Below are 123,757 nucleotides of genomic sequence, written 5' to 3'. Positions count from 1 at the left end.
GGAAGTACTAGGAGGCTGAGAGAGTTTTTTAGCGGATCATTGCGGGGCTTAGATCAATGAACGGGAATGGATTTTCCCGTTCATTGACCCCCGGGTGAGAGGCCGGCAGCGTGATTACGAGCGGGAGTGCGAGCGGGAGCGCGGACAGCGGCGGGGGGTGCGTATATCTACGCTCCGGGCGGGGAACTGAAGTCCAAAGGAGCGTAGATATACTGTACCCGGGCACTATAAGGTCTTTTTTAAAACTTTTTTTTCCTCTTGTAGCCACTGGGGGCCCTTACAGGCACTGGGGCCCTGGGGCAATTGCCTCCTTTGCCTCTATGGTAGTGCCGGCCCTGGGTCTGCGAGTGATAAATATCTCTCTTTCCCTAGCAGCTGGACTTCTATAACTTGGATGAGCTATTAGGCTGATTTTTATTGTGGGCTATATGGCTGTGGGTTTTGTGTGGTGGGGGGTTATTGTCTATTTATTATTTATACACAATGTGTTTCTATTTCCTGGCGAAGCTCTTTCTATAGAGTGAAACTAGTCCTAGTTGAATAACACTGTCACTGTATTGATATGTATAGATCACCCTGCTCTACCCCAGCTTTATATACCTTCTGTGAAGGCTATCTCTAGAGCTTATTACTACTGTGTAGGAGTACTTTGTATAATTGTGGTCAATGGAGACACTGACACCATTGGCTCTCCACAGATTACCTGTACTTTAACTCCTGCAGCCCTCTGCACCAATTAGGTTTTTACTTTACCCACTCAATTGCAATTTCCTTATGTGGTGTGAATAGCTACACCCCAGTGCCTCATATGCGACTTTTTGTCACTGGGGGGGTGGGGATCAGCAAGGACCTCTCACCCAGGGATATTTATTTATTGTATTTAATTGGTTTATATGAGGTTTGCTGACGCGATATTTATCGGCTGCCAGACTCTTCTCATATTTTTTTATATTATATGCGATCCTTTTTTGATCACTGGAGTATGCACATTATATCCAGCTGCTCAAATAGTGACTTACTTCCAATCACATCATTCTTTTGTACATAGAGGCCAGGTCTCTCCTGAGACACAGTTTACGATTGTTTATTGTCTTTACAACCATTCGGTTTGTTTAGGCTTCTGCTCTTACCAGAAATTCCCTCTGTAGTCAGCACATCACAGCTCTTCTTCAGAAACTGGTCACTTCCCCAGTAATGCTGACATCAGTCCGCGCCATGTACAGCCCCAGCCTTCGCAGCTGTGCCTTACGACACCGCAATGTCCTGGAAATGATACTGTCCACTTCCCCTGCCGTGACTGAAAAGTAATTCTGCAGAAAAATGAGGGATATCAGCTTCTAATGAGCTGCCAAATGTTCCTGGAAATAATTCCAAAGCACGACTGTGGCTATGTCCTTGTAGGCTGTCACAATCACAGCATGGCAGGACCCAATGTCCACTTTGTGCAGCTGCAGTGACCTGGCTATACCCTTGTACACTGCCACATCAGAGGAGCAAGGCCGTACCCACCAGGTCCATTTTTAAGAAAAGGTTTTCCAGGCCATTGCCTGCAGTGCCATTTGACCTGGGTGGCGCCTTGTCCCTGATTAAGCCCTGCTCCTAAACTTAGCCCCATCCCAAACAAAGCTATGCCTTCCAAACAAAGCACTTCCATGGGTGTTTGTGACTCCTTCTGTCCCCCTTTGTGTCTACTTCTGTCCCTTTGTGCCTCCATCAGTCCACTAATCTACCTCTGCTCCCCATGTGTCCCACTGTTCCCCTGTGCCTCCTTTTGCCCCATGTACCTCTTTCTGTCTCCTTGTGCCACCTTCAGTCCCCCTGTGCTTCCCTCTGTACCTCCCTCTGTCCCCTTGTACCTCCTTCTGTCCCTTTTTGTGACTCCTTATGGCCCCTGTGCCTCCTTATGTACCCATTTGTGCTTCTTTCTGTCCCCCTGTGCCTCCTTCTGTCCCCTTTTGTGCTCCCTTCTGTCCCCCTGAGAATCCTTCTCTCCCCCTGAGAATCCTTCTCTTCCCATTTGTGCCTCCTTCTGTACCCCATTATGCCTCTTTCTGTCCCCATTTGTGCCTCCTTCTGTCCCCCTTTGTGCCTTCTTTAGTCCCCCTGTGCCTCCTTCTTTCCCCCTTTGCAATACCTTCTGGCCCCTTTGACTCATTTTGTCCCCCTTTGCCTCATTCTGTTCCCTCATTCTGTTCCCTCATGCCAGTGGCGTAGCTAAGGAGCTGTGGTCCCCGATGCAAGTTTTACAATGGGGCCCCCCCAAGCACTCTATACATAACAATTTATACGGCGCACCAAAATCTGCCAATGGCAACTACAGTGTCAGAGGTGCAAGAAGGGGATGGGGAACAGTTTGTTAATGATTATTACTATCCAAAGTATCTACAGAAGTCATTATTATGAGCATAGGACCAATAGAGAGTTAATTCTGTAGTTAAGGGAGGTCCCTTCGGGGCCCCTCTGGCCCAAGGGCCCCGATGCGGTCGCTACCTCTGCACCCCCTATTGCTACGCCCCTGCCTCATGCCCATTACCGATATACAGTCATTTTTAAATTACCGCATATCGGTAATGCAGATTTTCCGCATTTAACATTACAGTCAATGGCCATTAACTTAACTACCTGGAGACCGCTCCACGCCCATGGGCGTGACCGCGGCGGCGGCCCCAGGACCGCCTAACGCCGATTGGCGTCAAGTCCTGGGGCTGCATTTTGCAGGAGATCACGCGCAGGCTGCATGCGCATCTCCTGCTTGGGGGGCGTAGTTCCGCCCCGCCTTCAGTCTCCGAGCGGCTGTTGCTGCTCGGAGACTGTTAGACGGCGAAACTGCCGTCTTTACTGTTAGTACAGCGCTGGGGACAGTACTGGGGACAGGCGTGTACAGCCGTGTACCCACAGCCGTGTACCCACTATTCTCTGGCGCCGATCCCTGCATACAGCTAAGGGTTAAGTTACAGTGTTCTCAATGTGTTAATATAGTTACAGTCATGCGCTGACTCGCACGTGGTGACAAACATTTGAATTGTATGTGTGTGGTGAATCCTTTGGAGTCAGAACGCTCCTCTCGGCTAGTCAGTTCATAGATTGCAAATCCACATATGGGCATTTATGTGCAAAGTGACAGTGAGACTGAGTTTCTGAATCTGAGCGATTTACCCAATCAAGGATCGGCCCTTGCGGTTCTTCACAGGTATCTCCTCCAATTGCTAGTTTGGAGTGGGCAGAGTTTTGGACTTTATCCATCATGTGTGGCCTGCTTATCACCAACACTACTGTTTTGTCAGAGTTCAGCCTCAACTAGCTGGTGTTAATACAATTTTGTAATTCCACTAGACAGGCATTGATGGATGCTGATGGGTCTTGGGTGCAAGGCTTGAAGGACAGATATAGTTGTGTGTCATCTGCATAACAATGGTATCGTAGGCCATAGTTCTGGACTATTTTGCCCACTGGGAGCATATAGACTGCAAAGAGTAATGGAGATAGCACAGAACCCTGTGGAACTCCATAGGCAAGAGGCACTGGATTAGAGTAGTGTGTGCCCAGACATACTTGCTGTGTCCTGCCAGGTAGGAAGGACCAAAACCAGCTAATAACAGCACCCCTTAGGCCACAGTAATTCTTCATTTGCTGGATTAGTATTTCATGATCCACGGTATCAAAAGCTGCAGACAAGTCAAGAAGAATCAGAATTGAGCACTCGCCCTTGTCTCTTGCTGTAAGTATGTCTTTTCTTGAATCCTGACTAAAAGATATCAAAAGTTGTGTTGTCTGTAAGCCTGGCTTCTATCTGGTTGGCGACTGCTTTCTCGATCAGGGCCGGATTTAGGCCAAGGCTGCCTAGGCAATGGCCTAGGGCACCACAGGAGCAAGGGCACCAAAGCAGCAGGCTAAACTGGTGCAGCATTTGCAAGCTTGCAAATGCTGCAATGCAGGGAGTTCAGACGAGCGCCTGACCATGGTACACTGCTGCTAGATGCCTGTGCAGCAGTCACCTTGCTCTCAGTGCACGTTTGCATTGTAGCCGGTGGCTATGGACATGGGCAGCATTGGAGATGGAAAGGAAGAGGAAGCTTCTGCATTAGAGACTAGCTGAGAAATGAGTGACACTGATGGCTGCTGCGGGGTGATCCAGTTGGGCCAGGATCCAGGTTCCAGGTCGCAGGCAGTGACGTTGGATGAAAACACCAAAATCTTCTTCACTCAGAGTGTCAAAGACTTGGCATGGTCATACGGTAGTAGGCAAATAAATGCAAAGTCCAGTGGTCAATTTATGTTGTTGGTGTAATGCTGGCACAGATGGCAGACACCTTGTTTGTGAAGAAGGCAGAGAATTCTTCACACCTTGCCCTTCGGAATGTGGTTGGGGGTTTTAGGCAAGAAGGATTGCAGAGTGATTGCTCTGTGTGAAAGAATTGAGCAGTTCTGTTGTGTTGACTGTAATTATTTTGTGTGAGATGAAGTCTGATTTTTTCTTGGTTATTGCTTCTTGGTAATGTTTGAGGTGATGGGCTAGACTAGATTTGTGCTCCTCAGACCCTAATTCATGCCACTGTCTTTCTAGTCTGCACCCTTTCTGTTTTAGATCTGTTTTAGATCCATGATGGTGATGGTCTCGGGCAAACAGAATACGGGACGGCCCCACTCACCCCAGCAGTTGCTACTTTGACCGCCTGCCTCCTGGTCATCGCTACAGATCCATCCCCACCAAGACCTCCAGACACTTGAACACTCTCTTACCGCAAACTGTCCTCCTGCTGAACTCGAGCTACCACCCTTGCCAAATCCCCCCCAGTTTTGCGCTGCTGCCCAAATCACGTTGTAATTTCTTTAGTTATGCTTGTTTTTGTTGCTATCTTTCTGCTGCCTAAATTATGTCACTTACTCTTGTTGTGTACTCTATACTTCTGATTGGTCTGGATGCCCTCTATTTGTATAACACCTTCCTATGCCATGTGTACCACAAAACATTCTGGGTGCGACGGGGAATAAACCGATTCTGATTCTAATTTGAGAGCCTTTGCCTTGGTATTGCAAGGAAGTGTCAATATGACTGATTTCTGAATCTAATGTATACAAATTGTGTGTAGTGTTTTTAGAATCACTGCGTGTAGTGTTTTGCAAATAGTGTGAAGCTGTCACAGTGCTTATAGTTGTGCCTACCTGGGAAGGTATTTCGCTCTGTGAGTGTTAGGTTCTGCAAACTGAAGAAAAGTATTAACTTTAGCGTGTAATCAATTGGAAAAAAAACTGTAACATATACAAAAAATTATTATAAGTAACAATTATGAAGACAGTAACCACAGTGTAAAATAAAAGGGAAAAGACCAAAGAAAAAAATACTTAAGGATTTTTAAGAAGTCATTCCTTTGTGTAGAAGTCCATGAAAATTGAAAATTTTCTTTGTTCCGAAAAAGTTAGTCAAAATGGCAGCTAGCCTGGGGTTCCCTTGCTAGCTTGCAATCCTTAGATGATGTTAAACTGGAGAACTGAGATTAAATTTCAGCTGTTCCTTATGTAGGATCCTGCTTTGAGGGCAGAACTCAGGGGCAGGAGTTTGGGGTATTCCTTACTTTTGGAAGAAAACGAAAGGGTTCCTGGAGAACTGGGCAGGCTTTGCAGTCAGCTGCAGGTTCTACAACAGGGATGGGCTACACATTGATGGGGAGGGTGCAGCTGCATTGGGGGAAAAGATGGCTAAATGGTTGGAGGAGATTTAAAACTAGGATCTGGGGGAAGTTGGAAGGGTAAAGTCTCAATATGTAGACAAGATAAGGTAAAGAGACTGTGGGAGCCAAACATTACAGGAGGTGGAGAGGGGAGTGTAAAGAGTAAGGAGGTTGGTAAAACTTCAAGTAGCCAATTAAATGTAACCAAAATTCGACAATGTGATGGTAAAAATATAGAGTGCATGGTCACTAATGCTAGGGGCCTTGCAAATAAAATGGATGAACTAGAGTTCACTCTGATTGACAAAAGCTATGACATTGTCGGAATAACCGAGACATGGATGGATGAAAGCGATTGGATTGGATAGCGAATTCAGAGGGATACAATGTGTTTCGGAAGGATAGAGCAGGAAGAAAAGGCAGAGGGGTTTGTCTCTTTGTTAAAAACTCTTTTACAGCTGTCCTGAACGATGAGATGGAGGAAGATTGTGAAGATGTGGAGTCCATTTCGGTAGATATTCATGGTGGAAATAACTGTTGCCAATTGCTTATTGGGGTATGCTACAGGCCACCTCATATTCATGAAGCTGCAGAACTGCAACTACTACAGCAAATTGAAAAAGCTGCAAGTAAAAATGAGGTCATAGTTATGGGTGACTTCAGCTATCCAGACATTGATTGGAATATTGAAGCTATTCATTCTGGTAAAAGCGGCAGATTTCTGGCGACAATACAGGACAGTTATCTGACTAAAATGGTAACTGAATAAAAACTAGGGGGAATGCACTATAAGATTTTATCATTTCAAATAGACCAGATAATGTATCAAATTTGCAGGTTCAAGAACATTTGGGTAATAGCGATCACAACATAATGTTTGATCTAGTGGCTGAGCAACTAAAACTATGAATTTTACAAAAGCAAAATTCAATCAACTTAGGCAGGTGGACTGGGATAATACACTACAAGGAAAGGACACTGAAGGGAAATGGCAAACTTTTAACATTATTCTCAATCAATATTGTAGTAAATAGAGATGGCCTGAACAGTTCGAATGCGAACTTGTTTGCGTGAACAACGCAAGTTTGCATCGAAACGCGAACTTTATGCGCGTTTCAACCCGCCCCCTATACTACATCATTGGGCTAAACTTTGACCCTCTACATCACAGTCAGCAGACACATGGCAGCCAATCAGGCTGCACTCCCTCCTGGACCCCCCCCCCCCCCCCTCCTTATAAAAGGCAGCAGCGTCTGCCATTTTCTCACTCTGTCTGCTGTCTGTAGTGAGAGATTAGGGAGAGACATTGGAGAGATAAGGAAAGCAATAGTTAGGAGGTCTGTTAGCTTGCTCCTTGCTGATATTTATTGCTGAAAAGCACCCCAAAACAGCTTTTGAGAGCTAATGTTCTTGTGATGGGTTTTTTTTTTTTTTTTTGAGTGTGGCCCACTGACACTGCATATACAGCCCTGTCTGTCGCAGCTGGCCCTGCTAATTGCTATACTGTGCTAGGCTCAGCACATTTAGTGCATACCTTTTCACTGCACCTGTGTGACTGCTGCACATTGTATTATGACCGGTTCAGCACCGCAGTGTCGAAAACCTCATTTCACTGGAAAATGTAAACTGCAGCCATTCTTACACTGTTAATGGTAGGGTTCTCAAACTTTGCACAGTTGGTCGCTGGGTGACTGGGATTAATAATCAGAAAGGTGGGTGGAGTCTATAAAAGCCAATCAAAATTAACCTATTGATTTTCAAGGGGAATATTTACATTGCTGCCATTCATGCACTGTTAATGACACAAGCCTCAAACCTGGTACAGTTGATCATTGAGTGACTAGGGTTCAATTTCAGAAAGGGGGTGGAGCCACAAACAGCCAATTAGATTTGTTTCATTTCAATGCAAATTATTGATGCCAAACACCGCATAGATCACAAACTTGGTAATTGATTAATTGTGTGTTAGGCTTAAAAAAGTAGGCACTGCCAACACCAGCCAAATACATAAAAGGGCAACGCCGGGTCATAAGTGGGCGGAGACAAATACAAATTTTACTGGGAAAATGTAAACAGCAGCCATTCTTACACTGTTAATGGTAGGGTTCTCAAACTTTGCTCAGTTGGTTACTGGTCGCTGGGTGACTGGGATTAATAATCAGAAAGGTGGGTGGAGTCTATAAAAGCCATTCAAAATTAACCTATTGATTTTCAAGGAGAATATTTACATTGCTGCCATTCTTACACTGTTAATGGCACAAGCCTCAAACCTGGTACAGTTGATCATTGAGTGACTAGAGTTCAATTTCAGAAAGGGGGTGGAGCCACAAACAGCCAATTAGATTTGTTTCATTTTAATGCAGGTTATTGATGCCAAAGACTGCAAAGCTCAAAAACTTGGTCATTGAGTAATTGATTAATTGTGTGTTAGGGTTAGGAAAAGTGGGAGCAGCCAGCACCTGCAAAATACATAATCGGGCAATGCCGGGTCATCAGTAGGCGGAGACAAATGCAAATTTCACTGAGAAAATGTAAACTGCAGCAATTCTTACACTTTTAATGGTAGGGTTCTCAAACTTTGCACAATTGGTCACTGGGTGACTGGGATTAATATTCAGAGTAGTGGATGGAGCCCTAAAAAAAGCCAATCAAAATTCACCTATTGATTTTCAAGGGGAATATGTAATTGATACCATTCTTGCACTGTTAAAGGACTTACGAGGCCAAAATCTGCCCCCAAAACGTAAAAAAAGTTAACTACCTGCATGACTTTGTAAGGCACGGAGGACGCCGTCCGCGCCCTCCATGCCGTTCCGCCTGGTCCCCTCTGCTCAATAGCCCCCCGAAAGGCTGCGACCCCATGGTCCGGGTCGGTATCTGCAGCCTGCATAAAGATGGCAGCCGGAGCTGGCCACGGCTGCGCAGTCCGCATAGCCGCTACTGTGGCTGCTGCAGCTCTGGGCCAACCCTCCGATCCACGCTGCCTGTTACGTGGATCGGGGGGTTGGCCCTAGAGCTGCGCAGCCGCAGTAGCAGCTATGTGGACTGCGCAGCCGTGGCCAGCGTCCTCTGTGCCTTACAAAGTCATGCAGGTAGTTAACTTTTTTTTACGTTTTGGGGCAGATTTTGGCCTCGTTAGTCCTTTAATGGCACAAGCCTTAAACCTGGTACAGTTGGTCATTGGGCGACTGGGGTTCAAATTCAGACAAAGGGGTGGAGCCACAAACAGCCAATCAGATTTGTTTAATCTCAATGCAAATTATTGATGCCAAAAACCGCAAAGCTCACAAACTTGGTTATTGAGTAATTGTGTGTTAGGGTTAGAAATAGTAGGTGGAGCCAACACCAGCCAAATACATACCTGAACAATGTTAGGAAATAAGTGGGTGGAGAAAAATACAAATTTCATTGCCCAAATGTAAACTGCAGCCATTATTACACTGTTAATAGTAGGGTTCTCAAACTTTGCACAGTTGGTCACTGGGTGACTGAGATTAATATTCAGAAAAGTGGGTGGAGCCTATAAAAGCCAATCAAAATCCACCTATTGATTTTTAAGGGGAATATTTAGTTGCTGCCATTCTTGCACTGTTAATCACCTGTACCTGGTACAGTTGGCCATTGGGTGATTGGGGTTCAAATTCAGAAAAGGGGTGGAGCCACATCCAATCAGATTAATTTTATTTCATTGCAAACTATTGATGCCAAAGACTGCAAAGCTCACATACTTGGCCATTAAGTAATTGTGTGTTAGGGTTAGGAAAAGTGGGCAGAGCCAACCAACACTAGCCAAATAGATACCCGGGCAACGCCGGGCGTCCAGCTAGTTTAAAATAATATAATAATATACTCTCTTGACATGCATATTTAAAAAGTTCAGACCCTTAGGTAACTATTTATGTTGTTTTTGGTTTTTTTAATTGTAATTTTTTTTTTTTTTGTATAAAAAAATGTATTTGGGTAATTTTGGGTGTGGGAGGGAAACAGCTAATTTTAAAAGAATAATAATGTAATTTTTCAATAAAAAATGTGTGTGCGTGCAGTTTACTATTTGGCCACAAGATGGCCACAGTCAAAACAGTCCTGGATGCTCATGATCTCACATCCAGGAACTAAAAGACGACGGAGAAGTTTCCTGGGGGCAGAAATACAGCGCTCTCTGAATAGAAAGCGTCGGTTATTCTGCGGGGAAGTTAGATCAGTGAATGGGAATTATATTCCCATTCACTGATCGGGGGGCTAACGGCGGGCGGCAGGAGCGCACGCGGGAGCACGCCCGATCGCGCGCACTACGCAGGGAAAGCAGCAGTGCCTATCTGGACGAGGATAGTCGTCCAGATAGGCTGAAGGGGTTAATACCAGTCACTTCATACCTTTCACTGCATCTGTGTGACAGCATGTTGTTTTATATACCAGTCAGTGCATACCTTTTCACTGCACCTGTGTGACTGCACATTGTTATACCAGCAGTCACTGCATACCTTTTTACTGAACCTGTGTGACTGCACATTGTTATACCAGCAGTCACTGCATACCTTTTCACTGCACCTGTGTGACTGCACATTGTTATACCAGCGGTCACTGCATACCTTTCACTGCACCTATGTAACTGCACATTGTTATACCAGCAATCACTGCATACCTTTCACTGCATCTCTGTGACAGCACGCTGTTCTATATACTAGCAATCAGTGCATTCATTTTCACTGCACCTGTGTGACTGCACATTGTTATACCAGCAGTCACTGCATACCTTTCACTGCATCTCTGTGACAGCACGCTGTTCTATATACTAGCAATCAGTGCATTCATTTTCACTGCACCTGTGGGACTACACATAACATGCAGTCACTGCATACCTTTTCACTGCACCTGTGTGACTGCACATTGTATTAAACCAGCCACTCACTGCATACCTTTCACTGCATCTGTGTGACTGCAAACTGTTTTATATACCAGTCAGTGCATAACTTTTACTGCATCTGTGCCTGCACATTGTATTATACCAGCAGTCAGTGCATACCTTTCACTGCACCTGTGTGACTGCACATTGTATAAGTCAAGTCAGTGCATACCTTTCACTTCATCCCCTAATATGGACAAAACAACAGGCAGAGCCAGAGGCAGGCCATCCGGCAGGTCTGTTTGAGGTCGTGCTGTTGTGATTTCGTGCGGCCCTGGATCAAAGTACAGTGTTCAGAAAGCACGTGCCATCAACTCCCAAGATTGTCAGGATGTAGTTGACTATTTAACACAGAACACATATCTTTCTCCTCCTGCTCTGATTCTGGCACCCCACTTAACACTCAGTCGGCCGCCACCACCAAAGTGCCATCATCCCAGGGCTCAGCTGTGTGGACATTTTTTGTGTGTCTGCCTCAGATGAGAGCGATGCCATCTGTACGCTCTGCCACCAAAAATTGAGCCGTGGAAAGACCAAGACCCGAATAGTGACAACTGCATTACGAAGGCACATTATGAAAAAGCACAAACTGCAATGGGATGACCACCTGAGGAAAAGCAGCACACAAAAGCAAAGCCACACAACGCAGTGGAAGATACCAGGCCACAATTATTTCTCAAAAAAGGCGATAACCAAACTGTACCGTGATGTTGAAAGGCAAGTGTTGTCATTTCTGGCACACAGCGTTGGGTCAAGGGTCCATCTGACCACGGATGCCTGGTCTGCCAAGCATGGTCAGGCCTCCTCGGCGACTAAGTCAGTCCCCACACACAGCATCTCTGCCTGCAGGCCGCTTGACTGCCTTCTCCCTTCAATACAAGTTATAATAGCACTCACAATGTAGGATCCAAAGAAGTTATAAAATAAGCATCAGAGTAATATAAGCAAAACACCAGTTCATCAGGTGGAGCGCTCCCTGCTTTCTGTGAAAAGCCAAACGTAAATGATAGAAAAAATTGGGTGCAGCGCTCAGCGTATATCAGTCTTTCTTTAAAATCATATGCAAAGTTGACACTTCATAGGCATAGGGGGGGGGGGGGGAGGGGGTGTTAGGATCAGAACACTCCCCCCAATATGAAAGGACTCACCGGATCAGCTAGCCAATTGGGCCCATCTGCGCAGTAGGGGTATTGGCCACCCCTCAGCCACCTCAGGCATCCACAGCAGGGCACTTGTACTCCAGTGTTCGTCACCTTCAAAGAAAACGCCTCAACATAGCGTAAAAGTGCAGGGGATTTATAACCACATTTATTTAAAAAGTTAAAAGCAAGTGCAAAGTCCACATCAGATGTCGCAATGGGAAATGGTGGAAAGCCGGGAAGCGCACAGCTCTAATACAGCCTGCTAACCTGTGAAGGCTGCTCCGGCTCTATACCCCGCAACCGCCGCTGATGTGTATAGAAAGCGTGTATCAGTGGTCACCGCGTCCGGTGACGTCACACGCACAGCGCCGCTCCGTAGCTCCGCCCAACGCGTTTCGTTGCTATGACAACTCATCAGGGGCTACGGAGCCAGGGAAGGCGGCGTGTTTTATACCAGTTTCCGCAATGTCATGCGCACTTAAGAGCTGCACGCTACCCAGTGGAGTGTATAACATTTAAAACAAGATATTAAAAGAATTAATATAATAACACATATCCAACTTGTGTATTTAACAAATACATACGTAATACCACTCAGCAAAAGGGGATACAAAATAACAAATACAGCTTCAGTTGTCAAAGCTATTCTCACCACTAGATGGCAACAATAGGTGAGCTTTATACCAAGTTCATCCAGGATGACCACAGACAGCAAACCAAAGCAGCACACAAATCACTGCTGTTCTTATTAAACCCCATGCATAATTGTACACTAAGAGATTAACTATTACAGTGCCTATACATGATTCATATGCCTATGAAGTGTCAACTTTGCATATGATTTTAAAGAAAGACTGATATACGCTGAGCGCTGCACCCAATTTTTTCTATCATTTATGTTTGACTGCCTTCTCCGCCACCACCAACAGGGTCCAGGAATCCAGGTGGATTCTGCTAACAACAGCAATACGAATTTTTCTGGTGCGTGTACATGCCTGCTTAAAGGGAACCAGAGAGGAACGGGCTGAAAAAAAAGAACAAGCCTTTATACATACCTGGGGCTTCTTCCAGCCCCATAAGCCTGGATCGCTCCCACGCCGCCATCCTCCGCTTCCTGGAACCGCCGTTACCGGGCCCGTCACTTCCGGCGGACGCGGCCAATTGTCCGCATCACAGGGGCTCCCTCCATACATGTACGCATGCGGCTGCACAGCAGGCAGCCTCATGCGTACTTGTATAGAAGGAGCTCCGTGTGATGCGGCGAATCGGCCGCGTCCGCCGGCCGACTGGCCGACTAGCGGCAATGACGGGACCCGGTACCGGCGGATCCAGGCAGCAGAGGACGGCGGCGTGGGAGCGATCCGTGCCTATGGGGCTGGAGGAAGCCCCAGGTATGTATTAAAGCTTCCCCCCAACCTCTCTGGTTCCCTTTAATGTACTGTATACAGTAATAATTCATGATCTACATTCCGTTCGCGTGATCTGCAGTGACTTCACGTGATAATGATACTTAGCAGGTGATAATGATACTTAGCACATAATATCATGTGCAAAGCGGCTTATCACTGTCGTGCTAAGTGTTAGCCACGCTTTAGTGAATCGAGCCCAAGGAGTGCAATAAAAGTTGTATAAAAGAAATTAGGCTTCCAAAGATTGAAGCTGAAATTTAAATTGCTAGGGATGTCGAATCTAACCCAAAGAAGTTTTACAAGTACATCAACTCTAAAAAAAACAAAGGTAAACTGTATTAGACTCCTAAAGGATGAGGGTGGTAACTCAATGGTGGATGACCAAGGTAGGGCAGAGCTATTAAATGCTTTATTTGCTTCTGTCTTCATAAGGGAAACATTGCTGTTGCAAATTACAGATGCGGAAGGGTCTTAATCTTCCAACTGTAATATTAAATCCTTAACGCAGGAAGAAATGAAGGCAAGACTAAATAAAATAAAAATGGATAAGGCACCTGGCCTGGATGGCATATATCCTTGGGTCCTAAGGAAATTAAGTTATCGATACACCCCTTTATCTTATCTTTTGTGACTCTTTTTCAACTGGCAGAGTTCATATAGATTGGCGTACAGCCCACGTTTTCCCATTAAATCAGATCCAGAAAATTATAGTCCTGTAAGGTTAACCACTTTCGCCTCCTGGACGTACTAGCTACGTCCAGGAGGCCATGTGCGCTCCCGCGGCCATTCGGGCATGTGCACGCACGATCCCGGCCGTGGATTGTTAGCCCAGGAATCAATGAATTGGGCTATGGTGCCCGATCACTGATTCCTCTCCCCCGCAGAAAAAGCGACAGCTTCTCTCGTGTTACGCTTAGAGTGTCACGTCATGTAAACAAACCAAAAAGTAAAACTACAACTAAATGTAAAAAAAAATAAAAAACAACACATATTTACAAAAAAAAAAAATTACTGTTTATATCCCACCCTCCCAAAAATACCCAAATAAAATGTTTAATAAAAAAAAACAAAAAAACATTTCCATTAAAAAAAAAAAACCTGTAAATATTTACCTAAGGGTCTTAACTTTTTAAATATCAATGTAAAGATGAAATATATATTTTTTTTAATTATAAGCTTGTAAATACTGATGGATGCAAAACGGAAAAAATGCACTTTTATTTCCAAACAAAATATTGTCGCCATACATTGTGATAGGGATATAATTTAAATGGTGTAATAACCGGAACAAATGGGCAAATGCAATACGTGAGTTTTAATTATGGAGGCATGTATTATTTTAAAACTATAATGGATGAAAACTGACAAATAATTTATTTTTTTTAGTATTTTTCTTATTCTTTGTGTTAAAATGCATTTACAGTAAAGTGGCTCTCAGCAAAATGTACCACCCAAAAAAAGCCTAATTGGAGGCGGAAAAAACAAGATATAGATCAGTTCATTGTGATAAGTAGTGATAAAGTTATAGGCTAATGAATGGGAGGTGAACATTGCTCGGATGCATAAAGTGAAAACGACTGCAGGCTGAAGTGGTTAAAGAGGAACTCCAGTGAAAATAATGTAATAAAAAAGTGCTTAACTTTTACAATAGTTATGTATAAATGATTTAGTCAGTGTTTGCCCATTGTAAAATATTTCCTCTCCCTGATTTACATTCGGATGATACCATTTATTGGCTAACTAAAAATGAATAAAAATAAGCAAGCTTTCGGCCTTGCAGCCTTCGTCGGGCTTACATCCTGTTAGTTTGCAGGCTGATGGTACAGACAGCTTTATACATGCAACATCAAAAGGGAAAACAGATATTTTTTCAAGCATAAATACATGTCATTAAGATGCCTTAATTCAAGCAGACCATCTAAATGGGGTTAGAGGTTGTTAGCTGAGATAAGGATCCTTGTTTACTCCATGCTCACAGACCTGGGATTAGGATTGACCCAGAGGTCAAAATTATATAGCACCCAATCATAAATTGACAACCTACCACACACACCATTCAATTTTCATAAAAATTGATCAGAAAAATACACCCTTCTTGATCAAATTTGTATTGAATAAAAATGGGAAATACAGTGAGATTTCTTGCTTGAATAAAATCTGATCTTTTTTATCAAATTGCTGTAAAATTTGATCATTTTATTGTATTGTGTGTGGCCACCTTTACACTTCAATTATGTACTGACTTGAATGTTGTTGTGACCTTCACAATCCCTGACTTGGGGGCCCCTAAAATGCTTGGTGCCCTGGGAGAGTGCCCTGTTAACCTTTAAAGTGTACCTGAGAAGATGTTGATTAGGAGTGTATTTATACTTACCTGGGGCTTCCTCCTGCCCCATTAGGAGCCCTCTCGCCATCCTCTCTGTTCTCTTACTATGCCTTCCGGTAATTTGGCCAGTCACGGCCAGTCATGCACTTCTCCTGCTGTGCTCCTCCCTCTGTGCTACCAGTGGCAGAGCTAAGGAGCTGTGGGCCCTGATGCAAATTTTACATTGGGCCCCCCCCCCCCCCCCAAACACTCTATACGTAACAATTGATATGGCGCACCAAAACCTGCCAAGGACAACCAGTGACAGAGGTGAAAGAAGGGGGAGGGTAACAGCTAATTGTTAATTGTTAATGGTTACCACTATTCAAAGTATCTACAGAAGTCATTATTATGAGCACAGGACCAATAGAGAGCTAATACTGTAGTTGAGGGAGGGCCCTTCGGGGCCCCGTCTGGCCCAAGGGCCCCGATGCGATCGCAACCTCTGCAACCCCTATTGCTACGCCCCTGTGTGCTACTGTGCAGGCGCAGAACACTCACTAAGCTATCATTCCCCTATTGTGTTTGAAGCAGAGAGATATAAGAAAAGGGGATACATGGCAGTGACTGCAAGCCGGATAACTAGAGATTAAGGTGTTGGGGGCCCTGGGGCACCTCTTAGTCTAATAGCAATCTGTGTGTGACACCTGGGGTGGGAGGGACGGAGGGGAGCACTTTGATGTCTCAGCCTTGGGTGCTGGAGGTCCTGGTTCTGGGGATATCCATGCATGCGCAGGGAGCTATCTGTACGTTACACATCACATGCTCCTATCAGCCACTTGCAGGTCTAAGATGTGATGTGTGACTGGACTGCCCCCACCGAGTGATTTCCCCTGTAACTCTTGAGAAGCTGGTATATAACAGCCACACAGGGGCTCTACTTCTTCTTCCTTTCCTGCATCTTCTTCTGACTTAGCTTCACTTTGTACATATACTGTAGTGCAACTTAACTTAGAGACTGTTCTTAAAGAGGGATTGTCACCATAAAAATCAAATTTCAACAGCAACTGGTCTGAGTGTAGTAAGTGATAAAGAGGTTAATCCTGCATTCAAAACTTTTTCTGCTGTTATGGTTTGGAGTTGTCACATACCCAGGGCTGGATTTAGGCCAAGGCCCTCTAGGCCATGGCCTAGGGCACCACAGGAGCAAGGGCACCAAAGCAGCAGGCTAAACTGGTGCAGCATTTGCAAGCTTGCAAATGCTGCAATGCAGGGATATCAGGCCAGTGCCTGACCATGGTACTTTGCTGCTAGCCACCTGTGCAGCAGCCACCTTGCGCTCTGTGCACGTTTGCATTGTGGCCAGCGGCCATGGACTTAGGCAGTATTGGAGACGGAAAGGAAGAGGAAGCTTCTGCAGTGGAGACGAGTTGAGTGGAGAAATGAGTGACAATGATGGCTGCTGCGGTGTGAAGGTGAGCTGGCTACCTATACTGAAGGGGGGGGAGGAGGCGGGATTAAGGGAGTCATCTGGCTACCTATACTGGAGGTAAAGGGGGAGGGGTCATCTGGCTACCTATAATAGAGGGAAAGTGGGGAGTGGTCATCTGGCTACCTATACTGGAGGGGAGGGTCATCTCGCTACATATACTTAAGGGGGGCGACTGGACCTGACTGATTCTATTACTGGGGCTGATCGCGGCTGAAAGGCAGACCACGGGAGGACGGCGAGGGACTCACACGTGCTTATGCTGCTAGAGGAAGCAGTGGGTAAGTATCAATTTCTGCATTTAGTTCAGCTCTGGTTCACTTTAAAGATGCACTTGTATTCCTGCTGTATTCCTGTATCGCCAAATAAATCTCCTTAGATGTTTGAACTTTGAAGACATCTGTGGTTTTCCTCCATTGTCCGCTGCTGCTCGGAGAATGTCAAGGATTACACGCAGTTTTTATCCCACTGGTGCCGATAAATATGATCTCTAGGTAACCCCTAGCAACCACCAATCACATTTAAACAACTATAAGTAACAGTAATTAATAAATACATTTCAAATACAATGATCAAACTGGACAAACTAGTAATAGGTACAGTAGATACAGTATTCAATAACTAGGATATAAATGAACAATTCATATGTGCTCTGAAAACAGGTAAGTAAATATATATATATATATATATATATATATATATATATATATATATATATATATATATATATATATATACTAGCTGATAACCCGGCATTGCCCGGGTATGTATTTGGCTGGTGTCGGCGTCACCGACTTTTTCTAACCCTAACACACAAACACTCAGTGACCAAGTTTGTGAGCTTTGGCATCAATAATTTGTATATTCCCATAGAAATTAAATAAATCAGATTGGCGGTTTGTGACTTCAACCCTCCAGCATTTGGACCCCAGTCACCCAATGACCAACTATAGCAGGTTTGAGGCATCTGCTATTAACAGTGTAATAATGGCAGCAATTTTAATATTCCCCTTGAAAATCAACAGGTGAATTTTGATTGGCTATAATAGGCTCCACCCACTTCCCTGAATAATAATCTCAGTCACCTAGTGACCATCTGGGCCAAGTTTGAGAACCCTGCCATTAACAGTGTAAAAAGGCCTGCAGCTTATATTTTCCCAGTGAAATTTGTTTTTGGCTCTTCCCACTTTTTGTAACCGGGACATACAGTCACTTAATGACCAAGTATGTGAGCTTTCCGGTCCTTGGTATCAATAAAAACAAATCTGATTGGCTGTTTGTGGCTCCACCCCCTTTTCTTAGTTTGAACCCCAGTGACCCAATGACCAACTGCACCAGGCTTGAGGCTTGTGCCACGAACAGCGCAAGAATAGCAGCAATTTTAATATTCGTCTTGAAAATCAACAGGTGAATATTGATTGGCTTTTTAAGGCTCCACCCATTTTTCTGAATATTAATCCAAGTCACCCAGTAACAAACTGTGCAAAGTTTGAGAACCCTGCCATTAAGAGTGAAGAAGGTGCTGCAGTTTATATTTTCCCGGGGAAATCTGTTTTTGACTCCACCCAGTTTTTGTAACCTTGACTGGCATCAAAATTGTGTGAATGGAAGCAGTTTATCCAGCAAAGAAATCTGATTGGCTGTTTGTGGCTCTGCCCCTTTAGTGAATTTGAGCCCCAGTCACTTAGTGACTGAATGTAGCAGGTTTGAGGCCTCCGCCATTAACAGTGTTGGAATGGCAGCAGTTTCAATATTCCACTTGAAAATCAATAGGTGAATTTTGATTGGCTTTTGTAGGCTCCACCTACTTTTCTAAATATTAATCCCAGTCATCCAGTGACCAACTGTGTCACGTTTGAGAATCCTGCCATTAACAGTGTAAGAATAGCTTTACTTTATATCTTCCCATGTAAAAAGTTAGTTGTTTTTGGATGTTTCTAACCTTGACATGCAGTCACTCAGTAACCAATTTTATGAGCTTTGGGGTCCTTGGCATCACTAAGTTGAATTTTTCCATTGAAATTAAACAAATCTGATTGGCTGTTTGTAGCCCACCCCCTTTTCAGAATTTAAACCCAAGTCTCCCAGTGACTGAGTGTACCAGATTTGAGGCATCTGCTATTATGAGTGTAAGAATGGCAGCAATGTAAATATTCCCCTTGAAAATCAATAGGTGAATATTGATTGGCTGTTGTAGGCTCCGCCCACTTACCTGAATATTAATCCCAGTCATCCAGTGACAAACTGTGTCAAGTTTGAGAACCCTACCAATAACAGAATGGCTGAAATCAATCTAACAAATCGAATTGGCTGTTTGTGGCTCCATCCCCTTTATTGAATTTGGACCCCAGTCACCCAATGACTGACTGTATCAGGTTTGAGGCCTATAACATTAACAGTGTAAGAATGGTAACAATGTAAATATTACCCTTGAAAATCAAAAGGTGAATTTTGATTGGCTGTTGTAGGCTCCACCCACTTTCTAAATATTAATCCCAGTCACCTAGTGGCCACCTGTGTCAAGTTTGGGAACCCTGCCATTAACAGTGTAAGAATGGTTGCAGTTTATATTTTCCCATGTAAAAAATGTAGTTTTTGGTGCCGCCCACTTTTTCTAACCTTGACATATAGTCTCTCAATTACCAAGTTTATGAGCTTTTGGGTCCTTAGTATCAATCATTTGTATATTCCCATTGAAATGAATCAAATCTGATTGGCTGTTTGTGGCTCCACCCCCTTTCTAAGAATAGCAGCAATTTAAATATTCCACTTGAAAATCAACAGGTGAATTTTGATTGGCTTTTGTAGGTGAAAGGTTGTAATAATGTGCTGCTTGAACCACCCTGATATTAAACGATATACAGCACATCAAATTTTCATTTTGTCTTCTGTCTGGCCAGAAACACATTATTGTGCCATACAGGAGACAAACCTGTATTTGAATACCCACTTGGTATATTACCATACAAGCCACTGTGACAGAGATCTGAAGATCATGTGACAGAGATCTGCATTCATGCATTGTTGTTAAGAACCTGGTCTATTGAAAACTAACACATGTAACAAAGTCTACCTCTGCCAGTTGTTTACAGAATAACAAATCCTATTGTCTCTGCTGTCTGTACCATGTCTATGCTATTGTTTCAAATACTTTCTATGGGCACTCCGGTCTAATCTGGTTTTTCCCCAACATCAGTGGGTATATAAGATTGACCTGTAAATAAAGATTTCAGATGCTGTTCCACCAATTTAAGTGTTCGTGGTCCGTGTCTCCCAGCTGGAGAGAGGGTATTCACTTGGATTGGGGGAGAACTTTAACCTGGGTTGCAGATTATTCTGCTAAGTCATCTTGTAGCTGCCTCCGATGAAATTGAGCTAACAGTTTGGTGTCGAGAAGTTGGATCCGCCATATACAGTATCGGGTGAGTAATTCTATTTTTTGATTACCACCCTATACTGTCAGAGCGGATTAATAGAACCCGGAAGGAAAGCGCTTCTGTAGCGCCTCTCCCAGGAATCTGATATTCCTAAAGTAAATAGCGGGTCTGATGCCCCAATTAAGAAAGCAGTACTGTGTGTCTAAGTGAATATTCACTCTAAACCTTGTATATTGTTGTATAGTCGCTTAAGTGAATTTTAGTTATATAAGATTGCATGTTACTGTATAGATTTGTGTAGATTGTATGTGAGGTTAAGCTGAGATTGAAGGTATAAACTTGTCCACAGAGGATAGTTAAAATTCAAACCATAAATTGGGTGTAGATAAACCTGATTAGAAACTATAGAAGAATCTCATAAGCTGGAGACCAGGTTTGCCAGTAAAGTCTAATACTGACGTCACCATCCCTAGATAAACCTTCAAACTCAGCTAATCTCACTCTATTTCTTTTTTTTAGCTTAGCATAATGGGAAAGTCTCAAGGTAAGGGGACTCCCAAGGGTTATTTTTGATTTATGATGTATCATATTCTGTGATGATGTTTAATGCGGATATATAGATTTGTAAGTTTTAGAAAGAATCATGTTCCACAATTTGCTTTGAATCTTATTTCTGAATAACTCTATTTAGGGGTTTCATTTTTTTTTCGGAGACACTCAGCAGTTGCAGGTGTCTCTCTGGACCAGGACATTTTGAATGGGCATTGCGGCCGCAGGATAACTTTTTTTTTATCAGTCCCTCCAAAATGTTCTGGCCTGGCTACTAGATGTTTCTGAGCCTTTTCTTCTGATTACTGTAAATGTGTTTGTCTATCTCCTCTCACTGTAGTTTCTGTGGAACTGTGATATAAATTGCTTGTGTATGACTGGTTGCACTTTTTCAGCTAGGTTGTACTTTAAATATGCATCTCTGGACATCTGCTCAGAGTTGTTGCAGGTTTCTACCCCCTCCCTCCATGTATTGGGAGAGACTTGTGTTAATGCTTTTGTTTTTTCTCTTTCCTCTTCCCTGAAAAGACTGGGGGCAATGAGGAGAGTGGCAGGAAACAGAAACGAGAGGAGATCCCAGCTATTTGTTGTTTGTCTGTTTGTGTATGTGTCTGTGCACAGAGAGTATCCAAACATTTTTTTTTAGATTTAGGAATAAACCTCTTAATTTAATTGATCGGTTTTTTCTACAGTCAGAAAAGTCAAAAGCTAAATTATTGTTGGAGTCTAAGGTATGCTGACTGTGGTTATGTAAATTTGCATGTGTTGCCTTTCTTTGTTACTGTAGGAGAAGGTTTGTAAATTGTCTTGAGGCAAGGCAGGTGAGATTGAATGTGTAATTGGTTTTCACCTCATATAATTAATTACCCATGCACAAAGTTGCTGGCCATTACAATGATTTTTAATTTTAATCTTTGAAAAAGGCAACAATTTATTTAAGGGAAACCAGATTTAAAATGCCTTAACATTTGTAATGTAAGGTCAGTATTGTCAAATTAACGGATGATAAGGCATGTTCAATCTGGAGTTTGTGTTTTGGTTGCCGGGTATTTTGCATATAAGCACACAACAGTTTTGCTGTCAATGGGTTAATTAGGTTTGTAAATATTCAAGTAGGAATTAAGTTGCTTTGAATGAAACGTAATAATTTTAGCTTGAGCTTGCACTCATGCCGATATGAATGTAATGTAGAGAGATTGGCTTCAATTCATCAAAGGGTGTTCGATAACAAAACCCCAGTCCTTAAAATACCGCATTCGGTATTTTACACTTCACTGTGCTAATTCATCAATATTTTCCCATGTGTGGTAGAGGTTCGTTAAGTTACGGAACTACTAGGCTTCAATTCATCAAAGGCTGTTTGATAACTGCAGAGTGGTGCAGAGCAGCTTGGAATGTCCGTGTGTTGTTACAAGCTGATAACAATAGAAGGCATCCAGACATCCCTTTGTGATGTAAAGGTGTTATAGTTACTGTTATTTATACTGCCTCTGCTGCTCTGAATCTGTCGATCAGTCTTTCTTAACATTTTATTTATTTGCCACAACGTAGATGAACTTCCTGGAGACATTACAAATGCCATGCTTGGTGATTTCACCACCAGCATCTTTGCATTATCAAACAGGGCCTGAAAGGGTTAAACCACCGAAGGGAATCTGGGGATATATTTTGACCCGTTCTCTCTGCTCACTGCTTGGGGGGTCTGAAAGCTCGTGTGGAGAAGCCTGTGTGACCTATCAGCGGCACTTGCAGGAGAACAGGGGCTGTTTCTATTTGCTGTCTGCTCCTGCTAATCATGAAAACATTCACACAGAAGGCTTTCGAAGCCTGTAACGACAGGGGAGAGCTTGAGATAAACACCGAATGTGTTATCGAATGTGGGAACCTTGATGAATTAACATTTGTTGAGCACATGTCGGTAATTTATCTCATTGCTGTGTCATTTCAGCTTCTCATTCGGTAACAGCTTTGATGAATTAACATTTTCTAAAGTGCTTCGTTAAGTCAGCTGTTTTCAGCATTACCGAATGCGGTAATGCTTGATGAATTGAAGCCATTGTGTCCAAAATCATCTTGCTCAAATCACTAGAAGTTATGCTCATTCCAGGTTTTCCGTTCACATTGCCAAGAATAATGCAAACAATTGTGTGAATGTTTGGGTACTTGTATGCAATTAGTGGTGATGAGTCCCTTAAGCAAAGTGACATACTTATATTTTTTCACTTGTAATTGTGTAAAATTGTAACAAATGCTTTTACAGCAATTTCTCTGTTGGTTTCTGGTCTGTATCTGGTTACAATCTGAGGGGTGTGGGAAACAAACCCTGGTGATGGTGCATTTGGGGAGGTTTTTGAACAGCAGACGTTGACCCCCTGTACCACCCACTGTGCACAGGGTGAGATGGGGGGCCAACTAAACCTGCAAGTGGCTGAATCACACAGCCTCATAACCCGGCCCACATCAGTTTCTAACATGCCTGGAGAGGGTGGAGACAAATATGTCATGTAAAATACTTATTGGTTGATTTGATTGTAATTGTCTCCATATGTCTGTTTGTATTAATACTGTGCTGTATAAAGCAAGGTCAGAGAAATGTGTTTAAGTGTCAGAACTCTATATTATTAGGATTTACAGAAAGTATGATGTTAGTAAAAGAAATTTGAATAGAGAGAGTAACCTTTGTCAAAAATATTGTTACATAGCTACGCATGTGGTAAATAGGTTGCACACACCCACTAAGCTGTTTAACTTCTTATTACCATTGAGGACCTCTACATAACTGCTTTGATTGAGACTGAGCTATCAATTACTTGGCTCATGCAGTTTGACAAACCTTGAACTCTTGTCTGATTCATCTTTACTAATTTGCCTGCACAAGTGTTCTTTATTACCTGTTCACTTGGAGACCTACCTGTGATATCACCTGATTATAGAATACTTTGGAGATCATCTGATATGATTCTCCTGCACTGATGCAGCCCTAGAAGGATGACCCTCTGCTGTAAGGATGAGCCCTTCCTGCTCCTGCCCTCCTGTGTTGGTAATGGCTGCTTCAAGCCTTTCTTTTGTTTCATCCTTTGGGAAGAACTCCGCCTCTGCTGTTGCAACTGTGATGTGAGGTTTCTCAACTGGGATGAGAAGTTGAGTCTGCCCTTCCCTGCCTTTTACAACCTGGCTGCAATTGCTACATCCTTGTTATAAATCTGTTTCCATTTATTTTGTGGGTGCCCAATGCCATACAATGAAACTGCTAACAAAAAGGCACTGGGTGTAGCCACGGTGATTACACGGCCAGCTCTCAACCACCACTGTTTGTTTGCCCCGAGACAGCGAGAGCTTGGCAGAAAAACATCTGCATTCATCATGAGGGCTTGTGGTGATGAATTCACCGTCCTCCTTCACCCTTCAGATGAACAATATTCTACTCTGCAATAATGAACTGACATTTCCTGGACCCACTCGAGGATAATTTTTTTTCAAAATGCATTAAGAAGTTCTAACCTTATGGGTGAGGTGTGGCTTTAGGCAACCTGTTAAAATTTACCACATTCAGTTTTCCATTAAGTTATGCAGGGCTAGATTAGGATGATATACTAGCAAAGCTAACTACTGTTAATTCATCTTGCAGTTGTGTAACCCTTTAACACTAGATTTACCAGGGTTGCGCAAATTTGCGTTAATTCACTGGAGCTCACACCTAGTATCACCCCTGCTGAGTTTTTTAACATGCTATCAACTCCATTGTTCTCTTTCTTTTGTTCTGAAAACAAGCACATTTCCATTTGTTTACTTGAACTAAACCACCTTGGGTCTAAGTTACTATTTGCCCACCTCCCATCCCCCACAACCAGAGAATTCTGTCCTTTGAAACCTCTAAAAGCTCTTCCCAATGTAATGCTATAGTTTTTTTTTACAAAACCTCATTGCTCCAGTGTGCACAGACACTCACTGCTGCCTGGTAAATGCTTGTTGCTGCCTAATAACTGATCACTGCTGCCTGGTATCTGCTTGCTGATGCCTGGCAACTGCTCGCTGCTGCCTGGTAACTGAGCACTGCAGCCTAGTAAATGCTTATTCCTGCCTGGTAACTGCTCACTGCTGCCTGGTAACTGCTCACTGCTGCCTGGTAATTGCTTGTTGCTGCCTAATAACTGATCACTGCTGCCTGGTAAATGCTCGTTGCTGCCTGGTAACTGCTCACTGCTGCCTGGTAACTGCTCACTGCTGCCTGGTAACTGCTCGCTGCTGCCTGGTAAATGCTCACTGCTGCCTGGTAAATGCTCACTGCTGCCTGGTAACTGCTCACTGCTGCCTGGTAACTGCTCACTGCTGCCTGGTAAATGCTTGTTGCTGCCTAATAACTGATCACTGCTGCCTGGTAACTGCTTGTTGCTGCCTGGTAACTGCTTGTTGCTGCCTGGTAACTGCTCACTGCTGCCTGGTAACTGCTCACTGCTGCCTGGTAACTGCTCACTGCTGCCTGGTAAATGCTCACTGCTGCCTGGTAAATGTTTACTGCTGCCTGGTAAATGCTCGCTGCTGTCTGGTAACTGCTCGCTGCTGCCTGGTAACTGCTCGCTGCTGCCTGGTAACTGCTCGCTGCTGCCTGGTAACTGCTCGCTGCTGCCTGGTAACTGCTTGCTGCTGCCTGGTAACTGCTCGCTGCTGCCTAATAACTGATCACTGCTGCCTGGTAAATGCTTGTTGCTGCCTGGTAACTGCTCACTGCTGCCTGGTAACTGAGCACTGCAGCCTAGTAAATGCTTATTCCTGCCTGGTAACTGCTCACTGCTGCCTGGTAACTGCTCACTGCTGCCTGGTAATTGCTTGTTGCTGCCTAATAACTGATCACTGCTGCCTGGTAAATGCTCGTTGCTGCCTGGTAACTGCTCACTGCTGCCTGGTAACTGCTCACTGCTGCCTGGTAACTGCTCACTGCTGCCTGGTAACTGCTCACTGCTGCCTGGTAACTGCTCAATGCTGCCTGGTAACTGCTCGCTGCTGCCTGGTAAATGCTCACTGCTGCCTGGTAAATGCTCACTGCTGCCTGGTAACTGCTCGCTGCTGTCTGGTAACAGCTCAGACACAGTGCACAGACACATAGGATAACATTAGCAGCAGATTTAAAAACTCAAAACGCTCAGAAAAACTCCTCTGGTGTGCACCAGGCCTATGAGTACAAGGTAATGCATAGTCAGTCACTGGATGGGAGTCTGCTAAGGTTTGTCATTGCCATAATACATATGATATTTATATAAACCCACGACGGACAATTTCTTTACTTCACTGTCACTGTCGCACAGACTGCTGCAGCGCAAAACAATGCTGTTGGGCACGGTGAATAAAGTCCGGTGTGAACTTCCTCCGCTTGCAAAAGACACTGCACAGCGAGAGGTATTATTATTATTTATTGTATTTATAAAGCGCCAATATATTACGCCGCAGCGCTGGACACTAATTTAGGTTACAGACAATATTTAGGGGTGACATACAGCAATAAGACAATACAGGAATACATGCAAACCAGATCACGCAGCACAGTATGAGTTGACTTGTCATCAAATCGAAGGTGTTGCATAATTGAAATTAATCTATTTCGGGGCATTGTCTCTTTGATTACTGGCACCCCAGTTAGGTAGTGAGTGACAGCAGGGACCCCTGTTAGGTAGTGAGTGACAGCAGGGACCCCCATTAGATAGTGAGTGACAGGGACCCCAGGTTAGATAGTGAGTGGCAGGGACCCCCGTTAGGTAGTGAGTGACAGGCGCCCCTCACCTCGCAGCCAGCAGCGACCTTACCAGTTAGAGTGGGCGCCGGGCGCAAATATGCAGAAGTGATGTCACTTCCGCATATCAGCGGTGTCCGCTAGGGCCCCCCAAAATAGCGATAGCGACGCCACTGAGCACTGGTGTAAAATTCAGTGCAGTTTCTAGGCTAAAATGCACCCAGGGCGAGGGTGTAAAAATTGCGCCCCCCCAAAGCAAGGTATGGGTGCCCGCAGTATAGGTTAGCCAAGTCTAGTTGCACTCAGTATAGATTCCCCCAGTATAGGTAGCCCAGAATAGGTACCCCAGTATAGGTAGCCAGCTATAGGTCCCCCCAGTATAGGTAGCCAGGCATAGGTGAGCCAGTATAGTTGCCTCCGGTATAGGTTAGTCAGGTAGGTGCCTCCAGTATAGGTAGCCAGTATAGTTGCCCCCAGTATAGGTTAGATAGGCAGGCGCCCCCGGTATAAGTTAGATAGGTAGGTGCCCCCAGTACAGGTTAGCTAGGTGGGTGCCTCTAATATAGGTAGCCAGAATAGTTGCCCCCAGCATAGGTTAGATAGGTAGATGCCCCCAGTATAGGTTAGTTAGGTAGGTGCCTCCAATATAGGTAGTCAGTATAGTTGTCACCTGTATAGGCTAGCTAGGTAGGTAGGTAGGTAGGTGCCCCCAATACAGGTTAGATAAGTTAATATTCCCACTATAGGTTAGATAGGTAGCTGCCCCCCCCCAGTATAGGTTAGATAGGTAGGTGCCCCCCAGTATAGGTTAGATAGGTAGGTGCCCCCCAGTATAGGTTAGATTAGGTAGCTGCCCCCTCAGTATAGGTTAGATTAGGTAGCTGCCCCCCAGGTTAGATAGGTAGGTGCCCCCCAGGATAGGTTAGATATGTAGGCGCCCCCCAGTATAGGTTAGGTAGGTGCCCCCCATGATGGAGGGGGGAGCCGAAGCCGCGGGGAGGGCAGCCCAACCTCACCCTCCCTTCCTCTCCCCAGCCGCCCTCCGTGCTCCCCCCTCAGACTGCAAAGCAATGGGCAGGGAAGCGCTATACAAAACTACTCACCTCCCTGGTTCCAATCGCTACTCACTCGCCGCCAGTCTCCTCTCTGCATAGACGCTGATATACACGCTGCTTCCTGTGTGTGTATCAGCGTCTACTCTGTGCAGAGAGGAGACTGGCGGCGAGAGAGCAGCGATTGGAACCAGGGAGGTGAGTCGTTTTGTATAGCGCTTCCCTGCCCATTGCTTTGCAGTCCGAGGGGGGAGCACGGAGGGCGGCCTGGGAGAGGAAGGGAGGGAGAGGTCGGGCTGCCCTCCCCGCGGCTGCAGCTCCCCCCTCCATCACAGCGTCCCCCCCTCCCAACAGCGCTCAGGGCGCCTGCACGGCCCTAGAAACGGCCATGGTAAAATTATACACACATTCACATACCTTCATGTGGTTATAGTCTGTTATCGTGTTGGGTTTCCTCTTTCTGCCGTCACTGATCGTCACGTCTTGGTGCATGGAACTTAGAACACACACAGTCTTGTTTTTTTTAGGTGCATAAATTGTCAAGGAGACACTGCCACGTCTAAGCACTGAAGTGGAGAATACCTCTCGCTGTGCAGTGTCGTTTGCAAGCTGAGGAAGTTCACGCCGGACTTTATTCACCGTGCCCAATAGCGTTGTTTTGCGCCGCAGCAGTCTGTGCGACAGTGACAGTGAAGTAAAGAAATTGTCCGTCGTGACATTTCTCCCATCATCCAAAAATGGCTCCATCAGATTCATGACCACGTTCTCTGCCAGCCTCTCTCCCTCCGACAGGACAGCATCACACCTTTTGGCCACCTCTACAGCATTCATATGTTGTGAAAAGCCAGCCTAATTGCATTACAGTATCTGCCATACTGCCATCAATGCCATGGCAATGGAATGCCTCAGTCTGTCATCATTTGTCATGTCAATGGAACACTGCCAAAAGTGCCAATTGCCCTCTGATTGCATTTTGCTGCATGAATCGGCAACAGAGTTCTGTGTCTGCGTGGGTTTCCCCCGGGCACTCCGGTTTCCTCCCACATCCCAAAAACATACAGATAAGTTAATTGGCTTCCCCATAAAATTGGCCCTAGATGACGATACATACACTACATGATACATACATAGACATACAGTATGATTATGACAGGGACTAGATTTTGAGCCCCTCTGAGGGACAGTTAGTGACGAGACAATATACTCTGTACAGTGCTGCGTAATATGATAGGGCAGGCATGTCTGAAGGTTTCCATCCAAGTCTCACACAGCTACTTTGTGTAAACAAATGTGCAAGGCCTTAGGTAATGGGTGGTTTGCACAACAATAGATTGAAGATAATCAACCCTGAAGACCTGTGAACATCTCAGCAGGAGTGAATAACACCTCTAGCCTTGCAACAGAAAGTAGAAAACTCGGTAATTCTAGTGTTAAACTGTATATTGTATTTGTGTACCAATGACAACACTAACTCCTTGATCTCTAACATACATAGAGCTGTGCATAGTATCTAAGTGATCCCGCCCTTTCCTTTAGAAAAGGTTGGGATCAAAGGTTGGGTTGAAAGGTTGTAATAATGTGCTGCTTGAACCACCCTGATATTAAACGATATACAGCACATCAAATTTTCATTTTGTCTTCTGTCTGGCCAGAAACACATTATTGTGCCATACAGGAGACAAACCTGTATTTGAATACCCACTTGGTATATTACCATACAAGCCACTGTGACAGAGATCTGAAGACTCAGACCTATTCATGCATTGTTGTTAAGAACCTGGTCTATTGAAAATTAACACATGTAACAAAGTCTACCTCTGCCAGTTGTTTACAGAATAACAAATCCTATTGTCTCTGCTGTCTGTACCATGTCTATGCTATTGTTTCAAATACTTTCTATGGGCACTCCGGTCTAATCTGGTTTTTCCCCAACATCAGTGGGTATACAAGATTGACCTGTAAATAAAGATTTCAGATGCTGTTCCACCAACTTAAGTGTTCGTGGTCCGTGTCTCCCAGCTGGAGAGAGGGTATTCACTTGGATTGGGGGAGAACTTTAACCTGGGTTGCAGATTATTCTGCTAAATCATCTTGTAGCTGCCTCCGATGAAATTGAGCTTACAGTAGGCTCCACCCATTTTCCTGAATATTAATCCCAGTCACCCAGTGACCAACTGTGCAAACTTTGAGAACCCTGCCATTAACGGTGTAAAAATGGCTGCAGTTTATATTTCACCAGTGAAATTTGTTTTTGGCTCTGCTCACTTTTTTTGTAACCTTGACACACAGTCACTCATTGACCAAGTTTGTGAGCCTTAATTTTCCTGGCATCAAAAATGTGTGAATGGAAGCAGTTTATCCAGCAAAGAAATCTGATTGGCTGTTTGTGGCTCTGCCCCTTTAGTGAATTTGAACCACAGTCACCCAATGACTGACTGTAGCAAGTTTGAAGCCGCTGCCATTAACAGTGTAAGAATGGCAGCAGTTTAAATATTCCCCTTAAAAACCAATAGTTGAATTTTGATTGGCTGTTGTAGGCTCCACCCACTTTTTTGACTCTTAATCTCATTCACCCAGTGACCAAGTGTGGCAAGTTTGAGAACCCTGCGATTAACAGTCTAAGAATGGCTGCAATTTACATTAAAAATGAATTGCTGAAATTCGATTGGCTGTTTTATGCTCCGCCCACATTTCCTGGATTTGTAACCTCGGTCACCAAGTGACCAACTATGCCAAGTTGTTCAGACATCATGTACACACTGACCAACAAAGCGGCTAATATGCTAATTTAACTAATTTACGTGTCGTTTAACCAACTTGATGTCACGATCGGTGTAGCAGAGAGGGTCTGATTCTCGGTGATCTGCAGTATCACTGGGAATACAGATATATATCTGATTATTGATGATCTGCAGTATCACCGATAATCCGATATAACGCTAACCTCTGAACACCTGAGTAGTGTGAGTGCTTGGTGCAACAGTAATACCGTGAGGACTACGCCTCAGAAACAAGTGCCGTACAGTATGAAGTACTGCAGCAATACAGATTCCTTCCGAAGGCCTGGACTCTCCCGGGGGAGGAGTCAGGCGGAGCGTAGGAAGGACAGAACGTGAGTGACACCTAGGAGAGAGTGTCACTAACAGATCTGGGAACTGCCTCTAACAGTAAGGTCAGTTCTCGAAGTCGGGCAAGCCAGGTCGTAACACACGGACAGATACAGTACAGATTCAGAAAGCAGAGGCGGAGTCTAATAAACAAGCAGGGTTCGGCAACAGGGTATCAGAAATATCGGGGTACAGAATCAGGAATCAGATGCAGAGTCTAAGAGCGAGCCGAGGTTCGGCAACAGGGTATCAGAATGACAAGGTACAAGATCAGAATACAGAAGAATAGTAACAAGCTTGGGGAACCTGAGGAGCGAGTTCCCAATGAATACAGGATGGGCCCTGGGGCAGCAAATATAGAGCTGGCCCTGTGGAGCAGGTGCCCAACAAATACAGAGCTGGCCCTATGGGGCAGGTGCCCAGCAAATACAGAGCTGGCCCTGGGGAGCAGGTGCCCAGCAAATACAGAGCTGGCCCTGTGGAGCAGGTGCCCAGCACATACAGAGCTGGCCCTGTAGAGCAGGTGCCCACAACATACAAGGCATGAACTATCTCCTAGCGATAGAGACAGTTCTCAGGGTCGGGAAGGCCCTGGGGAGCAGGTGCCCAGCGAATACAGAGCTGGCCCTTTGGAGCAGGTGCCCAGCACATACAGAGCTGGCCCTGTGGAGCAGGTGCCCAGAACATACAAAGCATGAACTATCTCCTAGCGATAGAGATAGTTCTCAGGGTCGGGAAGGCCCTGGGGAGCAGGTGCCCAGCGAATACAGAGCTGGCCCTGTGGAGCAGGTGCCCAGCGAATACAGAGCTGGCCCTGTGGAGCAGGTGCCCAGCACATACAGAGCTGGCCCTGTGAAGCAGGTGCCCAGCACATACAGAGCTGGCCCTGTGAAGCAGGTGCCCAGCACATACAGAGCTGGCCCTGTGAAGCAGGTTCCCAGCACATACAAGGCATGAACTGTCTCCTAGTGATAGAGATAGTTCTCAGGGTCGGGAAGGCCAGGTCGGCAACTCACAGACAAACAAAGTACAGGATCAGAAGACAGAGGCAGAGTCAGGGGCTAGCGGAGGTTGGCAACGGAGAATCAGAAAGGCAAGGTACAGAGTCAGATATCAGGAGAGTAGTCAGACAAGCAGGAAGTCATAACAGATAATCACAATCAAACTAGTACTTTAAGCTATCAACAGAATCTAGCTAAGTGTAGGATTACAGCTCCGGCACACTTAAGGATCTGACTAAGGGTCTGCGTGCTCCCACATTGTGATCGCAACAACAGGCCACCAGCAACTGACCAAGCAGCAGAATATATAGTTGCTGGACACTGCTGCCCCGCCCGAACCATTCAGCCAATCATGAGTCCTGCAGGAATCAGCTGACCTTCCTGATCAGCTGACACTTCCCCTGCTGGTATAAAGGTCCTGAATTCAGGCCCGCGCGCGCATAACTCTCCATCTGCCTAGGTGCACAAACAGACCCAGCCACACCAAGCACACGCTGCTGCATGCAAACAGCCGCTTTACTGTCAGGACATGCGGCGGCCCTTCCGCGATCCACCACACAACCAGACGCGTGCAAACCGCCGCGTAGGACGCGGAGTCAGCCGCCTAGCTCTCGGCACATGCGGCGGCTTTCCGCGTTTCCTCACAGTAACCCCCCCCCCTGAGGCGTGGACTCCGGACACGCCCCAGACAGATCCCCAGGAGACAATGATAGCGACGTCCTCATCTCATACCCAAACTCTTCACCTGATCAGATACCAAAGTCGAGGACCGTCCTGTGTCAGATTAAGGATTTTGGAACAAGGTATAAATGTGATAGTCAATAATTTTCTCGCATTCAGAACATAAATACAACCTCTCACAGGTGCGAGATTTCTCATGAGTGACAACCTGTGGATCAGGCGAAAAACATTTCCCACACTCAGAACATGAATACGTTTTCTCATCGGTGTGAGACTTCCAATGACTGAAAAGTTCAGTGTTATTTACAAAACATGTTACACACTTAGAAGACGAATAAAGCTGTCCCCCGCAGTGTGAGTTTCTACGATTGACAAGATTTATGTTATGTTTAAAACATTTCCCACACTCAGAACATTAATGTGATTTCTCATCAGTGTGAGACTTCCCATGACTGAGAAGTTCTTCCTCACATACAGAACACCAGTACAGCTTCTCACCGGTGTGAGATCTCCCATGGGCTACAGGTGGTAGTTCGGGTACAAAAGGGACCCCACACTCAAAACATGAATACGTTTTCTCATTGGTGTGAGACTTCCCATGACTGAGAAGTTTCTCCTCACATACAGGACACACGTATAATTTCTCACCTGTGTGAGATTTCCCATTAGTCACAGGTCGTCCCTCAGGTACAAAAGAGTCCCCACACTTAGAACTTGAATATATGTATCCCTTAAAGTGGGGCCTACTATGATTAACAAGATCTAAATTATGCTCAGAACATGAATGTGGTTTCTTGTTACTTAGAATCTGGTCAGATGATGGAGCTGAAGACTGTACGGTTTCAGACTCCTGAACTCGATTTGCTGCAATAAGCAAGCTTGACTCTTGCGCAGCAGATTCATGACTATAGATAGAGCCATCACTCTCATAAAGTTCGGAAATGTTATCCGCATAGTAGCTCTCTATCTGTTCTTCAAAACTATTTTCCGCTCCCAGTGAGGTCATACTTCCCCTATATGAGTTCTCACCACAACGCGATTTCTCAGGAATAATAGGTGGTGCAGGATGTATGTGGGACTTTCTATGATTGAGGAGATCCGTATAATATACATGTCACGGACGATTGCGGGGACGCAGGCGCGTCCTGGAACCGCCCGTGAAGTTAAGAACGATCGCACTCGATTCCTGCATCGATCGCGCTTCAGATCAATAGAACCAAGATTTGATGCCTAGTATTCCTCTGCCTAGGAACAGCTGGGGGATCTGTCTTAGCTGAAGTGACAGCCTGGGGGGAAGGTGTTAATTAGCTTGGACATATTCCCTGTGGAAGGCACAATTTCCCTTTTGGTTCTGGGAACCAGGTGACACTTAGCTGATCTCATGGAGATGTTAATTAACCAAAGGATGCCTAGGTGCAGCCAAGCAGGCTACGAATCCACGGGAGGTCTTGACACTTTGCTCCCTAGTAAAGATCAAGGGAAAGTCAGCTGTTAGCAGCTAGAACACAACCTCAGTCTCATGGCATAATCCATAACTTCCCAGATCTGTCATATTTCTGGGGTTCCTGAGATGGCAGCTTCGCCAAACGTGGGGGAAGTGTAGCATGAGCCCCGGTGCTGGTTCTGAGGAAGTTTCAGAACATTCTGAGGTAAGGACTGCCAGTTAGGCAGTTTGAAAATGCCCTGATGATACCACAGGGGTCCCACCCCTCATGTCTGGTATCAGGGCGCTGGGTAAATCGAGACAGACCTGAAAATGTTAATAAATCTGCCCTGACCTGTACGGTTCTGTGAGATAGAGCCCATATATGGGTAGATATGATTTCTAGCCCCAGTACAAGGGGAGGGCTCATCTCATCTTTGAAGGGGGTGTATGGCTCCCCGCCCTCACTCCCTCCTACTGAAGCAGGGGCATAAGAATGGCTGAGGACCCAAACTCAGTGTCCTCCACACTGAAACATCTTGCACTCATCAGATGCCAGCTCGAGGATATGCTGGCATCCACCTGGTCTGAACTCTGAACTCTGGACTTTGAAACCAAGAACTTTATGATTCTTCCCACAATAAGGACATCTTTCCAGGAACTAAGTATTTTTCTCCCTTCTTTTATTTTTCATACTGGCTATTACTGTTTTAATAATTGTTGATTTTAATAATTGTCTGTATATATTAATTATTTATATTGCTGTGAATAAAAGACTTCCTCCAAGTCATTCACTGTTTCGCTACCCTGCTTATCAGCACACACAGAAATGATCCCGGGTCTCTGAAGATACGCTACTGTTTGTTTGTTGTTGGCTAGACAGAATATCGTGTGTTTAACCGTTTTATCCGCAGGATTAGTCAGTCAGTTAGTGGGCCCCACGGTCCCATGATAACCGCGGTGGTGGCAGTTTACTCTGAACCAGTGGGTGAAGTGGTAATCACCCGGGTCTCACAGGCTTCCTTCTGAGTTGTCTGCGGCTAATTCTTAACGGTTCCTGCGCATTGACTGCGACCAGAGTTCGCACGATCTGTGCGCTGGCACCGTTTAGAAGGCTAAGTGCGGTCAGCCACTAGGGCTCCATGTGACAGTGTTAGGCAGCGGTTGGGATCTGTGTTGTGCTGAAAGTATCTACGATAGCGCTAGCGCTATCGAGAAACGAACTAATTCGTTGGTGTAGCTGGAAGGCAATATATTTTTTATATATACAGAGAGACTGTGTAGCCAGTACCCCTCCCCAAAAGTTTTATTTTATTTGGCGTGGAAATGTCCGGGAACTACAAGAAAATGGGCCTGGCGGACCTGCAAAATCTTTGCCAAGAGAGAGGCATTGATGTCGGCTGCAAGAAACAACAGGACCTGGTAACGGAATTGTTTCAATGGGATACCCAGCAACTGCGGGAGCCGGGAGTGTCCGCTGAAGTGGATACCAGCCCATCTGACCATCGAGGGGAACCAGAGACTGAGACTCCTGACCGTACAGAGGTTGTGCATCCTGAGGGCCCTGCATCAACAGTTACGCCGGAGAATGTCAGTGTGGACCCCAATCCCAGAGTTTCTGACAGTACTCGCCCGGAACTGGCCAGTACTGGACTGTCCGTTTGTACTGATCCGCTAATGCAGCAGGCATTACAAAAGCTGATGGACACTGACCTGGACAAGTACCTGCAGTACATGCGGGAGGAACGGGAGCGGCAAGCGGCTGCTACGGAACGGGAGCTCCAACGACAGCATGAGCTAAACATGGCAAAAGTTCAACAGGCCAGCCGGAGTTCACCGCCCAGCCTCCCTGCTGAAGGAGCTGCACCACCCGTAAGTGCAAAATTTAAATTTGCTAATATTGAAAAAGACACAGACATTGACTTGTTTTTGCGGTCTTTTGAAAAAGCATGCCGTCAGTATCGTCTGTCCCAAGACCAGTGGGCCAGACATCTGACACCTTTGCTGCGCTACAAAGCGCTTGATGCCTTCGCAGAATTGCCTGCGGAGAAGGATAATGATTATGCTGCTATAAAAGACGCTATCATTACTAAGTACCAGCTGACGCCAGAAGCCTATCGGAAAAAGTTCAGGGCCTGGCAGAAAAAGCCTTCTGATTCGTACCGAGATGTGGCCAGCAGCTTGCTCACCACACTCCGCCAGTGGACACTAGGCCTCACCAAAGGGTCTTATGATGTCCTGGAGGACTTGATAGTCCTGGAACAATTTCTGAACATTTGCCCTGCTGATATACGCCAGTTTGTGCTAGAACGCAGGCCGGCTTCAGCAACTGTCGCTGCAGACCTTGCTGAGACTTTTGCAACTACCCGGGTGGCTGATACCCGCAGAACTGCCCCGTCCAGCTGGAGAGGAGGTCAGCCCAATACCTCGGCAGACCCTCCTGCCCCTGTGAGCCGTCCGCCACAGAGGCCACCCAGCGCAGCTGCTGCACCCAGGCCTGCAGCGCCTGGAGAGGTCACCTGTCACTACTGCCGCCAGCCCGGACACATGAAATTCGACTGTCCGGAGCGGAGACAGACACCACCAGCACCTGAATCATCTGCATCACCTGCACCTCACCCACAGCAGAGGCAGCCCGCCAGCGAACCACAGCCTGGATCATCAGATTTTGTCCTGTTTGCCCGCGGAAAGGAAATCCGCGACCGAACCGACCAGCAGCAACTTGTTAGAGTGAACGGCAAAGTTGTCACCGGATTCCGAGACACCGGAGCTGACATCACGTTAGTTCACTCACACCTTGTACCAAAGGAGAGCATCAGCTCCAGCCGATCCCTTGCCCTTACTGGAGTAGAGGGCACCCTTTTCCACATAGCCCACGCAAAAGTGAAGCTGGATTGGGGAGTGGGAGGAGTCCAAGAATGGGTTGTTGGGGTTATGAAGGATCTCCCAGTCCCTGTGTTGCTAGGGACTGATTTGGGCAAGCTTGTGTCCTACTATGAACCTGCCACGACCGCCTTGTCGCTCACGAAAGGAGACGGACTCTCCACCCACCACCAGGTACTTTATACACTTGGGGGAGCACCAGGGGGAGGTGGGTTGAATGTGCCCAGTTCAAGGGTACCAGGTTCAATAGTGCCTGCTTCAAAGGCACCTGAGTTTGATGTACAGACTGTCTGTTGTGATGATGCTGTAGCTGTACCTGAGTTTACTGTACAACCTGTCTGTAATGAAAAAATGTCTATACCTGTCAATGTCATTACTGCATGCAATGATGATTTGAGTAATGTCCGTCTGTGCCATTCTGACAGTGTACCTGTGCTAGCAGTACCGTGCAGCTGCACTGCTCAGAACCCGAGCTCAGAACAGGTGGAGGGGGTTCCGGCCTCCTCCCCCTCCTCTGACCGCAGGGATGAGACCTTTCAGCCGCTGGCCTCGTGTGACATGAGCCAGTTGGCTGAAACTGACAGCGCCATATTCTCAGCCGCACTACAAAGTGACCCAAGCCTGGAGGTGCTCAGGCAGCAAGCCGCTGAGCCCCTCGCAGACGGGGCCGCTTTCAAGGTGTACTGGGAAGGTGGGAGACTGTACAGTGAGTCTGTACAGCCCCCTACAGGTAGATCCCACGCGAATACCAAGTGGCTTGTGGTCCCGAGTGCGTTCAGGGGACATGTGCTGAAATCCGCACATGGTAATCCTCTGACAGGGCACTCGGGTGTCCGCAAGACACTCGCCGGTATTCGGAACCAGTTTTATTGGCCCCGGATGAACAGGGATGTAGCAAACTACTGCAGGGCATGTGCCGTCTGTCAGGAGCTGGGAAGGTCCAGGGATTCCCGCGGGGTTCCCTTAGGTCCACAGCCACTCAGCAGGGGAACCCTGCGTGGGCTGGCTGTTGACCTAACCAACCCACTGCCCGTTGTCAGCAGTCCCGGCAGACACCACGTCCGACTGCAGTGGCGCAAACGCCTGTCCAGAACGGTCCATGTTGGGTCAACCCTGAGGGTAGCAGACCGCGACCGGTCCAGGGGAACCGAGCCACAGGCTCCAATAGGTTTTCCCGCCGTACCGGCAACTCGAGGCCCGTCAGCCAGGTTAGCGGCGCCGCCACACATCTTGCGGATGAGTGGCTGAGCCGCAGACAAGGGGGAGGGCTGTCACGGACGATTGCGGGGACGCAGGCGCGTCCTGGAACCGCCCGTGAAGAAAAGAACGATCGCACTCGATTCCTGCATCGATCGCGCTTCAGATCAATAGAACCAAGATTTGATGCCTAGTATTCCTCTGCCTAGGAACAGCTGGGGGATCTGTCTTAGCTGAAGTGACAGCCTGGGGGGAAGGTGTTAATTAGCTTGGACATATTCCCTGTGGAAGGCACAATTTCCCTTTTGGTTCTGGGAACCAGGTGACACTTAGCTGATCTCATGGAGATGTTAATTAACCAAAGGATGCCTAGGTGCAGCCAAGCAGGCTACGAATCCACGGGAGGTCTTGACACTTTGCTCCCTAGTAAAGATCAAAGGAAAGTCAGCTGTTAGCAGCTAGAACACAACCTCAGTCTCATGGCATAATCCATAACTTCCCAGATCTGTCATATTTCTGGGGTTCCTGAGATGGCAGCTTCGCCAAACGTGGGGGAAGTGTAGCATGAGCCCCGGTGCTGGTTCTGAGGAAGTTTCAGAACATTCTGAGGTAAGGACTGCCAGTTAGGCAGTTTGAAAATGCCCTGATGATACCACAGGGGTCCCACCCCTCATGTCTGGTATCAGGGCGCTGGGTAAATCGAGACAGACCTGAAAATGTTAATAAATCTGACCTGTACGGTTCTGTGAGATAGAGCCCATATATGGGTAGATATGATTTCTAGCCCCAGTACAAGGGGAGGGCTCATCTCATCTTTGAAGGGGGTGTATGGCTCCCCGCCCTCACTCCCTCCTACTGAAGCAGGGGCATAAGAATGGCTGAGGACCCAAACTCAGTGTCCTCCACACTGAAACATCTTGCACTCATCAGATGCCAGCTCGAGGATATGCTGGCATCCACCTGGTCTGAACTCTGAACTCTGGACTTTGAAACCAAGAACTTTATGATTCTTCCCACAATAAGGACATCTTTCCAGGAACTAAGTATTTTTCTCCCTTCTTTTATTTTTCATACTGGCTATTACTGTTTTAATAATTGTTGATTTTAATAATTGTCTGTATATATTAATTATTTATATTGCTGTGAATAAAAGACTTCCTCCAAGTCATTCACTGTTTCGCTACCCTGCTTATCAGCACACACAGAAATGATCCCGGGTCTCTGAAGATACGCTACTGTTTGTTTGTTGTTGGCTAGACAGAATATCGTGTGTTTAACCGTTTTATCCGCAGGATTAGTCAGTCAGTTAGTGGGCCCCACGGTCCCATGATAACCGCGGTGGTGGCAGTTTACTCTGAACCAGTGGGTGAAGTGGTAATCACCCGGGTCTCACAGGCTTCCTTCTGAGTTGTCTGCGGCTAATTCTTAACGGTTCCTGCGCATTGACTGCGACCAGAGTTTGCACGATCTGTGCGCTGGCACCGTTTAGAAGGCTAAGTGCGGTCAGCCACTAGGGCTCCATGTGACAATACAAAATCCTCTTTACACTGTGAACATGGAAAAGATTTATCAGACGGACGGGAGGTATCTAAATCGGGGCAATATTTGAGCGACAGATTTCCCACCATGAGTTCAGTTACACCAGTACATGGTTTCTGGAGGCCGGGATCTGAACTAGCACCAGATCCCGTATTTCCCGGGGATGGCGCAGCAGACTCCTTAGAACTCGGGCCTCTCACCATCCCCCAAAAAAAATTTTCTTGACTTTTTCCTGCAATTTCGTACCCAATGGTCATGTTGTCCGCAATAGAAGCAAAGACCCTCTAGGCATCTTCGCGTCCTCTCTGATTCAGATAACCTAGAGTGGTGCCCTACGAATTTCCCAGGTGAGGGTACTCTAGATTGAATTACAGAGGGGGGTGACACTGGTGCAACAGAGTTTAAAATACACTTAATTGACTCAGTCAGTTGGTTAACCTGAGTCTGCAATGTATCAACCGTTTTCTTAACCTCCTTAAGAGTAGCGGTTAACACATCGATCCGTTCATCAAGTGTCACCATGTTTTTTTAGGCCTGTCGTTCTGTCACGATCGGTGTAGCAGAGAGGGTCTGATTCTCGGTGATCTGCAGTATCACTGAGAATACAGATATATACAGATATATATCTGATTATTGATGATCTGCAGTATCACCGATAATCCGATATAACGCTAACCTCTGAACACCTGAGTAGTGTGAGTGCTTGGTGCAACAGTAATACCGTGAGGACTACGCCTCAGAAACAAGTGCCGTACAGTATGAAGTACTGCAGCAATACAGATTCCTTCCGAAGGCCTGGACTCTCCCGGGGGAGGAGTCAGGCGGAGCGTAGGAAGGACAGAACGTGAGTGACACCTAGGAGAGAGTGTCACTAACAGATCTGGGAACTGCCTCTAACAGTAAGGTCAGTTCTCGAAGTCGGGCAAGCCAGGTCGTAACACACGGACAGATACAGTACAGATTCAGAAAGCAGAGGCGGAGTCTAATAAACAAGCAGGGTTCGGCAACAGGGTATCAGAAATATCGGGGTACAGAATCAGGAATCAGATGCAGAGTCTAAGAGCGAGCCGAGGTTCGGCAACAGGGTATCAGAATGACAAGGTACAAGATCAGAATACAGAAGAATAGTAACAAGCTTGGGGAACCTGAGGAGCGAGTTCCCAATGAATACAGGATGGGCGCTGAGGCAGCAAATACAGAGCTGGCCCTGTGGAGCAGGTGCCCAACAAATACAGAGCTGGCCCTATGGGGCAGGTGCCCAGCAAATACAGAGCTGGCCCTGGGGAGCAGGTGCCCAGCAAATACAGAGCTGGCCCTGTGGAGCAGGTGCCCAGCACATACAGAGCTGGCCCTGTAGAGCAGGTGCCCAGAACATACAAGGCATGAACTATCTCCTAGCGATAGAGACAGTTCTCAGGGTTGGGAAGGCCCTGGGGAGCAGGTGCCCAGCGAATACAGAGCTGGCCCTTTGGAGCAGGTGCCCAGCACATACAGAGCTGGCCCTGTGGAGCAGGTGCCCAGAACATACAAGGCATGAACTATCTCCTAGCGATAGAGATAGTTCTCAGGGTCGGGAAGGCCCTGGGGAGCAGGTGCCCAGCGAATACAGAGCTGGCCCTGTGGAGCAGGTGCCCAGCGAATACAGAGCTGGCCCTGTGGAGCAGGTGCCCAGCACATACAGAGCTGGCCCTGTGGAGCAGGTGCCCAGCACATACAGAGCTGGCCCTGTGAAGCAGGTGCCCAGCACATACAGAGCTGGCCCTGTGAAGCAGGTGCCCAGCACATACAAGGCATGAACTATCTCCTAGTGATAGAGATAGTTCTCAGGGTCGGGAAGGCCAGGTCGGCAACTCACAGACAAACAAAGTACAGGATCAGAAGACAGAGGCAGAGTCAGGGGCTAGTGGAGGTTGGCAACGGAGAATCAGAAAGGCAAGGTACAGAGTCAGATATCAGGAGAGTAGTCAGACAAGCAGGAAGTCATAACAGATAATCACAATCAAACTAGTACTTTAAGCTATCAACAGAATCTAGCTAAGTGTAAGATTACAGCTCCAGCTGGTCCCGGCACACTTAAAGAGCTTCAGCTCTCATATATAGCAGGGGCATGTGTGCCCCTGCTAAAACGCCGCTATCCCGCCGCACAACGGGGGTCCCTTCACCCCCAACCCACCCCCCGCAAAAGTTGGTCGCAAAGTTGGTCGTGTACTTTGCTTCCTGGAGGCAAGGGCTAACGGCTGCAGCCCTGCCTCCCAGCGCGTCTATCAGACGCGCATCGCCGCCTCTCCCCCGCCCCTCTCAGTGAAGGAAGACTGAGAGGGGTGGGGGAGAGGCGGAGATACGCGCTGACAGATGCGCGTGGGGCAGGGCTGCGGCGGTTAGCCCTGCCCCAATGCGGAAGCGCTCCCCCGCTTTACAGAGGGGATTTGGGGTGACAGGGACCCCCGTTAAGCCGCGGGATAGCAGCGTTTTAGCAGGGGCACAAGTGCCCCTGCTATATATGAGGTCTGAAGCGAGATCTATTCTTGCTGCAGACTCTCTTTAAGGATCTGACTAATGGTCTGCGTGCTCCCACATTGTGATCGCAACGACAGGCCACCAGCAACTGACCAAGCAGCAGAATATATAGTTGCTGGACACTGCCGCCCCGCCCGAACCATTCAGCCAATCATGAGTCCTGCAGGAATCAGCTGACCTTCCTGATCAGCTGACACTTCCCCTGCTGGTATAAAGGTCCTGAATTCAGGCCCGCACGCGCATAACTCTCCATCTGCCTAGGTGCACAAACAGACCCAGCCACACCAAGCACACGCTGCTGCATGCAAACAGCCGCTTTGCTGTCAGGACATGCGGCGGCCCTTCCGCGATCCACCACACAACCAGACGCGTGCAAACCGCCGCGTAGGACGCGGAGTCGGCCGCCTAGCTCTCGGCACATGCGGCGGCTTTCCGCGTTTCCTCACACTTGATAATGGACAATGGACTGGATAGATGAATGGACTAGATTAAACGACTGATCAAACTACTTGTTGTTTGAATGGTCTATTAGTGTTCAACTAATTATGTCTATTAGTGTCCAACACGTCCAACATGCACACAACCACATGACCAACATGACAAACCACACAACCTGACGAACCACATGACCTGTATGTCCACACGAGTACATTTGAAATCGGCGCCGGTAGACTTGGGCGCAGGATTCAGCCGGTATATGGCTGATCCTGCTTCTGCACAAGTCCGGGCCGTTTTAATTACTATTTCCCCTCCAGGCCGCCATGGATAGTGGGGGGGAATGAAATAATTTGGCTTCCAGCGATTGCTGGAGGCCGAATTATTGTGTTTTTAAGCAACCTCGGCTCCGTCTTCTGACTCGAGCCGACGTTATAGCCGCTAAATGCCCATGCAGTCTGCGCCATGAGAGAGAGATGTAGCCGATAAATACATTGGCGGAATAGCTGCGCCCATTTCAACTTGCGCTTTAATTAACTGCTCCGTGTCCACACGCCTAGACGGCTAAACAACCAACTCAATTAACATACTGCACACACAAGAGGACTGACGGACTACATATTGAAAACAAGTGCAAGTCTTTCGAACAACTTGTACACACGCACCAACTGCACAGCAACTGCATGATATCAGACCAACATAGATCCAACAGTTGAGTTGATCAAACCGCCTGTTATTATCAGTTGTTCATTAAGTTGTTTGCACACGTACACATCCCTGATTATCATCCTACAGACTAAAGTCAGATGATAATCAGACTGCAGGTTGGTCCGTGTGCACTTAGCTTAATAGACATTCAAACAAGAAGTCGTTTGATCAGTCATTTAATACATAAAGGCTATCATTCATAAAGCATTCCTGCATGCGGAAATGCGTAATACCACTGACTTTACCGAGCACTCAGCAAGTTTTGTATTCATAAAGCCTCTTTCCGTATGCGGAGCTGACATTCCCGTGCAGAGTGACAACGTACCGCCTTGTGCAGTGTGGATACGCAGTTATCCAGAAAAAGTATCAAAATGTTCATTCATAAACATTTCCGCATAGCGGTATGCGGAAGGGGATTACCGATCCCCTAGATGTAGCGGGAAGCTTGCGGAGTCCTTGTAAGTGAATGGGACGGACCTCCCACACAGCAGCAGAGAGAGCACCGCATGGAGGGACTCGGCCAGCTTTTCTGTTTCCGCATGCCTACCGCCCGCCTGCCGACACCATTCTCCAGAAAACCTCCGCACTGCTACCGCCCCAGGCACAAACTTTATGAATGACCACCCAGAAGGCTAAACTACCGACGGCGGTATTCTCCCGCACGGGTTCTCCTTACCGACAGCCTGTTCATGAATGATAGCCAAAGTAGTTTGTACACATGTACAGACCAACAGTTGGATTGATGTCTTATTAGTCTTATCAGTTGTGTGAACAATAGCAAGCAACGTTTTCTGGTTGTTTCAACTTCTTTCACAACAAAAGTTGTTTTTTAATTGTGCTGCATAAAACACCGCTTTTGAGCATGTGTATTGGGCTTAAAGAGGAACTCCAGTGAAAATAATGTAATAAAAAAGTGCTTCATTTTTACAATAATTATGGATAAATGATTAATCAGTATTTGCCCATTATGGGTAGAGAAAGAAAGCCCATAATACAGCACCACTCAAGATATATTCAAAAATGTAACAATTTATTTCACATAATAATAATTGACATAATGGGAGATTCAAGTATGAATAAAAACAGTTAAAAAAGACCTCATAGTCTTAAATGACCAGCTGCAATAATTCATATATTCAATGCATAAGTTGATGATAATACATATGTAGCAAATAATCTACTAATAAATAGCAAAGATAAACCAAACTGGTGGGCAACAATTTAGAGCCCACCAGTGGTAGAACCCGGGTTCAGTAAATGTAAAGTGCTTAGTGATAATAATTGCATATAAATCTAAAACTGTGCAATAATGATACAAAAAACAAAAAACAAACTGCATATACCAACTGTAACAATATGAGCAGCCTAATAGGTAAAGTGCATATGAGCAAAGGGTGAGAAGTGAAAAAAAGAGAAGGATACTTAGCCCAGGATACTAATAATAAAGGCAGCTGGAAAAGACTGGGATCCCCTCAGACATTCCACCAGGTTCGCGGGCGTCACCCCGCTTTGACAGGAGGAGAGGACACCGTGTTCGTGAACGCCAAGCCGGCGTTTAAATGGAGAAAGAGGGCGTGCATCGGAGAAGCAGGCGTCAACCGGATGTGACGTCACCGCTATCCGGAAGAGAGGAGGGGGAAAGAGGAAGGCGGAAAAGACCACGCTGGAGCGCAGCATAGAAAGCTGAGAGGTGAGTAACCAAGGCAACCAGCACCCAGCAGTAGCCCAGAAGATGCGGAGATTGAGAACGCAGCCAGACTGCCAATCTAGAGTCTGAATACATATACATATACATATGTCCAGCACCCAAGTCACAGCACAGTGCATATAATACATACACATATCTATATATATAAACAGCACGACAGCATATCAATAAACAACCCTATTTAAAGGGGGCATATAAATGTCCAAGGTGAATCCATGCATCACCCCGACATCCCTAAGAACAAAAAAAGGGGGGGGGGGCCCGGAGGCACACCCAGATCCACCGAGGAATCCTGAATAATTGTCCAAAAACACCAGTAAGGAAAAATCCGGAATAAATGTCCTTCAACAGAAGAGGGGAGGCCTGTATAGACCAAAGCGAATGGGGTCCCATGGTGCACATAAAGTCCCAGAAGTTCATGTCCCATCTCGGATAGCAGGATAACAGAGTCCACACACTTGTCCATGTACCACATTCACATACATACGGTTCGGCGAGTATAAGATCATATGCAATTAAATCTGTACATACAGAGAAGAAAGGAACAGATGTAAGTATACAAAAAATGCATAATTGAACCAAAATATACGACTGCATATAAATCGAAAAAATGCAAAAGATACATCTGTATGACAGATGCATAAGATTGCAGGGGCACATTATCCCAAATATCCAGACCAATCGATTTCTTCATTAATCCCACATGGTGACATACTGTCCAACTGATAAATCCATCTAGCCTCCCGCCTCAATAGAGCTCTGGAAACATCACCACCCCTCATACCTAATTTAATCTGATCTAGACCATGTACCTTGAGACCAGCTGTGGAACCCCTATGCATGGACAAAAAATGGGAGGCCACTGATGTTAATGTCTCCCCATTGTCAAGATCACGTTGGGCCAGTCTGATTTTAGACAGATGTTGTTGGATCCTAGTTTTCAACATGTTTTTAGTCTGTCCCACATATATTTTACCACAAGGGCAGGTGATCGCATATATGACCCCCCTGCTTTTGCAGTTAAGGTACCCATTGATCCTATATTGTTTGGTACCTTTGGTGTCATAGATCATATTTTGGGGCTGCATATACATACAAATGTTACAGTTACCACAAGGATAGCTGCCTCTGAGTGGACCTCTACATCTCCTTCTTCCTTCAACATAATAACTTGAGCATAATCTGTCTTTGAGGCTCGGACATCTTTTGGCTGAAATAGATGCATTTGGAGTAATGAATTGTGCAATAGTCGTATCTGACAATAAAGTTGGCCAAGATCCATTAAGTATGCGATATAAATCCCTCCATTGATTGTTGTAAACTGTACTGAATCTTACCAGTTGACTAGTGGTTCTTGATGTCTGATGTAACAATTGGGACCTGTTCGCACCCTTGGCTCTTTGGTAGGCCTGCGAGATCACCCGCCTGGGGTAACCCCTATCTTTAAATCGATCTGATAATTCCCGTGCATGTGAAAAGAAATCATTGGTATCAGAACAGATACGGCGTACTCTCAGAAATTGTCCAGTGGGAATATTATTGCGTAAAGGTCTGGTATGTGCACTCTGATACATTATGGGCTGGCACAGATTTATTGACGATGTGTTTATGCTTTGGGGGGGGTCCATGGAAGACTGTGACAGATTTTTGAGTGCCTTAAATAATAACAATATGAATATTCATCTAACCAGGCATGTTTCCTCCACAAATATTGATTTTCTGGACATCAAGATCAAAGTTGATACGGATGGCCATCTCAGTACGGATTTGTTTCGTAAACCCACCTCGGTTAATTCTTTATTACATTATCAGAGTGCACATACCAGACCTTTACGCAATAATATTCCCACTGGACAATTTCTGAGAGTACGCCGTATCTGTTCTGATACCAATGATTTCTTTTCACAGGCACGGGAATTATCAGATCGATTTAAAGATAGGGGTTACCCCAGGCGGGTGATCTCGCAGGCCTACCAAAGAGCCAAGGGTGCGAACAGGTCCCAATTGTTACATCAGACATCAAGAACCACTAGTCAACTGGTAAGATTCAGTACAGTTTACAACAATCAATGGAGGGATTTATATCGCATACTTAATGGATCTTGGCCAACTTTATTGTCAGATACGACTATTGCACAATTCATTACTCCAAATGCATCTATTTCAGCCAAAAGATGTCCGAGCCTCAAAGACAGATTATGCTCAAGTTATTATGTTGAAGGAAGAAGGAGATGTAGAGGTCCACTCAGAGGCAGCTATCCTTGTGGTGACTGTAACATTTGTATGTATATGCAGCCCCAAAATATGATCTATGACACCAAAGGTACCAAACAATATAGGATCAATGGGTACCTTAACTGCAAAAGCAGGGGGGTCATATATGCGATCACCTGCCCTTGTGGTAAAATATATGTGGGACAGACTAAAAACATGTTGAAAACTAGGATCCAACACCATCTGTCTAAAATCAGACTGGCCCAACGTGATCTTGACAATGAGGAGACATTAACATCAGTGGCCTCCCATTTTTTGTCCATGCATAGGGGTTCCACAGCTGGTCTCAAGGTACATGGTCTAGATCAGATTAAATTAGGTATGAGGGGTGGTGATGTTTCCAGAGCTCTATTGAGGCGGGAGGCTAGATGGATTTATCAGTTGGACAGTATGTCACCATGTGGGATTAATGAAGAAATCGATTGGTCTGGATATTTGGGATAATGTGCCCCTGCAATCTTATGCATCTGTCATACAGATGTATCTTTTGCATTTTTTCGATTTATATGCAGTCGTATATTTTGGTTCAATTATGCATTTTTTGTATACTTACATCTGTTCCTTTCTTCTCTGTATGTACAGATTTAATTGCATATGATTTTATACTCGCCGAACCGTATGTATGTGAATGTGGTACATGGACAAGTGTGTGGACTCTGTTATCCTGCTATCCGAGATGGGACATGAACTTCTGGGACTTTATGTGCACCATGGGACCCCATTCGCTTTGGTCTATACAGGCCTCCCCTCTTCTGTTGAAGGACATTTATTCCGGATTTTTCCTTACTGGTGTTTTTGGACAATTATTCAGGATTCCTCGGTGGATCTGGGTGTGCCTCCGGGCCCCCCCCCCCTTTTTTTGTTCTTAGGGATGTCGGGGTGATGCATGGATTCACCTTGGACATTTATATGCCCCCTGTAAATAGGGTTGTTTATTGATATGCTGTCGTGCTGTTTATATATATAGATATGTGTATGTATTATATGCACTGTGCTGTGACTTGGGTGCTGGACATATGTATATGTATATGTATTCAGACTCTAGATTGGCAGTCTGGCTGCGTTCTCAATCTCCGCATCTTCTGGGCTACTGCTGGGTGCTGGTTGCCTTGGTTACTCACCTCTCAGCTTTCTATGCTGCGCTCCAGCGTGGTCTTTTCCGCCTTCCTCTTTCCCCCTCCTCTCTTCCGGATAGCGGTGACGTCACATCCGGTTGACGCCTGCTTCTCCGATGCACGCCCTCTTTCTCCATTTAAACGCCGGCTTGGCGTTCACGAACACGGTGTCCTCTCCTCCTGTCAAAGCGGGGTGACGCCCGCGAACCTGGTGGAATGTCTGAGGGGATCCCAGTCTTTTCCAGCTGCCTTTATTATTAGTATCCTGGGCTAAGTATCCTTCTCTTTTTTTCACTTCTCACCCTTTGCTCATATGCACTTTACCTATTAGGCTGCTCATATTGTTACAGTTGGTATATGCAGTTTGTTTTTTGTTTTTTGTATCATTATTGCACAGTTTTAGATTTATATGCAATTATTATCACTAAGCACTTTACATTTACTGAACCCGGGTTCTACCACTGGTGGGCTCTAAATTGTTGCCCACCAGTTTGGTTTATCTTTGCTATTTATTAGTAGATTATTTGCTACATATGTATTATCATCAACTTATGCATTGAATATATGAATTATTGCAGCTGGTCATTTAAGACTATGAGGTCTTTTTTAACTGTTTTTATTCATACTTGAATCTCCCATTATGTCAATTATTATTATGTGAAATAAATTGTTACATTTTTGAATATATCTTGAGTGGTGCTGTATTATGGGCTTTCTTTCTCTACCCATATTGCTTCTAGTTGGGCCCTTAGCACGCTCTCATGTTTTGTTAGTGTTGCGGACGCATTTTTTTGCTGCAGTATTTGCCCATTGTAAAATCTTTCCTCTCCCTGATTTACATTCTGACATTTATCACATGGTGACATTTTTACTGCTGGCAGGTGATATCCGTGGAAGGAGATGCTGCTTGCTTTTTTGGCAGTTGGAAACAGCTGTAAACAGTTATTTCCCACAATGCATCGAGGTTCACAGACAGGAAACTGCCAGGACCATGGTCCTCACAGTTTCCGACAGGAAAGCAGGGGCAAACGCAGGATTTTTAAGGGGGGGGTTCCTGAAAGGTCCAGAAGCACGTATGTCCCCGAGTGCTTCCGAATACAGGTGGCTCCATACTGCCCATGCACAAAAGTGCGCTGGCGTATTACAGAGCTGCCTATCTTTGGAAGTACTCAAGGACACGAGTGTTTCTGAGGGCTTCTGGTAGCAGCAAATGTGAACGGGGTACAGCGCTGGAACAACTCCCCGAGAGAGGAACAGGAGATAGACTTAGTTTGGACAATTCAGTGGAATATGCCACATAGTGTCACATAGCGCAAGCGATACCCATATGATGCAGGGATATATGCATCTGCGGAAGATTGCGGCGCTATATAAATACTAAATAATAATATTTTGCCTCACCAGGATTGCACTTTTTATTTAGCTTTCCTGTATGACAAGAAGACACAGCCAGCCAGCTCTAGGGGAAGAGGGAAACAAAGGTGAATGAAGGAGGCTGGTGCACACCAAGAGTGCTTCTGAGCGTTTTTCAAATCAACAGTGATTTGAAAAGCGCTTGGCTAATGTTACCCTATGTGGGTGTTCCCACAGCAGCGTTGTGATTTTTTCAAAATCGCAGGTATACTGCATGTAGCATGTTTTTGAGCAATTCATTAAAAAATCGCTCTGAAAATCACTTCACAAAATCACACTCACAAATTGCTAGCGATTGCTATTGTCATTTTGGCGTGCACTAGCCCAGAGAGAGGAGTGGAGAAATTGAGAATAGCCTGAGATGGAGCAGAGAACTTATCTGTATTGCAGTCCCACATCACACAGGCTACTTGCCTGTAATCGGACTCCTGTCCCTGTCAGTCTCTCACACAAGTCAGAAAGAAGCCCTCCTGGAGTCTAGGGACTGTCAAAAACTTTTCAGCTTGTTAAACACCTTACCCACACATGCAGTCATTATAACAATGGGGAGAGACCAGACAGATGTTTGCCCACAGACCCTGAGTCCAGGCAAGCTCTGCATCATGCTGTGCATATTTACCAGCTTGCCTGCACTCATTTCATCATGTCTGACACTTCTGTGCTGTGGAGAGTCCAGGACTCCATAATCAACATTCTCTCACTGCAGGCTGCATCTTCTTGTGAGGGAAGCTGGGCTGCCTCTCTCATTCTATTAGCTGGAGGGAAGCACCAGAAGTAAGAAGGGAGGGAGAATGAGGCTGTTTATATTATGCGGGCTTCCCTGGCTGAATACACAGCTCAGTGCAGGGGGGAGGTTCCAGACACCCGGAATAGCCCCCTCAGTTCGCCAGTGGAAACTGCCAGGACCATGGTCCTCACAGTTTCCTGTGGGAGGGGTTTCACTACAATATTAGCCATACAGATCCCCCTAATGATCCGTTTGAGAAAAGGAATAGATTTCTCATGGGAAAGGGGGTATCAGCTACTGATTGGGATGAAATTCAATTCTTGGTCACAGTTTCTCTTTAAATCCAACGGATCCGCCAAGGGGATCAGTCAAAACTGACTAAAACACACACGCGCAAATTTATCTCGGGGTTCCTAGATTTTTGGGACCCGTATGTAAGTTTTACTGTTGTATCCTCTTGTACCTGTATGGTTTACATTTGTGGCTTTTAAATAAACAGTTTACACTTAGGCCTGGTGCACACCAAAACCCGCTAGCAGATCCGCAAAATGCTAGCAGATTTTAAAACGCTTTTTTTTATTTTTATGAGGCGTTTTGCGGATTGCTGCTGCGGATTTCAGTGTAGTACATTTCATATATTGTTACAGTAAAGCTGTTACTGAACAGCTTCTGTAACAAAACCGCCTGGCAAACCGCTCTGATCTGCCGTTTTCAGAGCGGTTTGCGTTTTTCCTATACTTAACATTGAGGCAGAAACCACCCCGGGAGGATTCGTTTCTGCAAAACGCCTCCCGCTGTGGTGTGTACACCCCCATTGAAATACATTACCCTAGCGTATCTTGCAAAAAACGCTCAAAATGCCGCTCGGTGTGCCCCAGCCCTCAGAGTTGATGTTTGTTTGTCTTTCCACATTGATTTTCTGGATACTACACCTGTTTGGACTGAGGGAGTAGTGGACGCTTGGATTCCTTGGAGACTGTGGCCCGGTCCTTCCATCATTGAATGCGATATACACAACCTTATAATGTGGGTGGTTTGTAGCTGGTAAGCCCCACTTATTCCTCTGTGTGATGGTAGCCGCAAGATTATATGAGGCTTTAAAACCTATAGGGACTGTTTCTGGCCACAAAAGTGATGGAAAAGTTGAAGGGGCCTAACACCTGGACCGTGGCATGCAAGAGGGGGATTCATGGCAAAAGTTCCACCAAAAATTACATAGTTTACACAGAGTTGTGTTTTAACCTCCAATGGACAGAAATCACAGTACGTTCCTAAATTGGTGGAATTAAGTGCTTTTAAAACGTCCGGCGTGCGTACACAGCGATAAGGTAGTGTAAGGGTTAGGCCCGGGTTCACACTGACAGATGAAACGCTGCGTTTAACACACCGCGCAAACAACCACAAAGAGCTTTCGTGATAACGCATGGTGAGCAAATTATTGTTTTTACTAGTTGACACCCTCAGGACATAAATGTTAGCCCTCTCAGCGGCAATCTTTGTGTAGTGGTTTGTAGTGGCTGCTGTGCTTGGCGCACATTTGCAGGAGCGCAGGTGATCATGGTTTCCCAGCCACTATGTTCAGGCTGAGGTAGTTCAATGACAGTTAAGTGCCCAAAAAACACTTATTCTGCACTGAGGCCTTATACAGGGGGCAGTAATAGATACTAGATGCCAGTAGTGGTTCTAGACACTCAGGTGTTTTTTTCTTTAAACTGAATATCACTTCATGCAGGTCAGGTGACAGATAGGTTTATGCTATGAGCAACAATCAACTCAAAATATAGGCCCTGCCAGTGAAGCCTTATACAGCGCAGTAGTGGATACTATATGCCAGCAGTAATGGTGAAAGATTATTGGGTTATGGTTGGTGCACTACTAGGTCCAACAGGCCTGTCTCCAACAGCTAACATGTGCAATGGACACACATAACTGCAATATAGCAATTGCAAGAAAAAGAAAAACAGCCTTTAGAAGGGATTGGGTTATGGTTGATACACTACTAGGACCAGCAGACCTGTCTCCAGCAGCTAACGTGTGCACTGGACACACGGAACTGCAATATAACGATAGCAAGAAAAACAGCCCTTTGTGTGAACTACTGTAGCACTAAGTGCACTGTGTGGACAACCTGAACAGCAATATCACAATAACAAAACACAGCCTTTAGAAGGGCTCTTGGGGTTATGTAGATGGTGAATTGGTACTGTAGCTGCGAGAAACTGCACTCGGGACACAGAACACAGGCCTAACTAACGCTTTCCCTATCTGCAGCACAGCTCTGTCCTTAAAGGAGTTGTCAGGGAAATTTTAATAAAATAAACGCTACGTACCGGGGGCTTCCTCCAGCCCCAAGCTCCCAGGACCTCCCTCGCCGCAGCTCTGCCCGCAGCCGTTTGCTGGAGCTCCGACCCGGTCCCCGGCGATGAAGTCAGAGTGACCCGGAGGTCGCTCTGTACTGCACCTGCGCGATCGGCGCTGTCAATCACCGCCATGTGGGCCGGAGCAGACTGCGCAGGCGCAGAACTTGTCGGAGCTCCGGCAAACGGCTGCGGGTAGAGCTGCGGCGAGGGAGGTCCTGGGAGCTTGGGGCTGGAGGAAGCCCCCGGTAAGTAGTGTTTATTTTATTAAAATTTCCCTGACAACTTCTTTAAAGGATACATCCAAGCTACGAAAAAAAAGTGATCCACTTACCTGGGGTTTCCTCCAGCCCGTGTCAGCCGTTCTGTGCCCTCGCCACAGTTCCGGTGGCTCCCGGGCTTCTCCGCTGGCGCAGCCGACCTTGCCAGGTCAGGTTCCGAGTCGGCTTCTTCTGCGCTCCACCGCGCGGGTCACGTGGTCTCTCTGACGTCATCAGGACGGTACTACGCAGGCACACAACTACTGTGCCTGCGCAGTACCGTCCTGATGACGTCTGCACCAGCGGAGGAGACCGGGAGACACCAGAGCTGTGGCGAGGGCACAGGACGGCTGCCACGGGCTGGTGGAAGCCCCAGGTAAGTGGATCTTTTTTTTTCGTAGCTTGGATCACTACTTTAAACTGCTTCACACGGCACACAGCCAGAGTGTAAAATGCCTGCCATGCTGGCATTTTATGGGGGGGTCCAGGAGGGAGGGTAGCTGATTGGCTGCCACGTGCCTGCTGACTCTGGGGTGAGGGGCCAAATTTTGGCTCCATGATGATGTATAGGGAGTGGGTCAAACGCGCCATGTGTTCGCCTGCCAACGCAAACACCCGTTGTTCGCCGGGAACTGTCCGCCGGCGAACAGTTCGGGCCCTCTCTACCTCAAAGGTGCTCACAACCAAATCCCTACCATAGTCATTTGTCTATATTACGTAGTATATGCATCGTAGTCTAGGGCAAATATAGGGGGGAAGCTAATTAACCTATCTGTATGTTTTTTGGATGTGGGCTGAAACTGGAGTGAGAGGAAACCCACGCAGACACGGGGAGAACATACAAACTCCATGCAGATGCCCTGGCTGGGATTCTAACCAGGAACCCAGGGCTACAAGGCGAGAGTGCTATCCACTACACCACTGTGCAGCCCACACACAATTTGCAAACTATAGCAAAAATAGTGCTGTGGTTAATAGAGGAAGGAAGTTGGGTGATTTAGAAAGCCGATGTTCAGTGAAGGGAACGCTAGTGTCTCCCAGAGGTCCTCCGCTATTCTGTGAACCCGCAGAAGTTTACAAGAATTCCACCACCGCTTTTACAGACAGGACAATGCTGCACCCAACACAGGACACTCAGGTAAGGCTTATTCATGGCAGGCTGAAAGGACATCCGGGGTGAAAAAAAAAATGATGAGATAAACAATTGCATCTATCCTCATTCTCCTAAAAATGACTTTTTTTTAGTTATCCCACAGATTTATTTTATATTTAAATCTAATTTTTAAGTTTTTACTGTTTCATTGTCTCTGCTCAATGACACATGCATTGATGTATACCAAATCTATAAACTATTGCCCCTTTTATCTCTTTTCTGCTCTCCAAAGCCATTTTCTGCCAGAAAAGTATTTTATGGCTGTAATTCCTTATCAGTGAGGGTTACACTGTAGTCCGACCCGGACAGAAACTGCCACTTACATACCTGATTTTTAACTCTTTCAGGCGGAGAAAGTAAAAAAGGAACATAGCCTAGTTTTTTTGTGTGCTTGGCACTATACATACACATGTCTATCTTATCATATCACGTGTCACCTCGGGTGTCCTTGAAGCTTGCTATACACCATACAATCTTCTTTTTTTGACATTTTTTTATATCATGAACTGGCCAAAAATCGATTCAATCTCTTTACACAAAGATGTAGGGAAATTGTACAAGCAATATTGTATGGTCTATTGCCACTAGCATCTTTTATCTCTGAAGCTTCCATGCATTTGTCATTCTACAGATGAAAGTTTATGGATGTGAACGCATTTACGTTGCTTCTCCCATTATGTTTTCCTGTATTTCAAAAAGGAACTGTGGTCAAAATTACATAATTACTGTACATTACATGTCCGCGGAGATGTTCATTTACTGAGAATGGTGAATTCTGCTATATGTCACTACAGTCCCTCTTCAACCTAATGGCAGCCCTGCACGCATTATCTCGAGACAGGTAATGCGTGCCATGGTGTCTTCTGCTGGCATAAACGGTTTAGCTTCCCAATACAGCTATGAGTGGTGCAGAGTCTCTGAGGAAGCAAGCGGCTGCTTGTGAAACAGCTGTCAGGCCTTTGCTTATGTTTTGTATCTGTTTGCAATGGGGATGAAATAACGGTGGAAGTTTTTGCAACTCATCTGGCGACCGGTTCTCCTTCCCTACCCTTTACACGCTGCTGCACACGCTCAGAGGACATCACAATCTAATCCCTACCATAGTCATAGTGTTCTATGGTGCATTAACTACTTCAGCCTTCAGTGTTTTTTCACCTTATGCATCCAAGCAATTTTCATCTGCCAATTATTTGTCAATAACTTTATCACTGCTTATCTATATCTTGTTTTTCCTGCCACCAATTAGCCTTTCTCTAGGTGGTACATTTTGCTAAGAATTATTTTTTTCTAAATGCATTTTAATGAGAATATTAAGAGTAAAATTGAAAAAAAAATTATTATTTCTCAGTTTTCAGCCATTATAGCTTTTAAAAGACTCTGAAGCAAGGATAAATTCTATTTTTTAACTTGTATTCCTGTCAATGAGTATAACAACTGCTAAACCGCTGCTATCCCGCTATAAACGAGGGGTTTATACCCCCCAAATCCCCCTGCAAAATCCATGACTTTCTTGGTTGTGGATTTTGCTGCTCCTGGAGGCAGAGCTTTCAGCTGTAGCTCTGCCTCCATGCGCGTCAATCGCTGCGTGGATCTCCGCCTCTCCCCGCCCCTCTCTGTGAAGGAAGCTTGGGAGAGGCGGCGATCAGCCGGGATTGACGCGCTGAGAGGCAGAGCTACAGCCATTAGCTCTGCCTCATTCAGGAAGCGCTCCCCAGGCACCACAAAGGGGATTTGGGGAGTATAAACCCCTCGTTTTGCCACGGGATAGCGGCGTTTTAGCAGCTGTTATACTCATTGACAGTAACACAAGTTAAAAAATAGAATTCATCTTTGCCTCAGACTCTCTTTAAAATAATACATGCTACCATAATTAAAACATACATATTTTATTTGCCCATTTGTCCCGGTTACTACACCATTTAAATGTTGTCCCTATCACAATGCATCTGCGCCAATATTTTATTTGGAAATAAGGTGCATTTTTTCAGTTTTGCATCCATCATTATTTACAAGCTAATAATTTAAAAAATAATAGTATTATACCCTCTTGACATGCATATTAAAAAAAGTTCAGACTAGGTAACTATTTATGTTGGGTTTTTTTAATTGTAATTTAAAAAAAAAAAATTTGGGTATTTTTTGGAGTGTGGGAGGTAAACAGTTAATTTTGAATGTAATTGATTGTGTGTTTATTTAAAAAAATGTATGTAGATGTAGTTTTTTTTTTCATATGTATGTAGATGTAGTCATTTTTTCCGTTATGTAAGCACGCAATCTCGGTTACAGGAAGTGAAGGGAGGACGTGCAACTTTTTTCTCATAGAAGCCATCGGTTTTTCTAACAGGGACTTAGATCAATGAATGGGAACTGCAGGAGCGCGCGGCAGCGTGGCAGCAGCCTCTTGGACTTAGCAGCTATGTACAAAAGGCTTAACTGGTTAATGCCAGTTTTAGAGTAACCAGTCAACTCTCCTGTATGCTTTTGGGATGTGGGAGAAACCCAAAGGAAACACATGAAAACATAAGAAGGATATACAAACTCCATGCGGATAGTGTCCCTAAAGTATTTGCACCTATTCACTCAACTACCACTGTGGTTCTTTTGTAGTCCCCGCAGCAGGACATGTTCTGCTCATCCTCCCTTCTCCATAGAGCAGAATAGACTGCTCAGCAAACAGCCCAGCAGTGTGTCTGTTTTGACCAACATAAACCGATTCCAGACCTTGCTAATTGAAAACTATGCCCTGTTTGGGAACTGCCAGGGCAGATTTCAGCTAGTCACCACTCTGTCACCGATGCTGCCCACTCATTCTGCTGTCATAACGACAGCAGAGCTCCATCACCGATTAGGAGCCAATTTCAATGGCTCCTGACCCTGTGATTACTGTGAGCCAATCATAGTGATCATAGCTGGATTTTTTGAAAAAAAAAGTCTCTGTTCCTTGAAGGGACCATGAGCTGTGGCCTAAAATGAAAATAAAAAATTCTCTAAAGAATGATTCTCTAAAGTCTCTAAAGACTGAACCAGGCATGCGCAGGATCCTTACAGCGACCGGCATGATGATGCGCCGGGTGCGTGCCAGGGCTGCGCATGGGCAACTCCAGATGAAGTTGCCGGATTACCGGAGCTACCAGCGGGACCACGGAAGGGATGAAGAGGATGTCAGGAGACCTTGCGGGCTGGAGGAAGCCCCAGTTAAGTCCACACTGCTCAGGGTCTCTTTCAGGGGCTATAGACACCACGTTCTCAAGTGGTTAGTTTAGCATGTATACTTATCTTAACAAGAACCTTAACTGTGGCAGGAAAATTTTTTTTTACTTACCTGGGACTTCCACCGGCCCCCAGAAGACGTCCTGTGCCCACGCCAGGGGGCCGTTGGAAGCCCCAGGTAAGTAAAACCTTTTTTGCTGCCACAGTTAAGCTTCCCTTTAAGGGATCTGTTTTTACCATTGTGTGAAAAAAATGTATTACTTTTTCTCACAGTACCTTAGACTTTATTTTTTGTTTTCTTGCAGTATGTCAATATGACCGATGCCAGTGGTGGCGAGGCTTATAAAAACCCGGATGTGTTCAGCATCTTTGTCATGGTAGTCACCTTTGTGGTGGGCGTCCCTGGGAATTTTTTGGTGCTCTGGATCACCTCAGTGAAGATGAGATGGACTGTGAACACCATCTGGTTTTGGAACCTTGCTGTGGCCGACGTTATCTGCTGCCTTTCTCTCCCTTTCTCATTAGCTCAACTGTTCTATGAGGAATGGCTGTACGGCCCGATCCTTTGCAAGTTTATACCTGTCGTTGTCCTCCTCAACATGTTTGCCAGTGTTTTCACCCTGGTCGCCATTAGCGTTGATCGTTGCATTCTGGTGATTAAGCCTGTGTGGGCCCAAAATCACCGTCATCTACGGATGGCATGGATGATATGCCTGACCATCTGGATATTGTCCTTCTTAATGTGCCTACCTGCTGCTCTCTACCGAAAGGGCTACACAGAAAATAACATGACATTCTGTGTAAATGACTTTGATCATACGGTTAGCGACTATGCAGACAATCATTCATATTATGATGTTTATGAAGGTTACAGTTCCATGGGTGTAGAAGAGGACTTCACAGAAGCTTACCAACTTTATCCTACCCATCTTACCATAACTGTTACCCGTATGGTATTTGGTTTTCTGATTCCTTTCGTCATCATCACTGCAAGCTATCTACGTCTAGCTTTTAAGGTACAAAATCCCAGGTTTTTAAAGGCTGGCAGAAAAACCACCAAGGTGGTATTTGGTATTGTGGTGGCATTTTTTATCACCTGGGCCCCCTACCACATACTTGGAATGATCAGGCTGTACTTTCACAACTCTTATGTGGTTACACTGGACAATCTATCTGTGGCCTTGGCCTACTTCAATAGTTGTATTAATCCAATACTCTATGTCTTCATGGGTAAAGATATGCGAAGCAAGACGCAACAGTCCATTCGTAGGCTGATGGAAAGTGCATTTAGTGAAGAGGTCTCCAGGAGCACGGAGCGCACCAAGAGTAAAGTCACGGCAGAGGACAGTGCCACTGTTTGAGCTGAGTGTAGGACTACCAACTGTTTAAATGACCACCATCGCTAATTTCTCTGTACTTCTTGCTAAGGTCTGCTGTGGTCCATGCAAATTTTTGACACCTCATAACATACAATTTTTTTTCTGTACTACTAAAGACCACTGAGGTGGTAGTTCTTTTTTCTTTTTAAATCCAGACCAGGTTTGCTGGATCACATACTGTATGTACTCTGGGCTGGTTTTCGCACTAGGCACAAGCCTATAGTGCTGAGCACAAATTTTGCATAGTCGTAATTTTACGATGCAAAATTTTAATGCAAAATTTCAGGAAAATGTGTGATACATTTCACATCAGAGGCAGCCTTAGGGAGGGGGGGCAAGTGGGGCCCCAGGCCCTGCACCTGAAGGGGGCCCCGCAGTCATGCCCACTGTGCCCGCACTGAGAGCCCCATTTTTGCACCCTGCACATTGACATAATTTACGTCATGCGCATAGCACTCCTGGCCATGGGTGAGAAAAATACCAACGACCCAGCGCTGACCACTGCCAGTCTGCGACAATCATCCTCTCACAGTACTCAGTAGCATCATATTTTGGAATTTGCTAAACAGGTTAAGACTCTACAATACCACCAATCAGAGTCAGCCAGCAAAGTCAGGCCAACAGACACAGCACATGTCACCCTGTCACCTGGTGGTGCAGAAGAGGCTCCCCAGTTCCCTATTCAACCTAGCACCCATCCCAAGCCAGTCTGGTACACACCCCTAGCTCCCCAGCCAGCCTGTATCTATCCCAAGCTCCCCAGCTGGCCTCTACCTATCCTTAGCTCCCCAGCCAGCCTAGTACCCATCCATAGTGCCCCAACTAGCCTAGTACCTATTCCTAGCTCCTCAGCCAGCTTAGTACCCATCTCTAGTTTATTGGTTAGCTTAGTGGCCTCTAACGAACGTAATTGTTTTTAAAGAATAATAAGGCATGTTGCATTAGAAGTGGACAAGCCCGTGAGCATGGTGGTGTGGTAGATGGCCTATACTTATGGTTCTAGGCCCAGCATATGACACTCGCCCCAGGCCCCATGTACTCTAAGGCGCCTCTGTTTCACATGTAAACGTAATCCAGCCATAATTTTGCGTAATTTGGCGAAAATTCATGTAATTTCGTCCTGACATTGGTGGTTAATAGCAAAGTCCCCATACATGCTATCATCACCAAAATTGCTACAAATGTTAAGGGGAATACTAGGAACAAGTCAAAAAAAGACCTTGTAGTTTTTGAGAAAATCGATTTTAAAAATGCAAAGGAAAAATTGTTTTTAAGCTGTCATTTTTCTGAGTTTAAAAACCATTTTCCTTACATTTTTAAAATTGTCAATAGCATGCATGGGGGCTTTGCTATTCACTGCTTAAAGTGAACCTGACTAAAAATCTACTCAGCAGAACTGAAAAGGCTTGGTGTTTCTTTAACAGTTTCACAGCATCAGAACTTTGTTTTTCTTACCAAAGCATCATTTTTAGCTGCATTTTTATCTAAGCTCCACCCATCAAAGAAAAAAAAGCCCAGGCTTTTTTCCCCTGATGCTGTGCAGAGCATGATGGGATTTCCTATGCTGTTATTCACACTGCCTAGCAACTGGGAGAGGTGCTCAGGACACAGGACAGTTGGAACTGTGTCTCATGCTCCCTGTCACCTCCTTTCAACCAAAAAGATGGCTGCCATCATGAAATCAAATATTTGCCTGTTCTTTTAAAACAGGGTGGGTTATATTACCTATCCATTTTAATTAACATAACTAATGTAACTTAATGACAGTATGTTTGTTTAGGCTAGAGTTCCTCTTTAAGTTGTTACAAAATGACACAAAAAGTATGTGAAAATCTATGTGAAATTACGAATGCTTATACAAAATCACTTGAATTAACACATTTTAATTACGTATTGGCGTAATTGCGAAAATGTATGCGAAAATTCACAGAATCGTACTGAGCTGGTTACGATCATCACTACAAGCTTAGAGGTGCCATTGTGCTGAGAGGCGGCAGTCATAGGTTCACGAACCCGCACTCACCATCCTGGAACCGTGCTGATGTCACTACCCCCAAAGCATAGAGAGCAGGACGGCCCTATCTAGCTCACCAGTCAAGCTCTCTATGCTTCCTCGGAGGGCTGGTCACTACCAACGAAGCATAGAGAACTGAGGGCGGAGTTTATGGGGCCAGAACCTCTGTGTAGGGATGCTGGTTCGGATTCCGCGGAAATGCAATTTCCGAATTTCCGATCGAAAATTGCATTTCCACATCGAAATGCGGAAATCGGTAATGGAAGTGCTTTCAAACAAATAGATGAGCGCTCAGCCACTAAGAAACATCTATTAACAACAAAATTTGTTCACAAGTAGAGCGCTACCCAGCTGCGTGCAAGCTTTTCAAAACATAAATATAAAGAGGTTAAAAGCGCTGCATACAAAAAATTTTTTCATAGAGTAAGACTATTTAGTGCATAAGTCCATCAATGATGTGGTTACACTTTAAAGTTCATCAAAACAGGTGAAGCTGTCGTTATCAGGGTTCACTCCCCCCTTCAGTTCCCCACTCACCAGATATGGCGGCCTGTATGGGCCCGTCAGAGCATCTGAGGTATTGGCCACCCCACAGCCTCTCGACCCGATGACCGTCTTCAGTGTGTGGACTGGGTATCGTCAGCTCCTGTGCAGCTCAGTATCAGGTTTAGCACCAAAAAATAATAAGCAAAAACGCTAACATAGCGTAAAAATATCCTCTATTTATTGATAAAAAATGTCACATATGACCATAAAAATGTGCATCTAGCACAAAGATGTATACAATAAAACAGCAGGTAGCTTGAAATGCCTTAAGCTGGGTCTGACACACACCATGCGCTGATGACCCGCGCAAAAATGTCTAGTATCTATGCCCCCAGTGTAGGACTTGGTGGGTCTTGGGGTCTAACAGGATCTCCACACTTTGACGCACGTCACAAGCGTTACCTGTACCCCAGAGGATGTGATGACCTCACCGCTAACAAGCTCCGCCAGAGTCAATGAACAGAGGCTGCGTGTACCGACGTTCCGCGTCCGGTGACGTCACACGCTCAGCACGTTGCTCCGTAGCTCCGCCCAACGCGTTTCGTTGCTATGCAACTCATCAGGGGCTACGGAGCTGACGGCGCGACGTTATTTATAGCCATTTGTCAGTCCCAGCTGCCGGCCAATCACATAGATAATACTTCATAAAACATCAAAACACAATGTAATGCATCATAACCCGGCCCATATACATAATATCTGCACATATATTCACTATACCATTTCATTCAAAAATTGTATTACCTGGATTTAAACCAGTTTACGTATAGCTGTCATTGCGCCACCCAATGGATAATCACCCAACCGACCTAATTTGGCCAGCTAAAACTGTAAAATAGCACCACCCAGAGAAGGACAAATCTAATGATTTTTAATGATTCTAGCATAGCGCTTAAAATGAAAATATAATTGGTCACAACTAAATAATCAATAGACCCACTATTAGCCCTCAGCAAACTCCATAAAGGGCACAATGGCTACCATACAGAGCTAGTCTGTGCTAATGAAACAATTTAGGTCTATACAGGGCCGGGCCGAGGCAGAGGCGAGAGAGGCTCCAGCCTCAGGGCGCAGTGTAGGAGGGGGCGCACAAAATTATTCAGCTGTCATTCCAAATTGTGTTTGAAGCAGAAAGAAATAAGAAAAGGGGATACATAGCAGTGACTGCACGTCAGATAACTAGATATTAAGGTGTCGAGGAGGTTGTGGGCCCTGTGGCACCTTTTAGTCTAATAGCAATCAGTGTGTGACGGCTGGGGTGGGAGGGATGGGGGGGCGCACTTTGGTGTCTCAGCCTTGGGCGCTGGAGGACCTTGTCCCGCCTCTGGGTCTATATCAATGTTAAGACCTCTAGGTTGCAACGTTCCCATGTTATATATCCACTTGGTTTCTAACTTAGACACCTCTCGGGTTTTGTTGCACCCCCTCCACCCCGGAACCAGCTTGTCAATACCACACATCCTTGCATCAGCTATGCAAGAGCCATGCTGAAGAGAGAAGTGTCTAGACACGCTATGTTGCTGAAACCCCTTATTAATTTTGTAAATGTGTTCCCCCAGGCGTTCATATAGACACCTGGTAGTCCTGCCTATATACTGTAGCCCACATTTACACCACAACAGGTAAACCACATGCTTGGATTTACAGGTGATAAATTGTCTAATAGGGAAAGTTCGATGATTGGAATGGGAATTGACCGACTGAGTCTTTACGGTCAATCCCTCTCTACAAGCTCTACAGGATCGGCAAGGGTAAAAGCCTGGATTTTGCCAGGGATTCCTTAATGTTCTAGGGGGGTTAACACAACTAGGAGCTAGGTAATCCTTTAAGTTCCGTGCCCTGGAGTATATAAAGCGAGGTCTCTCTGGCAGGTGCTTGCCCAGAGTGGGGTCTCGCTTCAGTATGCCCCAGTGCTTCCTAAATACTGATTCAATGTGTCTATATTGTTTGTTGAACCCAGTGAGGAAGCTAAAATCCATACCCTGGCTATCTCTCTGCCTAGGGCCCGATAGATTACGTCTATCAAGATTAGCCACTTTCAATCGTTCTACTTCTATACTATTTGGGTTATATCCTTTTTCCTCAAATCTATTGGCAATTTTCCTGGACTCCCGTTCGAAGTCATCACTTCTAGTGCAGTTTCGCTTGAGGCGCAGAAACTGGCCCTTGGGGACTGCTTCAAGCCACCTGGGATGATGACAGCTGGTTGTGGGAATGTACCCGTTCCTGTCAGTACCTTTAAAATGAGTGCGTGTCCACAATTGTTCACCTGTTTTATGGATCTCTAAATCCAAAAAAACCACACTATCTATACTGCTTGTAGCTGTCAATTCTATGTTAAGGTTATTTCTATTCAAAAAGGATATGTACTCATTGAAGTCATCTTGTGACCCTTCCCAGAAAATTAATAGGTCATCAATAAATCTAGCCCATTTACTGACAGGTAAAGACTCATCTCTCTCCAGCATTGTCTCCTCCCAGACCGCCATGAAGATGTTTGCGAAGCTGGGCGCATATCCAGCCCCCATCGCACATCCCCGTTTTTGTACATAGAATGAGCCCTCATGCCAGAAATAGTTGTGGGTCAGAGCAAATTTTAACAAAATTAAAATAAAATCACACTGTTTATCTCGAAATTCTGTTTTTGCTAGATACACGCCCACCGCCCGCAACCCCTGGTCATGGGGTATGCAGGTATAGAGGGACGACACATCAGCCGTAGCCATCAGCGTCCCCCCTCCAACCCGCACACCCTCAAGTACCCGTAGGGCATGACCAGTATCCTTAAGCAAATGCGGTATGTGTGCCACCGCCACCTGCAGCATAGTGTCCAAATACTGGCCCAATCTATGCGTCAGTGATCCCATGCCACTAATAATGGGGCGCCCTGGTGGCCTTTCAAGATTTTTATGCACCTTTGGTGTCTGGTAAATCACGGGGATACGTGGTGCGGTGGGCAAAAGATATTCGTATTCTTTATCATTCAGTATTCCTAATTTGAGTCCTTCCTTAAGAATATCTCTCAATTCCCCAAAGTACTCCTTCGTGGGGTCTCCTCGTAATTTGGTGTAGGTATCCCCATCACCAACCAATCTATTTAATTCTTCTCTGTATTGCTCTTGGTTCATTATAACCACCCCTCCCCCCTTATCAGCTGGTCTAATAACTAACTGCTTCTCTTCCAACAATTCCTTCACCATTTTGTTCACATCATTTCCCTTTCCCCTTAAAGGTATTTTTTCTAAATCACCTAGTACCATGGTTTTAAAAGTTTCTATTGTTGTCCCTGTATCGTGGTCCTGAGGGTTAAAAATTGATCTGTTACGCAGATTTGAGTGTCTATAGGGTTCGGGGGGGTTCACTCTAGTAGTCGGGCCTTCCTTTTTCAAAAAGTATTTTTTAATGTTCAACTTTCGTATAAATTTATTTACATCCACATAGGTTTTAAATTTGTTCATCTGACAAGATGGCGCAAACTTAAGACCCTTATCAATGAGGGTCAATTGTGGACGGGTTAACATCTCTCCACTTAAATTGAAGATCCCCTGGCCAACTAGTTTCTTAGCCTTTTCTCTTCTCCCCCCTCGGCATCCTCTTCTGCTCGCCTTTTGTTCTGGGCCCTGGGGGATTGTATCTCTAATTCCCCTTGCTGTCCTCGGAACCGGGGTCTGGGGTATCCCCATGGAAAAGGGTCATCTATATTGGGATCGTCTAGGGGTTGAAATCTGTTATGAAAAGGAACCTCATATTGTGCCGGGGTCTGCACAGGTGTGTAACCACGTGGTTGTGGGGGCCTACGTGGCTATACCTGCATACCCCATGACCAGGGGTTGCGGGCGGTGGGCGTGTATCTAGCAAAAACAGAATTTCGAGATGAACAGTGTGATTTTATTTTAATTTTGTTAAAATTTGCTCTGACCCACAACTATTTCTGGCATGAGGGCTCATTCTATGTACAAAAACGGGGATGTGCGATGGGGGCTGGATATGCGCCCAGCTTCGCAAACATCTTCATGGCGGTCTGGGAGGAGACAATGCTGGAGAGAGATGAGTCTTTACCTGTCAGTAAATGGGCTAGATTTATTGATGACCTATTAATTTTCTGGGAAGGGTCACAAGATGACTTCAATGAGTACATATCCTTTTTGAATAGAAATAACCTTAACATAGAATTGACAGCTACAAGCAGTATAGATAGTGTGGTTTTTTTGGATTTAGAGATCCATAAAACAGGTGAACAATTGTGGACACGCACTCATTTTAAAGGTACTGACAGGAACGGGTACATTCCCACAACCAGCTGTCATCATCCCAGGTGGCTTGAAGCAGTCCCCAAGGGCCAGTTTCTGCGCCTCAAGCGAAACTGCACTAGAAGTGATGACTTCGAACGGGAGTCCAGGAAAATTGCCAATAGATTTGAGGAAAAAGGATATAACCCAAATAGTATAGAAGTAGAACGATTGAAAGTGGCTAATCTTGATAGACGTGATCTATCGGGCCCTAGGCAGAGAGATAGCCAGGGTATGGATTTTAGCTTCCTCACTGGGTTCAACAAACAATATAGACACATTGAATCAGTATTTAGGAAGCACTGGGGCATACTGAAGCGAGACCCCACTCTGGGCAAGCACCTGCCAGAGAGACCTCGCTTTATATACTCCAGGGCACGGAACTTAAAGGATTACCTAGCTCCTAGTTGTGTTAACCCCCCTAGAACATTAAGGAATCCCTGGCAAAATCCAGGCTTTTACCCTTGCCGATCCTGTAGAGCTTGTAGAGAGGGATTGACCGTAAAGACTCAGTCGGTCAATTCCCATTCCAATCATTGAACTTTCCCTATTAGACAATTTATCACCTGTAAATCCAAGCATGTGGTTTACCTGTTGTGGTGTAAATGTGGGCTACAGTATATAGGCAGGACTACCAGGTGTCTATATGAACGCCTGGGGGAACACATTTACAAAATTAATAAGGGGTTTCAGCAACATAGCGTGTCTAGACACTTCTCTCTTCAGCATGGCTCTTGCATAGCTGATGCAAGGATGTGTGGTATTGACAAGCTGGTTCCGGGGTGGAGGGGGTGCAACAAAACCCGAGAGGTGTCTAAGTTAGAAACCAAGTGGATATATAACATGGGAACGTTGCAACCTAGAGGTCTTAACATTGATATAGACCTAAATTGTTTCATTAGCACAGACTAGCTCTGTATGGTAGCCATTGTGCCCTTTATGGAGTTTGCTGAGGGCTAATAGTGGGTCTATTGATTATTTAGTTGTGACCAATTATATTTTCATTTTAAGCGCTATGCTAGAATCATTAAAAATCATTAGATTTGTCCTTCTCTGGGTGGTGCTATTTTACAGTTTTAGCTGGCCAAATTAGGTCGGTTGGGTGATTATCCATTGGGTGGCGCAATGACAGCTATACGTAAACTGGTTTAAATCCAGGTAATACAATTTTTGAATGAAATGGTATAGTGAATATATGTGCAGATATTATGTATATGGGCCGGGTTATGATGCATTACATTGTGTTTTGATGTTTTATGAAGTATTATCTATGTGATTGGCCGGCAGCTGGGACTGACAAATGGCTATAAATAACGTCGCGCCGTCAGCTCCGTAGCCCCTGATGAGTTGCATAGCAACGAAACGCGTTGGGCGGAGCTACGGAGCAACGTGCTGAGCGTGTGACGTCACCGGACGCGGAACGTCGGTACACGCAGCCTCTGTTCATTGACTCTGGCGGAGCTTGTTAGCGGTGAGGTCATCACATCCTCTGGGGTACAGGTAACGCTTGTGACGTGCGTCAAAGTGTGGAGATCCTGTTAGACCCCAAGACCCACCAAGTCCTACACTGGGGGCATAGATACTAGACATTTTTGCGCGGGTCATCAGCGCATGGCGTGTGTCAGACCCAGCTTAAGGCATTTCAAGCTACCTGCTGTTTTATTGTATACATCTTTGTGCTAGATGCACATTTTTATGGTCATATGTGACATTTTTTATCAATAAATAGAGGATATTTTTACGCTATGTTAGCGTTTTTGCTTATTATTTTTTGGTGCTAAACCTGATACTGAGCTGCACAGGAGCTGACGATACCCAGTCCACACACTGAAGACGGTCATCGGGTCGAGAGGCTGTGGGGTGGCCAATACCTCAGATGCTCTGACGGGCCCATACAGGCCGCCATATCTGGTGAGTGGGGAACTGAAGGGGGGAGTGAACCCTGATAACGACAGCTTCACCTGTTTTAAAGAAACTTTAAAGTGTAACCACATCATTGATGGACTTATGCACTAAATAGTCTTACTCTATGAAAAATTTTTTTGTATGCAGCGCTTTTAACCTCTTTATATTTAGGTAATGGAAGTGCGGTAGGCGGATTTACGCGGAAATTGCCGACATTTCCGCCGACTTTACCATCAATTTTCTCAAAAACTACAAGATCTTTTTGAAATATTTTTTTCCTCTTGTTCGTACTTTTCTGCTTAACATTCCCTGAAAATTTGGTGTTTCTAGCACCTATGGGGGATTTGCTATTAGCCCCTAAAGTCGGCATCATACCGCATAGCGGTTCCAATGTGGTTTTTGTGGTAATTTCTGCCGATTTTAACATGGATTTTCTCAAAAACTACAAGGTCTTTTTGAAATATTTTTTTCCTCTTTGTTTCCACTTTTCTGCTTAACATACCCTGAAAATTCGGTGTTTGTAGCACCTATGGGGGCTTTGCTATTAACCGCCAAAGTTGGCCACTGTTGACTGTAATGTAAAATGCAGACATTTCGCATTACCAATATGCGGTATTATGCCAGAGAATGTTAAGCAGACAAATGGGAATAAGAGGGAAAAAAATCTTTCAGAAAGACCTTGTAGTTTCTGAGAAAATCGGTGGAAATTACCACAAAAAAACGCATCGGAATCCGGAAATTGTTAGCGGAAATCTGAAATGGTAGCGGTAGTGGTAATTAGCAATGGCGGAATGTGCATTTTCAACAGAAAGGGAAATTGGCATTTCCGACCATCCCTACCTCTGTGCCTATATTCTCCAAAGATGTCAGTCAGGTCCTGTTAATGTACTCTACTGTTCTTAGTAAACCAGACCTTGTAAGACTCAGCACTGCAATTAAGAGAGATTGGAGACATAAGGTTGTGTCTTCTAGGAACAGTTTTAGGTAAAATACACCCTGAGTAATAAATAAAAAATTGGAGGTCCCTTACTCTTCAGTTATGTACTCGCATTAAAGTTGTTGTGACCTTTGGATTCGCACTCCCTGACTTGGGGGCAGAGATGGATAATATGTAATGGGACCCTAGGCAATGTAGTAGATTTGGGGCCCCCATGTAGTCCTTCTGGTAAGCTGAAGTGAAGAGAGGTCAAAGAAAGTGGCCGGCGGGCCGCTTGACACCTACTAGGCCAAAGCAAGCACCTGCCTAGGTTTCCTGGTGGATGATTCTGCTCTGTTTGGGGCTCCTAAAATGCTTGGGACCCTGGGAAATTACCCAGTTTACCCTTAAGTAAGCACTGGCCACGGTGTATACCTGCTCTTTCCTTTGTCTTTGAACCGGTCAGCAAGCAATATGGGCTCTTCCCTTGTCTGGAAAAATGTGACATTCAAGCTGACCTGCAGAGAATGGTGGGAACTGAAAATTGTAAACTCCATGAAAGTTTCAATAAAACAGCATCATCAACAGGGCCGGTTTAAGCAACAATGGGGCCCCAGGGCAAAATAAACCTGGGGGGCCCCCCAACAGATACCCCGGAACAAAAATTGGGACCTTTTTTTGTAGCTGGTATAGTCAGGGTGTGAAACCCCAATCGGTTGGAGCTCCACATTCTGGCTATCCCAGCCTGCATGGGGGACAAGGGGTTAAAAAGTTTCAGGAGGGGGGACCCCACACAATTAAAAAAAAAAAATTCCCACACTCTAAACAGGAAAAAAAAAATTGGGAAAATAGGAAAAAATGCCAGGGATCTTCATACAGCCATATTGCGGCAGTATAGCGATCCCTGGCCAAAGCGCTGTGGCTGCGTTTGGACCCCCTGGAAACCCCATCAGGAAATGTATTACTCTTTGTTTTGATACATGTAAATTTACACTACAGTTAGGTTTGCTACTAAAAGTGATATTTAGGCCTAGTGCACACCAGAGCGGTTCGGCTGCGTTTTGCGATCCGCTAGCGGCTGCGGATAGGCTTGGGTAATGTATTTCAATGGGCTGGTGGACACCAGAGCGGGAGGCGTTTTGCAGAAACGCATACTCCCGGGCTGTTGCAGATTTTGGATTGCGGAGGCGTTTCTGCCTCAATGTTCAGTATAGGAAAAACGCAAACCGCTCTGAAAAAGGGCACTTCAGAGCGGTTTGCCAGGCGGTTTTTGTTACAGTACCTGTTCAGTAACAGCTTTACTGTAACAATACATGAAATAGGAAAATTATAATACTTACCTACAACACTAATTTTCCTTTCCTGGTGTTTCTCCATGGCAACATACTAATGGGGTAAAGCCCCGCCTCCCTTTACCCTATGTAGGATGTCCATAGATGTTAAAAACCCTCCCCTTGCACCGTATAGCATTCTTAGTTATTATAACGAGCCGACAGCTTAGGGCGCCCGCCGTATGCTGCCATGGAGAAACACCAGGAAAGGAAAATTACTGTTGTAGGTAAGTATTATAATTTTCCTATTTCCCTGGAGTTTCCCATGGCAGCATACTAATGGGCATTAACTAGAATAAGACAAGGGTGGGCCTAAATCTTGCTCAAACACGTATTTAATAAGAACTTAAAGATACATCAAATGAACACACAAATTAAATTGCAGAAGGTACTGTGGAGGAAATTACTGTTTTCCCGAAATCCACTGAAGTCAGAGAGGCTGGATCTACACAGTAATGTTTGATAAATGTGTGACCCAAAGCCCAATTAGCTGCTTTACATACAGTCTGAAGGGACACTTTTCCCACAGAAGCCCAGGAAGATGATAAACTTCTCGTCGTATGAGCTCCAAAGTCCTGCGGAGGCTGCCTGTAAGTCCTTGGCTTTATATGCCATTTGAATCAGGTCTACCACAAACCTAGCTAACGTTCTAGTGGTGGCAGCCTTTCCTCTTCTAATCAGAATCAGAATCAGAATCAGATTTATTTCGCCAAATACAGCACACGCTATATTCGGAATTTTTTGTGGTACACATGGCATAGACATATTACAGGAGGACAAGAAGCACAAACACAGACAGTTTACAACTGCAGTAATGATATACATGACAAACTGGGTCGTCGGTAAGGGTTCGTTCCTGCCTTGCAGGAGCAGTCCAACAATAATACTAATAGTAGTAGTAATAATAATAAAGATGATGGTGGCCCCAGTACAGTCTCTGGACAGTGAGAACAGTGCTGATGGAGAGACCCCGCTAGGGCATGCTGGTAGGCGGGCCCGGTGGGGGAAGGTTGGAGTTGAGCAGCCGAACCGCTAGGGGGAAGAAGGTGTTCATCCGTCTGGTGGTTTTGCATGGTATGGACCTGTAGCGGCGGCCCAGTGGGAGCAGCTTGAAGTAGCGACTGCCTGGGTGGGAGGGGTCACGGGAGATCACAGTGGCCCTCTTCCTCATCCTAGCGGAGTGGAGGAGGTCAAGAGGTGGAAGAGGGGACCCGATGATTCTCTCTGCATCAGCTATGACTCTCTGCAGTTTGTGTTTGTCGCTGGCCGTTGCGCCCGCATACCAGACAATGACTGAGGAGCAGAGGATGGATTCTATAGTGGCAGTATAGAAGCTGGTCAGCAGTTCCCTGGGCATGCCGAATCTCTTCAGCTGGCGCAGGAAGAACAACCTCTGCTGTGATTTCTTCTGTATTATTGAGGTGTTCTGCCCCCACTTCAGGTTGTTAGTGAGGGTCGTGCCGAGGAACCGCACCGATGTCACCCTAGAGACTTCGGTACCCCCAATGAGGATAGGTAGGAGGGGGGGAGGGTTCCTCCTGAAGTCTACTACTAGTTCAACAGTCTTTGCGGCGTTGAGAACTAGGTTATTTGCTCTGCACCAGTTGCAGATTCGCTCAACTTCGCTGCGGTACTCATGCTCGCCGTTGCTGCCAATTAGGCCAATGATGGTGGTGTCGTCTGCAAATTTGATGACTTTCACAGAGTCAGCGGATGATATGCAATTGTTGGTATAGAGGGAGAACAGAAGAGGTGACAATACACAGCCTTGTGGAGCCCCAGTATTGGTGGTTCTGACGCTGGAGTAGCAGCTGCCGAGCTTCACTTGTTGCGTTCTGTTGGTCAGGAAGTCCTTGATCCATGCTCGGAGCGTGGGATCTACTCCGAGCTGCGCCAGATTGGTGAGCAGGATGTCTGGGCAGATCGTGTTGAATGCCGAGCTAAAATCTATATCCTGATGGAATAATAAATAGAGATTCTGAACGATTCTGTGGCTTGAAGGTAAGTATTAATTGTAGATGGAAGATCTAGTGGATGTAATAAGCTATCATCTTCAGACATTCTAAAACTAGGCAGAACCCAGTCCTGATTCAGATGAAATAAAGATGTCACTTTTGGCAAAAATGCTTGAATTGGATACAACACCACTCTATCTTCATACATCGTTAAGTGTGGCTCTTTGCAACCCAGAGCATGAATCTCTGACATTCTTCGCCCTGAAGTTATTGCAACCAGGAATATCGCTTTCTTGGATAAATTCTGAATGGAAATTGAGTCTGCTGACATTGATGGATGAAAAGCTATTAAATGCAAAACCATAGGAAGGTCCCATTTCTGAAACCTTGCCTTCAGTGGTGGCCTTAATTTTATGGCTGCCCTAAAGAACTGAAGTATTAGTGGATTAGAGGCCCATGAGATTCCTGAGATTGATGAAATTGCTGACACCTGACCTTTAAGCGTAGAGTAAGCTAAGCCTAATTTTAGACCCTTCTGCAGAAAAGCTAATAACTGAGCTACACTAAAATTCTCTACAGAGAAACCGGCCTCCTTTGAAAAAGTGGAAAAGATCTTCCAGGTTCGATTGTACGCTGTATTTGTATTCAATTTTCTCGCTGACAATAAGGTGTCCACCACCTCGTCTGAACAACCAGCCGCTGTTAATCTGCGCCTTTCAACAGCCATCCCATCAGATGTAGACGTTGAGGATTGTGGTGACATAAAGATCCCTGGCTCAGGAGATCCGGAATGAGTGGAAGTGGAACTGGATCTTGATTGTTGAGCTGTAGCAACAGGGGAAACCATGGCCTGCGAGGCCAAAACGGCAGGACTGCTATGCAGGTCGGTCTGCTCCTCTCTAACTTCTTCAGAAATCTGTAAATTAATGGAATGGGGGGAAAAGCATAACACTTCCTGAGGGACCAAGTTTGAATCAGAGCATCTACTAGTCTGCTACCGCTTTCGGATCTGGATACCTGGAAAAATATTTCTCCACTTTGTGATTCTTGTGAGAGGCAAACAGATCCAGATCCGGTTCTCCCCATTTCTTCACCAGCATTGAGAAAACTGATTGATGGAGAGCCCATTCTATGTTGTCGAATGAATTCCTTGACAGAAAATCCGCCTGAAGATTCTGAACTCCTGGAAGATATAAGGCTGATATGTTCAAGAGGAAATTCTCTGCCAGATGCATGATTGGGGCTAGTCTGCTGACCGTTCCGCCCTGCTTCTTTATATATGCCACCGCCGACACATTGTCCATTCGGATCAATACTGATTTTCCTCTGAGTAGAGGAAGAAAATGTCTTAAAGCTTGGAGGGCAGCTCTGAGCTCTAAGACAGTGGATACTAGATGATCTGTTGGAAACTGCCATTGACCCTGAGCTATCCTGTTGCCGTACACTGCTCCCCATCGCAGCAGGCTCGCATCACTTCCCAAACTGGCATTGTGATGGAGTGACAGTTGGATAGATTGGATTCTTCCATCCACCACTGAAGAGAGTGAACTATCTCCTGTGGAATCTGAATTGTCTGTGACAATGACATGTTTCTCCATGCTCTTAGGAAGTTCTGTTGAAATGGTCGCAGATGCCAATCTGCCCATTTCACCATGGGTATGGCAGAGGACATCAGGCCCAGAACCTGCATACAAGTCCTTGCTGAGAGGAACGTCTTGTTTGATATAACTTTCAACTTCGACTGGAGGGATAACACCTTCTCTGGAGGCAGAGAAATCGTCTGCTCTATTGTGTTGAACAAAGCTCCTAAAAAAACATCCTCTGGATGGGGACTAGCTGACTTTTTTGATAATTTATGAGCCATCCGAACTTCTCTAACATGTTGATGACTAACCTTTGATGTTGTACTAGAACTGTTCTTGACGATGCTAGAATGAGGATGTCGTCCAGATAATGCAAGTTTCTGACTCCTTGCAGCCTTATAAGAGCTACCAACGCCAACAGAATCTTTGAAAACGTTCTGGGTGAAGTGGATAGGCCAAACGGCAAACAAGTGAACTGGAGATGTAATCTTCCTATTAAAAAACGCAAACACTTTTGAAAGTCTGGATGGATAGGAATGTGGAAATAGGCGTTTCTTAAGTCGACTGAGCACATCCAGTCTCCCGGTTGGATGGCGAGAGTGATTGAATGCAGACTTTCCATTTTGAATCTTGGCAAGAAGATGTTTCTGTTTAATTTCTTTTTAGTCTAGTACAGGCATGAGGTCTCCCGTTTTCTTTTTTTATCAAAAATATTGGTGAATAGAACCCCTTCCTTTCCTCTGAATGCGGAACTTGTCTTACTGCATTTTGACTTTGAAGTTTTGAAACGTACTCTTTCAGTGTTGATAACTTGTGACTGTCCCTTGGGATCTTCGTCTTTACTTACTTGTCCAAAGGAGGACCCTTCTTGAATAGCCATTGATGACCTGAAACCACTGTCGACAAAACCCATTTGTTGGTTATTGATCCCGCCCATCGCTCCCTGAAGTGGTACAACCTGGCACCTACTGGGAACGAGTGGACGGGCCTCAACTCAAAAAGACTTCATGTTATCTGATGTGTTTGTGGATGAATTGTTCCTGTAAGCTTTAGTAAACGATGACTGGTTCTTCCAAGGTCTACTATATTCTCTCCCTGGTTTATAGGACTTCAAATCTACAAACTTAGACTGTGTCTGTTTTTTAAAAGGGATAAACTTTTGTCTCCTATACCTTCGATCCTGTGGCAAAAACCCCGATTTACCACCGGTGACCCTAGAAATTGCATTGTCCATTTTTTCTCCAAATAATTTCCTGCCATCATAAGGAATTCTTGACCAAGTTTGTTTTGAATTAGGGTCAGCTGACCAGGGTTTTTACCAAAGCGACCTCTTCGACATGATTGAATATAACATTGATCTGCTTGAAGATCTGACTATGTCCACACTGGCAGTACCTACAAAATCTGAAGAGACTTTTAGATCCTCTAAGTATGTGATAATATCTTCTCTACTTTTCCCATTACGAACTGCCCCTTGGATGTCAGAAATCCAGACTCTTATGGCCTTTGCCACTGATGTTAGCGTTACTGCTACTCTAGAAGCTTCACCCGAAGAGAAGTATGATCTTCTCAAATCAGTATCTATTTGTCTGTCTATCACGTCTTTAAAGACCGCTGCATCCTCCATTGGTAAGGTTACATTTCTTATCACCCTCACTAACGAGGCATCCACACAGTAGGAGAATTTTCAAATAGATATAAATGTTCATCTTCTAGAGGGTAAAGCTTCTGATATCGATTTTTTTAAGGACGGTTTTTTGACTGTTTTCTCCCACTCCTGTAAAATCACCTCTTTAATTTCTTCCATCAGAGGAAAGGCGATCTCTTTCTTACTTGAAATCAAAGCCTTCATCTTCTTCCGAATCTTCATATTCTGACCCACTTTGTCTATCTGGAGATGATCATGAAGACGGACTAGGAGACGGAGAACGTCTTTTTAGTTGTGAGACTGTGTCTTTAACCACTTGTCTAATTAAAGATGAAACCTCCTTATCTTCTCTTGCAATGTCTATATGACATAACTCACACACTTTTTTTATTATACAATGCTTTTCTTCCACAGATCCAACAATCTTTCTCTGTGTCCACCGCAGCATGTGAGGTAGACGCCTGAGCTGAATCTTCTTTAGAATAGGACCTTCTCTCTGAGGGTCTCTCTGACTCAGAATGTCTATTTAATGATGACTGCCTTAAAGGTATTCTGTCCTCAGATCTTGATCTTGAACGCGATCTCTCCCTTTGCTTATTATCCTTGTCCTTTGACTCTTTAACAGGTGGTCTGCTATCTGTGGTTGATAATGATTCCTGATGCTGACTCTGTTGTTGATGCTGTGACACATCTTCCTTAGACCCGCGAAGAGGGAATACCACTTTAAGAATCTCCTCTTCCACTCTTTTACATTAATGTTTATACTATACTCACCTAAGCCTTACCTATTTGATTTTGACTTTGAATCGTCATGCTCTTTACTTTTTCCCATAATAGCGGCTGAAACAAACAGAAATGTATAAATTACTCTATATCCTACATAACTTTCCCAAACTACTATTCTAGTAGAGAACCAGCATAAAGCAAAAAAACATATAACTTACCAGCCAATGGCCCCCGAAATTTTATATATATATATATATATATATATATATATGTATATATATATATATATATATATATATATATATATATATATGTTTGTCCGGCGAGACTCCCAGGACGCCTGCTCCTCCGGCAGAATCAGCACCCGACTTACTCAAACAGGAAGAGATTTATAGTCCTTCAGCTTGGCGACATCATTTCCTGCCTAACTCCCTAACCAAAGACTGCCGCCTGACCACTTCCGCCCTACACCAACTCGGAAATCCGACCTGCGAGGCTGCGCAGAACCCCTCTGCTTACAACCCACCCCTTTACCGGTGCTCACAATGGAGAGCGGAACCCCGCCCACTCCCCGCTGACCGTCCTCGCCGTGGACTCTGCCGGAAGACTGGCGCCCAGTACCCCGCGACAAGGGTTTCTAGCATTTAAGGTGGATTTGCTATTAACCATTAAATTCGGCAGGTTTTAAATGTGTATTTTTTTTTCCTTTGAAACTTTAAAATTGATTTTCTCAAAAACTATAAGGTCTTTTTGAAAAAGTTTTTTTCCTCTTGTAGCCACTGGGGGCCCCTACAGGCCCTGGGGCCCTGGGGCAATTGCCTCTTTTGCCTCTATGGTAGCGGCGGCCCTGATCATCAAGCTATTCTAAGAGATTTGCTTCATCACAGTTTAATTAACAACAAATTAGCCCCACCCTTTTCCCCACCCCCACTTTTCCACTTTCTATGTTTCCCACACATGCACTTTTTCTCCCTTCATGTGTATGGTTTCCTCCCCTTTCTTTTCTTCCCTCACTCCTGCAACTCTTTGACAACGTTTTACTCTCCCATTTTTCCTCCCCTCCGTCTTTTTTCTTCTTTCCATATTCTTTGGTCGCCTCTTTTTTTCTTTTTCTCAGTTTTTTTTTTCATTATTACTTTTTCTTTCCCCTCCACCACTCTCTCTTTTCTCTCTTTTCCCATTTCTTCTCCTGTCCTCTCTCCACCCTTTCTTTGATTCCCACACCTGTATCGTCCTTGCGCCCTCCCCTTTTTTCTTTCTCTGTTGTTGTTACTTTTTCTCTAATCTTTGTAGAGCTGCACTTGCACTTTATATGTCTAATGTGTTTTGAGCCCTCTGATGAAGTTGGCTGTAGCACCATACCACATACATCAGGATATTGTATAGTTATGAACCAGAAAAAGAGCCTTGTAATCTATATAATATAGATCATGGTTAACAAGTCTCATAAAAAAAAAAATGGTGCATCAAAAAAGGGCCCCTGGAAAAAAGGGTGCAGGATATAGCCAAAATGATAAGTTGTAATGTAAAACAATATTTTTCATTTATAGCTTATAAACAAGAATCTAGTGCAAAATAGGTTGAATAAATGGGAATGAAACGGCAAAATAACGTCTATAACAATAAGCGAATTCGGAAATGAAACGTCAAATAGCTTCTATAACAAAAAACGATATTTACACTTGTATTAAGCATAGTAATGCAATGGTAGATTTTGCAGGTATTTTACTGCAATTATACCTAACTGTAGGCTCACACAGATCTCTCCCTATCCCTAACCCCTAGTCCCCCCCCCTCCCTTTGTGTAAATATACATAATTTAATAAATTGTATATATTACAAATATTGTACTGTAACTATACCTAACCCTACTCTCACACAGAACCCTCTCTGTACCTATCCCTAACCCCTAGACCCACTGGTGGTGCCTAACCCTAACCACACCCCTGGTGGTGCCTAACCCTAAAACCCCCCTGGTGGTGCCAAACCCTAACTACCCCCCTGGTGGTGCCTAACCCTAAGACCCCCCTGGTGGTGCCTAACTCTAACCATCCCCCTGGTGGTGCCTAACCCTAACCATCCCCACTGCACAAACACCCTTACACACATATAAACAATAATATATTTAATCCTTAAAATACTTCACAAAAAAAGACATTCATGGAAAAGTAATCAAAAAAGCTCAGATAATGAAGCAATTCACTTTATTAAAGAACACAGTACACTAAAATCAATCAAAAGGGGAGGCTAAAAAGGAACTGTAGTGAAAATAACATAAAGAATACACTTGCTTATTTTTTTACAATATTATTTTATAGATTATTTAGTCAGTGTTTGCCCAATGTAACATCTTTCCTCTCCCTGATTTACATTGTAAAATGTATCACTGGTGGTGACCTATTTAGTTCTGCCGGATGATATGTACGGAATGTTTGTTACTGAGACTTCTATGCACAGAGGGAGATATTGCTTGCTTGGCAGTTGGAAAAAGCCATTATTTCCCACAATGCAACAAGGTTCACAGACAGCAAACTGCACAGTGCGTGCCCATGGTCGGGAGCGCACTGCGTATGCGCATGATGTAATCATGACGTCATGTGCAGAGCAATCTCGGCCACGGAGACAGGCTGTAGGATGTGTGCAGTCCGGCCAGCGCCTGCATAGTAAAACCCGACTTACCTAAAAGCCCCCCGAAGAGCATCCCAGGGGCCTTTTAGGTAAGATACGGGGGGCAAAGAAGAGAACGGGGGGATCGGTAGGCATCAGGACAGGTGACAGTATATGCCTGCTCCCCTGTTTCTCTAGCTTTATTCGGCTCTGGTATCCTTTAAGCAAGTTTGCATTTGCTCCAGAGAATCCTTTTGGTAGCTGATAGAAAGTTGAGGTGATTTTAACTACAATTCATTCCTACTCGTTAACACACACACGCGCACGCACACACACACTTTTTATGGCCACATATCTGATTGGCTATGATGTGGAATCTGGTTTCCTTTGATGAGTATCTCACATTATGTAGATTGGCTTTGAAAAAAGGCTTCTCTATGGAAGTAATCTTGACTGTGGAGCTCAGCCTGTTATGTAGGTCTGTCCACACTCAGGTCTGCATACCGACACTACTCATCACCGATTGTCTGCCCTACCTTGATTGAACTGATGCGTTTATTTGCTAGGTAAAACTTCAGTGGACTGCTAAATACTGTATTTAATAAAAAAAGGGAAGAAAATGTCCCTGCGTCTTATAGTCCGAATACAGGAAGTCCCTGACATACGACCGCCCACTGATACAAACCATCGACCTGACGCAATGTCAGGGACTCCCTGCACTTCCTGGCATCCTTATGCACTGTCCCTGTATGAATGTAATCAGTGGCAACGGCTATCACTCACCTCAACCTGGAAGCCCATGGTGATCAGCTGCTGGCCCCTTCATGTCCTCGGTGTGGTCTTCTGTATGTCTGGTGTCCTGCTCCATTCCTGCCCTGTGAACCCAAGTAGTGGCGGCAGCCGCTATCACTCACCTGATCCATGGAACCGGTGCGAGCAGCTACGTCTCTCCTACTCCTTCCCTCTAGTGCTGGCACTTCTTGGTCACATCATTATCTCTCCTGCTTTGCTCTGTTCTGCATAAATTCCAGAGATCCCTGCATCTCTCTTACTTCCTGGTGTGTGTGACGATAGTCAGCATCTGCTTTCACCTGAGGATCCCGTCCTCTGTATGATGAGTGGGAACATTCAAGCTGCTGTGAGAAGTGTCAGGGGTTTAGTAACAGACCTCTTGAGTCCAGTTAATTTTTAATGCACACATTCACATTAATGGACGGCATTTATCAGCTCTCAGTTTCATTTTCCTCTCCCCCTCACTGCTTCAGATAATGTATTACTGGTCAGCCAATTAGCTATTTAAAACACACAAAAAAACTTGTTAGTGCTCTTAAAAGGGGCACTATCGCGAAAATTATGCTGTTCCCTTATCCCCGGCATCAGTTGTTTAATATTTTTCTGTTGCAGACTTCTCACAGCTGAAAAGTAACTATACTGTATAAGTAGGTTCTATTCCTGCCAGGTTCACAATATTTAGAGTCTGTCAGATGTCTGCAACAACACAGCAAGTGAGCTAAGTAATAAATCAGCTCTGTCTGAGGCACGGAAGGCTGAAAGCAGTTATTAGAGAGCAGATAACAGCCAGTCACCGCCAGAACCAGCTGATGTAATTATGCAGATCAGCTGTGTACAAGCCCAGAAGTGGTGTTACGAGGTATTTTTTTAACACATGGTCTATGGAGAAAATGATGCTGTCAATATTAACCACTTGAGGACCACCGGCTTACACCCCCCTAGTGACCAGGCGATTTTTTACAATTCAGCACACTGCAGCTTTAACAGTGTGCTACACGGCCATACAACTTAGCACACAAATTAATATTTTACCTACTTTTCTTCCCGCCAGCAGAGCTTTCTGTTGGTGGCATCTGACTGCTGCTGCGATTACTATTTTTTAAAATTAGTTTTAGTCTTATTTTTTTTTTTAAATAAATTTCATGATTTTCTTTTTATTTAGATCCCTCCCCCTAGGATCCAATCACTGATCCTCTCCCATAGGCATCAGCCTATGAGAGGGGATCACATTGGGAGCCACTCGAGGTGACAGCTTTGTCACTAAGATGTCCCCTGTACAGCGTTGCGCTAGATCGCAGCGCTGTACAAATGAAGGAAACAGATTTTTTAATTTCTAACAGCCTACCAGCCGCGGGCTAGCTCGCGGACTAGCAGCCTACCAGATCGCAGGCTGATGTCGGAGCTCTGCTCTGTCACTCAGCGGGGATGCGCGCACATCTGCGCGTGATCCCCGCTAAGCTCTGCCCCCAGAACTTGACACCGATCGGTGTTAAGCGGTCGGGAGGGAGTTAAACAACTGGTGCTGGGGATAAGGGAACAGCATAAATTTCACCATACTGCCCCTTTAAAAGACAAAAAAAAGACAAAGACAAACACTTATATAGCGCTTTTCTCCTGGCAGACTCAAAGCGCCAGAGCTGCAGCCACTAGGACGTGCTCTATAGGCAGTAGCAGTGTTAGGGAGACTTGCCTAAGGTCTCCTGCTGAATAGGTGCTGGCTTACTGAACAGGCAGAGCTGAGATTTGAACCCTGGTCTCCCATGTCAGAGGCAGAGCCCTTAAAGAGAGTCTAAAGCGAGAATAAATCTCGCTTCAGACCTCATAGATAGCAGGGGCATGTGTGCCCCTGCTAAACCGCCGCTATCCCGCGGCTTAACGAGGGTCCCTTCACCCCCAAATCCCCTCCGTAAAGCGGGGGAGCGCTTCTGCATTGGGGCAGGGCTAACCGCCTCAGCCCTGCCCCACGTGCGTCTGTCAGCGTGTATCTCCGCCTCTCCCCCGCCCCTCTCAGTCTTCCTTCACTGAGAGGGGCGGGGGAGAGGCGGCGATGCGCCGCTGATAGACGCGACTGAAGGCAGGGCTGCAGCCGTTAGCCCTGCCTCCAGGAAGGGAAGATTTACGACCAAGGCTACGACCAAGTCTTGCGGGGGTGGGTTTGGGGGTGAAGGGACCCCCGTTTAGCGACGCGATAGCGGCGGTTTAGCAGGGGCACACATGCTCCTGCTAAGTATGAGCTCTGAAGCGAGATTTATTCTCGCTTCAGAGTCTCTTTAACCATTACACTATCCAGCCACACCCGAGACCTGAGACCTGTTAAATGTATGTTTGTTCTTTGTTCTTTTACTATTGTTTGTTCTTTCCTGGCTCATTTTAGTAGAGCAGTGTACTGTGTTTGCCATCAGTGAAATTTTTAAACTGGACACAACAGTATTACTTTTATTTATATTTTCAAAACAGGCTATGCATCTCCTTCTGATGCTGAATGTATATAGAGCGGTATGCTCTAATGTATAATGATGCAGGAACAACATCTAAAGAAGGTTAATTAGCCAAAGGCTCACTGTTGGTTTTTTGTTTTGTTTTGTTTTTAAAGTTAGCCAATAAATGTTATCATTTTGTTTCAAAACTTCCTGCTGACTGATTTTAAGATCTGTCCTTCCTCTCCTTGCCCTATGTGCCGAATGGTCACTGAAGTGAAGCCATGCAGCATAAAAACGTTAAAACAACACTGCTATATATACATAGTCTCAGGGCAGTTTCTAGGCAAAAATACACCAAGGGCGAGGGCGTAAAAGTGTGCCCCCCCCCCCCCCCCCGTGGAGCCAGGTATAGGTACCCGCAGAATAGGTTAGCCAGGTCTAGTTGCACTCAGTATTGGTAGCCAGCTATAAGTCCCCCCAGTATAGGTAGCCATATACAAAATAGTAAGCAGCGCTCAATACAAAAATATGTTATGTGGCTATCATAAACATTTAGTGACCAAAGTCCAAATGTAACTGTTAACGCTCAATCCACGAGCGGATCGCTGTAGTGAGATATGTGTGTATCTTCAAAAGCAATATTGTAATGTTCTAGCAGCGCTCATTAACAGTTCATCAGATAAATGCTGGCCTAATACCACTTCACAAAACACCATGGGGTCTCCCCCCCTTCGTAGAGCAACTCACCAGAGGATGCGGCCGAACCGGCCCGATATCGCTTCTGGGGTACATGGCCACCCCACTGCCTCCAACTGGCAACCTCCAACAGCTCACTGTCGTCTGCTTCAAGATTTTCATTTATATAATCATCTGCGCTGGATTGATCATAAACCTCAGTGGTTACTAAATAACTCCAAAACCTTGATAAATCAAAATCTCCCTTTAGACATACTGTATTCTTAGTACCTATTGCTTACAGGTTACTACATTACAGCATGACTAGCACACTGCCATATTAAGGTAGAACCTTAATATGGCAGTGTGCTAGTCATGCTGTAATGTAGTGTGCTAGTCATGCTGTAATGTAGTCCAACCGAAGCCTCCCACCTGAATGCTAATCTATGTAATTCCTGCTAGGTATGGTACAGCAGGCAAAGGGTGTATGACAGTGCACCTGATTGGCTGACTGGCGTCTGCTGGCCAGATAGAGGCAGGATATTGCTCTAGCTGGAAGTTAGCAATTGTGTTTGTTGCAGTTGGCATTCAGTTTAGAGGTGGTGAGGTGAGTTCCCTGGAGGTGAGAGGTCCAGGGCTTGCCCGCACTTCCCTCTAGGTGTCGCATGGTGGTTTGGGGGCCCCAGTGAGTGAGAGAGACCTGGGGCCCCTGGGCTGTCATGTGGACCATTGTTTGTGATTTTAAATTTATTTTTTGCAGCTTCTAGGATGCGGTTGACAGGTGAGTGGTTAGGGAGGGGACCGTGTGGGAGATGTGCCTACACGGGGCATCCCTGTAAACGACGCAATTCACGATTGCGTCCAACCGAAGCCTCCCACCTGAATGCTAATCTATGTAATTCCTGCTAGGTATAGTACAGCAGGCAAAGGGTGTATGACAGTGCACCTGATTGGCTGACTGGCGTCTGCTGACCAGATAGAGGCAGGATATTGCTCTAGCTGGAAGTTAGCAATTGTGTTTGTTGCAGTTGGCATTCAGTTTAGAGGTGGTGGGGTGAGTTCCCTGGAGGTGAGAGGTCCAGGGCTTGCCCGCACTTCCCTCTAGGTGTCGCATGGTGGTTTGGGGGCCCCAGTGAGTGAGAGAGACCTGGGGCCCCTGGGCTGTCATGTGGACCATTGTTTGTGGCGTGGGCAAAACTACTCAGGAGTTGAGGAAAAGGATATTGTCGCATAAATCTGTGATTCGCAATAAAGATAAGGATCGGGCAGTTTCTGAACATTTCGCCTCTTTTAGGCATAATGATAGTCTACTGCGAGTTTTGGTGTTAGAAGGTGTTCCCCTTGATGTCAGAGGTGGAGATAGGCATAGAAAGCTATTGAAGGCTGAAGCTAAATGGATACGAGAACTTGACACCATTAATTCTGGTCTCAAAAGGTAGTATGACCTCAGCTTCAATTGGTAGCTAAATTGTCTATTGTGTATATATATTTTTTGTATTTTTTTAAACTTAATGTGAATTTTATTTAGTTAACTTTGCCTTGTTAGTTATCTTTAATTCTTTATTGTTACTATCGCAGCGCTCTGACGTTCATACATCCTAACTGCGGCAGTGGCTGGCTGCGCGTGCCTATTCAGGCTTCACCATGTTTTGTTTACACGTCCCCTAGCGACGGCTGTGACGTGTTTGGGGGTGTGCCTGTGGTCCGGTGCGCTCCTTACACTATTGGTTAGAGTCAGTATGTGCTGACTTTCTGCAGTGGGCGGGGCACCGGCACTTCTCTTACTATATGCAGCCACTTTGACTGATGCTGCGTGTGCGATCAGCCGCCTCTGCATCATGGATGTTGCTGCATTAGAATCATATATGAGAGGTTTTATCTCTAGGTATGTGGGGAACCTATACACTGTTATGGATGATCAATAATTTATGTAACTATGAGCGACCTATCAGTAACTTTGTTGTGATCATGTGATTTTCCGATATGTGATGTCAGCCGTGTAGTATGGCGACCAATAGCGTTGGCTTTATGTAACATGTGACCCATGTATGCATTTAATGAGCAGTTCCTCATCAGGTCCACCACTAGCGGTGAGCGCTGTGATTGGTTGAGACTATGTATATAAAGCAGTGTTGTTTTAACGTTGTTTTTATGCTGGGTGGCTTAAAAAAGGGCAGGAGACCGAAACAGCAGACTGTTGCTATCCATTACCATCATGCTTTTATTGTTTTGATTCAATAAAGATTTTGATAACTTGAGAAGACTGCTGTGGACCATAATCTTTTCCTGTATTCTGTGGATCCTAATGGTACCCAGGTGAAAGGTCCTGCACGTCTGACCCCCTTTAGTGGGTATGGCCTACTGAGTGCGGTTCTACCAATCCAAAAAGCACTATCTTGAGGGTAAGCATGTTGGAGAGGGATTCCCTGTTCAATACGCCTGCCAGGGGCGTTCCTGCAGGGTTTCCAGAGCTGCCATTGGGCAGCTCTCTCTCCCTGGCCGAGCCAAGTGCAGCTCCCCCACCTCCCTGTGTGCGGGGAAAGAGAACTAATCTCTCGTTCAGCCCCCCGGATCCGGATCAGGTAGCCTATTTTCTTTTATCTCATGAGCCCACCTCAGGCTCTCTTTAAAGAAAACCTGAGGTAGATTTACTTATCTGGGGCTTCATCCAACCAACACCCCCCCCCCCCCCCCGCCCCCTGGCAGTGTATTGGGTATCCTTTAAAGGACATCTGAGGTTAAAATAAATAAATAAAAAACTAAACTAGGAAAACAATTGTATCTATCCTCCTTCTCCTAAAAATGTTTTAAACATCCCACTGTTTTATTTTATATTTAAATGTAGTTTTAAAGTTTTTACTGTTTCATTGTCTCTGCTCAATGACACCTTCATTGAAGTATGCTATAGCTCAAATCTATGAATTTTTGACCCTTTTGATTTCTTTCCTGCTCTCAGAAGCCATTTACTGACAGGAAAGTGTTTTATGGCTGTAATTACTTGTGAGGGTTATGCTATAGTCTGACCCAGTCCGACCCGGTCCCGACCCGGACAGAAGCTGTCACTTGCATACCTGGGGCTTAATTCTCTAAACCGTGATAAGTCATATCTCAGCTGTTTTCGTGCGGAAATTCGCAATTGCACGCGATAATTCGCGATCGCACGCAAACGCAAAAATGCCCGTGAAAACGGCCGTGATATGACTTATCACGGTTTAGTGAATCAATCCCCTGATGTTTAACACTTTCAAGCAGAGAAAGAAAAAAAGGAACACAGCCTTGTGATTTGTGTGCTTGGCACTGTACATACCCATGTCTATCTCATCATGTCACATGTCACCTCGGTTGTCCTTTAAATATTCAGCTAGCAAAATAGTACCAAAAACAGGATGAAAGAAGTAACAAGAAAGTTAAGTTAATCCGAGTCATTTTATTTAGTGTGCTTGTTATGTGCTGGAATGCTAAAACGTTTTGTTGTTTTTTTCAATCACAATCTTTATCACATTAAATACAGGGCAAAAAAAAAAAACATATATATGCTCCACTGATTTACTTTTAATGATAATAGTTTAAGTAGCATGATGATAAATGTGTAGAAACTAAACAATCATGTCTGTGTAGTTCTGTCTAGTTGAATCAGGGCTGGAAGCCTGCAGAGGCACAAAAGTTCTGACTATGCGATCCGACAGAACAACTGCAAATCTCAATGCGGATGCAGGTTTGCCTACTGAACTGCAACACAAGTGTGCTGGCTTTCCCTGTTCCCTGGCCGCCTGGCCCACACCTCTCCCCCTTTCTCCTGCCTGGGGTGCCCACCCTCACCTTCTTGGAGATGAAACTCCTGCTGAATGATTTTTTTATTTTTTTTTTGTAAAAAACAACAACCCTTTTTTCCTCCTCAGTGCAAATGCAGATACAACATCTGTGTTAGCACTCTAACTGCTTTATTTTAGGTGAACTAAACTAAAATATTTACTTTGGCACAATAATTTCAAAGGAAGTCACACTGTTGCTAATATATATTTTTCTCTGAAGACATAACAACAAAAGTTGTTTAGGTGATGTGTGTAATGCCTAACTGTACAAGATTTCTTTGCAAGCTTTCAAACTTTAAGTTTCATCTTCAGACGCAGGCATAGTAGGCGCCAGATGATGCGGTCGCAGGTGCATTTGGGCTGCTGTTGCCAAAGAAAGACGGTGTGGTAACCCCTAGCAACAATAAATCATGTTTTAACAGCAAGCAACATTTTTCCATCAGACAGTTTTCCTACAGAAGCCATCAGTTAAGCCAAGGCAGTCAGAATCTCAGAGAAGCAGCCAAAGTGGAAATCCTCCCCTTAAAAACACAAGACATTGGCCTCAATTCACTAAGCTTATCTCCTGTCTTTAATAACGTTTCTAGAGCTGTTACCATGGTGATGAGGCATGTCCTATTCAGGAAACCTTTTACCTCAGGCAAACCTAAAGTTAACTCTCCTGTCTTTAAGGTAACTCTCCAATCCTTAAAATAACTCCAGAGTTGTAGACAGGCTTTTAATTAACTGCGTGTGAAAATAACTACAGAGGAGGTAAATTAACTACAGAGGAGGTAAATTAACTACAGAAGAGGTAACTTAAGGAATGAAGAGGTAAGATAACTCTCTTACTGTGTGAGGTAAGTTTTCTCTTGCCTTATTATCTCCAGCATGATCTTAGTGAATTGAGGCCAATCCCTCTGCCTCCTGGCACGCTGACCTGATTGTGGCTTGTTGAATGCCTGACTCTGAGATTCAAAATATACATAGCACCCAACTGCCACTTTTTTGGAGGAGAAGTCCAACTTTGAGAACCAAATACCTCTGTCTTTGCGATATATTTCTTAATTTTAAATGTTAATTAATATGAAGAAAAAGCAGTGATGATAGACAGGATCACTATGGTTCAGATTCTAAAATTACATCTTTTGCTTATGAATTTTAGGGGTACGCATATCTAGGAGTGTGGCGGGGGCGCGGTAAGAGGTGTGGCAGGGGCATGTCTTAAAGAGGATCTGTAACGTCAAAAGATCCCCTGGGGGGTACTCACCTCGGGTGGGGGAAGCCTCCAGATCCTAATGAGGCTTCCCACGCCGTCCTCCGTCCCTCAGGGGTCTCGCTGCAGCCCTCCAATATGACGTCAATATTTACCTATTACCTTCCTGGCTCCTGCGCAGGCGCTCTGACGGCTGTCGGCTCCGAACTACACGGAAATACCCGATCGCCGTCGGGTCTGCTCTACTGCGCAGGCGCAAGTTTCCGGCGCCTGCGCAGTAGAGCGGACCCGACTGAGATCGGGTATTTTTGTGTAGTTCGGAGCCGAGAGCAGCCACAGCGCCCCCGCTGGAGCCAGCAAAGGTAAATATTGAACTGACAGTCGGCTCTGTCGCCGGCTGTTCGGAGGGCTGCAGCGAGACCCCCGTGGGACAGAGGACGGCGTGGGAAGCCTCATTAGGATCCGGAGGCTTCCCCCACCCGAGGTGAGTACCCCCAGGGGATCTTTTTGATGTTACAGAGTCTCTTTAAAGTGTGGACACTACAATGAAATGTAGAATAAAAAATGGGGAGTCCAATGTGATGAAATATTTCTGAGAATTAAAATTCAAACATAAGAGAATAGAAACTACTCATGTGGTTTGGATTGCCACAACCAGCAACCACTAAATAGGCTCCGGGGAATGTATATCTCAGGGCTGCTCTCTGTGTCATTCCTAGTGCAGGTCACTCTCCCAAGGATAAAGGCCACCATAACAGGGTACTGAAGCATCCCCCTACAGCAGGGGTCTCAAACTCGTGGCCCCCGGGCCATTTGCGGCCCTCGATACAATATTTTGTGGCCCGTGCCGGCAGGGGGGTTTCACTGCTGATTGACTTTTTTTGTGAAATCCCTTACGTGGCTTAGCCTCATCCTGACTTTGCCTCCTGCGGCCCCAAGGTAAATTGAGTTTGAGACCCCTGCCCTACAGGGATTGGATAGAATACAAACTAGTAAGAAGAAGAAGCTGTTGAAGAAGACTGGCAACTAAGCCAGTTCTGGTATGACAATGAAACTGCATTGTGCTTGGCCAAGGAAGCACTAGAGGCCTCTGGGAAAAATGGAAGGATAGCTTGTGTCAGTGCTCCTAGCATCTACCAGAAACTCAAAGGACTGGCTGGAGGCGACGTGTCCATCTGTCTGCTGGAATATGACCGGCGGTTCTCAGTTTATGGCGATGACTTCATCTTCTATGACTACAATAATCCGCTGGATCTGCCAGATATTCTGCAGCCACACAGCTTTGATATAGTATTAGCAGATCCTCCATACCTTTCTGAAGAGTGCCTGAGCAAGACTACGGAGACCATCCGGTACCTGACCAAGGGAAAGATCCTGCTGTGCACAGGTGCTGTGATGAAGGATTTGGTGGCACGGATACTTGGGCTGAAGATGTGTAAATTTATCCCTCGGCACACTCGATCGCTGGCCAATGAGTTTAGGTGTTATGCCAATTACCAGACAGGGCTGGATTCCTAGCCTACCAGGACACGCAAAACCAACTACTTCCTGTTGTCCACGTTACCATGACACACGCCCACCCATTCTCTTCATAAGGCAAGCATTAAAGAGGAATTGTAGTGAAAATTACATAATGAATAAAATTGCTTATGATTTTACAATGCTACTTTAAAAAATATTTACTTACTGTTTGCCCTCTGTAAGTTCCAGTGTGCAGAGAGGGTAACAAGGGCTTCTGCTCTGTGCAGCTTATGACTCATGCAGCACGCATGGAATCTCTGGTCAGGTTTGTACCCCAGCAGTGACAAGCGATTCAGAACTGTGCATGCGTGAGTTCTCAACCACGAGCGCACAGCAAAAGGAGGTGCTTATTCACACTCATGGAGAGAAGGGATCATGAAGACAACCAGCAGCATTTGAAGGCTGAAGATTAGGTACTCTAGCCCACTATGGGTTTTATTCAGCTGTTTTTTTTTTTTTCTTGCTCAAGGTCTGCATTAAAGTATATTTGAGACCGGGAGGGGGGTGTAACTATACATACCTGGGGCTTCCTCTAGCCACCTCCAGGCTTATGGTTTATTCGCCATCCTCCTCGATTGCTTGCACATTACTACGGGTTCCACGGGAGCGCGACTGGACTGCACCTGTGCCCACTGGAGGACTCTTCTTGAGCCAGTTGCAGATGATTCAGGAGGCGGAGGAGGATGGCGAGGGAGGGACAATCTTGGAGGGGACTTGAGGAAGCCCCAGGTATGTTTAATTACTCCCTTTCTTCTCGGGTGCACTTTAAGTGGCAATGAAGCTGTTGTAGTCAAATGCAGAACCCACAGTGCACAGTTTTTTTTTATAAAGTATCTAGATGGTTCTGAATGTATTGCATAGCAGTACTTCTTCCTTCCTGATATGAGGGGTTTCCAACTTTTTCCTTTAAAAGCATAACATTTTTAAGAGTCTAGACCATGTCTGCTTGATCACATGGCACTCCATTTCACTTCAACCTTTGTAACGCTTGGCCCGCCCTGCCACAGTGGCTGCTTAGATCAGGCCACAGCACAGGATGTAGTGCATTATGGAGGACCAGTCATGTGATTGCACCACTTGTGTAACAGCAGTCTCTGGCCCCTTGAAGGACTTACGAGGCGAAATTGCCAAAAGAGGTGAATTACCTGCCTCATCTTTTAAGGATCCGGGGGGGGGGGGGGGGGGGGGTGTTAGCCCTAGAGCTGCGCAGCACTAGCGGCCAGGCAGACTGCGCAGCCGCGGCCAGAGGAAGCGGCAATGTTCCGAAAGGCAGGAGAGCCCGACCCGGGCCGTGGGGTCGGCAGCCGGCCGAGGGGCTAATGAGTGGGGGCACCCGGCGGATCGGCACGGAGGGCGCGGACCAGGGTTCGAATCTCGGCTCTGCCTGTTCAGTAAGCCAGCACTAATTCAGTAGGAGACCTTTGGCAAGTCTCCCTTACACTGCTACTGCCAATAGAGCGCGCCCTAGTGGCTGCTGCTCTGCTCTGGCGCTTTGAGTCCGCAAGGAGAAAAGCGCAATATAAATGTTATTTGTCTTGTCTATTTGTCTAAGAAGCACCTTATTCACATAAAGGCCAACATGCAAATAACTTTTTTTCCTGACTTTTCTCCTAGGTGAATCCTCAAAATTATTTTGATAGCACATTTTCACCAACTATTCAGTACTTTTTTCAATTGCAAAGCGCTGAAAAGTAATTTTTAATCGAAAATGAAGAATTATCTCCTAGGAGAAAACTCAGAAGAGAAATGCAATTGCATATGGGCCAAAATGTTAAAAGTGGGGGCAAACATACCTCCCCAAATAAGGTACGGTATATAAAGTGGAAGTGAACTCTGTTTTTTGAATATAATAAAAAAAAAAAGAATTATACATTGATTAATATGTGTATAAATACCCCCCCACACGCACACACACACACACACACACACACACACACACACACACACACACACACACACACACACACACACACACACACACAATAAATAACTATTACAGTCAGTAGAATGTATCTGTTTGAACCTGCAGTCCTTTATTTCCGAAGCAGAGAAATGGTGAGTATTTTTTCCAAGTTGCGATTTTGGAGTGTTTGTTATTTCTGGAGCGATTAAAATCAGGGGCGTAACTATAAATCATGGGGCTCCCCAGAAAAACTTTGACAAGGCCCCCCCAATGCTCACACCTTTTCCCTTGTCTACCTGTAGTGACTCTCACAGCCTGGGGGCCCATCTCACAAGGGTCATAAAACAAAAGTGGACATCGTAATCTTCACACCCATAACAAGTGTAGCCACAAAAACACCTGATCTGCAGGATGGACCCCTTTATCGGAGGGAGTAAAGTAGAAGTCGGGGCCCCCTTACAGCTATTGGCCCCCCTGCGGTCGCAGGGACTGCTCCCCTCTAGTTATGCCCTTGATTGCAATTTCTGGAGTGATTTTGGAGCAATTGTATTTTTTCTGCAGCAGTGAGCTCAAGATGGATGTACACCCAGGATGAATACCGAGAAATGAGAAGTATTTACCATGGTGCCAAGCTCCAGACACAGCAAGAGGTGTCACAGGTACAGTACATTTATTGTGAGGACGCCAAATATTGTTTCTTTTTTATTCATCATATATAGAGTTTAATCCTGCTTTATAGAGTTTAATCCTGCCTGTACCGTCCAAAAGGCTGCTGCTGCGCTACTGCACGCTCCCGTGCCGCCCCCGTTATCCCCGAGAGCAATTAATGAGAACATAGTTCCTGTTCATTGATCTAAGTCCCCGGTAGAAAGACTGACAGCTTCTTATCAGAAGCCATGGTCTTTCTGAATGAAAATTCCCGTCCTCCTTATACTTCCTGTAAGTGAGAGTGGGGCTAATTGGACCATGCCTTGTAAGGGTTTTTCACCTTCCTCTGGATCAACAGGGATATGTGAGGGAGCAGGCTGGTGTTGTACTTTGTTTTGTGGTTGAACTCGATGGACCTATGTCTTTTTTTCAACCCAAATAACTATGGAACTATGTGCTCCCTTACAGGATAGAATTTAAAAAAAATTGACTGTGGCCATCTTGTGGTCAAATAGTAAAACTACATGTACATACATTTTTTTCACACAAAACATAATAAATTTCATTTAAAATTAACTGTTTACCTCCCACACCCCAAAAATACCCAAATAAAATTTTTAACTAAAAAAAAAAAAATTACAATTAAAAAAAAACAACAACATAAAGAGTTACCTAAGGGTCTGAACTTTTTTTTTAATATGCATGTCAAGAGGGTGTATTACTAATATTTTTTTAAATTATAAGCTTGTTAATAGTGATGGATGCAAAACTGAAAAAAATGCACCTTTATTTCAAAATGAAATATTGGGACCATACATTGTGATAGGGACATCATTTGAATGGTGTAATAACCCGGGACAAATGAGCAAATAAAATGTGTGGGTTTTAATTATGGTAGCATGTATTATTTTAAAGCTATAATGGCCAAAAACTGAGAAATACTGCTTTTTTCTCCATTTTTTTTCTTAAAGAGAATCTGTATTGTTAAAATCGCACAAAAGTAAACATACCAGTGCGTTAGGGGACATCTCCTATTACCCTCTGTCACAATTTCGCCGCTCCCCGCCGCATTAAAAGTGGTTAAAAACAGTTTTAAAAAGTTTGTTGATAAACAAACAAAATGGCCACCAAAACAGGAAGTAGGTTGATGTACAGTATGTCCACACATAGAAAATACATCCATACACAAGCAGGCTGTATACAGCTTTCCTTTTGTATCTCAAGAGATCATTTGTGTGTTTCTTTCCCCCTGTTCTCATGCACTGAAGTTTCAGGCTGCTTGTTTCTTCCTGCAAACAGCTTTGCCCTTGTCTGTAATTCTTCAGTATGTAAAAGCCCAGCCAGCTCAGAGGACGATTTATCCAGCTTGTAAAAGATAAGAGAGAATCTGTCATAATCTAAATAACACACAGGCAGTGTGCAGAGAGGGGGGAGATTCATCACAGAACCACAACACTGAAGAACTTGGCAGCCTTCCAGACACAGGCCGACAAGTCTGACAGGGGAAAGATACATTGATTTATTACAGAGACTGTTATAGTAGAAAGTGCTGCAGTAAGCCAGAACACATTAGAATAGCTTTTGGAACTTGTAGGATGATAAAAAACAGGATGCAATTTTTGTTACGGAGTCTCTTTAAGGTCCCTGTTAAAATGCATTTAGAAAAAAAATTATTAAAAGTTTTACATATCTGGGGATCCAGATCACTTCTAGAACAGACAAATTAAAAGAAAGTAACTTTGACCCTTTGCTTCGGCATGTCCAGCACACATTGGAGAACTGGCAGAGTAAGCCATTGTCCTGGTTTGGACGAATGGCTAGCCTAAAGATGACGATATTACCTCGCATATTGTATTACTTCTCTACTATCCCACTCTTTCTCCCTAAACTCTGGTTTGTGACCTTGCAGAAAGCTTTCACTAAATTTATTTGGGGACAGAAACCTGTTATAATTAGAAAAGATAAACTAACTTATCATAGAGACAGAGGAGGAGCAGGACTTCCTGACATTTGGAGATACTACCAAGCCTCCATGATTAGCAGAATTGTGGATTGGCATTGTAATGAAGACTCTAATGCTGGGAATACACGGTTCGTTTTTGCCTTCGTTTAAACCTTCGATTCGTTCGGTAAACGAATCGAGTGTTGAAAACGTATGTGAAAATAGTCATAATCTCATTATAGTTTCGATTAATAGACCCCAAAAACGAACGACTAGTGATCGAACATGTTTGATATTATCTCTCTTTATCCATCTAATCGAGCCATTGGTAGGCTTGATGGCTGTTCAGATCGATTATATATTCGTTTATGCTAGTCCGTCCCTGTAAAAAGGGATTTTCGTTTCGTTTCTTTGCAGCCTTCGATCATTGGAAAAACGAAACCATCAGAATCGGAAAAAAAACCGAAACCGTGGGTGGTGATATTAACCGTATGACTGATTATTTCGGGATCGAAAAGGACAAAAGGCACAATCGAAACGAAGGTTTAAACGAAGGCAAAAACGAACCGTGTATTCCCAGCATAAAGATTGGGTGAGGCTAGAAAAAGATTTCTTTGGCCAAGACATTAAGTGGTGCCCATGGAATCCTACACTAGATTACAAATTCTCAGCCCTACAATACATTAAATTTCATCCATTAATTAATGCTACCTTATTGACCTTTCGAAAGTGCTGTTCAGAAACAAAAGTCTCGACTATACCTGGCCCTTTAACTTCATTGAGAACAACCAATAATTTTCTTCCTGGACACCAGACAGATTTTATGCCCCACTTGAATCTACGAAAGGATCTCCTTATAAAAGATCTAGTTGATGGACAGACTTGTATCCCCATAACTACTCTGGAAACTGACTCAGAAAATAAGATCCCTTTTTGGCAATACTTCCAATTAAGAACATTCCTCTCAGCAAAAGACCTGATTAAGGTAGCCCAAAATAAACTTACAGACTTTGACTCCTTGATTCTACAGAACACTCCCCAGAGAAACTTAGTCTCTAAACTATATAAATCCCTTCTGGACTTATCTCAGCAGCCCATATTTTTATTTAAAGATGAGTGGGAACGCAGATTAAAAAAATCATTTGATGAAGATGACTGGGAAAAAGTTTGCATTATGGGATATAAAAGTTCAGTAAGTGTACTGACTCAAGAGATGAACTTTAAACTGCTAGCTCATTGGTATAGAACACCCGCCTTTCTTCATCAGTGCTTCCCTCAGGTCTCTGATGTGTGCTGGAGGTGTCAAAGGCTTCAATTCATCAAAGGGTGTTCGATAACAAAACCCCAGTCCTTAAAATACCGCATTCGGTATTTTACACTTTACTGTGCTAATTCATCAATATTTTCCCATGTGTGGTAGAGGTTCGTTAAGTTACCGAACTACTAGGCTTCAATTCATCAAAGGCTGTTCGATAACTGCAGAGTGGTGCAGAGCAGCTTGGAATGTCCGTGTGTTGTTACAAGCTGATAACAATAGAAGGCATCCAGACATCCCTTTGTGATGTAAAGGTGTTATAGTTACTGTTATTTATACTGCCTCTGCTGCTCTGAATCTGTCGATCAGTCTTTCTTAACATTTTATTTATTTGCCACAACGTAGATGAACTTCCTGGAGACATTACAAATGCCATGCTTGGTGATTTCACCACCAGCATCTTTGCATTATCAAACAGGGCCTGAAAGGGTTACACCACCGAAGGGAATCTGGGGATATATTTTGACCCGTTCTCTCTGCTCACTGCTTGGGGGGTCTGAAAGCTTGTGTGGAGAAGCCTGTGTGACCTATCAGCGGCACTTGCAGGAGAAAAGGGGCTGTTTCTATTGGCTGCCTGCTCCTGCTAATCATGAAAACATTCACACAGAAGGCTTTCGAAGCCTGTAAAGACAGGGGAGAGCTTGAGATAAACACCGAATGTGTTAGCGAATGTGGGAACCTTGATGAATTAACATTTGTTGAGCACATGTCGGTAATTTATCTCATTGCTGTGTCATTTCAGCTTCTCATTCGGTAACAGCTTTGATGAATTAACATTTTCTAAAGTGCTTCGTTAAGTCAGCTGTTTTCAGCATTACCGAATGCGGTAATGCTTGATGAATTGAAGCCATAGTGCAAAGGGTACTCTTCTTCACATTTGGTTGGATTGCCAATCAATTGTTCCCTTCTGGACCAGAGTCCAATCATTAATAGCTACTATTGCTAGTGAAAAATTAGAATTTCTACCAGAAGTATTCTTATTACATCTTTCTAGAGAGAGCATGCGTTCATACAAAAAATCTCTTGTCAAACATTTGCTCAATGCAGCCAAGGCATGTATACCTCTCAAATGGAAATCTACTGACCCTCCATCGATCTCCCTTTGGTTCCAAAAGATAGAACAGATTGAAAAAATGGAACAATTACGCCACTCCACCACAGAGGAGGTTGAAAAATATGTGATTATGTGGGCCCAATGGTTTGACTTCTTAGATAGCCAGGAATATCGAGACTTAATGATAGATAGGCAATCAAGGCCTCCCCCCAATGCACATCTGTGTTTAGGCCCAACTGTTATCCCACCCTCCCAGGTACCATGAAATATATCAAACTTTATTATGGACCTAATCAATAGCTTTAATTTCCGATAATTTACATTCTCTATTAGGTTGCTTCTAACTAAGATTGCATCTTCTATGGTCAACACATATACTATGCAGGTGTTATTTTCATTACAATGTGCACAGATGTGTATTCTTTTTATCTCCACTCATCTATATTTCATAATTGAACAACCACCAGCTCTTATGTGAATATATAATTGTGAACAGTTAAGATTTATAGTATAGTACTTTTTATCATTCTGTTTATTATGGGACGCTTTGTCTCTGTTTTCAGTACCATCTTCTGTATTACCTTTGTCCCTTAAGTGTGAAGTCTGTTCTTATCAGAAGATATGTATGTACACAAAATTGTCATGCTCTTGATTATATGTTGAACATACCTAACCATGTATATATATGTGGTTGTTGCACATCTTCCAATAAAATATAATTGTTAGAAAAAAATTATTCTTAGCACAATGTACCACCCAAAGAAAGCCTAATTGGTGGCAGAAAAAATAAGATATAGATCAATGAATTGTGATAATTAGTGATAAAGCTATTGGCAAATGAATGGGAGGCGCAAAATTGCTCGGATGCATAAAGTGAAAAACAACTGAAGGCTAAAGTGGTTAAACGTACCGGTATACAGTTCCAGATTTAATTTGAAGTGTGTTTCATGGAAAAAAGCCCACTTCATCAGCAAGTGCGTAAATACAGAACGTCTCTCATGTTTGTATTCTACACTAATGTGCCTCTGGAATAAAAACAAAGATTAAACTGATTTGGAATTCTGCAAACATCGCCATGGTTACATTGTGAGCATACGCAGAGTGCTCCTGGCCGCAGTTGCCTGCTGAGGGACGCAGGCAGCCGGGATAGCGCCTGCGTGCTGGTGTCTGACTCCGGTGACCTGGAAGAGGCTACAGGGGGGCATTTAGGTATGTAAGGAGGGGGACAGAGGAGAATCGGGGTTGCGGTGGTCATAAGGACAGCTCCCCATACATGCCTGCTTCCCCCGTTTCTCCAAACCTTTTTGGGGTATTATTATTATTATTTATATAGCACCGACATCTTCCACAGCGCTGTACATATTATATATTGTCTTGTCACTAACTGTCCCTCAGACGAGCTCACAATCTAGTCCCTACCATAGTCATATGTCCTATGTGTATGTATCGTGAAGTGTATGTGTTCTAGTCTAGGGCCAATTTTAGGGGGAAGCCAATTAACCTATCTGTATATTTTTGGGATGTGGGAGGAAACCGGAGTACCCGGAGGAAACCCACACAGAGATGGGCAGAACATACAAACTCCTTGCAGATGTTGACCTGGCTGGGATTCGAACCGGGGACCCAGAGCTGCAAGGCAAGAGCGCTAACCACTACGCCACCTTGCTGCTCACTATTCACTAAATCCCTTTAGGGCCCTTTCACACTGGTGCGGTGCGTTGCGGCAAATTGCCGCATTGCTACTGCAGCCCTCATGAAACCCTATGGGAAAGTTCATACCTCCCATGTTGCAGTTGTTGCGCCGGAAGAGCCCGATTTAACACCAGGGTATACCTACGTTACCACACGGCTCCTGCAGCGATCTGCATTGGCCGGAATTCACGTTAGTCTATGGCGATGCAGGCTTCTTTAAAGAAGTTGGCATCACGAGGTCGTGGTGCGCATGCGCAGAAGCATTTTTTATAATGCGCTTCCATGCACTTCTGCATACCCAAGGCAGGAAGTGACCACAAGCGTGCATCACTTCCTGTTAGGTCGAATGCCAGACAGGGAACACCGTGTACTAATGCGGTGTTCCTTGAAGGCCTGTTTTCGGCAGGGCGATGCGGTGCGGCGGGCGCCCCACACCGCAACACTAACACCAATTTATAGTGTGAAACTAGTCACAAGCTTAGCATATGTAGGCAGAAAATATTACGGGTCCACTATCAGGAAAAATTGTAAAATTTAAAATCCATGAAAACAAATACAACAATTAGCTTATATGTACAACATTTGCTAAAAAGTACACATTGCTGTATAAAGTGTCATTTCTATACTGTTACCCATGTGCTGTAAATCTATGTGATGTTCTGTGGCTGTAACTTTTCCTTGTTTTGAAAACAATAAAAACTGATGTGTAAAAAAAAAAAAGTTTGATATGTAACTTTAAATAGGAAATTTATTTTAGTGTCTTCGAGTGATTAGGCTGATACCTTGTGGATCTGTAGCGTATGACACCCATCTCCTGTCCAGTAGGGGTAGTCAGTGAGATGCAAATAATTCAGAGTTGATGCAGAACTATGCACATTTGTATATAAGATTATGCATTATTGATTCATTACTCTGAATAATCAATAGTCCAGGGCACTCTGGTATTACAGCAGCCAGTGTACATGGCTACTAATTACAGGCAACTTCTGATGCACTAAACACATCCTGCCACCTCTCCCTGCTAATGTCCCAGCTGCAGCACAGCAATCTTTCTCTCTACGCACCCTGCTGCTCTGCACATTCACTCACTGTAGGCTATGTATAGAGAGCGAGGAGACACATTGCCCACGGGACAGGAAGGGGGAGGGGTGATACATCTAGTGCAGGAAGTAGTACAGTCCCTTTCACTGCCTGCTGCTATTTTCCCAAATGTTACCCAAACTATGCAAAAAGGTCCCAGATGGAAGAACACAGTGACTGAGCACCACAGTGGCACCCCTAGCCATGGCTACACCTGGTGCTGTGAGCACCTGCAGCCTTATAGTAGGTACGCCACTGTGAAGGGGGCTGGAAGTAGCCCCAGGTATGTATAATTTTTTTCTTTCCTGTTATCTCAGGTACACTTTAAAGAGAAAACAATAATTATGTATAAATGATTTAGTCAGTGTTTGCCCATTGTAAAATATTTTAAATCCTTGATTTACATTCTGACATTTATCACATGGTGACATTTTACTGCTGGCAGGTGATGTAGCTGCTGCTTGCTCTTTTGGCAGTTGGAAAGAGCTGTAAACAGCTATTTCCCACAATGCAACAAGGTTCACAGACAGGAAACTGCCAGGACCAGGGTCCTCAGAGTTCATACAGAGCCCCCTGATGATCTGTTTGTGATTTCTCATGGGAAAGGGGGTATCAACTACTGATTGGGATGAAGTTCAATTCTTGGTCACGGTTTCTCTTTAAGTAATGAGGAATGTGAATGTGATGAATGGTTCAAGGCTTAAAAAAGGTTTATTCAAGGTTTATTCAAGGTTGCATGCCATATGTAGTTTACAGAACATAGTCCAGATAATGCAATACTGTCAAAATAAAACATGGAAATATATGTTCTGAGAACACCATCATTTCCCTAAAGGTAGCTGGATTCACTAGTATTGATATCTAGCTACAGTACACTACCCACCCATACCATCAGGGCCAGCGCTACCATACGGGCAAAGTAGGCAATTGCCCCAGGGCCCCAGCATCCATAGGGGGCCCCCCAAGGGTCCCTGTTACCCACTAAATAATGCCTCCTCCCACACGCACTCCCTCCTCCCCCCTCCAGCATTATGGAGGCAGTGGGGACAGGCACACACTCCCCTTGTCTGAGTTCAGGCAGGTCTCCAGGTTACTTTTGCCCCATTGTAGGTGGAACCAGCCCTGCATACCATATACCACAGTTGTAAAGCACAGTGTTTTGCCATTATTATTATTATCATTATTATTATTTTGTTTACCAGGAAAACGTTTATTGAAATAGTCAAGGATTATACACAGAATCTCTTGTCAATTACATTTAGTGTTATGCTGCGAATACATCATACAATTTTCTGTTAGAACTTTCTGTTAAGGTCCGTACACACGCCGGACTTTAGGCAACGACGGGTCCGTCGTTGCCTCCCGCTGGGTGGGCGTGCCAGCGACAGTCCGGTGTGTGTACGCTCTGTCGTCAGACTGATACGGCTGTTTCTGAGCGATCCGCCGGGCGGATCGCTCAGAAACAGCCGTATCAGTCTGACGACAGAGCGTACACACGCCGGACTGTCGCTGGCACGCCCACCCAGCGGGAGGCAACGACGGACCCGTCGTTGCCTAAAGTCCGGCGTGTGTACGGACCTTTTAGATTTACTGTAATTAGATTATTTTCTGTAGAGACTGGTCATTGTCTTCTGGTTATCTCCTGCTGAGTAGAACAATGCCTAATTGCTAGGCAGATAGATCGTAAGATAGATAAATTTCCAACATGTTGGAAATGTATCTATCTGGCAGGTAAATCTAACAGAAAATTGTATGGTGTATTCCCAGCATTAGAGCATACAATATTGTCCACATAGTAATGAACGGGAGCTGGTTATGGTTATACAGCAGTGGGTATTCCAAAAGGTGAGACAAAAACGTGATATTGGAGATTACAGCAATGTTGTAATTATACAAGCTAGAAGTATTTTGCCATTATTACTTTCAGGGCGTAACAATAGACCCTGCAAGGGATGCAGCTGCAGGGGGTCCCAGAAATCACAGGGGGCCCAGTGGGGGGAGAATTTTCTTTTCCCTGTCCTGAGAGACTGACAACTAAGGGCACAGGTAGAATAAACTTTCTGCTCTCTGCACAATTGTTCTAATGACTGTATCTGCTCAGCCACTAATAAGGAATAATACAAAGTTTTGCAGACAAAGATTTGTAGACAGTCCCTATTCAGTGTGCAGTAGGCTCTTGTGTACAGCCCCTCCCGTGTGTACACCTCTCCCGCAAGTGCTTTGTACTATAGTGATACTGGAGGAGTCTTCAGAGCCAGTTCTGCTCCATCAGAGATGGACAGAGTGACTAATAAGAAGCTGGGGCTGGAAGCACACTTGTCGTTTTTCTGTATGTGTTTTCTGCCATTTCACCATATGTGTCTGTATGTGTGAATCCATGAATGTTTTTTCACAGAAGCTAATGTAATTGATAGAGAAAATGCGTGCAGTGCTTAGCTGCTGTCTGTTTTTATCTCCATGGGGAAAACACATTCAAGTGTGCACTAGCCAATTGAATAACATTGGTTCTCAGTTTACCTGTGCAGAAAGCAAGGGGGGGGGGGGGGGGGGGAGGCCACCCAGGGCCGTTTTTAGTGGCAGGAGGGGAGGCAGTGGGTAGTCAGTGGCGGGGAGGGGGGCCCCATCCGAAGTTTTGCAAGGGGGCCCAGTGATTTCTAGTTACTCCCCTGATTACTTTGTTTCCTATATCTTACATAATGTACATGGAGGTAGAGAGTCTGATATGCACACATCAGAGCTCTGCAGAAGGGCAGTACACAGTTCTCAGTATTGTTCCAGGTACCATCTGGCAGTCCTGTATTCAGCTCAGAGCACCACCTCTTTATCCTCAGTTAAGATTTTGCTCCTGGTGTGCTCAGTGCTCCTGGAGACCCCTTCACTAAACGCATTTTCCATCAATCCATAAATGGAGCGCCGCACTGTCCTCTGCATGTCCTTACCCATGAAGACGTAGAGTATTGGGTTGATACAACTGTTGAAGTATGCTAAAGCCACAGAGAGCTTGTCTGCATTAATCAGAAAGTGGTTATGATAATAAAGTAGGACCATCCCAAGAATGTGGTAAGGGGCCCAGGTGGCAAAGAATGCCAACACAATGCCATATACCATCTTGGTGGTCTTTCTGCCAACCCTTAAAAATCTGGTGTTCCGAACCTTAAATGCCAGTTGGAGATAACAGGTAGATATAATTATGAGGGGGATCAGAAAACCCCAAACCATACGGAGTAGAGCAATGATGAGTTCTTTAGGATGAGGATCGGTGGCATGGATGAGGTCCTCCTCTTCTGTGTAACCATGAGTGTCATTGAATCCATCATAAGATGAATCGTCCTCTGTGTAGTCATAGAAAATATGCTCGTTGTACTCGTAGTTACAGTAAGTCGTGTTAATGATTGTGAAGGCTCTTCGATATAAGACAGTAGGTAGACACATCAAAAAGGAGAACATCCAAATGACGAGGCACATCATCCATGCCATCCTTAGGCTGCGGTGATTTTGGGCCCAAACTGGCCTGGTAACCAGAATGCAGCGATCAATGCTAATGGCCACCAAAGTAAAGACACTGGCAAACATGTTGAGGTGGACAACAACAGGCAGCAACTTGCAGAGGGTTACGCCGTACAACCATTCAGTGTAGAACTCTTGCACAATGGAGAACAGGAGCGAGAGACAGAAGATGACATCGGCCAAAGCAAGGTTCCAAAACCAGATGGTATTCACGGTCCATTTCATCTTCACTGAGGTGACCCAAAGTACCAGAGCATTCCCAGGAACGCCAATCAAAACAGTGACCACCATGACCAAGATGGTGAACACATTCATAGCCATCATCTTTAAATCCTGTGGAGATGAAAATGAAAGTTAGCATCTAACTGTTTTTTGTGAGACTGTACTGACATGAGCATGACATTGCAGAATAGCTTACAATTATATATGGTCTAAACCTGCAAAACAGAGGCGCCCCTAAATCAGTAAAAAAAAATGAGGCAGTAAAAAAACTTTCCTCCCCAGAGAAGAGTCAGCAAAATTCCGTCAACAAAAGACTTTTAAAGGACCCCTGAGCTGCAAGTAATGTAATTAAATAAACAATTGTTATCTCCTCCTTCTCCTAAAAATGACTTTTTTAAAGAGACTCTGTAACAAAATGTTCAAGCTTATTTCTTCTATCCTATAAGTTCCTATACCTGTTCTAATGTGGTCTGGATTACTGCAGCCTTTTCTAGTTGCACTGTCTCTGTAATATATCTATTCTCTTCTTTGTCAAGCTTTGTCGACCCAGGGAGGAATGGGCTCCCTCTGTCGTAATGAATACAAGTTGTGCACGCCCCCTGCAGGATCTGTGTGCTGTGTTTACTCCCCACAAACGCTGCTTTCAGTTTCAGCTTGTCTGTGTTTCAGTTTGTGAGGCTGGGGGGGGGGGGGGGGGGGTTAGAGGGAGCTGCCTTTCACATGCTGAGAAACTGTTAGAATCCCAGACTGGAGTGCAGATAATTCACTATATATATATATATATATATATATATATATATATATATATATATATATATAAATATATATATACAAACAAATATCACTTCCTGGTTAGCGGCCATGTTTTTTGTTTGTATACACTGCCTAAAACTGGCAATTAAAAGCCAGGATCGCGGAGGGGAGCATCGGAAATGGCAGAGAGAGATCCAGGAGATCACAGTGACTCGATTGATATGTTTTTTTTATTGTACTAATCGGACAGTACAGATTCTCTTTAAGTTATTCCACAGTTTTATTTTATATTTAAGATCCACGAGGAAAAAAAGTCTGGCACTATAGCTTTAATAATAGCAAAAGTTGGTACATAAAACAGTCCATGCTATTCCTTTGGTGGTGGCGAGGCAGCTGGCCTTACGACTGTTTCGCAGGGTGCATGCCAAGCTTCATCTGAGGCCGGTGTGCATATGTGGCATACACCCTGCGAAACGGTCGTAAGGCCGTGCACCCTCTGGTGCCCACAGCTGCCTCCCCAACACCCAGGTATAGCATGGACCGTTTTATGCATTGAAGTTACTTTTTGATCTGCAATTGTCATGATTCAAGTCACTTGACTTGTTTACACATTGCACTGCTGCATTTTGTACCAACTTTTGCTATTATTAAAACTATAGTGCCAGACTTTTTCTGCCTTTTGGATCTTATGCATCGACTTTGCCATTTTTGTCTTGAGCACATAGTTTTTAGTGGGTGATATTATTGGCAAGCATTATTTTTTGGTATCATCCATCTGTCAACTACAGCAAAGCCAGAGTGCCTGCCAGCTCTTTTGATACAATTATTTTATATTTTAATCTACTTCTTAAGTTTTTACTGTTTTATTGTTTTTGCTCAATGACACGCTCAATGAACTGTCAGAGTTAAAATCTAATAACTATTGAACCTTTGTATCTCTTTTCCTGCTCTCAGAAGCCATTTTCTGCTAGGAAAGTGTTTTATAGTTGGCATTTCTTATCAGTGAGGGTCACACTGTAGCCTGACCCAGTCCTGACTCAGACAGGAACTGCCACTTACATACCTGATGTTTATCTCTTTCAGGTAGAGAAAGAAAAAAAGGAACACAACATAGTTATTTGTGTGCTTGGCTATCACGCTGGAGCGTGAGCAGGTAGCATAGCTAGTACAATACACAGCAGCGGAGAATAAGATTAGTCAAGTCCAGGCCGTAGTCATGCACAAGTCAGAGGTATCATGGTACAGAGTCACTAGGCAATCACGTAGTCAATTAACAGGCAGGGTAATTCACATAAATCAGATATCAGTCGTATTGAAAGGATCAGACAAAAGCGTAGTCAGCGACAGGGACAGTCGAACACGTAAATCAGATTGCAGTGGTACAGTAGAATCAGACAAGAGTGAGGTCAAGAGGCAGGCAAAAGGTCAGTACACAGATAAATATTCAAGAATATTATGAATAATTACAAGATACAACTACAAAATACAAGACTGACTGACTAGAGTACATATATACATACCTCCCAACATTTAGGAAAGGGATACCGGGACATTAAGGCCACACAACTAACCACGCCCCCAATACACCCCTAGTCCCGCATTCCATAAATAATGTTTAAAGAAATAAAAAAAGAAAACGATCGAGGCGCCAACCGGCAATATAAGATGCAGAAGGCCGGTAATCACAATGTATATTCATTCATACCTCCCTCCCACCCTCCCTCCGAATGTGCCCTCGTGTCCCCCTGTTTGCAGAGTATAAAGTGCGCAGCGGAGCGGCGTTCATCTAACCGTTCATCCTCGCCGGCATCTGGCTCTATTGATTACTGCTTCCTGTGACGTCACAGGAAGCAGAATGAAGCCGATGCCGGCGAGGATGAACGGTAAGATGAACGCCACTCCGCTCCGCACTTTATACTCTGCAAACAGGGGACACGGGGGCACTTTCGGAGGGAGGGTGGGAGGGAGGTACGAATGAATATACATTGTGATTACCGGCATTCTGCATCTTATATTGTCAGCTGGCGTCTCGATCTTTTCTCCTAGCCTCAAAAAAAAAAAAACACCTTCCCCATCATCTGGCTCCTCTTCCCCACACGACTCTTCCTCCTCCTCCACCTCCCCCCTCTGTGCTGCCACAGGTGTTGAGGAAACATTTGGTTCTGCTGAGAATTGAACTTAAAACTCTTCCTCATGTAACTGTTCCTGTTCACGCTCCTCCACAGCTTGATCCACCACTCTACGCACACCACGCTCCAGGAAGAAAGCATACAGGATCAAGTCGCTGATGGTGCCTTCACTGCGACTCACCATGTTTGTCACCTCCTCAAACAGCCACATGAGCCTGCAGGCATTTCGCATGAGTGTCCAGTACTTCGGCCAGAACATCCCCATCTCCCCAGAGCATGTCCTTCTACTGCAGTTGTAGAGATACTGGGTGACGGCTTTCTCCTGTTCTAGCAGGTGGTTGAACATCGCAAATCAAGCGCCTCACCGGCAAGTTGTTTCTCCGCTGAATATCGTGCCATGGCCGTGTAAGACCGCCTGAAATGCCCACACAACTACCTGTACTGCTTCAGCATGCCCTGTAAGCCTGGGTACTTACACACAAATCTCTGAATTATTAGATTAAGCACATGTGCCATGCAGGGTACATGTGTCAACTTTCCCAAATTCAAAGCCGAAATGAGATTGCTGCTGTTGTCACACACCACGTTGCCGATCAGTTGGTGCGGGGTCAGTCACAGATCCACCTGTTTGTTAAGAGCAGCCAGGAGAGCTGCTCCAGTGTGACTGTCCGCTTTGAGGCAAGACATGTCTAAGATGGCGTGACACCGTCGTACCTGGCATGCAGCATAGGCCCTGTGGAGCTGGGGCTGTGTAGCAGGAGAGGAGATTGCAGCACCAGTAGAGTTGTACTGCCACTCAGCCAAGGAGGAGGAGGAGGACGACGACAGCAAAGAGGATGTAGCAGGAGGAGTAGGAGAGGAGGTGGCAGCAGGCCTGCTTGCAAGCCGTGGAGGTGTCACAACTAGGTCCGCTGCACAGCCAGGTACTCCCTGCTTGCCAGTGGTCACCAGGTTGACCCAATGGGCTGTGTAAGTAATGTACCTGCCCTGACCGTGCTTGGCAGACCAGGCATCCGTGGTCAGATGGACCCTTGACCCAACGCTGTGTGCCAGAGATGACACCACTTGCCTTTCTACTTCACGGTACAGTTTGGGTATCGCCTTTTTTGAGAAATAATTGCGGACTGGTATCTTCCACTGCGGTGTCCCAATGGCCACACATTTTCGGAAGGCCTCAGAGTCCACCAGCTGGTATGGTAACAGGCTGGCGGGCTAACAGTTTCGCCAAGCTAGCTGTCAGACACCGGGCAAGTGGGTGACTGGCAGACATTGGCTTCTTCCTCTCAAAGATTTCTCTCACGGACACCTGGCTGCTGCTGTGGGCAGAGGAGCAGGAACCGCTCAAAGTGAGAGGCGGAGTGGAGGAGGGTGGCTGTGATTGTGAAGGTGCAAGGGAGAAAGCGGCTGAAGATGATGCACCTGAAGAAGGAAGAAGAGGAGAAGGAGAGTGGCTTTCCTTTGGTGTGCTGCTTTTGCTCAGGTGGTCCTCCCATTGTCCCTACGCGTGTTTTGGCCTTTCCACGGCTCAGCTTTTGGTGGCAGAGAGTACATATGGCATTGCTCATATCAATAATGGCTGTGAATCAGTTAATTCCCCACCAAATAACTCCTGTGAAGTGTCAAATGCAGTGGATTTGATGCTTGTAGTAGCGCTCAGGGCCGGATTACCGACCAGGCAACAAAAGCAGTCGCTTAGGGCCCCATTCAGAGTCAAAGGGGCCCCATCAGCACATAAACCAGCCCTCGCCATCCTGTCAGCGGTGGCTGGATGGTATAATGGTTAAAAGGACTCTGAGCAGTGCAGTAACTATGGAAAGATGCATATCATTTATAGCTCTCTTTCTCCTCTTTCCAATGATATATAAACCGCCGCCCCATGCCTTTTAGTTTTCTCTATTTTCGCAATCGAAATCGCGGCCACGGCAATTTCGATCGCGAAAATAGCGAAAACTAAAAGGCGTAGGGTGGCAGTTTATCTATCATTGGAAAGAGGAGAAAGAGAGCTTCAAAATGATATGCATCTTTCCATAGTTACATTGTATTACACAGGACGACTCTTCTCCAAAGTCGGCAGCTTGATTCAGCACAATGCAATGAAATTTAAGGAACCCAGGGGGATATAATTACAAACATCATGCTGGTAGGTGTGAGGATGTAATTAATTAGTTGTGGGTATGCTTAAAGGCATACCCACAGGCACTGCTCGGAGTCCCTTTAAGGGCTCTGCCTCTGACACCGAAGACCAGGGTTCGAATCTCTGCTCTGCCTGTTCAGTAAGCCAGCACCTATTCAGTAGGAGACCTTAGGCAAGTCTCTCTAATACTGCTACTGCCTATAGGACGCATCCTAGTTACTGCAGCTCTGGCGCTTTGGAGAAATGCGCAATATAAATGTTATTTGTCTTGTCTTCTCTTGTCAAATGATGCCGTGCGCTACTGATTGTCTTCACTTCAGAGCCAGACTCTCCTCCTAGGTCCCCCTCCTGCTACTGTGCGCTCTGCCACTGCCCACTCCTCCCTCCCTTCGCACAGAGAACCACAGCTGCAGCAAGAATGATAGCAGCAGATGGCAAACGCTCACTCACCTATCCATGATACAAGCGATAGAGATCCCGTCATCTGAAACCCATCTGTCTCTTCTACAGTGCAGCCGCTCGCTCTGAACTTCCTGATTCTCTGATCAGACAGGAAGTAGGAAGTAGTAATAGTGGTAGTAAAAGAGCGGCAGCACTCTAGAGGAGACAGATGGGCTCTGGATGACGGGACCTCTATTGCTTGGATCGCAATAGGTGAATGTGAGTCATCTGGTGCTGTCATTCTCCTCCGCTGCGGCTGCCTTCTCTGCTGGACTATCATATTCACTGGGATGGAGGCTGCATGGTGGCTGTCAAGTTTGGGAGGAAATCAGTTGTTCGGTGGTGGGGGTGGTTATGTAATTCTGTCTGGGGAACGGCATCCGGTTTGGCGGTGTCCAGAGCGTTCTGCTATTGCCAGGCTGGAAATGCAGGGGGAAAGTGCTGCTGCTGTGATATCTGGCGCCCTCTTCACAGGGGTGCCCCAGCCCGAGTGCAAATGTCACAGCCATTCATCTCTCACTCTGCATTTTGCCGCTGCTATTCCCTGCATTGTGCACCCACAGAGGAAAGCGGGCTGTTGTCCATAGCAACCAGTAGCTCGGCTGCTCCGGTGTGTGCGGCATGTTGCTGTGCAGCTGCATCTTCTGATTCTATTATGACATGATGGGTGGGGCCCAAATCAGTTACTTTGCTTAGGGCCCTATTTAGCCTTAATCCGGCTCTGGTAGCGCTGGTGGCTGCGGAAGATGAGGTGTTCTGTGTTAAATTGTCAACTACGTCCTGACAATCTTGGGAGTTGATAGGACGTGCATTCCTCTGAGCACTGTACTTTGGTCTAGGGCTGCACGAAATCACGTCACCATGACCTCGAACAGACCTGCAAGGTGGCCTGCCTCTGGTTTTGCCTCTGCCTGTTTTGTCCATATCGGGGGGGGGGGTAAAGTGAAAGGTATGCACTGACTTGACTAATACAATGTGCAGTCACACAGGTGCAGTGAAAGGTATGCAGTGACTGGTATTACAATACAATGTGCAGCTGTCACACAGGTGCAGTTAACAGGTATGCACGGATTGGTATATAAAACACTGAACTGGTATGCAGTGATTTGTATTACAAATGTGCAGCTGTCACACACACAGGTACCGTGAACAGGTGCAGTGACTGGTATATAATATAACACTGCGTGAGGTCACGTAGGTAGGTGCACTGAACTGGTATGCAGTGATTGGTATTACAAATGTGCAGATGTCACACACACAGGTACCGTGAACAGGTGCAGTGACTGGTATATAATATAACACTGCGTGCGGTCATGTAGGTAGCTGAACTGTACTAGGGTGAACTGAACAAGTATGCAGGGATTGGTATTACAAATGTGCAGCTGTCACACACACAGGTACCATGAACAGATGCAGTGACTGGTATATAATATAACACTGCTTGCGGTCACGTAGGTAGATGCACTGAACAGGTAGGCAGTGATTGGTATTACAAATGTGCAGCTGTCACACACACAGGTACCGTGAACAGGTGCAGTGACTGGTATATAACACTGCGTGTGGTCACAAAGGTAGGTGCACTGAACAGGTAGGCAGGGATTGGTATTACAAATGTGCAGCTGTCACACACACAGGTACCGTGAACAGGTAGTCACTGAATGTGCTGGGCCTGGCAGTGGCACAGTAGGAATTACCAAGGGGCCAAGGGCCAGCTGCGACTGACTGACAGGGCTGTATAAGCAACAAGTGTCTGTGACACTGGCTGATGGTGTAATGGTTAAGGGCTCTGCCTCTGACACAGGAGACCAGGGTTCGAATCTCGGCTCTGCCTGTTCAGTAAGCCAGCACTAATTCAGTAGGAGACCTTTGGCAAGTCTCCCTTACACTGCTACTGCCAATAGAGCGCGCCCTAGTGGCTGCTGCTCTGCTCTGGCGCTTTGAGTCCGCAAGGAGAAAAGCGCAATATAAATGTTATTTGTCTTGTCTTGTCTTGTGACACACACACACACACAAAATAGTTTACAAGAACAACATTAGCTCTCAAAAGAGCTCTTGAGGAGTGCTTTTTAGCAATAAGTATCAGCAAGGAGCAAGTGAACAAGCCTAACAAGAGCCTAACTAAGCTTTCCCTATTTCTCTCTGCAGCAAGCTCTCCCTTCTCTAATTACTACAGCCACACGAGTGAGTGAAATGGCCGACGCTGCCTGCCTTTTACAAGGGGGGGGGGGGGGGGCTGATTGACTACCATGTGTCTGCTGACTGAGATGTAGAGGGTCAAAGTTGAGCATAATGATGTAGTATAGGGGGAGGGTCGAACTCGCATATAGTTTGCGGTTCTCCGCGAACCAGCGAAGTTCGCGCAAATCGGTTCGGGCCATCTCTACATGCCACTTCGGGTATCCTTTAATATGCATCTATGTACCAAAAAATTGTGACGCGTTTCGTTGGACACAGCCCACTTTCTCAGACAGTGAAAGAAGCTGTGCAAACGCAGGGCAAGCATGGCGTCTCGGAGGTGGAGGGGTTAATTCCCGTCTTTCCTACTTCTACACCGAGCGACATCTTAATCCTGAGTGGTGTTGGGTTTATTCTCCCCACCGGCTTGAAAAGTGGTTGCCTGTCGGTAACCCACTCTTGTGAGTATAAATACTTACTTCTTAACTTTGACCCACTTTGATTCCACTTTGACCAAAACTACTACACTATAGTGGGATGTCTTTTCATATGTCTACAATTATATATAGCCTTCTAATTATTATTACAATAATATAGTGATTCAGAATGAAAATTAAATACAATTTGTAAATAAAGCAAACTGAAATCACCCTCAATTTACTTGCATTAGGAATGTGGGAAATAGGCAAACTAAATCACTTCAAAAATTGTGAGTCTGTGTCCACCTTTCTACTACACTGTGCTAACTAACACCCCAGGAGATGCAGGAGCAAAGCAGGGAGAGCCCCCCTAAATCTTGGGCTGAAGGTACTTTTGCTTGGATCAGAGCAGTTCACAGCCATATATTAGTCAGGGGCAGGGCCGGTTGTAGTAGACTCTTTGCCGCCTGAGGGAAACTTGTGAGAAAACGCTCCCCCCCCTCCCCCCCGAATAGGTAGCCTGGAAGGGGTAGTGCGCAGGAAGGGGGTATTGGCCATATAGTACATTAAAAGTCAATGAACAGCATGACAACACATTAATTAATAATGAAAAAAACATGTTTTTTCTGTCCTATGCCTTGACAAAGGGGATCGCAGGGGCCCCCGAATTGATCGTTGGCCATTTGAACATATCTTCATTTCATGTGTGTGTCATGCCCGTTTTTAGGGCCGTGCGGCCCGTGCCGCTACCCTGAGCGCTTTTGGGAGGGGGGCGCTGTAATGGGGGGGGGGGGGGGAGCCGCAGGTAGGGCAGCCCGACCTCTCCCTCCCTCTCCCTGGGCCGCCCTCCATGCTCCCCCCTCAGATGCAGAGTAATTAGTGCAGCAGGAAGCTCTGTACACAACTACTCACCTCCCTGCGTTCCACTCGCCGCTGATCTCCTCTCGGCATAGACGCTGATACACACACTATACCTCCTGTTTAGCCGGAAGCAGCGTGTGTATCAGCGTCTATGCCGAGAGGAGATCAGCGGCGAGTGGAACGCAGGGAGGTGAGTAGTTGTGTACAGAGCTTCCTGCTGCGCTAATTACTTTGCATCTGAGGGGGGAGCACAGAGGGCGGCCCAGGGAGAGGTCGGGCTGCCCTCCCCGCGGCTCCGGCTCCCTCCTGCATTATGGGGGGGGGGGGGTGGACCTACCTAACCTATACTGGGGGAAGCTACCTATCTAACCTATACTGGGAGGCACCTACCTAATCTAACCTATACTGGGGGGCAGCTACCTATCTAACCTATACTGGGGGGGCACCTACCTAATCTAACCTATACTGGGGGGAACCTACCTAATCTAACCTATACTGGGGGGCAGCTACCTAATCTAATCTATACTGGGGGGCACCTACCTATCTAACCTATCCTGGGGGGCACCTACCTAATCTAACCTATACTGGGGGACACCTACCTAATCTAACCTATACTGGGGGCACCTACCTAATCTAACCTATACTGGGGGGCACCTACCTAACCTAGTCCGCGATCGCGCGAATCGCAGCACTTTGCGCGCGCAAAATAGCACACCCGTGCTAAACAGTTAGCACGGCTTTGTGAATCAAGCCCCGAAACTTATCACGCCTAAACTTATCACGCCTAAACTTATCACACCTAAACTTATCACGCCTAAACTGAGTTTAGGCGTGATAAAGGGCTTTTCACCAGCGTGCTTACTGTTAGCACCGCTTTGTGAATCAAGCCCTTTGAATACTTTGAACAGATTGTGCTGGTACGCTCTCATACTACATGGACTTGGTAAAAGTGGTCAGTGATTGGCCAAGCATAATTGAAAGTGTGGAGCCAGACACATGGATTTTGGGAGGTTCTGTGTTGTGAAGGAGTTTGTGTGTCTGCAGATCTCAGCACACATGAGAAACCAGCTTGTGAAATATCAGTTATTTATACACACTGGCCTTTCATAAAGTGGAAGTTCACATGGAAAGTTCACAATAAAATTCCATAAGCTGAACTGCTGAGTTTTATAAAAGGGTTTATTTATAACTCAGCTGATCATGTGCAAAGTGCTGTCATTTCTGCATTTTTCAAGGCATAGTGGATAGCACTCTCACCTTGCAGCACTAGTGCTCCTGAATCAAATCTCGCCCATGACACCCTTTGCATAGAGTTTGTAGGTTCTGCCACATTTGGGCGAGTTTCCTCCAGGGACTCTGGTTTCCTCCTACTTCACAAAAACAATATTTGTGAAAACATTTTCTCTTCCTCTGAGGGCTGGTGCAAACCAAGAGCACTTCTGAGCGCTTTTCAGATCACCGGCGTTTTGAAAAGCGCTTGTCGCCTGAAAACCTATGAGGGTGTTCCCATAGCAGCGTTGTGATTTTTTCTAAAATTGCAAACGTGCTGCATGTAGCATTTTTTTGAGCGATTCAGCTTGAATGAATGAGCAAAAGCGCTCATTCAAAAATGGCTCTGAAAATTGTTTCACAAAATCGCTATCTATTATCGCAATAGCGATTTTGGTGTGCACACCAGCCCTTACTCATCATCAGCTGCTCCTCTCTGCATATCTCAACACTGTATTCCATGGAGTCACTGGTTGGACACAGACTGGAGCAAGCACTGTTGCTGCCTGCAGTGGCAGTTCCAGCTTAAAATGTTTAGGAGGGCACAAAGGGGGCCCATTTGGGTGCTCAAAATCAATGTTTATATGGCGAGCTTTAGATATTTTTTGCCTAACCCAGGTGATAAAATGAAGGTTAACTAGTTACCCACCAAACTAGTCAGCAATGATAGGAACCAAATGTAAACATCAGAACTCAGTGGCTTTTGAGTAGAGCAGATTGTCCAAATGATGGTGCTATTGTGGAAGAAAAGTTACCTACAGATGTAATTGGCTAGCTTGCTGGCATGCTTTAATCCTTACTTGCTAGCAAGTTGCTCCTGGGTGGACAGGTCACAGACAATCATTCCAGGCCCCAGCCTGTATCTGATGACTCTACAAGCAAGGGGAGGGGGGGGGGGGGGGGAGACAGAAAGGAGAGAAATACTGTGTGTGTAATTCCTTATCTTAGTAGCCAAGCATTGCTGGAGACTATAGCTTGCATTTTAAAGACAGGAAGTTTTGAATCAGCATCATACCATTTATTGGCTTTAAATATAAAAGGAAAACAGTAAGCTTTCAGCTAGTAAGCATCCTTCATACTCTATTCCTGTTGACTGACAATGTTAGAACATCCATTCAACATTCAGAAGGAGGTAGACAGATTTTTTTTTGCAAATATAAGTGTCATCCGATTACATGAATTACAAGGGCTCTTGCAGGGATCGTGAGAAATTTATGGCAAATGGAAAAGACCCTTGTTTCCTTAAGGCTAGTTACACACCGGGACGTTGCGTTATAGTGGAAGTTATGGTCGCATAACGTCCCCTAACGCAACGCCTGCCGGTGTTGGTAGAGGACGTTGAGTGAGCCGCGTTCAGCGGCTCTTTCCGCATTAGGGCAGTGAGAGTGGGGCTGATTGGCCGGCGGGACCACGTGATGCGGAGTGAAACACTCCGCATCACGTGGTACCGCCAGCCAAACAGCAGCCACCAGTGCAGTGCATATTGAGTAGCCATGTGCGCGGCTATGTAGTGGCCTCTCCCCGCCTCCTCTCCGCCCCAACACTGAGCATGTGCAAACAGTCTAACTCGGCTTAAGCCGCTGGAACGCTATAGTATGCTGCACATTCTGAAGAACGTGCAGCGTTACATGTAACGCAACGTGGGCAGTGTGAACAGCCCCATTGACTTTCTATTGCTGGGAGTTGGGAAGCGTTACAGGCTGCACTAACGTGCGCCTGTAACGTCCCTGTGTGGAAGCAGCCTAAAGAGTAACTGTCAGGCTGCAAAAGCTAATTTAAACCTCTATTCTCCTGTGTTAAACAGTTTAGAAGGAAGCCAAAAAGGCAATACTGAAGTTAAAAATCTCTCTTACTTTGATGTTTGCTGAACAGAAAGGCTCGTTATTCCCAAGCTCCTAAGGAGGCTGGCAGGCCGCATAACAGATACTGCAAAGCATGCTGGGGCTGCTTTTTCTCCCTACTGCACTCCCTTGGTCCTCCCCTTCATTTCCCTATCCCGCCCTAAGGCTGCTTTCACAGTGAGAAGTTACAGGCTCATGTTACAGCAGCTTGTATCTTGCAGCCCAGCTCACAGCACTGAAAAATCAATGTGCTGTTCACAGTGCACATGTTCCGTTAGGGTATACTGCAGGAGTCCACTATTGTTTCTAGCCACATGGCTAATTAATATTCACTGCACAGCAGTGTTGTCCGGATTATGATTTTGATCGGATCTTTTTTATGAGTCGAATCATCAGGAAGCAGGGTAAGGGAGGATATGACATCACAAATGGCTTCATACAAGACAGACAAACATGGAACCTGCCATGAGCTGTCAGGAGCATCAATCTCTGCAAATACTATATAAAAATTCTGTGAAATCCAAACGTGGACAGTGAAATGCATATGTAATGTAAGTACAGCCAATATTTAGCTACTGATATATGTGTTTTTTTTCTCTGAGACAATATACCTAACAGCTCCTCTTTAACACCTACATAGACTCAGGCTGACATGGAGAGTTTTTTACATGCCCCATCCTGTTCAGTGTATGCTGCTGGAGCCTGGAAACAGTTACCTGTAAGTTACTGAGCAGGGGAGGGCACTCAAGGGGGCACAGTGATTCCCGGAAGGGAGGCAGTGCCCCACCATGCCCAAATGTAGCGCTGCCACTGGTTGCCTGGAGATGAAAGACTCTGTATCACGCTGGTGCGTGACGAGGTAACACATACAGATAATGCACAACAAAAGTACGGAGCTAGTAAAAAAGGGCGCACAGGGATAGTGGACAAAAAGGGCGCCGTCATAGACTGCAATGCAAAATATCGGCTATTCAGCGCCCGACAGGAAAAAAGGGCGCCCGAGAAATAGCGGTTACAGGGATTGTGGTAACTAAAGTTTTCGTTTACAGGATAAGGTTTATAACAATTATCGTTTACAAGTTCGTTTTGACTTTGTGTTATACTTATTTTGTCGTTTTTAAATTTCGCTTACATGAGTTTTACGTATTTTTTTCGTTTTAAAATTTCGCTTACAAAACTATAACAACAAAATTTCCGTTTACACTTCTTTTATCATTTAAAATTCGTTTTCATATGTATAATGCTTAAATACCGTTTCTCAGCCTAATTGTATTAGAAATACATCGCTTTTGGTATTAACTTTGTTTTTACACTTATAATGCGTTGAGTATAGTTACTAAAATATCGCCTTTAATATTACTGTTATTTTAAGATTTCGAATGCATACGTGATTGTAAGGCTATTGTATTGTGTGTGTGTGTGTATGTATATATATATATATATATATATATATATATATATATATCTTTTTCTACTTATAATATTATTAATGTATACATGATTTTAAGGCTAGTTATTCTATTACAAATATATAAATTATTTTATTCATGTTATTTGTAGTGAAGTATTTTAAGGATTAAATATATTATTGTTTATATGTGTTTAGCGTGTTTGTGCGGTGGGGATGGTTAGTTTTAGGCACCACCAGGGGGGTCTTAGGTTAAGGCACCACCAGGGGAGTCTTAGGTTTAGGCACCACCAGGGGGGTCCTAGGTTTAGGCACCACCAGGGGGATCTTCGGTTTAGGCACCACCAGGGGGGTCTTAGGTTTAGGCACCACCAGGGAGGTCTTAGGTTTAGGCACCACCAGGGGGGTCTTAGGTTTAGGCACCACCAGGGGGGTCTTAGGTTTAGGCACCACCAGGGGGGTCTTAGGTTAAGGCACCACCAGGGGAGTCTTAGGTTTAGGCACCACCAGGGGGGTCCTAGGTTTAGGCACCACCAGGGGGATCTTCGGTTTAGGCACCACCAGGGGGGTCTTAGGTTTAGGCACCACCAGGGAGGTCTTAGGTTTAGGCACCACCAGGGGGGTCTTAGGTTTAGGCACCACCAGGGGGGTCTTAGGTTTAGGCAACACCAGGGGGGTCTTAGGTTTAGGCAACACCAGGGGGTCTTAGGTTTAGGCACCATCAGGGGGGTCTTAGGTTTAGGCACCACCAGGGGAGTCTTAGGCTTAGGCACCACCAGGGGGGTCTTAGGTTTAGGCACCACCAGGGGGGTCTAGGATTAGGGATAGGTACAGGGAGGGTTAGGTATAGTTACAGTGCAATATACACCACCAGGGGGGTGGTTAGGTTTAGGCACCACCAGGGGAGTATTAGGTTTAGACACCACCAGGGGAGTCTTAGGTTTAGGCACCACCAGGGGAGTCTTAGGTTTAGGCACCACCAGGGGGTCTTAGGTTTAGGCACCACCAGGGGGGGGGTCTTAGGTTTAGGCACCACCAGGGGGTCTTAGGTTTAGGCACAACCAGGGGGGTCTAGGGTTAGCGATAAGTACAGGGAGGGTTAGGTATAGTTACAGTGCAATATACACCACCAGGGGGGTGGTTAGGTTTAGGCACCACCAGGGGAGTATTAGTTTTAGGCACCACCAGGGGGGGTCTAGGGGTTAGGGATAGGTACAGGGCTCTGTATGAGAGTAAGGTTAGCTATAGTTACAGTACAATATATGTAATATATACAATTTATTACATTATGTGTATTTACACAAAGGGGGTTCTAGGTGTTAGGGATAGGGATAAGGAGAGATATCTGTGACCCTAAAGTTAGTTATAATTGCAGTAAAATACCTGTAAAATCTACCATTCTATTACTATGCTTAATACATGTGTAAATATCGTTTTTGTTATAGACGCTATTTGACGTTTCATTTCAGAATTCGTTTACTGTTATAGACGGTATTTTGCCATTTCATTTCTGTTTATTTAACCTATTTAGCACCACATTATCGTTTATAACCTCTTAAACGAAAAATATGGTTTTGCATTCAAACTTACAATTTCGGCTACACCCCGCGCCCTTTTTTCCAGGCGCCCTTTTTTGATACACGCCAAAAGTACAAGGTAATAATCTATCGGTCAGAACTTGTGCACAAGTTAGAGATATTGAGGTGCAAAGTCGTTGAGCTAAATTGTAGTCAAATACAAGCAGGGTCATACACAGGTATCAGATGTCAGTCATATTGCAAGGATCAGGCAGAAACAGAGTCAGGGTCAGCCGAGTCGGTAACGTAAATCAGATGGCAGCGGTACAGAAGGACTAGACTAAAGCGAGGTCAGGAAACAAGCAAGAGGTCGGTAATAATACAGTAGATGTTACTTCAATAATATCAGGAGGATATTACGAAGGAATTACAAATATAAATATATAGCAATAAAGACTGACTAACTGGAGTACATATATATTGTGCGTCTACACAATATATGAATGTAGCTCAAAGTAGCTAGCTAGCTAGACCTAGAACCAGTGAACTGATTAGTATCAAGGTCAGCGAGCACTGAACGCTCCTGGCCTTAAATACAATCTCCTAGATCAGCAGTCACTCCCTCTTAGATGATGTCACTAATGACATCCCGCTGCTGGCAACCTAAACCCTCCTCCTGAGCCTATAAGGCTCACTCAGACTCGCGCGTGTGTGATGCGACCTTCGGGTCACGCGCGAACTTGAAGACACCGCCGGAGGGGAGCCGAAGATGCCGCCAGAAGACTCCAGCGCAGAAGTCCCGTCGCTCACCCGGACCATGCCGGAGACGCCGCGAGACCTGCCGCCGGAAAGTAAGCATGTTACACACTGCCACCCACTGGACATGTTTGGATGGGGAATGGTGGGCAGTTTGGGAAAATGTACCTAACCATCTGCATATCGGGGAAGCGGAGGGTGCACACCTTGTCTTGGACCTGCAATGCATGGCTGATGCTCATTTATTTGATAAAAGCAGTCTGTCTGCAAGGCCATGTGATGCTGGGCACTCCCGTTGGGCACCCCAGAGCACTAATTAGGGGCACTCCAAAGCCATATCAGTGGCACGCCACGTGCCACCGATATGTGACGCTAGCGACGCCGCTGGTTATCAATGCAAAATCAACCACACTACTGATCGAATCCCGATCGGACATGCCGGATTTAATCGATCCAAAAGTCATGGCAAAATTGTTTATGAAGATTTAACATTTATTGAACAGTCTCAAAACTAAGTGGCGTAACTATAGTGAATATGCGGGCCAGCTCCTCCCCCTTCTGCAGAGTAGCGCAGTGGAGCAGTTTAGTATTTACCTGCCCCAGTGCTGATTCGGCACAAAATCTTCAATAAGAAATGTGGCCCAAGGCAAGATGCTAGCCACACAAGGGGGTTTGGATTCCAAGAGGGGGCCCCATGGTAATTTTGCTTAGGGGTCCCATGGATTGTTGCTGCACTCTACCTCAAACTGACAATGTTTTAACTGTCACCAGTGTACTCCTTTGGAGGAGCAGGTAGTGTGCTGTCACTTTACTTCTTACAGTGATGCAAATGTGAAGCTCTGCAGGGCCAAATATTATGGCAAGGAGGCCCGCATTCAGCCCACGGGCCATGAGTTTGACACCTCTGCCTTAGTGTCTAGGTCAGGAAAGGGTTGGGAAGGGGACATACCTGTAAGTGGGTTTGGATGTGTATATGAAGCATTTACCCATACACATTTCCAAACTACTGTATCTCCACTTTGAGACACCTGAAACAAAAACAACCCCCCTCCCCCCCCCCCCCCCCCCCCCCAAAAAAAAGGAAGTCTATGGGCAATGCGGTGTGGCTCTGCGCACATGTGCTGACAGACGGGTATCCCGGTGATGTACTTCCTGCCGGGGGGGAGGGGCACTATGCATATGACCCTGTCGGTACACTCTGCTGCAAGATCATACGATTGTAGTTATTTGCAAACAACAAGTGTAAAATCGACCTGAATGAAAATACCATATGACTCCTTAAAATACCTAATAAATTACTGCATGATGAGGTTAAAAAGTAAAACCTTTGGGAATTATCATGTGTTTTTGTGTAAATTATCGAACTGTTACCGTATGTGAAAAAATCTTCATGAAGGAATATACAAATATATATATATATATACAGTGGCTTGCAAAAGTATTCGGTACCCTTGAAGTTTTCCACATTTTGTCACATTACTGCCACAAACATGAATCAATTTTATTGGAATTCCACATGAAAGACCAACACAAAGTGGTGTACACGTGAGGAGTGGAACGAAAATCATACATGATTCCAAACATTTTTTACAAATAAATAACTGCAAAGTGGGGTGTGCATAATTATTCAGCCCCCTTTGGTCTAAGTGCAGTCAGTTGCCCATAGACATTGCCTGATGAGTGCTAATGACTAAATAGAGTGCACCTGTGTGTAATCTAATGTCAGTACAAATACAGCTGCTCTATGACAGCCTCAGAGGTTGTCTAAGAGAATCTTGGGAGCAACAACACCATGAAGTCCAAAGAAGACACCAGACTGGTCAGGGATAAAGTTATTGAGAAATTTAAAGCAAGTGTAGGCTACAAAAAGATTTCCAAAGCATTGAACATCCCACGGAGCACTGTTCATGCGATCATTCAGAAATGGAAGGAATATGGCACAACTGTAAACCTACCAAGACAAGGCCGTCCACCTAAACTCACAGGCCGAACAAGCAGAGCGCTGATCAGAAATGCAGTCAAGAAGCCCATGGTGACTCTGGATGAGCTGCAGAGATCTACAGCTCAGATGGGGGAATCTGTCCATAGGACAACTATTAGTCGTGCACTGCACAAAGTTGGCCTTTATGAAAGAGTGGCAAGAAGAAAGCCATTGTTAACAGAAAAGCATAAGAAGTCCCATTATGCAGTTTGCCACAAGCCATGTGGGGGACACAGTAAACATGTGGAAGAAGGTGTTCTGGTCAGATGATACCAAAATGGAACTTTTTGGCCAAAATGCAAAATGCTATGTGTGGCGGAAAACTAACACTGCACATCACTCTGAACACACCATCCCCACTGTCAAATATGGTGGTGGCAGCATCATGCTCTGGGGGTGCTTCTCTTCAGCAGGGACAGGGAAGCTGTTCAGAGTTGATGGGAAGATGGATGGAGCCAAATACAGGGCAATCTTGGAAGAAAACCTCTTGGAGTCTGCAAAAGACTTGAGACTGGGGCGGAGGTTCACCTTTCAGCAGGACTACGACCCTACAAGTAAAGCCAGGGCAACAATGGAATGGTTTACAACAAAACATATCCATGTGTTAGAATGGCCCAGTCAAAGTCCAGATCTAAATCTAATCGAGAATCTGTGGCAAGATCTGAAAACTGCTGTTCACAAACGCAGTCCATCTAATCTGAAGGAGCTGGAGCTGTTTTGCAAAGAAGAATGGGCAAGGATTTCAGTCTCTAGATGTGCAAAGCTGGTAGAGACATACCCTAAAAAACTGGCAGCTGTAATTGCAGCAAATGGTGGTTCTACAAAGTATTGACTCAGGGGGCTGAATAATTATGCACACCCGACATTGCAGTTATTTATTTGTAAAAAAATGTTTGGAACCATGTATGAGTTTCGTTCCACTTTTCTCGCGTGTACACCACTTTGTATTGGTCTTTCATGTGGAATTCCAATAAAGTTGATTCATGTTTGTGGCAGTAATGTGACTAAATGTGGAAAACTTCAAGGGGGCCAAATACTTTTGCAAGCCATGAGGTAAATTACTAAATATTATTTTTTATCGATCAGGTAAGTACGGCACAGCAGCTAAGTGGTCAGCAATGTAGCCTTGTTGCGAGTCCCAACTGCATAATTTGGTTTAAGGTAGCATAAAATTTGCATCTACTCAGAATTGTTTGCATCTTACTGACCTTTCCTACAGTACAGCAAGCATCCCAAAACAGCTGCCACAAATGATGTAGTAAGATTGTTTTGGGAAACAAACGTCTATACAGGGTACTCAGCTTTAGCTTTAGATGTATTTTCTACAGTATAGCTCTGCTTCTCTAGGACCAATCAGCGCCTCTTCTGCGAGGGGGCAGAAGCCGGACATCGGGACACTCAATAAGTATAATTAACTTTATTTAAAGAGAACCCGAGGTGGGGTTCTGACAATGCTATCTGCACACAGAGGCTGGGTCTGCCTATACAGCCCATCCTCTGTTGCTATCTCAATCCCCCCTAAGTTCCCCCTGCGCTCTGCTATGCCCCATAAATCACAGCCGCGCTATCGACACGCAGCGGGCTGTGTTTACCTATAGAGTGTCACTCTCACCGCTCCCCCCGCCTCCTGCATAGCTCCGGTCCCCGCCCGCGTCCGTTTCCCTCCAATCAGCGTGGAGGGAAGGGTGAGCTATGCAGGAGGCGGGGGAGCAGCGAGACTGACACTAATAGGTAAACACAGCCCGCTGTGACACACTGCATGTCGACAGCGCGGCTGTGATTTATGGGGGCATAGCAGAGCGCAGGGGGGGCCTGGGGGGACACTACATAGCAACAGAGGCTGGGCAGTATAGGCAGACCCAGCCTCTGTGTGCAGATAGCATTGTCAGAACCCCACCTCGGGTTCTCTTCAAAAATCAAAGCGCTTGGCCCCCTATACACAGCATTGAGTGCAAATGGGCCCCAAAATGCTGCTTGTCCTGCAGCTGCCATTAACCCTAATTGCAATTCCCCACCATTAAAATACATTGGCAAAGCACTTTGGCAAATTGGCATAGTTCTAGGAGTTGCCTCTATGAATCAGGTGCACCAAAAGGCTAGTTGCTGGGAAAATTGCAGTGATAATAGCCACTTGAAATTTAGGGTGACAGAGGAACTGTGCACAGGACCCCCACTTGAACCAATGCTGGAGTGCTCAAAGCTTGAAAAAGTCCCAAGATGTCGAGCTCACCCTCTCTCCATAGAATCCTTGTGCCTAAAATGTATGTATGGTGTTTTAATATTTTTCTAATAAACGGGAGTTTTAGTTTCAATAGATTTTTATTTGAAAAGAAAATTTTTGTTCATAAAAGACAAGAAAAGGTGAACATTTCAGAACAATCCAGCATAATGCATACAGCAGTCAGAATAAGATACAATAGCATTTATAACTAGATCTTAATTACATCCTAATTACTATGAAGATAGTACAGGGAGATATTTTATCAATTTACTGAACTACTTCATAGTAGTTTCAGGTTGATTATAGCTTGTCATAATGGTAGAACATACAGCATTTAGCATATTAGTACATGTTTGAGCTAGTTGAAACCAGTCTAAAAACTTAAGGAAACAAAAAGGAAAAAACAAAAATGAAAGACTAAAATAAAAATAAAAATAAAAAATGAAAAGTAAAGTAAAAAATAAAAACACACACACACCCGTGCCGAACCGAGAAATGTGCCACCTAGGTTGCTATATTTTATGAAAGATTATAATATTGATGGTATCATAGTGCATGAGACCTACAATTTTTACCTCTAAAAGGAATCTAAAACTTCCTGGGCATCAGCAGAGGAGGTAGCTTGAATCCAGGGTAGCCAGATTTTATCAAAATGGTATGTCCTGTCCAGCAGATTGGCTTTGATTTTTTCATTTAACATTGTAGTATGGATGCGATCAAGGACACAACGGAAGACCAAGGTTTTTTGCTGCCATTGGGATGCTATATAGGTTTTAACAGTGTTTATAATATGTTGGATAAGCTTATGCTGAGCGTATGGAACCTCATCAGGATGTAGTCCCAAGAGACAGATGGCTGGATCTACTGATAGTTGAATGGAAAGGGCTGCGTCAATTTTGCGTATGACCTTATTCCATAATGCAGCCACCACTGGACAGGACCACCAAGTATGATACATCGAACCTGATACCAAACATCCTCTAAAACATAACTTTGATTTGTTTTGATATATCTGATGAAGCCTCTCGGGCACTAAGTAGGATCTATGTAGTACACGCAGTGAAGTCTCCATATGCACTACACATAGACTACCTCTAGAAAGTGTGTCAAAACATTGTAGCCATTGGTTATTGTCTAAGCTGGTACCCAGGTCATCTTCCCAGTTAAGCTGGTATTGAAATTTCGTGTCTAGTGGACCAACATTCAATAAATGGGAGTTTTAGACTGGATGTGCCCAGCTACTTTTTCTGCAATATAGAATAATAGCCACAGGAAAAGTGACACTGGCAGCTACAAATCCCAGGGTGCCTTATGACACTGATTATAAGAGCTGTACAACCAGAAAGGGGGATGCTGATGTGAATTCTGCAAGTCCTACTAAATACTATGACACGGATTTAACTTTCTAAAAAACTGAGAAAGCAATAAGAATGCATTAGTTGGCTACTTACCTCTCCGGGCAGCTCCGTCACAATCTGCTCTGCTGTGTACCGTGCTGTAAAAATGCATTTTTATAAAAAGAGGATGTAGAGGACTCTTCTTCCACTTCCCATTTTCATCCTAATTTCACAACAGGAGAAGTCTGGGCATCGCTTCTCTACAACAAGAAGAAACTTTGCCTTAGGGAGGGGGAATATATCTGTCTGAGCCCAATGCCTGGAAGTGCCAACTAAGTGAGGATGCTTTTGCTGTGGTGTATTTTATCTGGTCCCCTTCTCCTTCCTAAGGCCTAAACCTAACCTCGACAACATGCAGTCCTTCCCATACCACACCCCTAGTCACTGATACCAGAATGAATTCAGAAGCAAAAGATGCAATTTTATAAATTATATTACACTGGTCCTCAT

The 123,757-nt window shown here is 45.2% G+C and overlaps 2 protein-coding genes and 1 pseudogene across 2 annotated transcripts; 2 read left to right on the top strand and 1 right to left on the bottom strand.

The window, feature by feature from the left end:
• Nucleotides 1–57,642: 57,642 nt before the first annotated feature.
• On the top strand, nucleotides 57,643–58,695 carry C3AR1 (complement C3a receptor 1). The gene has a single exon (XM_068258905.1). The coding sequence runs from the start codon at nucleotides 57,643–57,645 to the stop codon at nucleotides 58,687–58,689; it is 1,047 nt and encodes a 348-aa protein (XP_068115006.1). The 3' UTR covers nucleotides 58,690–58,695.
• Nucleotides 58,696–74,583: 15,888 nt separating this feature from the next.
• LOC137536666 (EEF1A lysine methyltransferase 1 pseudogene) lies at nucleotides 74,584–88,687 on the top strand (annotated as a pseudogene).
• A 12,133-nt stretch (nucleotides 88,688–100,820) lies between these two features.
• Nucleotides 100,821–123,447, bottom strand: LOC137533844 (C3a anaphylatoxin chemotactic receptor-like). Its single transcript, XM_068255088.1, has 2 exons — nucleotides 123,362–123,447; nucleotides 100,821–102,116 (listed from the first exon to the last, which is right to left on the bottom strand). Exon 2 carries the CDS (start codon nucleotides 102,105–102,107, stop codon nucleotides 101,082–101,084), a length of 1,026 nt encoding a protein of 341 aa, XP_068111189.1. The 5' UTR covers nucleotides 102,108–102,116; nucleotides 123,362–123,447; the 3' UTR covers nucleotides 100,821–101,081.
• Between the last annotated feature and the right edge of the window lie 310 nt (nucleotides 123,448–123,757).

This window comes from Hyperolius riggenbachi, chromosome 10 (assembly GCF_040937935.1).
Source record: "Hyperolius riggenbachi isolate aHypRig1 chromosome 10, aHypRig1.pri, whole genome shotgun sequence".
Classification (NCBI taxonomy): domain Eukaryota; kingdom Metazoa; phylum Chordata; class Amphibia; order Anura; family Hyperoliidae; genus Hyperolius; species Hyperolius riggenbachi.
The sequence above is the reverse complement of the archived record's forward strand: the minus strand, read 5'-3'. Positions and strand labels throughout refer to the sequence as shown.

Excerpts from the sequence above, each read along its gene's own strand:
- C3AR1 (XM_068258905.1), top strand. The coding sequence starts at position 57,643 with ATGACCGATGCCAGTGGTGGCGAGGCTTATAAAAACCCGGATGTGTTC.
- LOC137533844 (XM_068255088.1), bottom strand. The coding sequence starts at position 102,107 with ATGATGGCTATGAATGTGTTCACCATCTTGGTCATGGTGGTCACTGTT.